The 144,179-nt window shown below is 40.6% G+C and overlaps 8 protein-coding genes across 9 annotated transcripts in view; 7 read left to right on the top strand and 1 right to left on the bottom strand.

Annotated features, from left to right (window-relative positions):
• The first annotated feature begins 23,346 nt into the window (after positions 1 to 23,346).
• ovca2 (OVCA2 serine hydrolase domain containing) lies at positions 23,347 to 25,512 on the top strand. Its single transcript, XM_083927579.1, has 2 exons — positions 23,347 to 23,704; positions 24,931 to 25,512. The coding sequence occupies exons 1-2, from the start codon at positions 23,551 to 23,553 to the stop codon at positions 25,443 to 25,445; spliced, it is 669 nt and encodes a 222-aa protein (XP_083783705.1). The 5' UTR covers positions 23,347 to 23,550; the 3' UTR covers positions 25,446 to 25,512.
• Positions 25,513 to 44,120: 18,608 nt separating this feature from the next.
• On the top strand, positions 44,121 to 58,101 carry smg6 (SMG6 nonsense mediated mRNA decay factor). The gene is made up of 19 exons (XM_083926341.1): positions 44,121 to 44,222; positions 45,655 to 48,061; positions 49,524 to 49,716; positions 50,076 to 50,186; positions 50,352 to 50,458; positions 50,880 to 50,958; positions 51,158 to 51,268; positions 51,381 to 51,596; positions 52,465 to 52,526; positions 52,630 to 52,775; positions 53,336 to 53,449; positions 54,172 to 54,346; positions 54,597 to 54,816; positions 54,996 to 55,175; positions 55,272 to 55,430; positions 55,604 to 55,748; positions 55,938 to 56,200; positions 56,390 to 56,471; positions 57,101 to 58,101. The coding sequence occupies exons 1-19, from the start codon at positions 44,132 to 44,134 to the stop codon at positions 57,229 to 57,231; spliced, it is 4,992 nt and encodes a 1,663-aa protein (XP_083782467.1). The 5' UTR covers positions 44,121 to 44,131; the 3' UTR covers positions 57,232 to 58,101.
• A 4,022-nt stretch (positions 58,102 to 62,123) lies between these two features.
• taok1b (TAO kinase 1b) lies at positions 62,124 to 86,938 on the top strand. Its single transcript, XM_083926486.1, has 21 exons — positions 62,124 to 62,493; positions 71,831 to 72,088; positions 72,691 to 72,762; positions 74,154 to 74,255; positions 74,718 to 74,763; positions 74,895 to 74,991; positions 75,111 to 75,224; positions 76,251 to 76,342; positions 76,675 to 76,768; positions 76,912 to 76,993; positions 77,869 to 78,036; positions 78,285 to 78,491; positions 79,120 to 79,254; positions 79,551 to 79,787; positions 79,907 to 80,035; positions 80,669 to 80,752; positions 80,849 to 80,968; positions 81,063 to 81,302; positions 81,420 to 81,632; positions 82,396 to 82,578; positions 82,847 to 86,938. Exons 2-21 carry the CDS (start codon positions 71,948 to 71,950, stop codon positions 83,348 to 83,350), a joined length of 3,060 nt encoding a protein of 1,019 aa, XP_083782612.1. The 5' UTR covers positions 62,124 to 62,493; positions 71,831 to 71,947; the 3' UTR covers positions 83,351 to 86,938.
• A 5,916-nt stretch (positions 86,939 to 92,854) lies between these two features.
• LOC310956504 (von Willebrand factor A domain-containing protein 7-like) lies at positions 92,855 to 101,345 on the top strand. Its single transcript, XM_083926752.1, has 16 exons — positions 92,855 to 92,888; positions 93,611 to 93,810; positions 93,935 to 94,201; positions 94,468 to 94,561; positions 94,702 to 94,836; positions 95,813 to 95,999; positions 96,100 to 96,269; positions 96,508 to 96,620; positions 96,729 to 96,845; positions 97,449 to 97,664; positions 97,751 to 97,883; positions 98,210 to 98,359; positions 98,505 to 98,597; positions 98,681 to 98,958; positions 99,056 to 99,349; positions 99,720 to 101,345. Exons 2-16 carry the CDS (start codon positions 93,622 to 93,624, stop codon positions 100,149 to 100,151), a joined length of 2,868 nt encoding a protein of 955 aa, XP_083782878.1. The 5' UTR covers positions 92,855 to 92,888; positions 93,611 to 93,621; the 3' UTR covers positions 100,152 to 101,345.
• Positions 101,346 to 102,823: 1,478 nt separating this feature from the next.
• LOC310956878 (protein ABHD15) lies at positions 102,824 to 104,996 on the bottom strand (the record flags this gene model as incomplete). Its single annotated transcript, XM_083927253.1, has 3 exons — positions 102,824 to 103,553; positions 103,668 to 103,897; positions 104,247 to 104,996. The coding sequence occupies 3 exons, from the start codon at positions 104,994 to 104,996 to the stop codon at positions 102,824 to 102,826; spliced, it is 1,710 nt and encodes a 569-aa protein (XP_083783379.1).
• A 4,676-nt stretch (positions 104,997 to 109,672) lies between these two features.
• On the top strand, positions 109,673 to 118,111 carry LOC310956505 (von Willebrand factor A domain-containing protein 7-like). Its single transcript, XM_083926753.1, has 16 exons — positions 109,673 to 109,697; positions 110,706 to 110,908; positions 111,019 to 111,279; positions 111,557 to 111,650; positions 111,748 to 111,876; positions 113,220 to 113,406; positions 113,510 to 113,679; positions 113,892 to 114,004; positions 114,115 to 114,231; positions 114,787 to 115,020; positions 115,100 to 115,232; positions 115,510 to 115,638; positions 115,807 to 115,899; positions 115,977 to 116,257; positions 116,355 to 116,648; positions 116,776 to 118,111. Exons 2-16 carry the CDS (start codon positions 110,717 to 110,719, stop codon positions 117,199 to 117,201), a joined length of 2,853 nt encoding a protein of 950 aa, XP_083782879.1. The 5' UTR covers positions 109,673 to 109,697; positions 110,706 to 110,716; the 3' UTR covers positions 117,202 to 118,111.
• A 10,101-nt stretch (positions 118,112 to 128,212) lies between these two features.
• On the top strand, positions 128,213 to 140,699 carry LOC310956503 (von Willebrand factor A domain-containing protein 7-like). 2 transcript variants are annotated; one of them, XM_083926750.1, is made up of 16 exons: positions 128,213 to 128,237; positions 131,899 to 132,101; positions 132,188 to 132,448; positions 132,713 to 132,806; positions 132,943 to 133,068; positions 134,110 to 134,296; positions 134,411 to 134,580; positions 134,865 to 134,977; positions 135,087 to 135,203; positions 136,738 to 136,971; positions 137,051 to 137,183; positions 137,916 to 138,050; positions 138,157 to 138,249; positions 138,333 to 138,613; positions 138,711 to 139,004; positions 139,132 to 140,699. In XM_083926750.1, the coding sequence occupies exons 2-16, from the start codon at positions 131,910 to 131,912 to the stop codon at positions 139,639 to 139,641; spliced, it is 2,940 nt and encodes a 979-aa protein (XP_083782876.1). In that variant the 5' UTR covers positions 128,213 to 128,237; positions 131,899 to 131,909; the 3' UTR covers positions 139,642 to 140,699. The 2 variants fall into 2 exon arrangements, with proteins under 2 accessions (XP_083782876.1, XP_083782877.1); XM_083926751.1 differs by lacking the exon at positions 128,213 to 128,237 and adding an exon at positions 130,296 to 130,382.
• A 2,959-nt stretch (positions 140,700 to 143,658) lies between these two features.
• Positions 143,659 to 144,179, top strand: part of LOC310956766 (von Willebrand factor A domain-containing protein 7-like) — a 9,979-nt gene continuing 9,458 nt past the window's right edge. Inside the window, exon 1 of the mRNA XM_083927132.1 lies at positions 143,659 to 143,698. The gene's annotated coding sequence lies outside the window, so the exon portion shown is untranslated. The remainder of the gene's footprint in view (positions 143,699 to 144,179) is intronic.

Here is a 144,179-nt window from a genome sequence, read left to right as displayed (position 1 = left end):
CCAAGAATCAGGCAACAATCAAATCTGTGTGGGTGGACTATTAGGTGTGTAAGTGCTTTAATGACACTAATGCATTAAACAACACGTTCCTTCTCCCAAGATGAAGATGTGAAGCCTCACACTGTCTTTTCTTCCTCTCCCTATCTCCTCGATACCTGCCTTTCTGGCTTTTGTTAAAGTTTATTTCTGTTTGTCTGTGTCTCGTCTTTTCAGACCTTAAGTTGATTTGGAAATCACTTTTTCTACGTGTGAAAAGAGTTGAGCATCAGTGTTAACAACAGTTGGATACAGCTGTTCCATATTTAATCAAAAAAATAGATTTGGCCATAATGAACACAAAGTGTTCCCCATATTGCAGTGTGATATGGGAATAATACGGTCCAGAGACACTATAGCTGAAAAATAAATAATACAAGCAATATTGCTGTTTCGGGGCATAATAGTGTTTTGTTTATTTTTATTTGAGCTCGCTACAGAATAAATTGATTGCGTTTAACAGAACAACCATAAAATTAATGTTGAGTCCAAGTCAAGAGACCCCTCAGCTTTTTCATATTTTGATTTGAAGTATCACACAAGCAAGTATTTGTAAGTACCCAAGAAGAGGAATACATATAATTTGTGTCTAGCGTTGCAGTCAATTCTCCAGTGCTCCAGTCAATTCTCCAACCTCATTAAGCCTAAAGCTCTGTTTATTTTATAGCTCCCTATGATTTGTTCTTTCTTTGAACATTTTAAATGTAAAATGATTTTAAATGGCAGGTCACAGCATCTGATAAATGTGTGAAAATTATTATGAGCACTCTTGTACAAAACATGGACCTGCCGTATATACTGTAAAGCCAAAGTCTCAATGCATTTATTTGGATTATGCTACAGTGAGACAAATAGGTGTTACGATTATATAAGTGACCTAATAAAATATGTTCTATGTTCCCCTATAATTATAATACTTCTCTGGAATAATTTTCAACATTATAGTGCCATAAAACCGTTTACAACCCCAATGTCTTGTGTGTGTTATAATGTTATACAAGTTCAGCAGCTCATCATGCAAATGGGGAAGAGAGGTGATTTGTACGGGTGGTTTAATATATCAGTTTTATACTTGAAAGCAATGGGCTTTTGGGCCCTATTAGAATGAATCTACATGTTTCATGAATTTAAGATGATGACAGATTTAAAGATTTACTTGAGTAATGTAATATCTAATATCTGATATTTAATCTTCAGTTGTCACACTTTATTTGGGTGTTCCAGTATTGATACTCAGTACTGTAATATGTCACTACAACGTGCGCACATTGTCCAGCAATGTTCTTAATTGTGTGAAGTTTTCCATAGATGTTTGAGATCGGGTGTAGGATACATCTGAGAATTGGAATATCTGAAATGTACTCTGGGTAGGAGTTACATACCAAATTTAGTATGATTAAATATGCATACTGTGGAGAGAACTATGTTTTATATAATTAATCTATGAAGCTTAGTATTTTAAACTGAAAGGGTACTACTATTACTACTAGTAATGTGAGAAAAGTTGTACAAAGCCCTTTGTGGCTCCAGAGGGAGCTGTGTGGAGTCTGATAAATTGCCTCAAGTGATGTCACTTGAAGCAGCGTTGGCTGGAAATGAAAGAAATCTGGAGGTGTGGAGTTATACAGAAGTGAGCTTTCCAGACCTCTGTAGTGTCTTTTGGATGTTTGAGCCTCACTCGCAGAATGGCGCAGAGTTTTCCACAAGACTGTTTTTAGGTTCATCTGCTGAAGGGGGAAAGATTCACCGTGCTCTTCATAAATCTCGGTTTAAAGGTCTCATGTTATGCTCATTTTCAGGTTCATTATTGTGTTTTTGGTTTCTACTAGAACATGTTTACATGCTTTAATGTTAAAAAAAACATGTCATTTTTGTCATACTGTCTGTCTCAATAAACCTGTATTCACCATCAGGCTGAAACGCTCGATTTTTTAAGCCCCCCTCTGAAAAATACCCATTCTACTCTGATTGGTCAACGTTTCCGGGTTTGTAACATGCGGCTCCTTTAAAAGGCACAGTCTCTGGATACGGGCTTTGTGCATTTCTATACTTCTTGTGAACGCAATATCTTAGTAAACCCTGGAGGTAATGTCTTCAAATTTGGTACAAATGTCAACTTGGACTCAAGAATGAACTGATCTTGGATGTCAAAGGTAAAAGTCACTGTGTCCATTACCCAATAATTCCTACACTAATATGACAACATTTCACATAAATGTCTAATAGGATAAAAATGATGAAGTGATGACAGACGGGGAGACATTTGGTCGGATGCTTAATTGGCGACACTAATCTTGAAATTGTGGTGGTAATTTTAGATCTTCTGTGCTGCCGGGTTGAAGACAAATCTCCTGAATATCTTTATTAAATTCCTTCAAAATCTTCACTGCATATATAATGTAAGTCTGAACAAACATGGATATAAACTCAGAGGTGCAGAGCTGATGTCTGGAAGGGACACACACACACACACAAAAGTTTTGGGTTTTTTTGCCCATATGCAACTCATACTATGCCACTATAATTTACAACTTCGTAGAGGCTCGCCATATCATTTAAGAAGTACTGCACATAGAATAATTTACTGTGCTAACCTTTCTTGTTTATTTGTCCTAAACAGCCAAAAGCAAGTATACTTAATTGTTATATTCATAAATCAATTTTAATTTAAATAATTTTAAGGGTCTCAGGCATGTAACGTCTACTCACCCCCAGTTCTTCTCACCATCTTTCTTTTCTCCCAGGGTATGGGACTATGTTATGAATAATTGATATGGATGAATTTCAAAACATGAAGCCCTTTTTTTAAGCCTGCTGATCATCAGCGTCTATGTACGAAACTACCCCTACATTTGCACCGTAGTGGAGGAGACCAGAGAAAGAATGTGAAGTCAGAAATATATTTTTCAAACATAATTTCAGTCATTTCTTTTTAGATGTGAATCTAAAACGTGAAGAATGTGAAGTCTGAAAATACATTTGTTCAATGTTAAATAAGAGTCCCATTGAGATACAAGATCTCTTCTTTCAGGAGTCTTGGTCAACACTGAAGCATAAGCAGTTTCTAGGAACATGTTTTTTTGTGAAGTAGGAGACATCTTGAGTTTAGCAGTTAAACTTTTGAAATGATATTTGCATATTTATTAGTTTCTGCTTTTTTTTTTAATGATGGAGAAGGAGTAGAAATGCTTTTGAGAATATCAGACACTTTTTTCTAGTGTTTTGAACCATATCTGGAGGGGATCTTCCACTTATTGGTACCTGACAGTTGAGCAGTCAAAAAAAGTGCTTCTCATAGAAAAACAAACATAATCTCATCCATTTATTCATCCACACCTCCTGTCGACTGCTGTGTTCAATTGAAATAAGATCTGCAGTTATGCAACATTATAAAGTGAATAAATCATCATTCTTTCGGCTAAATATGGTCCTCTTCCGGGTTTTGATGTCGGCACCGGTCAGCCACCATCTGTCCATCTAGTCCCTCATCTGCCAAATGTTGTTTGGAATTATCTACTTACCGGTAACTCTGGCAGGTAACCAGCCATTGTTTGGGGATTGTATTCCATGATTAAAGCTGGTCGTTGGGTAAAACAATCAAAGTCATCCGTAAATGGCAAGAAATATCAGATTCTGTGACATATCTTGATCATACAAGGCTTTTTATTTATTCTGAGTTAATGTATCCAGTTACTTGATTAAATGCCCTATTATAGAGATGAAAGAAGTCATTAAGGATCCTGTTCCAGATTTCAATCAATATCAACAATTCTCTCAATTCATCTATCTCAAGATCAAGTAACGTATTCCTTGATATTCCATCCGATTCGATGCTCCCTTCATCTTTCCTAAGAAATATACCACACATATTTTGGTTATAATGTGATGATGTGCCCTGTTCAGTTCTTTCCCAGCATGTTATCTGACTCCAGGATTTGTTTAATTGCAAACATATTTCTATCTTTGCCCTCCCATCCTTCTTTTTCAGCAGCCCTGCATCCCTGCTATAAATTACTTGCTTCCCTTATTGTTATATGCTCTTGTGAGGCTAATTTCTTTCTTGACCAGATGAACTGTGCCTACTTAATGTAAATGTTGTGTTGGTCTCTGAATCTAGGGACATTAATAAGTCCTCTCTGCATCGCTCTCTTGCTTACCTTGCAGGGATAGGTCATTCGTAGAAATGATGGACAGGTGATCTGTGCCGGGCCGCTGTGACCTCTTTAACCTTTCAGTGACCTTTCATGACCTTCTGACCAGCCGATTAGTGTCCACCCCGTCCCTCTCTGATTAGCCTGTAAATTGGAGCTATTTGGATGACCTTTTCAGCGGAAAGGTCCACTCCCTCTGCTTCCTCTCCTCATGCACTCGTACTTCTTTTCCACCACCTTTATTTTCAGCAGCGCTCAATCACACAAACACACGCACACACACACACACACACACACACACACACACAAACAAAATCCAACACTCCACCTCAAGCAGCCCATCTCACATCTCCCCTTTTTGCTTCTGAAGGGTAACATGATGACGCTTATCGACTACCATGATGTTAACCACAGCACATTTGTAGTTTCGTTCTCCTACATTTCACTGTGTCCTCACTCAAGTCTCCAGCCCGTGTATGTTCTTCAATTACTCTTCAGGTTCCTGTAGCTGCTATCACTTCATACCTACTCTAGTACATCTTTCCTTGCGTCTTCCACATTGCTGAATATGAAAACCACAGTTCCAGCTACATTATAAAATTGGTAATTACACAAACCCAAAGGAGGCTGTGTCACTTTAAAAGGACCATTAAAGGACCACCAACAGAGCTTACAATGCAACTTTCTCCTCTGTGGTCAATCGACAGCTCAGTTGGACTTAATTTCAGGGGGGAACAATGCCACAGCTGCAGACGGAAATGTTCAATAGATTATATAAAGCGGCTACTATAGGCCAGACTGTAAACCGCCAGCAGTGCCTGCCCACACACTTCATATGTTCCACTGAGACTCACCCCAAATGAAGGAGTTATTTTATCTCCCCCAATCCATATCTTTCACTCGTCCTATCGTTTATCTTTCTCTCCCTGTTGTATTTTATCACTGTCTATCTTGTTTTACAGGGTTTGGGGAAATGAGATACAGGGAGAGAGAGCGAGAGGCAGAGAGGAAGACAAAGTGGTATGTTTACTGTGGAGCTTCATGGCGTCTGTTGGTCCCTCTGGGAGAGCCCGTTGGCCTTAACCTTGAGATGTGCACATACAGACAAATACACTGAAACACACAAGTGATTTAAGTGGATGTAGAAAGTGATCACTAAGAGGCAAGTCAACAAAACAGCTTCCAGGTGATATCGTCAGGTAACGTCAGACTAAATGACGGACGGTGGAACAACCAAAGTATGTGGAAGCTTTAATGTTACCTAGCTAAAGAAAAACAACCAGGAGAGTGATAAGAACCGTTCTTTTAAGCCAGACCAGTAAGTACCAAGACCTGGTAACTTATTGATCAGTTTTTACCCTGCCTTTATCAAACCGTGTGTTTTACTCTGCCTCTATCAGAGTTCTGAGTTCAGGGTATCTGTTTGAAATTGGGATAATTATTGCTTTGAAAAGCAGCCATGGTGGTAGCTAATGATATGAACAAGTAACTTTATTGATCCAGTGACTGGAGAACTAGCCTGACTAGCTCGATCTACTTGTTCATATGAAAATCACAATACACTACTCAGGAGGAAATCTTCAGAGTTCTTGAGCAGAAGAGGATGTCGACAGTTGTTATTCAATAATTAATAAATGCGCAAGTAAAACCCACAATCAATATCTAGGGCATGTCTAAGTGTGTGTGTGTGTCTGTCTGTCTGTCTGTCTCTCTGTCTGTCTGTCTGTCTGGGGCGTACCTGAATCTGAGATGGCTTAAATCTTATTTTTAGGTTCAGAAAATGTACCCGGCTCTGAGGTCTAATACTGTTGTGCTGAAGGCTATACCAATAATGCATGTTGGAGTGTCTTTGTACCTTCCTTTATTGGTTCAGTTACTTCTCTTGCTTTAACGTTATCTGACAAGTCGCCGGTGCCATACCTGTTTAATCGTGTGAACCATTCTTATCATTTTAAGTACTTTATAATAAATTAAAAAAAAAATTAAATGATGTTGTATCCATGTTTGAAAATTGCATTTGTAATATCAACACCCTTCCTCTTTAGTGTGTGCATGTTGTCTACATTTGTTGCTTTCTGTAGCACTTGGTAATAGCAGTGCTTTGCGGGGCAACAGTGTCACCATTAAAAAGGAAGCTAAAAAAAGACAGCTGGACGACGCAATTATCCAACTGATATGAAAACTGCAAGAAAACATTTGCAAGGCGAGCACAACACCCACCACAGTGCAGAGCTTTCTTTGCCAAGCGACCGCTTAGCCCCTCTCTGCTCAACACATTTATTCTACTTATAAACAGCAAAATATCACAGACCAGAGCAAACACCTATAATTCACACAACTCCCCCCAGTAATTAGCCTCCCCCGCCATTTCCTCTGCAAGTACTTAATATTTGCAGAACGGCATCGCTGTCCAACAAATTGTTTTAAATAGCCTAGTGCAACTCATCCGTAATATTTAACGTTTTTCCAAAGTGAAACTTCCCACATAATAAGATAATAGTTTAAACTAAACATTTTTGCAATAATAGGTTTAATGAATAATTCATAAGCATTCAAATAATTACACAGCATATATATATAATATCAATCAATCAATCACTCTTTGTTTATATGGCACTTTTCATACTTTGACAGTAGCGCAAAGTACCTTACAGAAAATAAAAATGAAACAAAACATGAACAACAAAGAAACACCGTGAAAACCCAAACCTCCCAACCCAAAAAGTATACACACAGAGATACACAAAGACATACACACTCACGCACACACATAGCCATACACATACCCACGCACATCCACACACATACACTAGTGGTTACTGAGGAGACATGGCTAGGCACCGAGATCTGAGGTGAGGAAGAATCTACCTTTGGGGGCCTGGACAACTCCAGGTGTGGTCAACCCCTGGAGGGAACACTGAAAAACCGAGGGGCTAAAAGAATAAAATAAGGCATAGAAGCTAAAAACTGAGGGAATAAAAAGTAAAATAAGATACAAAAAGAATAAATACTATGAGGGAATAAAAAGAGTCAAAACAGTAAAATAAGATAAAAGGAATACAAGCTAAAAATAGTATAAAAATACATATATAAGAAGCATAAAATGAATTAGAAATAATTAAACAGGTCAGTTAAAGCCTGATTAAAAACATCAACATTCTCTGTGGCCCTGAGGTTAGATTGAATACCTCTCCCTGATAAACTCCCTGTTTCAATTGCATATTTTACATTTAAATATTAAAATTAAATTTGTGTGCTAGATGAAGAACAGGTTGTACTTATGAATTGCTGTTTTTGAAAAAAGTAATGTAGCCTACTGACTAATGAACAAATGCATTCCCGAAACTGCAGTTTACTATTCGGTTGTGCACCAAATACAAACAAGTCATTTCATATTGCCTTGTGAATTTTAAATATTTCAATATTCCCTCCTCTTTTTCTAGCGTTGAGCCTTATTTTTTGTTTTGTTTCATTCGAGAGGATAGTGATACACAAGCTAACATGGAGTTATTATTAAATGAGGGAGATTGAACATGAATATAATGTTCCATTAAAATAAATTTTTGGATATATCTTTCTTGCAGAGAGATGGATGAGGAGTTTGATGAGAGTGGTATAAAACTTCTCATCTTACTCTCGGCCAAACCACATAAGCATATTTCTTAATATGTCTCAGTCATTTAATTTAATGATTATTATGTCCTTGGCTGTGGAAAGCCCATTATTTTTGTAAGTCACTGTGATCAATGTCATGACATCAGTATCATGTCTGAAATAAACACCCTATGTTTGTTTATTAGCAACACTGCTGACAAATGCTGACCCTGTAAAGAGGAGGAAAATAAATCAATTTGTGGTAGTATTTTAGGGAAAGACACAAAATGAATGGATAAGTGAAAGGATGATATTAAATAGGGTTGAAGAAGAGTACATTGGTGAGAGAAGAGAGACTCTGAGGTAGAGAGAGGAGTGCTGAGTGAGCTATAAACACATTGGCCCTCATTTATCAAACGAACGTACGGCAGAAAAACGTGCGTGCGACCATTTCCTGGCAAACTTCGGCATTTATCAATTTGGACGTGAGCGGGAGCTACGATCAAATCTCACGTCTGTTCTGAGATCGTGTACGCACATTTCAGCCTGTGTATTTGCGGTGCAGCACAGCAAAATCTGGCTGAACATAATGAACAAACCTCAGCTGTCATTAAGCATAAGCAGTCACATATTAAGAACAGATCAAAACGGATTCTTAAAACGAATAAAATGAATGAATGATTACGCATTCATCAATCGCCAAAACTACCACTCGTGAAATGTACAGGTGATTTGTGATGCCTAGCTATCGCTTTTAAACGTGGTGGCCAGGTGGCCGGGGGGGGGGGGGGGGGGGCTCACACGATTCTTTTATATTTCATAACAGCTCGGCTCCAGCCCCCCGCGACCCCGACAGGGACAGGCGGTTGAAGATGAATATATCAATGAATGTGTAGGCGCGCGGCTGCAGCAAGGGGCACTGAAGAGCCAAAGTCATCTCCTCGGTTAGTGGCTACCCTCGATGAATTGCATTAAATCAAATCTACGACCAATTCTGCGCTCAAATCTGCGCCCGCTTTAGTTGCTCTGACCCAGTAGCAATGGCACCAGATCCGTATCATATTTAATGTAATCAACATTGTGTTTTCTGTCCAGATTGTAATCTTAGTACAGATAGATTTCAAAAGCCCTTGATTTCTGTTTTAGAGTGAACTGCATTGTCTGTCGTGAAAGAACACCATCAGGCAATTCTAGTTCACTCAGCCTGTGGGGAGTATTGTTTGTCTTTTTGCTCATGACTATTTGCCTAGAAATAGCAAAGGAATCTCTTTTAAACTTAGTTCAAATAAAGCTTGTTTGAAGTCCTTACTTTACTTTAATACCAAATCATCAAGTCACGAATGACGAAGGAGAAAAAACATTTTATCTTTTTCAGTGTAAATTGTACTGTAGTGCAATGTTCTGCTCAATGTCATCAAACAAGATGTGTGATATAAAACCAGCATAGCATATTAATTGAATCCATGAGAAATTATATTCTTCTATCCAAAGGTACTTTTGAACACATGCATCACACTGCCTGCTGCACGCCAATTCTCCTGATACACTGTTATTGTACTAATGAATGATAATCATTTACAACATTGGCCAGTTCCCACATCTTTCATGAAGTCAGGCAGCCCATCAATACCAACACCCGCTCTGTAGCCAAATTAAGACAGCTAGGTCAGCCAATGTAACTGGAAGCCAGGAGTCGCAATATGTGAAGTCAGGGAAGTTACAATGTGGAACAAGACATCTTTTAGCCCAGACCAACATATACAAGAGAAGCTTAAGTGTTGTAGCTGAAAGCTCATATTTCCTCTGTAGCTCTAATTTAGTCATGTGTCTTCTTTCTTTTCTTCTTCTCTGTCTTTCTCGCCCTGTCTCAATATGTGTTCTGCACTGCTGGATAAAGTGGAAATTATTTATGAAAACTAAGTCAGTTGCATCTCTATTGTATGCAGTCATATAATGCATGGCCACTCCTCAATTCCCTGCAACAGCCGCTCTGAACTCTCACAGAACCAGAATACAATGGCAAAAATACAATGCAGTGAACAGTGGTCCAAAGCCAGAAAACATTCTTCTCACCACAGGAACCAGAGATGACATGGGCAATCTATCACCTCAAATGAATAAAATATATCAAGGCTTCTTACTTCTTTCCAAAACAAAATCAGCACAAATGCGATGGAAGCTATAAGCTTAATTGTTTTCAGTCAGTCAGCAGGGACATTTAATCTTTATTTTTTTATATTATGAGAAATTAAAATGACTTTTAAAACCATAATAATATGTTAGTATAATGAACATAAGTATAATGAACAGACTCAGAAGTAATAGCAGTAGCTTTTGAAATGTTTTGGGTGACATGGTGCAGCCGTTAGAGAGCCTGTAACCTGGGTTACTGAGGTTATAGTGGAATAACCACAGAAATCGATTTTTAACATATCAGTTTTAAAAAAACGTTATGGTAAGTGTGGCATCTGAGAAACAGCCATAAAGTTTGATACTTCTTCCAACAGTTTAGTTAGTAGTTTAACGGACACACTTGTCATTGAGTACTGTGTCCCTGTATCGCTGGTGTTGATGCTCTATGCGTCTGTGTGTCTCTCTCTCTCTTGTTTTATAACCATCTAACCCAATCTGATAGCAACTAATGAGTGTGATTACTTTAGAAGCTGCTAATAGCTGTAGCTAATCCCCCCCTTTGCCCCCTTTCATTTCATCTCACTCCGTTCCTCCTGCATCACTCCAAGCATCTCTCAGCTTTCTGACTTTGCATGCCATTATTATCACCTATTATCCATCATTAATGACAGGAGGCAATGTTGTAAATGTTCTACTTGAAGTGGAATTAGTCTGTGTGTGTGTGTGTGTGTGTGTGTGTGTATGTGTGTGTGTGTGTGTGTGTGTCTGTGTGTGTGTGTGTGCGTGTGTGTGTGTGTGTGTGTGTGTGTGTCTGTGTGTGTGTGCGTGTGTGTGTGTGTGTGTGTGTGTGTGTGTGTGTGTGTGTCTGTGTGTGTCTGTGTGTGTGCGCGTGTGTGTGTGTGTCAGGAAGTGTGTTAATGCCATGCTGTTCTCTAAATGGGAGTGCTGCACATAAACCACATCTGAGTGGGAGTTAGGCTAACCCGTTAATGACAGTTGGTCCCGCCACCAGGCAGACCCAAAGGTGACGCTTCTGTAGGAACATGTTCATATTTCGTCAAACTTAAAGGAGAAGTCCGTGTTTCTTTTCATGACCGGCATTTACTCCCTGTGTCTTAAGTACAAAAACAGTCAAATCTGTTCTATAGGACATACAGGTAAAATCACATTACCGAAATTTCCTGGTACAAGTTTTAGATGGGGTTTTGTTAAATGAAGGTTAAAGGTGGTGCTGACTGGAGGTCCCCTGAGCAGTCAGTTAAAATGAATTTCTATGGAGTTACGTAAATTAGAAATGTAAATGTTCTACCAAAGAAAAATATTGATTAATCTCATTAATTGAGATCAGTAGTAGAGTCCCAACTGTGCATTCTTCTACCAACATTTCTTTTTGAAATATAATCTATATTATTATGAGTTAATTAAGATCCAAGGGATGCCACCAGCTCTTGTACTTGAAGCTCGTAAGTACTGTGTATGAGAGTAATGTATCAAACAACCCCGTAGAAAACCAGCAGGGATGCAGTCCATTGACATGTTGGTATGTGTGTGGGGGTTTTTTGGTTTTGTTTTGTTTTTGTTTTTTGTTTTTTTGGGGGGGGGGGGTGAGACATGTTGATGCATGAATGAATGTGATAAGGGCGGGGGATAGGGGGAGGCAGAGCAATACTTCAAAGAGGAAATGCACGGAGAGTCAAATCGAGAAACCTTTCCTCTCAAGGTTATCAGTCTTTTCCTGCTGTCCTCCCTTTTTCACTGTGCATGTTCCGCAATGATAAGGTTAATTAAAAACACATAACGAGCAATGGATACATGCACACGTAACTGTACCGGAACTGGAACTCTGAATGTTTATACCTGGCCATGGTCGGTGCCGTAATAAGGAATGTTAGGTGCACCTTCTTTTTTTATTTGTTTATTTTATCTTTTGTTCGTCTTGTCAGTGATAAGTCTGTCAGGTTGATTTTGGGTTTCGTCTGTCTTTGTCTTTTTCTTGCTGTGATTGTTTGTATATGGTTATTTGTAAAATAGAGAATATGAATGTTTTATAAGGTACTTGGTATATTACAAATAAAGTGTTTAAAAAAAAAAAAAAAGTTGTCCGTAGATGCAGATTGTAGATCAGGAGCAGAATGTGTTTTATTAAGTGTCCACTTATTATTTTGATATGGTTTCCTTTCTGCCTTCTCTGACTTGTGTTAGACACAAATGCACTTATTCCCCTCTTGCTCCCGTTTCTCTGATTTGCAGCAGTAATATTTTAATATTTCTGTTCCTCATAAATCACTGTGACAGAGAAGGGCCACTTTACACCTGAGTACAGGAACTCCCCACTTTTTTTTCCACACCACCTCTTATTTGCTCTCTCTGCGTCTTTGCCTCCCTCAGGGATCGGCACATGGCTCCTCATCAGTGCGGGAGAGCATCAACAGCAGCCTTGTCCCCTGGGCTCGTTTTTTAACTCTCCCTAATTGGCATGTGTATCACGACACAAGGGTAGGCCCGCATGTGCTTTCACTGAAACAAAATACCTTTAATAAACAGCACCAGCCTCTACGTGACACCTCTCTAAAACTAGCTTCTTATCTTTACGGATAAAAATAGAAAAAGAAAATTGCAGGGATAATTGGGGGGAGACAGGAACTCAAAACACTTGTGGGAGCTGCCTTGCCTTGGAGCAGGTCCAGAGACCACACCTATTACACAGTTGGTGTTGTCCCTGCCTAACTACCAGGTCCCAGCTGGGCTCTTTAGTAACATGTAGATGCTCTGGTTACCTCTAGGATACAGCTGTCTGGTCAGTGGTGTCTCTTTACTATTCATCATTACTATTTGAAGCCTGTTGACAAGGGGCAGATCAGATGAAAGGTTACATGGATATAACCTGACTCTCGCCAGGTGAATTTCATTCTGCCTTGCTTCACTCATTCATATGGGATCGCTCCATAGCAAAGTGATTTCAGGAGGCTGGGCCTTATAAAAAATGCATATGATTGGATAAACCACATGTCCGTCATCTTTACTGACGTGCTACTTCAACCACTCACATCGAAAACACCCCTTGTCGCTGATGAGAGTAACGGGCGAAAACATCGTTTCCATCAACAAAAGCCTTCAGAGCCGTTCTCTGGTGTTCTTTTAAAGAAGAAATATTCGCTAGATTGGACAACCCGGATGAAATAGCAGCATCGATATTGATGCCTGCTTCCTCGATGCAAGCTGCCATTGTTGTCTGAATCACAAACAGTTGCTTCTTCGTCACATCACATCTATAAAACCTCGCCGGGCGGTCCTGATTTGCCTGGCCATTTTTTGTGGACCCTGAAATCACTCTGCAATGGAGCGATCCCAGATGGCTGAGTAGAGCTAGGTGGAGTCAAGACGGAAGCAAGGCGGAACGAAAGTCATCTGGCGATAGTCAGGTCAATATGGATATACAACTGGGATTATTTTCTCTACAGCGCCTTTAAAGGACCACAATACCAGTGTGCAGTGTGTTCTGCAAGTCTCAGCCAGTATGACAGTACTCCAAATCATACAGCTGCTATTCTATGCATTTCACTACAGCGCAAATCAGCTTGCAAAGACTTAAAACTTGCCTGTCAAAGTTAAAGATCCATTCATTCATTTTTTATTTTATTTTTTTGCCACTAGGGGGGCAGAAAAACTCCAGAAGCTGACAGACTCACAGCTTTAACATATTATCCAATTATATGGTGGTTATGGCTGATGCGTTAGAAAATCATTGCACAGCAGACATAAAGCAATACTATCGTCACATTTGAGTTTTGTTTCTGGTAGTCTCACATTGCCGGACCTACTGTATTTCCACAGCACTGTTTAAGCACTGGAGAATGGTCACCCTGTACTCATTCACAGGACGTCTAATACCGTTGTTTTGTCACGGCTCTCTGACACACAAGGGAGGAAGTTGGGGTGGTGGATGGGTCAAGTGGTTTTGTTGCCTAAACATAACCATGTAGTTTATCTGAATTCACAACATTAACCATGTGTTCCCCGTGGAGCACCACCATTTTAAGCGCAGGGCTACCCAAGGAGTCTACTGACAAAACGACTGCATGTGAAGAGTTGGGACGAGGACGCGTTAGATGGTCTTGCTTCATGAGTTAACATTCTGTGATAGGGGGATAGTAGCCTTGCAAAAGAGCAGAGATAGAGGAAAGGGAGAACAAAGCCAGACATATTGTGCGTGAGAGACATGCATCACACGTATGGGTCTTCATTGTTATATTTTATGAAGATTCTGAGAATCTATTAGGAGCAGTTGAAGGTAAAACTAAGGTGCTGAACTCTCACAAGGTTCCAATAAAATGTTGAGAAAAGTTGAGAAAAGTACAGTATGCCTCCTTTGTGAGCCTCGATTAAGTTCCAATTTGCACACCATACCTTACCAAGAAACATATCAAGCAAATACCATAGACTGTATAAAAAATGGACGTAGCCTCTACGTCGGGGTCCGTTCTCTCAACTTGATCCAATCGTCCGCCTCATTTACTCTTACCAAAAAAGGGCATGTATGTGACGTTGAGGGGAGGGAGATACGTCCATCTGGCTGATGTTTACCTCCGAGGAGAAGTGAGGGCCAGTGACTAGCTGTCAGTCAAGAGGCCATACCCTTAATTAATCTTAAAATTTAAGCTCCAATAAAATAAAAACTAGCCTGGTACAAAATAGTTCACCCCCCCTCAGTGTTGTCATGGAGATATGACCTAAACATACAAACTAGAACGTTTTGTTGTACCAGGCCTTAAATTAAAAAAGGCAATGAGAAATTGCTCTATTAGGAAACCTGCCCTTTGAGGACACTCGGCGAACTGCAATTTTTGGTACTTCGGATTTGGATCAACCTAGAATACGCTGTGGTTGGGGCTTGGCAAATACCAGATGACCTTTCACCAGAGGTTAGACTGAGATGTCTTTCTGAGAGCACCGATACACTATCTCTCTGTTCATGTCTTCAATCTTCATCTTCAGTGCCAACCATGGCTACCCTTCTCTGTCCCTCTGGACACTTATCATGCTGTAACTTCCTCTGCTGCCAGCTGGTGAACAATCTCTACATAACCCTAAATTCCCTTATACACAATTCTGCAAAAGTAAAGGGTCATTTGTCTCTCTGAATGTTCGGCCTTTGTCCAAAGACAAAAGATACACCCTTTCTTCCTTTTTTACAAAGTCATTGCTTTGTGCTAAAAAGAGGAGTAGACTGCGTTCATTTTCAATATTCTATGCAGATCTTGAAATATATGTAACATAGAATCAAATAATTGAGCAGCATATGAAGCGGATGAAGATGTGAGTTTTAAAGAGTGGGATTTCCCATGTTCAGTGTTTGATTCCCATGCGTCTGATGATAAAATTTAATTTATGGTAGCGACGCGGTTTATCCCCCCGTCTAGACTTTTATCAATGTGATCTCTTTGATCTATTTTTTGATAGAAGCCTGCAGCCAAAAGCATCAGGACCACTTACAATCCACTGAAGTTCTGCTAGCTCTGCAGCAGGCAGACTGCGAATTTGAACAGAGATGCATCAGTGTATCATTTTGAAATATACACCAGAGAATATTCCACACGTGAGGAAGAATAAGTCGTGGCTAGATCATGTTTTCACATGCACATTTTTTAAAAGTCTGTCTTAATACAATACTCATATTCCCATATATACATTACAACTGTAGTTTGTTCTCCTCTGCATAAGGGCTGTGACAAAATAATAAATCCTCTACCAAAGCGATTTCGATCTAATGTAAAATCCACAGTTGTCATTCTATGTAAATTCTAAAGTTCAGCGCTGATGGTAGAAGTATGTACAGGGGCGGCCATATGTTCGGGCATGATCCTGAAGCTATATGCACTATTTTTCAAGCCATTTGATTGAATGCCTAAAAACATGTACATCATTTGGGAAAAACATTGTTAAAACTGTCCTGTAGAATCTATATCCTATTTTGTATCTAATTGTTCTATACTCATCATTCTGAATCCATAACACCTCACTCCTGCCACCTAAAGAGGAATATAAATGTCTGACCTTAATACTTTTAAGTTGCATAACATGAGCAGGGTGGCAGAAACAGCATTATTAACCTTGAAACCTATTTAGCAATGTGCATGTAAGTGGACCTGCAACGCTGTAGTGTTAAAGCGGATGGTGCTGGAATTAAAAGGATGGTTTCCGCACAGGTGTTCTTGGGTTGTGTTCACTTAGAAATTGAGTCCACTCAAATGGATGGTGGCTTCATATACATTATGTCTTGACTCTGTGGACGCCTAAGTGAAACAAGCTAGTAATTTTACGCATGTTCCATGATAGTGCACCTGCTGTTGAGCCTTTCGGCAATTGAAGACCAGACTTCACTGCACATGTGTAATACTCTGATAATATGATGCAATATGGCACAGCGATTTCTCCTCGTTTTACCCTCCCTGGCCTGGATCCTGTAACACAAAAAAAGAGGAACCAGCAAAACAGGCACACCCATTGAAGTAAAGGGGTCGTCATATGCTGGAGTACAGTTCTCAGAATTAATGATTAGCTGACAAATCTGCTACATTTGAATCCATGCCATGATAATCTGTATTGTTCTAAATGCAAATCAAGGATCCCTCAACATCCCCAAGCAAATGTGGACTTCACTGCTGATTTGCTGGGGAAATAACACAAAGTTGAGGGTATTTTAAAAAACAAAACTTAAAACTTCATTTAAAAAAACACATTCAGGGATGGGCTTTATTTTGAAGAGTAACAAGATACAGGCTATCAAAGTACAATGTTCTCTAAAATGCAGTTGAGTATAGAAGTGCGAAGAAGCGTGGTATTTAAAAAATTGTACTGGACAGTCCTCGCTTCAAAGTACTTAAATATATTCCACCATTAAAGTTTAGCCAAAACTAACAGAGACTTCAGCAGTCTGACTTTAGCAAAACAAGTCTTACCCTCTTTATTCATCCATAGCAGCTCAGCAAGGAAACACTGTCCATGTCTGTATACAAAAGCATAAACATGCATAAAACAAGCATGAACAAGATACTCATCAATATATAATTTAAACCAAAATATTAGGTTGAAGGTTTAGCAAATAATTGTACATGTATGCCCGATGTGTCCATAGCTGCTGTGATAAAAAATGTCCATACGGGCTGGAATTGTCCATATATTGACACAGTCTAAGGATAAGTATAATCTAAAGTAGTTTAGATGTGGAGTGCAATATTGTTAAAAAATGCAAACCCATCCTTTAACTTGACCGCAGAGATGGTTGCCTCATATCCTACTAGTTGAGTCATATTGTACGGTTTGCTCTCAAACATTCAACACGACTGAGATCACAAGGAGTCCCTCCTGTATGAGTCAATCAGAACTGTACTGAATGCTTAAAATAAATACTAGTAGCAGGCTGCTGAAATAGAAATAGTGAATGAAGTAAACTCATGCATCAGCTTGTATCCGCAAGGTGTGAGCCTTCTCAGTCCAAACACTGAAAGCATCATCTAAAGGAAAGGATAAGAGGCTTTGTAACAGACTCAATGGAGCTGAGAGCAACATCAAATGGTTAAAGGAATATTCCAGAGACGACAGATCAGCTTCAGTCTGTCCTTCTGTTGCACAGATTACCTCGCATACACTGATTCTGATCAGCCTAATTGGGGAACTACAATAACTGTGTACTTGCATTTTGCCCAAACAATAGTCTGACACTGATCAGCCCGATGGGGAAAGAAAAAAAAAAAATAACTCTGTCACACACTGACATTTCAGCTCCAATAAATGACATGTCACCAACTTCTGCTGTCTCACCTGTCTCACTTGTCCCAGCAGGTGATAAGATATGTCAGCTGTTAACAATACAACAACGAAACAGCCTATTATCACACTGTTCTTGCACTACGTTTGTCTTGGTATGGATCGTAGGAGCGCGGCACTTGAAAATAAACAATTCGAACAAGCATAAAGATGCTTTATTCTTTCATCTATTCTATTGGCTTTTTTTCAGAGGGCATTCACACTGTGTATGGCCTACATTGCCAGCTCCAGTGAGGGTGCAGAGCAGACAGGACATTCGTCATACTCTTCTCAGTCCCCCTTCATGTGCACACAGACTTCACAGATCGTATGGCAGGATGACAGGGTCTCAAATAATGTCGCTGCAGAGGACAGCAGCAGATCTTCTACTGGAGGACACAACCTGCAGGCCATTCCGACCCCCCCCCCCCCATCTGCAGTGGATCCTTTTGTACATCAGCAGCTGGCTTAACAGTGAGAATAAATATTGAATTATCTTGTTACAGTTGCTGTAATTCTCCATCTGCAGTTATATTTGAATGGTTTCATTTAGAATCAGTGTTTTCTGAATTTCCTAATGACAGCATTATGCACGACTCCACTCTTGATCATTATTCTGTGCAATTACTTGCAGTGGATTTGTTTTTCTCATGTTCTCGTACGCTCAGGTAGGTTTAGCTTGCTGGGAGTGTTTTTGCTGCTAAGGAGGCGTGAGGTCTGCTTCAACGGTACAACCTGAACTTACGATGCACCACTGCCCCCCTGTGGACTGCAGTAAAACTTAAAGGGAAACCTCATTTCACCTCACATCCATAATTGGTAACTTCTTTAAGTCTTCTTCTAAGACAGATTTGCCACGCTGTCTCCCTTTGCCTGTAGCCATTCTACAAATACTGATGCAAGTCATAAAAAAAAACGTGTCAGTTATCTCAATCTTTTACTCATTCCCACGTGTATGGGTTTGTTTTTTTACATTTTGGTGGTGAAGTACTTTAAATCTTTTTCATATGTTAATTTATTTATATTTTATTGGTTATACTATAATCCATTAAATACAAGTGTCAAAACTGAACAGCTATGAGTCACGGATTCAACTTCACCCTTGAATTGTTCAGGATTTAGAATAATCAAAGCAACAGCATTGATTTACATGTTTTGTGCAACACAATTTGTCTATTGGTTACCAGCGCCGACAGCATCACTAGTAGTGTTTTTACCTTGGTCCTATGTGGTCCTGGAGACACTTACTGTTGCAAGAAATATCACAGAGGCAGTTTTGAGTACTTCTCCAGGTATTTATATATATATATGTCACTCTGTTTGTGGGCAGAGGTTGTCACAGGTAGCCTCATAACCGTGCATGTCGCAGTCACGAAACTTTACAGGTGTGTAAATGACATCAAAATGAAGGCTGAGTTCGAACACAGGTGTGGTCCAAGCAAAGGGTGTTAGGAGGAGAGGGCTATAGGAAAGGGGCCGTTCCCCTGACAGAACTTAACTCAGAACTTAAAAATATTCCTTTCAAAACTGGCATCAAAATACAATAAATAATCTATATAAAACTCAACTTAGACTTATTTAAACAACTACAAGAAATGTGTCATTAATCACCTTGTCACAAGTTGACTTCTGTTTTCAGTTGTCACAGTTAAAGTTATGTAGTATCTTGATACTCATTATGGCCTCATGTTATATTTATAGACTAATTATGCACACTAGATTATGTTGCCATTATAACTATGGCTTATGTATTATATCCCGTCGCAATTCAGGCAATTAATGTTATTATAATGGTTTATGATGAAATTATCATTTAATATGTTGTAAGTTATTTGTTATATTAGAATGTGATGCTGCAAGTTATTATATTGTTATATTAAATATCCACATGAATGCTTTGGGATGCTGAGTTTTGAATAACAGGAAATTCGGAGCTGGGACAGCCAGGGAGGGAGTAATATGTTGCAGTGGCCAATTCTGGAAGGAATTAAAAATGAAAAAAATGTAACAGGGTATCAGTTTGTCTCCACCAGCAAAGGTCTCTCTCTCTCTCTCTCTCTCTCTCTCTCTCTCTCTCTTCTCTCTCTCTCTCTCTCTCATCTCTCTCTCTCTCTCTCTCTCTCTCTCTCTCTCTCTCTCTCTCTCTCTCTCTCTCTCTCTCTCTCTCTCTCTCTCTCTCTCTCTCTCTCTCTCTCTCTCCTCTCTCTCTCTCTCTCTCTCTCCTCTCTCTCTCTCTCTCTCTCTCTCTCTCTCTCTCTCTCTCTCTCTCTCTCTCTCTCTCCATCATCATCAACAGCAGCCTTGTCCCTCTTGAATGTGTGTTTTTTCCCCCCATCACTCTGCCTAATTAACATGTGCGTCATGGCAAGGCAACATGTGCGCTCTCTCAGCAACAACAGACCTTTACTAAACCTAATTGACAGAGACTGTATGTGAGAAACACTCCAAAAGATATCATCAAAGAAAACTATTGCACATTGACAGAGACCCTGAGATGAAACAGAGGCAGTGCCTTGATGCCACACCTATGAAACAGTGGGCGTCATCCCTGCTTTATCATCACATCTCAGCTTCAGCTTGACCCTGAGCTCTTTCCTGACACACACAGTCTGTGCCCTTGAGCTACATGATTTTTTTATTTCATCAGTGGAAATGACACTGATACTACATTTTTTTTAAACTGTGTGTATATTGAATGCCAAGGGATTATAGAAAATATGGGGAATGCATAATGTACCCATGATGCAGGGCAAACCTAATTCAACTTTTTATTTTCACTTTTGTCCCAACCTCCTCTTTTTTAAGGCCGTCACCACTATTGGGCCATCCCCAAATCCTTAGGAGAAGCGGCTAAATGCCAACTTCTGCATATTACTCTAAAGTGAGAAGGGAATCTGGATAAAAGATAATGTCTGTATTTTTGACAGTGTCCTTTGGGAGAACTGCACTGCCACTGAGGCCTAGAATTAGCATTTCACTTTTATCTGTGTTGACAATAAAGTTCCTTGCTGGGGGTTTTTGTTGTCACAGAGAGAAGGAAAAATTTAAGTAGCAGAAAGGTTCATGATTATTTTTCAATGACTGCTTTGTATCACCTGAGATTTTCTTATCTGTGTCTTTAGGGGTCAGCCTCCCGCCACCTAGCAATGAGTCGATCCTCCTGGCCCAGAAATGCAAGCAAACATTGTGTCCATGAGTAGAGCATCTGTCCAAAAGTGAAATACATCTCCTAGAATGTAAGGAGGTTTAATGAAGAATTTCCTTGATCATTTCCCATTGTTCAAAATGGTTAAGATCATAAGTGTGAAACTGTGAACCCCAACTTGGCTCTGGCGTCAAGTCGTGGCTTCTAAATACAGGTGAGAAAAAAACAACTCCTCTCTGGCCTCAAGGTAGCTCAAGGCTTGGAAATGCTTATTCCTTAACCTTACAATGTCTCCATCTAGTCCACTGATGCACTTCTCTACAGAAAGTAATTTATTTATAGTCAAAATTCTAATGGATTAACCTCCTTTCAGTTAACTTTTTGTCATTATAATTTTAGAAGAAGTAGAGAAGAATATTCAGTGCTGAATTATTTAGACCGCTTCAGAAAAATACAAAAAAAATACGTCTCTCGTCAACATCAGAGGTTTGATTTAACTTTCAACTCTTAGAAGTTCATTTTTGCAGCATTTATATACAAATCAAAGTCTCTATGTTATAAAATGGGATGTGAATGGCATATAATGGACACAGAAGACTATATTCTGTGGGAACACATAATGAGGCCTTAACTCTTTGCCTCTTGAGTTAACACAAGGTTGCAGGATGACATGTAGCTGGTGTGAATGGTGGCACTGCAGCATCATCAGTATGAACCATATGTTTAGCAGGCTGTTAATCAGAGCGGCTGCTGAAGGAAAGTAGAGCAGGCAAGCAGTGATTAACAAGAAAAAAAGTTTGATGTGATGGCTCATGGCTGTTCAGACACTTTGAGTCGCTACAGTTGCTGCAGTGGCATCTGATGAAAAACAACTGAAGATGTACTGTGATAAATTATCCCTGTCATATATGTAGCCCATCATTTTCCTACTAGAGGTTTAAGATGTGTTCAAGTCTAATATATCAATATATAATTATCATCATGAGATACACTAAAGGAGAAATACTTCTGTGCTCTAGAAAATACCTCTGTACACGTCCAACACAGATAGACTGTTAAAGCTTCTTTCCTCAGGTCGTCAGGATGGTGACCTCTGACCTTGTTTATATACTTTGTCCATTCTAACACATTGTCCCCTTAAATCATGTCCCTTCCTGCATATTTATTCACATATTTGCACTCAAGTGTGTATAAAATACTAATGAATTAGTATGTCCTGCAACTGTAACATATGTACTTTTTACATTTTTATAAACCCAAAAATTGCACAGCCCACCAACACAGGCATACACACAGTATGATAGCCTCCAAAATTTATATTTTTTTATCTTTGCATTCTTAATCATTTACCGTCAAATTATTTGCACATTGTTATCCATTGCACACTTTTAGCACAGCATCAAGAAAACCACAGTTATTCGACAAATAAAACATTTGACCTTGAATCACACTGAACAGCTAAGTGAGAATAACAATATCTGATCTTTCGTATAGAAATCAAACGGAACATTGAAAATATAAGCTCACACTTTTTTTCATTTTACACATTGAATAAATTGTAAAAGGTGGAATATGTAGAATCTTCATTAAAAGCTTAAAAAAAAATACGCCCACAGGCATTTTGAGGGGTACAGAATGAAAGTATTGCTTTCCCTTAAAAAAATATATTAAGTGTGAATTATTTTTTTAATTTTTTTATTCACGGGTTTGACAATGACTTTCTGTCACGTTCTGTTTACATTATAGCAGCCGGCATTGCGGGTTGCCAGGGTTGTCTATTGTTGGGTGCAGCTACTGTAGGCTGGCACTGGGTGAAATGGAGTTTGCCAGTCCTGCGGCTGCTTATTTGTCCCAGCAGCTGAGAGACCGGAGACTAGTGTCAATATAGGCCAAGCATTCACTCGATGGACTGAGATAAAGGATTTCAACAGCATTAAAACGCACGCCCAAATGGCTATGTTTCTCCTTGATCGATAAGATAACTTTCATGTTTACTTAGCTGTAACGGCTAACGCTAACTGTCAGTCAAGCTCCTCTGCAATACTTGTTTTTATTGTGCGATTGGCCGGAGGAGATGGGTTCAAACAGGCTCAAACCCACTCCGGTCTCCTGTACGATACTGGACCAGGTCTGAAACTGGCAACCTGAGTGCTGGAATTATTATCTGTTGTTGCGACGACGATCTTGAGACACTAGATGGCGGTGTTCGGCTCATTCTCCATATTCAACCTTTAATTAAATCTTCTTCTTTTTTTTTGCACACCTTAGTTTCTGTTAGATGTCAATTTGGTCAGCGTGTACCAACTACAATTTTAAAAAATAATTTAAAATGTCCTTACGGTTATGTTTATTTACATAAACTATATACTGTCTATTCTGTTGAATTTGTTTATTTTTAATAGTAGTACTATGTTTAGCAATAAAGGTTTTACTTTGAAAAAAATAAACGGAAGTACCTTTGTTTTCTTCCGGCATGAATTACCGCTTTCTCTCAAAGTCTCTGAACTTTCGGTTTTATAATCGCCAAGTAACTCTTTCTCGTCGTCTGTGTATTTGATTTGACGAGTTGAATTGGCGTGCTTTTTGACAACGACGTGTTATTCTTACATTAACGTTCATATCACCCGGACCAGGTACTAACTTATCGGGCTAGTTTAAGCTAAGTGGGCTAGGCTAACCACCTCCATGGCACCTCTCCGGGTCCTTTGCATCCATGGTTACCGTCAGAACGGCAGCTCGTTCCGTGAAAAGACGGGGGCTCTGCGGAAGCTGCTGAAGAAACACGTGGAGCTCATGTACCTGAACGCACCGCACAGCGTGCAGCAAGCCAGTAGTGAAGGTGGGTCGTCGTCGTCATCATCATCATCACCACCCACACCTGCCTCTAACCAAAACACACTCAGTGTAGCAACAAGTGGCTCGTTGACATTGCGGTATGGTATAGGCGGACATAGCATTGCTTTCACTTTCACATATTAGCGGAACTGTGTCACCAGTCAGACAGTTTTTGTCTTACTTCTAGCACACTTTCTGTTTAACCTACGAATATAAATGATGGTGTAATGTTTTGAGTTAATTCAGTGGTGACAACCCAAAGTCTAACTTCTTATCTTTGTAACCAGATATTGTATGAACGGCTTAATTTAGCTTTATGTGTTCAAGAGTGGTCAAAGGGACGCTAACACCGGTGAAGTAGCCGTGGGGTCCTCTCGGCCCTAGTCGGACACCCCGATCTCCTCGCCATAAACACTGGGAGCTGCTGGTCGACCACATTAACATCAATGCTGTCAAAATATCCAGGACCATACTTCAGTCCTTCACAATCAAATGTCACGCTTTAACAGCTCCAAAATATACCGTGGAGTCTTCTTCATTTCCATTTTTAATGTAAACCACCACATGAGCCGCTCAGGCTGAGCGTCGCCCAAACGTTCTTACTGCTTTCTCTCATCAAGGTCACTTTCATATACTCATTCGACATGTAAATGCCCAAGTACAAATATGAAACTTTTTTGGATTCAACACTTTTTTCAGTTATTACATTTCTTTTTAGATCCTAGATAATAATTTAACCAACCTTCCAAAAAACTTAGCTAGGGACCAACGAATATTAAATGCATCACCTTGATCATCCCTCACACACTATGTGAATGGTCATCTGTTTGTTTTCGACCTTCAAGAATTAATTAGTTAGTTGTAATAGCTATAGTAATGTAGCCTTAACAAATCAAGAATCAGTCACAGAATCATTTTAGTTGTATACAAACCATTCTTAATAATACATGTGCAAATTCCAAACGTGCGGATTTCAATTTCTTTAAAAAAAAAATAAGAATGCAAAATAAAAAAAACTGTTCATGAAGCAAATGTTGACCTAATTTCCATGCACTAATAATAAAATGAATGTTGTAATACAATAAATGTTTTTTTTTAAAGTCCTAATGTAAAGAGTCACTTTCAGATAATCAAAAAAGCTTCTGTCCACTCATTTGTGATGCCTCCCTTTGAATTGTAACTAAATTAACACAGCAGAATAACCAACACATTATTCTGTCCTTTCAAAAGCTCCAGATAAGGAGAATGGTTCCGGTTCTGGACCTGATGACGACTCCAAGGGTTGGTGGTTTTCTGATGTCCAGGCTCGGAGTTTCAGCGCTCAGCAGCAGTGTGAGGAAAGCCTCGGGCTCGACGAGAGCGTGGCGGCTGTGAGAGAAGCTGTGAAGGTCCAAGGTCCATTTGACGGTATCCTTGGCTTTAGTCAGGGAGCAGCGTTTGTGGCCATGTTGTGCTCTCTTCAGGAGCAAAAACTGGAGCCAGAGTTCAGCTTCCGCTTTGCCATCCTTGTCGCTGGTTTCCCCAGTGCATGTAAGGGGCATCAAAAATTCTACAACCCTCCCCTGCAGATTCCCTCCCTACATGTGTTTGGACTGGAAGACCGAGTCATCCCCGATAATATGAGCAGGGAGCTCCTCCCTTTCTTCCAAGACCCTCAGGTCTTGACACATCCTGGTGGCCATTTTGTTCCTGCTGCATCTGCTCACAGACAAACCTACCAGGACTTTCTCAAGAAGTTCCAGTGAGGAACAAATGTCACAGAAACTCAGTCAGGTGATGAATGAGTGAAGGGCCACAAATACAACTCAGGTATTAAATATGGCCAAAGAATGTTGATTATTTAATGGTCAGAAAAATCTTTTGATACCATAATTGATTCCAAAGGCACTTTGGGTAAAATGCTAAGTTCATCATGACCTCTGTTCTCTGGGAGCTTTTTTCCCTTCTCTGATCAAAACAATGTGTCCTGTAACAGACAATAAATTCAGTGACAACAGTTTATTTTATTCACTCTGGTTTCTTTTGTGAGCTGTGTGTTATCTTTAAAGGGATCTTTATTGAGACTATTGCTGGAGTCATACTAATGCAAGAAAACATTTTCTTTGTACTATATATGTTTTAATTTATCATAGCAGGAAAAGCACAAGTATGATAACATGAAAGCACTGATAACATGCATGATGGCTTTGTTTGTTTTTAATTACAATTACAACAGTGCATTCCCTGCTGTCAAAACGTCTGCTGTGAGAATGACACATTTTAAACAGTCCAGCCTGGCCCTCTGATCCTGTACAGTGTTTCAGACTCAGTAAAGCCATCCAACAAGCACTGTTTGGATTTTACTGATGTCTTTAGACAGGTCAACAGATGGGAACAATCAGGGAATTTTAGTAATTTGTTTGGCTTAATGGCTCATTTTACAGGAACAATCGTACATTTATTTTCACATTTTTCCCCCCTGATGCAATTTCAGTGGTAAAATCTAAAATAAAAAGCAACGCCACACCAGGAGAGGACTGACATGTTACGGTTCTGTGAACACTCCAAAATGATTGTGGGAAATTATTACAAGAATTTTATATCTGAGCCATAACGGAAACCTTGATTTAATAGGTTTCAGTAATACTTTGCATAACATAGCTTTGCAAACTGCTATACTTGTGCCGTATTGTGACGGCTGTCTTACAAATAGAATCTTAGGCTTCAACAAATAGCTACTAAAAAAACATGTGTCAAAGAGTTTATGAAAATGAAAATGAACAATTTTTGGGAGTCATCTTTACACATCATTATGTGATTACTTTATCATTTTCGCCTATATTGAACTTATGTATCAGTATCAGCTGTAAGAGAGTAATGAAATCTGCCAGACAGGTGAAGCAGAGGTGGTTTGGGTGCTTTGCTTATAGGATACTTGAAGGTGTTTCCTCATATGCGAGTTATATTGACCGGTTTATGCACACGATCAGATGCACAAAGTTTAAGGACATGTTGTTCTTTTATAGCCGAAGCATGTGCACGACAGACTGCACTCATTCAATTATTTCCAGATGTGTGCTTTCTCCTTTCTACCTCTTTCTCTCCCTCCTTCCCTTTTGCTTTCATCTCCCACTGGCCTCTACCTCGCTTCCAACTCTCCTCAACATCCTCCTCCACAATTTCACCTCCTCCTGTGTGTCGTCCGCTCTAGGGTGCAACATACCCTATTACATGTCTGCTACATTTATGATGTGGACAAAAATAGTTGTTTGGATACCTCCAAATCGACTCTAGATCTACTATAGACAACTGTGAGCTGTTGGGGACGGTTATGTGCCTTGATGAGAGGAAATTCCATAGTAGAACATCAACTCCTCTCTTAAAACGAACGCGCTCTCTTAATCTGTCTTAATGTTTATATCACTTCACCTGTTTCAACATCTAATAAGCCCCCACTGCCAATCACGCACAAATACATCATGGCTACATGCTTTTGTTTCACCGTCATAGCCCTGGTATTCACTGTCTCCTGTGCTCCCCTGTGGCCCTTGTGGCCCTCCAAGACCTCACAGCAGAAACACACACTCATACACATGGTTTTGATAACAAGTAGAGAGGAACGGAGAGAGTGAGTGAGCGAGGGAAACAGTAAAAGAAAAACACAGAGGGTCACTCTTGCCAGTAAGTTTTACAACAGAACTGTGACTCCCTTCTCAGGAATCCATTCCCCCTGTTGCACAACAACCGGGAAATAATGGAATGAGAGACAGAGACAGATGAGGGTGGAGTTATCCTCCACCCCACCCCTCCCACTCTGCCTCTCTCTGACTGCTGCGGTGAAAAAAAGGGGAGAGTAAGGGCACATTCAAGTTTTTGCAGCGATTGAAGGATCACTTTTTCCCTTTTCCCCCACTGGAGTATAAGCAATGAAGCAGGGGGCAGAGGGGTGTGTCAGAGCACAGATGGGCTCTATTTTGATTATGAAGCGTTTGTTGTTATGGGAGACGGAAGGAGGGGAGGGGCCACGTGGTGAGTGTCTATATAAGACTTGCACTTAAACTCCAAAGAGCCTGGTCATCCCATGGTCCAGACACTGACAAAGTTTACTTAACTCTGACTTGGCACTATCGCTATCACTACTGACAGCTCCCACTGGAATAATCTTTGATATTCAGCGTTGAGCATATTCAGGACTTGAGATTGTATCACCTGGCCTAAAACTTTTGGATTTACATGCATTTTCTGCAACTATTCGCCATGCTTTTTGATTTTCGTCATCATTGTAATCTACAATGTTCTGTTCCCAGCAAAGAGATGATGCTGAAGACAGATGAACTTTTGTGTCATTTGTATTTTTTCATTTAAGTCGACGCATGTCTGCATGTGTTTGTGTGTGTGTGCCTGCGTTGTTCATTGGTATGCTGGTGCAGATGGATGTAATCATGTTGGAGGTTTTCCAGAGGTATGTCTGTGTCCAGCAGTATCACATGGGATTTAGCCATGCTCTCTGCTTCCTGTGTGTGTGTGTGTGTGTGTGTGTGGCAAGCTGTTAATGTGCGCCTGCATAGTTCACACTGAAAAAGAAAGTAACCTCATGATGTGAGGGCTGGTTAGATATGCACACGTTTGACGTGTGTTGACATGTGAAAGAGGGAACAGTGCGAGATATATTTAGAGCTGTCAGTTGAATTGCTATTTAAAGAACAGAAAAAGGCAGCTAATGACATGAAACTACAAAGTGAAGAAATCTGTGCTGCAGTGTTAATGTGATATCTAGGCCCAAACAACAGGCAGAGGGTGTGTGTGTGTGTGTGTGTATTTGTGCGTGGGAGTATATCTGCGTTTTTTTTCCTGCATATGGGTGTGATTTGGTCATTTGTAATTCCATGCTAGCATACTCACACACTTCTGGTTTTCCTCTGCATTGTGGTTTTCTTGTTTGTGTGGACAAAATGTACTTTCATTGGGGCCAAAACTAGCCTGGTTGTTGTCTTCGTCCCATCATCAAGCGTAGCTTTCCCTCTATCTGTCTCTCTCTCCCTCTCTCTCTCTCTCTCTCTCTCTCTCTCTCTCTCTCTCTCTGATTTCATACATATTGGATTGTCCTGTCACCTGGAGGAACCTCCTGTAAACAAAGATTCCTGCAACATCCTGTCTGTGACTGACAAGAGGGAGTGCATCTGGTTAAAACGGTCAGCTTAATACCAGATGTAATAATGTTCAGAGGTAGTGTCCATTGTTGATAGAGGAAGGTGAACTGAGGACATAGCCGAGGCCGGCTGAAGTTAGGGCAGAGGCCGTTTGATGTATGATGTCATCTGCAGTCTTTTGTCTGCTCGTATGCTTTACTGGACTGTTTTAGAGGCCGTGGCTGGGCGCTGGCGAGGACAGCTGTGGTTTGGCTGTCCTTATAGGTGCCTTGACACTACTGGGGTAAATATTAGTCATCGTGGCTATGGAGGAGGGCTGTGGTAGAGTCTGGATAAGATGGAGGGAAAGAGAGAGAGACAAGTCTTGGCTCACATATCCCCCCAAAAATGTGAACACAGTTGCGCAATCTTGTTCGGTTTCAGAAAATTATTAAAAGCTTTGAAGAGTGAAAAAGGGACCTGACAACAATGCCATCAAGAGCCTTTGCTGTTCTTGGGGAGCGCGGTGATAATTGTAAAGGAATACTATGCTGACTTGAGAAGCTAAACAAATAATAATGAAACAGCTTCTGAAGTTATGACCATAACAAAAGCCATAAAACCTTGATGGATATCCAATTACACCAGACTTTCTCAGTCTTGCACTGGGACCTTTTGTTGAACTGCTTGAAGTGTAGACGAGGTCTAAGATTTATATAAATACATTTATTTGATTTTAATTATACATGATTACAATAACTCTTCTCAAATTAACACGATTGAGAATGCACCTTTAAACGTGGTTTGAATTCTTTAGTGACAGGTGTGTGTGTGTGTGTGTGTGTGTGTGTGTGTGTGTGTGTGTGTGTGTGTGTGCCAGATAACTTCTCAGCCCTGAACAGTAAGAGTTTATGTGCTGTTGTTTATCTGTCAGCACATGAGCTTTTACCGTGCAGGGAGGCAGAGGACAAGCAACTTTCTTTGTCTTGTCCTTTCTTTTCTTTTCTTTTTTTCTTTTCTTTTCTTCAGTCAGCACACAGCAAATATGTTACCATTGTCAAAGATCACACACAAAGAGAATAATGCGTAGCAGAGGATGCACTGGAATGAAATAGTCTTTTTTTAAAGTCCTCTGTATATCTTCAGTTAGTATGCTTTGTGATAAATAGTGACAAGGCTATGTGCCTCATATGATTGTGTCGTGATTGTAAAACTATTTACCGCGGTGCAGCCATGCTCCATGTGCTTACTTTTTGCACCAAGAACATTCCCATACAAACTGCATTTTTCCGCTTTTTTTAGACTTACTTTAAAAAACTCCACCTGTCTATACTATCTGAGAGATTGAACAACTGCCACACCTCATTTGAAAGAGAAATCTACCTTTCTGTACTGCTGGTATCTGGAGTCACTTCAATAGCATTTGCCTTCTTTCAACCAACTTTTCTACTCAGACCCTAAACAACAACACCATCTGTCGCATCAGTTACAAACTGTGAAAACTGAACACATGTTCAGGGGGACATTTAAAGGCAGCTACGTAAGCAAGTATCCACAAAACACAGACAAAGGTTTTTTAATTTTTATTTGATTTGATTAAATAAAGCACGTTATGCTCCACAATGTTTCAGGTTAGAAAACGTAGAATAGCTTTCACAAGCAGATGACAGAGACAAATCCTGACCTGTAGAGGGCGGAATAACTCTGGCTATCATAGAGTCATCCTTGAGGAAGAGTGGGCCAAGGACTAGTAAATTCTTTGTGTGTGTGTGTGTGTGTGTGTGTGTTTGTGTGTGTGTGTGCGCGCTTGTTGTGAGCATACTATAGGTGTGTATCTGCATGAATGCATGCATACATGTGGACATGTTGCCCCACCTGTGTAGGGCCCAGTGTGTGATTTGTGTCCGCCTGCAGGTTACAGCACTGCCTACGAGGAATTCCTGGCTGTGCTGCTTTGAAGTGAGGCTGCTCTTGTCTGATAAACAGAGAGGGGGGAAACAGGTGTCGGAGCTGGCTGACTCATCCGTTCAGCGTGTGCTCTTCACATTCATTACTGTGCTCAATGATCAAACCATAAAGAAACGCATTATACCTAATAAAGTAAAAGTGAAAAGCAATATGTGTCCATATGCGTCATGTTGTTAAACTTTGTTTGGTGTATTAGATATATTTCATTATGTGTAAGTCGGTCTACAGACATTTTTTGGTATGTAATCAAGGAATATGTGTTGCCATGACGACATCAATCCAACTCCAGACAGCAGTCTATATGGATGAGTGAGTGATCCCTGACCTGCGTTCCTTATTAAAAGATAATTAAATCAATCAAATGTAACTACAACTTAACTTTTTCTTTCCTATTACTTTCCTGGTGTCACCTGCCCCTAACGACCATGGCTGTAGACTGTTACCATGGTGCTGTAGCTAGAGTAACAATCTAAAGCCACGGTCGCCATGGAGACAGCAGGGTGGAGGAGGAGCTGTAGTTAGCATGGTAACTAGAAACCGCAAGATTTCATTGGTCTGAGCGAGGATGTTACGCACTTACATGGTGTAGGACTCCCCCAATGCAAGCCCACACAGGTTTCCTTTCTGAGCAGGAGAAAACGAGACAGGCCAGAGGAGCCACAGAGAGAAATCTCAAACATAGCTATAGTGTACTGAACATTATCTCCTTGGTGTTGTTCTCCTTTAGGTCGACATCGCTACGGCGTGGCCTCTACACGTCCATGTTGTCTTCAGCATGATGTTTGGTGCATTGCCAGGCTTCAGTAGCCATGACTGTAGACTGTTACTGTACTGTGACACTGTATAAGCAGTAAGCAGTCTAAAGCCAAGGTGCTGATGCTCTGGCTAAGTTAGGAGGATGGGGAAGAGATGGCGAGAAGGACAAACACACCTCTTGTGAAAACCTGCATCAGCAAAAAGAGGAAATGATACAGGTATAAGATACACAAGTCCCAAGAGGCGGGAGATCAATACAGTTCTCGCTGACCAGGGGCATCCCAGTGACCTAAATAGTAATCATGGGAAGACTACACTGAGAAGACAAGATGCTGAAAACTATTTCTACTGCTTTAACCATAATGGGAATATTTTCTTTCAGTAACATGTAGTTGTAGCACCATCTCTGCATCATTATTTGTGACCCTGTGTAGTTACTTTATAAGAACATATTACTGACTAAAACATTTCTATAGTGATGACAAAAACAACAGTGCTTTAGGCTGTCTAAGACCAAGTTGTTGTTTTTTTGTTTTTTTTTACAGATGATGCCATTTTCTACAATAATGTTTCAACAGAGTACGCCCTTATCTAATCATTCTACTGATCATTCAGTCAATCAGCAGAGTTAAAATATGTAATGAGTCAAAACTTATAATAAAATGAATAAAAGTAAACAAATATTCTGTCATCCAGCTCATGTTTATATCTGAGATGGGCATTATAGACCTCATTCACCCACTATTTGTCCTGTATATGACCTAGTGTTTATATGTATGCAAGTTTGTGTGAGAGATAGAGTGAAAGAGCATACTGTGAGTGAGGCGGAGAGACAACTAAAGAAAAGGAGAAATGGTGAATTGTTTGCCTAGTTTAATATAATGAAACACTGTCACATGTATCAAAGGAGGATAAGAACCTTTGAGGACTGTTCTCCAGTGAAGTACACCAGTGTCCTTCCACCAGGTTGGGAATATTTGGATGATTCTTGCATTGGCTACCATACCAAGTCATTGTTAAATAAGAATTTTAGAATCTGACTAATTTACTAAAACTTGAAATCACTTGAAACCTTTAAAAACAACTTTCTCCTTATTACCACCAATACCCTTGAGTTTTTTAATCCTTTAACCTCAAGATGTACTTCATTAGATCCACTGATGAAACTCAGGGATTCAGTGCAGTACAAGGGACATTTAAAAGCTATGTCATAATGATACAGTATAGAACAGCTAACTCTGTAAGAACTAGGAAAATTAGATGCATGATCAAATCTGTGTAGCAAGAAAAATCATAGTAAGTCATCAGTTTTCCCTAACAAATACACACTTCACTAACAAAGCTTCATGTCTTGTTTAAGCGGATTTATTTCTTTGAATACGCAGAACGTCTCTTGTTAATGTGTGTGTCTCTGCAACAGGTTCCCTTTCATCTGAGCTTCAGCACCGCGGCGCTGGGACAGCGACACGGCGGCGCTGTGGCTCGGCGCTGTCCGCGGTGCTGAAGTGGACGACGCCGACAGCAGAGAGACGACCTAAAAGTCTCAGTTTTACAGCAGAATGTAAGTTTAAAACCGTGTGCATTTTGACCTCATAACGATATATATGAGAATCTATAAACTGTGACTCTAAAAGTCTATCTCCTATTGGATATGGTAGCGCCCTAGTTTCTCCATCCGTGTCTGAGGAGGACCACGGGCTCTGCAGTCTCTGCTCTCATTACAGAATCGATGTTGGTCAGGTGATGAGCACCGTCACGCGTCTCACTGCTCGAGGTTACGGGCATATAACGTCACGTCGCTGGCAAACCAATCGGATCCTTCCCATTCTGCCGCCTGGCTTATCACAGCGCGTGGGCAGTGGCTTGGTCTGGCTCGGTTTCCATGGCACCGGGGAGAAACTGCTTGACTTCACGAGCATCTAGTGAAATACTAACGGAATCATAAAAAAGTGAGTCGTGAACTTGAGCCTGGTCTTTGGTGGATCTGCACTCTTGCCCGTGTATGTTGGACTATTTAAAAAAAAAAAACCCTCAAAATAAGAGTATTGTTTCTGAACAGGGTTGTATAAGTGGTTGTTCTGGTATCCTACACAATATTCTATTGTTATTATCTCTTTCCTACATGTTCCATTGTAATATAACAATATCCCAGGTTGATTTGCTTTAATAACACACGTCTGATCAGTCAGAGCAACAGTAGCCACAACAACGAGTTGTGAATGAACAAGGGGTTTCATTGACTCGCTCCACCCACTCCTTCCTCGTCTTGTCCGCGCACGAGCCTCTCACATTGCGCATTCACACCCCCGCACGCCAGAGGATCACACTGCAGTGTGCGCGTGTGTGTGAGAGTGCGCGCTATGCCTTTAAAAGGGTTATAGTAGGTGACTGCGTATCATCTGCAAAGTGCGCATGAATGACGCAGGGCTGACTTCACTGGCTGACTACGTCACAGAACTGAGACTAAAAAAAAAGTTAGACCGTCCGGAAGTGCATGAAGGGGAGGGAGGAGGAGAGGGGAGGGGGAAGCGGAGGCGAGGAAAGTGATGGCTATAATGGCATCACTATCACCGGAAACCTCCCGGTGCCACGCGCTCCCGAGCATGTAGAGGAGTTGCTGAGGAACACCCCCACCTCCACACTCTCCCCCGTACACGCACGCGCTCACACATAAACCTGCACACACACACATACACACATTGGGTCACAGGAGACGTGTGGCATATGTCTGTGCACGTGTCAATCGGACGCATTTGTACATCTTAAGTGCCAAGTGGCAACCAAAAACAACCTATGCATGTTTAACTTTGAACCGTTTGCAACCTGTAGGCTATGACAGGTGAACATAAATCACCATCATATATGGTGATATATGTATATGTTTTTAACAAAGTGCGTAATTGGGACAAAATGAAAGAAAAAAATACATTGCGGGGGCGATTTTTATGTCCCAGTTTGTCTTTTCTGAGATTCTCTTTTTTTCAAGTTGTTTTTTTTCACACATGGGAGAGAAAATGAGTCACACTGCAGCAACTTCCAACCGGAGAGTGAAGATGAGACTAGTCTGTCAAAGCAGACTGTTAGGCTTCCTGTGCCCGTTCAATTCACCCTCTCCCCAGGTCGCACTTAACCAATATCAGATGTTTTTTTGTTTTTTACCCCCCCCCCCCCCCCCCCCCTCCCAGGATTCGGATGAAGTAACACAAAAATCTGTAGAAATGGGAATCCAACTTACCTCAGTGAAAGTTCCCCGTGTGGCTGTGGCTGCGGCTCCTTGCTGTAGAAATATGTCTATATCTCTAAACTCGCTTCATCATCAGCGTGGAAACTGTCAGCGCAAATCTGTGCCATGCTGTCTTCGCGCGCCGACGCTGTCGTCCCTCTTCTCCAAAGTCTCTTCCCATACAGACCGGGCTCTCCCATCAACCGTAGGCTTTTTATAGAGATCCCGTAGTAACTCGTAGAGGGACCGAGGGAGGGAGGCGGGGGAGGGAAGAAGGGAGAGCTCATTCAAAGATTCACCTACACATGTACGTGCGTATCCCACGTCATTGAACGGAGTGCGGCTATTTATAAAAGGAGAGGGAAAGTGTAGCCTCAATCACTGTGCAGGTCTTTAACTCAGGATGAAAATAGCACGTCTGCTGTGTATGCCACTCTTTACAATGAGATGTTAGTTTTTAAAAGACAATGAAAACAGAAAGACATGGAGGTACTCATTACTGAGTGTTTTCACCTCCCCAAATACCTATGACGGCCTCTTTATTACATAATTGTGTCGTTACATTTCACAAGGGATGCATTTCAGATTGACAAGAAGACTGTGACTGTTTAAGTGATGATATCATGTTCAGTTCAAGTGAACACACTCGATACAATCTATTTATTGGAGAACATTAAAACAGACGAATTGCTTTTTAAAAAATGTCTCTAAATCTGACATATATGCCGAATGTGACCGATTGGTTTACCAAGTGATGATAGTGATGAGCAAATCGTGATCGTTTTGATTAAAGGCGATGAATCACTGCCTGCTTAGACTGACTGAATATGAAAATGATGCTGCAGTGCACTGTTTTTTTCTGGGCTTTTTTCAGGAATTAAACGCGTTTCAGATATCCAACCCAGACTCCAACAGAAACCTCTGGAGAGATTTCGTGCGTAAATTTAACCCCGACTCTGAGCTCACAACACACTCAGGGTAAGATTTGGGGGAGATCCTCGTGCGTAAAGAAGTGTGTCAGACAGACGTAGGCGTGATCAGCGAGCCTCCTGTAAATCAGACGCACTTGGGACGCAGGACTAAAACGGCCATTTTTTTTTAATGCCATTTTGAGTCAAGGAAGCGCCGGGTCACGTATATGTGACCCTGCACTCCTCCAAACGCTAACTGGGTATTGATTATGATGTGTCTCCTGCGCACCACCTCCACACACGCCTCCTTTATCCAGCTCAGTTAATTAGGCATGAATTACCTTTTACCAACTGTGGAATTCTCAAAAGAAAAGTCAATTTTACTTCAACTCTCAATTTAAAGTTAAGTCCAAATCAAAGCAATATCATTTCAAAGGCAGCAACTGCAATAATCAACGATTTAAAGATGTGGGAGCAGCAAATGTAGAATAAAAGATAGCATAAACTCATGATCATGTTCAATCTCTTTCAATGGGAATCACACCCATTTTCAAAAGTCAGTTAGTTACGTCATTAACAGACCTAAGACAGTCCATACATATTAAACAAATCTGCCAAATTCAAAACCAAGAGTGCTAAAACTGACATTTGTGATGCCATATAGTATAACATCTGGAAGTGTTGGGAAGATAATGCACTGGGAAAGATGTAAGATGACACTGAGATACACAACCAACATCAGTCTCCCTTGTTTTCCTTGTCCTCGGAGCAGCTCCAGACTTACTTGATATTTGATGACATCACAAGTTTAAGTGTTACTTTGTTGGTGTCTGGCTCTGAGAGAGAGAAACAGAGTCGCTCCTGTTCACACTTTTAATCAAACCTCTCTAGGCCATGGAAATAACAAATTGTCCTTTATCTCCAATGTGTAATTTCAAGGTTCATAATCCGTACATTCATAATGTAATCGATTGAGATGTAAACATTTCTCAGTTGTACACATATTTCTTACACAACAAACACAAACCCACTGCAACACGCTTAAATGGAATATTCTCCTTAGAATCAGATTGTACTTCATGTTTCAGTTTGTAAATGAATGAACTCCTAATGAAGGCTAAATATATGGGAACTTCAAGACAGAAAACATCAAAACACATGGTCATCCCTAGATAATTCCTACCATTTTCAGCTGGTAATTTCTTTGCTATTTTAGATTATGAGCATTTTATATATTCCAAAAATGTTAGAGTTGCTTGAATTGTCAAAGAACTGACATAGTTTTTATGTCAGTTCAATAGCATGTCAAGCATAGCTTTAAATATGAAAATTGGTTCATTTTGTCCAGGATAATCATATATTCATACACCGAGTTTGTTATAAAGAATAATGCACTGTGTCTCTAAACAAGACGATCTATGACTATTTTTCTTTTATTGATGTTTGAAAGATGACGCAATATTAATAGATGTGTTGACATTGCTCACTTCACCCATGACTGTAAAATCTACATTCATATATCCACTGGAGGCAGCCCACTAGGATTAATGCCTAAAAGGGAAAAACATCTTTGCAGCAAAATAAGAAATCAACAATACACCCACAGAGGCAACTGCAACATTACATTTTATTCACTCAGTTATTACTTTTTGGGGGGTGACTTGTGCTGTATTTTTTCCGTCCTCTGAGTGGGAATCTTTCAGCCCTGGGCCTCAAAACTGTAGAATCTCCACTGACTGCAACCAAACAGCTATATAAATGTGCTGACATGAGGAAGAGGGTAAGCATTGTGTAAGTATGTGTATAAACGCATACACAATCCAATTTCCCCACACTGCACCCCACATGAATATGCAAGTAAGGGGGATGAATGACTGAAATAGTGTGAATGAAGTAGTTCCCCACTTGCTCCCTCATTACTGGCAGGTTGGTGCCATAAACCAAACACTACATCATATCATTTTACTGCTCTGTTACTTCAGTTTCATCATTTGTAACAGTTAAACTTTTGCTTCTTGTTTTGACACCAAGCTTTTAGCCATCAGGCAGTCCACCTTCAACTCATGTTCAACATTCATCTCATATCTCAAAGCTTGATTGTGAATCGGGATGCCGATTATTTCCTGTTCAAATCATATCCGTCTGCCGTGCCTAGTTGTAGACTCTTCTATTCTATCTCCTCATCTGTATTCCAGAGATTGCAGTCAGATAAGAGAGAAAGAAATAAAAATTCACCCCTCCTATACACTCTTCACTCTCCTCGCAACCGCCTACCTTGCCTTCCCACCTCCCTTTCTCCCATTCTGACTCATACTGAAATCCCATTGAGCCTCCTCTACCCCCCCCCCCCCCCACACACACACACACACACACCCCATCCCACCCCGCCCCTCTGCTCTCATTTGTGTTTTCTCCCCCTTTGATTGCCAAGCTGCCTCAAAAGCAATGAGCAGGGCAAAGAGAGAACTCCCTCTGAGGGAGAGAGGGAGCGTAGGGATGGAGACAGGGAGGGAGAGGAGGAGGAGGATTCTGTGCTGCCAAACGTGCCCGTAATGAGGATTCTGTCAGAGGGAGGAGGAGTGTGTGTGTATGTGTGTGTGTGTGTTGGTGGGGTTGTGTGACGGAGTGAGATGGAGTTTTGGAAAGAGTGGGTGTTTATTAGTGAAACCCCTCTCGCCCCCGCGTTGTTACTGCCACTGTCTCTGTGCTCTTCTCGCCTGCAAGATTTGTAAGATCGCAAATCCAAAATCACATACAGCAGAAACTCCGTATCCACCAACACACAAACACACACACACACACACACACACACACACACACACACACGCCTACCTAAGCAGAGACAGATATGAACCTATCTCTACTCAGAAACTTATAGACTATGTGTGCTTTAATGTTGTGTGACGAAGGCAAAGGAATAAACACGCGCGTAATGGCACGTTCTCCCTCAGTGACATGTGTTCCTCAGCCTCTGGAGCCAATTAAATGGCTCCAGCAAAATTGACTTACCCGAGATGCACATGACAAGATTATTCTCATGATTTCATTATATTTACAGAGCATCTGTGGCAAAGGATGCCTCTGTGGCCTGTCCTGTCCTTTTGCAAAGTCATAAGCCGTCTCGTCTCATCTGCTGTAACTCCAACAGTGACTCACACAGAACTTCACAACATTATGCCCAAGTCATATGCTGAATGTAATTAATGTGCAATGCCAGCGTGTTTTTGTGTGTGTAAAAGCGTGGGCATGTGTTGGGGGGGGGGGGGTGTCAGTGTTAGAGTGAGTGAGTGCATCTGTGAGTTCAGCATGAGGATGAATTTTCAGTGCAGATTTTAAAGAAAGAAAAAGCACTTTATTTTTCGGTCAATCGGGAAATTCAACCTCTGCTACCCGTCCACAATTTCAACAGTCCCTGGTTCCCAAGCCCCCACGGACTGTCTCCTAACAAATGCCCATGCCATGTCCATCATTTTTTGTATAGCTGAGTGAAAATAAAGCAGGAGTTTCCATTGAAGTGTATATCTCTAAATCATCTGTAAAAGCCATCATCTCGCTCCGACTGGGTCTAAATGGTATGCCTAGTAAGGAGCAGATGTAAAGTCAAAATCTCGGCTTGACTCATACTGTATATCAGCATGCTGACAACATTACACAACATAGCAAACAACTTTGAACAACAACCCACACTAGCTTTCTCTCCTCATTATCCTCAAGTAGCTAACTCACGAACATGAATACACCTTTTGCCCTTCACCTCAGCTTGTGGAACGAGCGGTGAAAAGTGCACTGCTAGTGTCAGTTATCAAGCTTGATAGCTAGCAGCAGCAGCCTATACACTTTTCTGGTGTGCTCCTTACTCTTTAATAACGTTACCACCTCTAACAACACACATTCACAAATTGTAAGCTGCAGCAAAGTTTGTAGAGTTGGAACAAGCTAATCCAGAATATATGATGAATGAGATACCGTCAGACAGTGTGGAACAAGACGATTTTATTAACCCTGAAGCTACTTCAAAACTGTTTATCAAAGATTAAAGAGGTGTTGTTGTTATTGAACAACATAATCAGAAGTATTCTAATACTATTTTAGTCCTTTAATACAACTTCCTTTGAGTGAGGTCGTTAATTACAGTCAGTAGCCACTGCTCGAATCGGTTCCATTCATTCTCTTTTTTCTGTCTGGTTTCTCTGCACTGACACATCGCTCCATGTTCAATATCTCATAATGTCTTTTCACTCACTCTTCCCCTGTCACTCCCGCTATCTCTTCTGTAATTATACATTTAAAAAAGCTGTCAAAATGGATACACTGCAAACATCTATTGCCAGCAAATATGCGTCACACACGCCTCTGGCCTCAGTTTCTCTTGCTCTGTCTTTCTATCTGTCTCTCCCACACACACACACACACACACACACACACACACACACACACACACACACACACACACACGCACACACACACACACACACACACACACACACACACACACACACACACACAAGCCTTCTTTCATTTCTGTCTCTCTCCCCACTTGCTATGTGGATCCCATTTCAGTCATCTCACTTTCATCTCCCTGCCATGTTCACTGTCTTTTATTTGTTACCCATTTTTCACTCCCAGCGTTTTCCCTCCGCTTCATCCTCAACCAATGTCCCACATTTGTCACCACCTTTCTCTGCTGACTGTATTCCCTCATCTGTCCTTCTCCTCCTCCACTCCAAAAAGTCATCTCCGCCCACCTCCCAGTGTCCCAGTGGGGAGAGACAAAGATGGACAGACAGAGAAGGGAAGAAAGAGGAGATGAGATGGGGGCAGGATACATTGAGATATGATTGGGCTGGAGAAACCCCCTGGTGTCAGAAATTCACCTGCAAAAACTCCCTCATCCCCCGCGTTTTCTCATCTGTATTCACTGTCTCTCCTCCTTCTGTTCTCTCGCCCTGCATCATGCCTCCTCACCTCTCTCCCTCGCTTCCTCTTTCTCTCTGTCGCCCTCCCTCGCCACCTCCCTGCCTCCGTCACTCTGTCCTTCTGTGTCTCTTATCATCCTGCATTGCTCCACCTGCACTGTGGTGCAGCACTGACAATCAGAACTCTGCACACATACACAGAGAGGAGCACACACGCTTTCACAGACTTACACACAGGGAGACACACGCCCACCACTTCCGGCAGCCCCCTCCCTCCCTCTCTCACACCTCTCCACTGCAGACACGAAACATTCTACAACCCCTGGTGTGCCAGTGCTTCATCAAGAGACACTGTTAGCACTTAGTCAAAACAGCATTCACACAATGTAGATTATCGTCTGTACCACATCCACAAAAATAATCGAAACAACAAAGTTGATGATCGAAAGAGATTAATAACGATAATAATAAAAATGATGATAATAATGATCATGATCAACATTTCATCTTAATTTAAGTTTGTATTGCAAAGGCTTTACATAAAACATAAAATGCATGAATAAAACACAGTCACATACAACAATGATGAAATGAGACATTTTAAAATAAACATCACATGAAATAAAGCTGTCCGCTGAGGATGATCCCAAGGCCGATATGCTTTATGTGTAACCACAAGACTATTAGTATGTATGTACATTTTTCATTGGTACTCCAGTTTAACAGTTTTGGAGTGAAGTGATGGACAAAGTATCTTACATCATGGGGTCCAGATATACCGTGCCTCTCAACATTGAATTGCTTTTTTTATGGCTTAACTGCAGCCAAAACAATACTTATCTTATACTTAAGATGGATCTTTAACAATGGTTAAAGAAAAACATTAGAAGCTATTAGAAGAGCTGGAGACCTGGTGATATCCTTTATGTAAAATATGGTTATAGATATATACAATTTTTTATATGTGGAAGGGGGAGTATGAGGGGGAACATGATTAACTTTGTGTACAATCATGATATATCAGAATATGCCCATTAGTAGATTAACTTCTATGGCGGCAAACAAACTTCTATGGCCGCAAACAAACTTCTACAGAGTGGGCAAGGGGATGGCTACTTTCCTGCCTCTCTTTTTTTTTGTATAGGCCTATAACCTGTATAGCTAGCCTATATGTGTATGCTCCTTGTGAGAAGGGCGTAGAAAATCACAAAAAAGTTTGACACACAAAAAGTAAATCAATAAATGGTTAAATATGTATATATGGTCTATAAAATTAGCCCATTTCTCTCTGTTGCCTGCTTGCCTTGTGATTTGGGGGTATGTAAAAGTCAAGTTAGTCGAAAGTTTATTACTGTAAGAGGTCATCAGCAGAGCATTTACACATGATAAGTATGTGTAGACATATCTGATTAATATGGTAGAGAAGTGAGCCATCCAGCACCTTGGATGAATAATTTAGTGGCATAATGATGGAGTGTGTATGAAAAAAGAGGAGGTTTGGCGCTGGGTGAAGAATCATGCGTGGGAGAAAAATAGTAAGGACACGAGGCTCTGTCCCTTTAATTTGGTGTTGCTAGGGAAATGAAGCTGTTTACTCCAGCATCAGCCACACCGATGATGTCTGCCTGAACTCTCCACGCACCGCCCTCATATGAGCGCACACGCACTAGCTGCCCCAGTGTATATTTCTGTCATTTGTTTCAGTCCCACAATTCCCCTCCTCATGCAGTTTGTCAGTTCACATCAAAGTCAAGAGTGGAAGACATGCAAGAAAAGATGTGATAAGGAGATGTGGCACTTCATTCATATACATTACTTAGATGAAAACAAAAGTAAAAAGTTAGTTGTTGAGTCAATCCAGACGGTTATCGGACAGCTGAGCTAAAATGAGAATAAGTAATCAATCCTGACATCTAGTGGTTGTTGTGTGGATTCAAGAGTGTGTATGTATATCCGTCAGTCTGTTTCTTTATATAATGTGCAGACCTTTAAGCTGCCTTTCCCCAGGCCTCATTAGTAGGTCAAGGCCTACGTAAGAGTTACATAACTTGGCTACACTGTCAAATTGAAACAGAACATGTTAATTAAAATTATAGCGAGAAGAATATGTAAATTGATCTTAGAATTAACAAGTCTAATGGTGTATATTGGTAATAAGGTGTTACAGTTAAAACAATTAGATATGATATTTTAGGCTAATAAAAGGATGTCTAGTAGAACAGTACTTTTTTTTATGAAACGTTAAAATGATATTGAATATAGCTCGCCCTTAGTATATTGGTATGAAAAGGATAACAAGAGCTTGACAAAACACAATACCAGCAATTGGCCTACATCACAAGAACATACGCTACATTCGGACAACCAAAGGGAAAATTAAGATTAATAGCAACAATCAGAATATGAATATATGAATAAAATAAATAAAAAGGCTACGAGAAAAACATATATTAAGATTTTGCATGACTGTAGGACATTCTGTGACAGACTATAATGATATTTTATGTTTCTTCATTAGGCCTAAAAAGTGAACGTAGTAGAAGGCCTATGAGTAGCAACACTGTATTAGTAAAGGTAGTATAGGGTTACAGTTCAAGACTTTTACTTGTATTGGAATACTTAAAATGTCTATTGGATACTTAAAATTGCTACTTTTACCTGGAACTCTTTTTCAATATTTTTTGACAAAAATGGATAAACGGGTACAGCAGGTAAACAACATCTTCTGTTTATGAAAAAAGAAAATATAACCAAAACAAAAGCAACAAAGATTCAAATAAATATTTTGTTACGTTTACAGAGTTCATATGATTTAACAGCTTTTTGTGAATACGTTCATATGTGGGAAATATATATGGAGAATGAGCAGAACACCGCCATCTAATGTCTCAAGTCGCAACAACAAAACATAATTCGAGCATTCAGGTTGCCAGGTTTGTTAGAACCGGCCCAGTATCGTACAGGAGACCGGAGTCAGTTTGAGCCTGTTTGAACCCATCCCCTCCGGCAAATTGCACCATAAAAACAAGTATTGCAGAGGAGTTTGACTGACTGAAAGTTAACGTTGGCCGTTACAGATAAGTAAACATGAAAGTTAGCTTATAAATCAAGGAGAAACGTATTTCGGCTTTTAATGCCGATCGAGTGAATGCTTGGCCTATATTGACTCTCGTTTTTGCCCCTCAAAATGCCCCGTGGGTGTATTTTATTTTTAAATATAGCTTTTAATTAAGATTCTACATATTCAACATTTAATATTGACAGCCAGCTCAGGAAATCTTGGCTTCTTTCTTTTAAAAAAATGACTAATATGAATAATAATTAGTTAGAATAATGACTAAATTTATCACATAATACTCTGAATATACATTTCTATCATTTTCAGTGAATCCAAAACAATACCTTTTCCCAAAGTAATGTAAATTGAGGGTTGTAAGGCGACAGTACTACATTTCCCGACTGCCTTCGCTGCGACGTCACCCGCTGTATATGTTTGATCCAGCTGGGCCACCATACTTGTTGTGTTTGTTTGGCTAGGTGAAAGTAAAGATGGCGAACGAACTGGAAAGAGTGCGAATCTCAGCTGCGGAACTCCGAGCTGAAGCGTCGAATTCAATCAATATCACCGACTGTCAGAAAGGTGAGAGGAATTGAGCTCGATACTTGGAAGGAATACGTTCGTAAACAAGTCGATAAAGCCAAGCGAATAAGTATCCCAAGTTGGCTTAAAGTAGCCTACGGAGTTGCTAAGTTTGAAAGCAGCTAATGTTGTTAGCTAGCGAGCTATCTCCATGTTCGTTCTTTGGTCGCGCGGTCTGTTGTAAACGCCCCCTTGACAACCAGGACGACACCAGATAATAACTGCTGTCACAATTTAACCCTGTTTGTTATATTCTTCGTATCGTTCTTTATACTTACTACATATACTTTAGGTCACATTTAGTAGAAGGAAATGTGGCCGTGTTGTTTCAATGTAACGTTAACGTCGGTTGGTTTAATGACGTATAATCTGGGTTTGTACGGGTGCTGGAAACCCTACATTTTTAGAATTTTAGTGTGGTGTTTTCAAGGTTTGAAAAGGGATTGTATTCTTGAATAAAGTGCTTAAACTGCTCGGCATTTTATGTTATACGGGACGTAATATATGATATCACAGAGAAAAGATTATCACCATATTTGAGAGAATGAAAACAGTTCGTTTTTTTCATTCATTTGTGTTCCTTCTGTAGAAACCTGTCTTAAACATCAGGTTGGTTGTTTATAGGACAATAACATCTAATTTAGTGTGAAGTGAAGCTCAATAATAAGTGTACTTAATACTGAGTATTACGTTGTTACAAGCTATATATTCCCTATGTGTACTTTTCCCACAATTACTCAAAGGGAGTGCTTTCTGGCATGTACCTTAAGGTAATTTATGTTTGTAAAACACTGTTTCATGTGTAATAAATGCAGTGCTTAATGGGTAGCAATAGCATCGTTTGAATATGCACACATCTGCTTCCTTCCCAGGATCTTAATCTAAACATTGAAAATGTTTGGATTAAGATCCAGTGACTTTGTTCCAAACACGCACAACCTCAATTGTTGTTATTAATATTGTTTATTTTTCTTATTGTCAACATACTCCAAAAGGGGCCTGGTGTAGTTTATCCCTCTGTGCAACAGCTCACTATTGTTATCCAAAAAATATATTTACACAACATTAAATAGACACTCCGTTACACTTGGTGACCTGTTCCATTATCATGATCAACACAGGTTTATATATTCCCAAAAAAATACACTATTTACTCCTGTTTTGGTGGTGTTTGCTACAGCCGATTAAATAGATAATATGTATGTGTGACCTACTTTTTAAGATTTATGTTTTCAGTAGAAATCAATAGGCTTGGGGCTGAGTACCACAGACAGGGTAGGGAAGTCGGAAATTACTCTGAGACAGTCTGAGGCAATGTTAAATTAATTTTTCTATGGAATTTGTTGGCAAGAATAGAAAACAGAATATGTAAACCTTATTATTTAATACACAGACTCCAGCTACCTTCTTTCTGTATTTTTTTTTTCTTCAGAGGAGCACCAGGAGCATCATACGCACAAGCAGCATAAGAAACGTGAAGGAAAGCGTCCTGAACTGCAGCGCTACCAGCCGGTAGCTGGACATGGACGGTGTCACCGTGACAGTGAAGAGGGAGAAACTGGTCAGAGTGATCCCTTGGCCACTGAGTCACATGACCATGAGCAACCATCACAGAGTGAGATAAAAGTTCTCACTGAAAAAGTTTTAGAAGGACATGAGTGCACATACAGTGGGGCCGGCACCAACAAAAGGGGAAAAGACAGGATGGGAGGTGATGGAAGTAACACTCAGAACTGTAGAAAGGGCAGCAACTCACAGTCTAAATCACAAGCAAATCAAGAGAAAGTATTTGTTGAAAATGACAGAGAACACCAGGAACCTGTTGGCGCTTCAAAGCCAACACGGAAAACCCGCAAACCAGATCGAGAATTATATCAACCAGGGAGCCGTAGGAGCAACCAGGGAAAGGACTGTGGAGTTGGAAGAGAGCAGGATAAGCCTCCCCCTCAGGAGAATAAGCAGAAAACTGAGCCAGAACCCCAGTTGAGTACAGAGGACAGGGAGGGGAACAAAAAAACATCCACACAGAAGCAAGGAGGGAAAGACAAAGAAGTAAAAGCTATAAATGAAAATATAAAATTGTCTAAATCCAGTGAGACAAACAGAAAGCAAGGAAGCTGTGATGTGGAAAAAAAACCATTACCCTCTGATGCTTCGTTTGAGAAAATTACTAACAAAGTAGAAAAACTCAGCATAAAAGAAAAGGGTAAAGTAGGAGGTGAAGGCCAAGCCACTGAAGAATTAAGTTGCAGGAGATGGGAAACGATTGATAAGGACAAGGAAATGGGAGGGACAAGAGAGAAGGAAGAAAAGGTAGATAAGAAGAGGGAAAAGGGAAACAGCAAGAGAAGGGGAGGAGAGGAGAGAATTCAGGATTTCAGAAAAGAAGATGAAGCAGGTGGTGGAAGAAAGAGTGACCGGGGGAAAGGGGAGAAGGAAAGAGACAGGAGATCAGCAGAAGCAGATAGGGATAACAAACCAGGCAAGACAGGAGAGACTCATCAAAGCAAAGGAAGAGAGAATCGCAGAGAAAGCAGAAGAGGAGACAACAACAACAATCGGTCCAGAGACGCTCAGAGAGATGCTAAGACAGAACGAGATACAGACAGGGCTGTAGAAAAAGGCAATAGAAATAAATCCAATGCAAACATCACAACACCAACATCAAAGCGCTATTCCAAATCAGATATTCGGCGTTCACGGAATCGAACTTACAGCAGTAGCTCAGCCAGCAGTGTGACCAGCCTGGATGGTCCTGGAGTAGGGATGAATGTGGAGACTACCAAGTGGACACGCTTAGATTCTAGGCACAATAACAAAGGGGGGGTGTCTACTAGTGGAGAAGGACGAAGGAGTAATTTACAAAGCTGGACAGCCAATGGGGAATCATCTACAGAATCACTGGAAGGGAGTGAGATTAGTGACAAAGCAGAAGATAGGAGGAGAAGAGGTGGAAGAGAAGATCAAAGTGCAGAGAGGCGGAGGGAAGAAAGGAACAGACCAAAGGGAAACAAAGTTGGAGGGCAGGGAATCCTTAGGGTTTCTCTAGAAAATCAGTTGGGTACCACCACGTCACATATTGCGGTTTCAAAACATCACAAACCAGGCTTGATTCCCCGTGGCAGAGGCGGGGGTATCCTGGTGCTTCCAGCCCGCACAGACATCTCTAATTCACCTGAGGTTGGGCAAAGGCTTCTTTTTGGTGGAATTAGGGGAGGAGGAGCTTGCAGGAGTAGAGGAGGCAGAGGAGGAGGAATAAGACGACTCTGGGATCCAAATAACCCCGACCAGAAACCTGCTCTTACCAGCACCCAATCCTCACAGCATTCATCTCTCCAACAGCCTAAATATCTTCAGACAGGGACTGGATATGGACAGCTTCACTTTCTGGACACAGACGATGAGGTAGCGGGCAGCCCTCCGGTCCCTCAGGGTGAGCACCTTCGATCACAGCAGGCTGCTGCCATGGCCTACTACAAATTCCAGAACTCTGACAACCCTTACTGCTACCCCATGCCCACCAGCCACCCACATATTCCTGGCTCCACCACCGGTCAGCGCTATCCATATCCTTACCATATGGGGCCCTATCAAATGGCTCCCCCTAATGGTATTTACCCGGGTGCTGGTGTGAGTCAGTTCTCTGGGAGTTACAGAGGAGCAGGTTATTCTCAGCCTGGTGCAGGAGGTAGTTTGACACCTGAAGAGGTGGAGCAACAAGCCAGAGGGGAGCTGGTGAGGCTGCTGAGGGCTGCAGATGCACAGGAGCTCCAGATCAGCAACCTGCTGTCAAGGGACAGAGTGAGTGCTGATGGACTGGATCGCATGGCCCAGCTCAGGTGAGGATTTTGTGGAAAAGATGTGTGTTTGGCCCCATTCAGACCAGTTTTAAAAACAGTCCATCCTGTGTGATCTGATCACTTGTGGACAGCTCTAGTACAGGTGTAAATGCACTTAGGACGCATTGAGTGCTCAGTGAGATCGCATCACTCAGACAGAGAAAATTCAGAGTTGGTCTGGGCCATTTGTGGCCACATTCTTTTAGCAGTGTGTACAGGAATGTGTCCTGGGCTATATTGAAGGTCTACTCAACTGTAAATGGAACTACATACTCATTCACTGTGTATTTTGGCCATTTTTTCTTTTTTTTTTTTACCTATCACAGCTCATATACAGCTTAACACAAACATTAACCAGTGATATAAAAGAGATATCTGTAAGCACAAACGGAGATGCAGGAGAGAAACTAAGCTACAAACCACAGAGTAGAAGCTACAGAAGTACTGAGAGCTGAACACAGAGACTGTTCCTCTGCTCTCTAGCACAGGTCAACAAACGTAGACATCCTTATTTTAAGGTTTATAAAATGGACGAAAAAATTCTAAACACATTACACACATACCGCCGTTGGGTAGAGAAAAGTTAGGTCCAATTGCATGCACATGGACAAAATGTAGGCAATTAGCAATCTCATGTTACTGTAGTAATGAAAGTGGCTGTAAGAGAGTAACAACTTAAATTTACACACAACAATAACAAAAACTATTTTTCATTCAAATATATAGGCTATCAATATGCAAGTCCCTTGACGCATGTAGACACATGCTGGTGCCTGGTCTGAAGAGATGTATTGAGAGCTGTCTACTTGTGATTGGATCCCTCACGATTAGGAAATCTAATTTGGACTTTCTTTTTGACCGATGGCCGACCCTCGTTAACTGATTATTAATCCTTAACTGACAAGTAGGCATCTGAGTCCAGGTTCACCTGTTCAGCAGTGGCTCGGCCATACTTCATTCCACAGTCAGCTGCAAACTTGTACCAGCCAAACAACCATGATGTTGTATGCATTGTCGTGGACACATGCAGCGACTTCCCTAGAGTCCTCCTGATTTTCACAGCTGTGCGCAGCCATCGAAGGAGCATATGTCCGAGCCTCCAACCCTCTGTCTTTGAGATTGTCAGCTGCGTGTCTGCCTGGCATACTCCATGTGTAGGACCGACTGCCTGATGGCGCTCACAGTGGGTAGTCATGGAGCAATGCAGAGTATGCCAGAGACAACCAGAGCCTGACCCACATACACACTAAAATGCAATTTGCTAGTGCTTAAGCGTTCCAATAAGCTTTATAAATGGTGTGCTTGGTGTGTCAAGCACACCATTTATAAAGCATTTATGTCATTACTCTACTTGTCGGTTCAGTTCCTCCTTGGACCTATGAATGATGTAGTCAACAGAATTGAGTCAGTAGACGTATTAAAATCATAAAGCACTGTCCTTTTATGCCCCCCTGTGTTTTAGAGCTGATCTTTTGGGGCTATATGAGCAGGTCATCCTGACAGACATCGACTTCTCAGACTCACAGAACGTGGATCAGGCTCTGTGGAAGAATGTCTTTTACCAGGTCATAGAGCACTTCCGGCAGTTACTCAAAGACCCCACCTATGACAACGGCCCTCATATCAGGAACATGCTGCTCACGTTGCTTGACGAGGTAAGGAATGTGTAGGATTTTCAGACAGGGAAAAGTTTGACAAAATACGAATGGGACAGATTGACCATGTTGTCTGGCATTGAACATCTGTGTGCAGACGTCATAATCTTGCTTGAGGATACGTCAAGACAATGCTAACAGTCTCTTTGGGCACTTTCTTGATATACAGTTTTGACCAGTTTTAATGTCATGTAATGGTAACGTACCACAATAAATTCATGATTCTTATCACTCTTTTTTTATATGATTTTGAATATGAGGACAGCCTGTAAAGTGTTTGTGTACATGCATACAGTAACGATAACAAAAAAAAATTCTTCTTCACTCCCGTTATGACCATTATTGTTTGTCTTTTACAGGGGGCACTATTCTTCAATACGTTGCTCCAGAAGTTACAGACAGTGTACCAGTTTAAACTAGAGGATTACATGGATGGCATGGCTATCAGGGCGCGGCCATTACGCAAAACGGTAAAGCCATACTCCCCTAGTCTGTGTTTCTGTGTGTTCGCTTAACATGCATCTTAAAAATGAATGTACATACTGTATATCCAATGTGTATGCATGAATTGGGCAATAAAAATGCAACTTGAAGCTTTGCAAATGTTTATTCTCTTGTGTGTCTGTGTTTTTCAGGTTAAGTATGCGCTTATCAGTGCTCAGCGCTGCATGATTTGCCAGGGAGATATAGCACGTTATCGTGAACAAGCCAGTGACTCGGCCAACTACGGCAAAGCTCGCAGGTAAGCTGGAATTCTATAGGTATTGGGAAATTTCTTTCATATTTAAGAGCATCTGATCAACAATTGATTTTGAGTGAGCCAGGGTTCTATAATGTTGAAATCTTGTAACTCTCAAGTCCAAGAACGAGTGGTTCTGCCTTGCCTTTTTGCTGTGGGGCAATTTTTCACCTGTCTTATTTCTCCCATTTGGCCCTGATTCTTTTTTGAAAATGCCTGTTGAAGTCTGACAGCTCAACTTTCTCAGTTTTGGGCCTGTTTTTCCTGAGATAATAGAGAAGTTCCATACGATCTGTTCATAATGCATTAGATGAAAGCGATATAATTCAAAGTAGTAGCCGACATTTTTTGAAAGACCAAACCTTCCACAAAGTTTCTCTGATGGTATCTCGTGACTATACATTTACATTTTTTTCTTTCGTAGCTGGTACCTAAAAGCCCAGCAGATTGCCCCCAAAAATGGACGACCCTATAACCAGCTAGCCCTACTGGCAGTCTATACAGTAAGTGAAGCCGAGGGTTGCAACTGGAACTTACTATTAAATAACTTTCCTTTTTCTGACTGACTGTATTTCTCCCGGCATGTCCCGGATAATTGGAAAATAGAACTATATTTTGAGTAATTGTCTGCTCGTACCCTTTTACATCATGATGTAGGATACCTTCCTTCTCTTACACTTTTTCCACATTTGTCATTTCCAGAAGCGGAAGTTGGATGCTGTTTATTATTATATGCGCAGCTTAGCAGCTTCCAACCCCATCCTGACCGCAAAGGAAAGCCTGATGAGCTTGTTTGAGGAGGCTAAGCGTAAGGTAAGACACAAACTCTAGTCATTCATTTGTGCTGTATTATTTAATTTATTTTCTTGGACCAAAAACTTAGGCAGTGCAAGTGCTTTTTGTTTAACAGATTTTGTTCTTGTAGGCAGAACAGCTTGAGCGAAGGAGGAGACAGGAGCATGAAGGAGGCTCCAGGGGCCCAGCTGTAAAAGGAAGAGGAAGAGGGGAAGATGGAGCACGGGTGGAGATTTGGATTCGCCCCACTGGACAAACCGCAACCCCATCCACTCACAGAGGAGGTAGTGAATCCAGCAGAGACTCTGAACAGGATGGAGAGCTGGGCAGTCTCAGCGCTAGTGATGTAAGATCCCTTTTGTTCGCTCTCTCTCATACTCGCATGCACATCGAGTCAAATACCTTTACGCTGTACTCAAAGACAGTGGTCTTCTTTGTAGTCTGTTATTTAATTTGCTTTAATTTTTCCCTCTCAGTTTTTCTTTTACATTCATTCTCCTTATTCTCATGTATTCCCTCTGTCTCTTACATTTTTGCTTACATTTTTACCATATTCCCTCCTTCATTTCTGTTTACTGATCTTTTTTTCATAGTTCTTTCTTTGATCAAAGATATTTTTAACTCTCTCTCTCTACCCGATCTTTGAAACAGGCCATTTTCTTTATATGGAGGAATTGGACGCATATGAGCTAAAGATTATCAGACCTGTGACAAGCTTCAGCTGCTTGATAATGAGCACATCATTAGACTTAGGTGTGTTAGAGCAGGGTGAAACCTTAAACTTGCAGGGCAGTAACTCTCCAGGAGTAGGATTTGGCCTAAGGCCTTCTGGAGATGTCTCCCCAGACATATGCATCCAGTGCCCCAGCTATGGGAGGAGCTCAGGTGCCCAACCATATCAGCTGATTTGGTTACAGGCTAAAAGCAAATCTCTTGTTTTCTGAGAGAGCTATGGTTAAGATCCTGTACTCACCATTTTTGTCAGTGTATCCTGTTAGAAGAGACATCTATATGTGTATCCTGTTTGCTCTTTTCATCATCAGGGGTCTTTCAGTCCATTTCCTCCTGTCCCTATTGTTCAAAGTGCATTTAAATGGCGACATCAGCTTGAAACCTCTCCTTGGCCTCTGTCAGTACATGAAGTGTTTTCTTATCGTTGCCCTGTTGCTCAAGGATTAGTAATACTTTTCTTTTTTTTTCTTTTGACCTTCCAGCTACACAAGAGATTCATTCTGAGTTTCCTGCATGCACATGGAAAGCTCTACACTAAAGTGGGGTGAGTGATGTCTAATGTTTTAATGGGTTTGAAGAATAGATTTATTTTTGTGGGGGCCTCTTGTGTCTTTATTTTTATGAATGTGTGCCTCTTGCCTATACAGCATGGAATCCTTCCCCGGAGTTGCGAGCCGTGTGCTGCAGGAGTTCAAGACGCTGCTCCAGCATGGCCCTTCCCTTCTGGGCAGCACACACATGCTGCAGATCATCACCATCAACATGTTCACCATACACAATGCCCACAGCAGAGGTGATGCTGCGCACAAACACTGATATCTCCAAAGTTTTAACTCATTGTGTTATCTGCAAAATGAAAACAAATGCATAGTTCATGAACAGCTAATTCTATTTTATGCAGAAAAGGAACTTTTAGATATCCTATGTTAATGGTGACATCCCTGGCCGTTGGGGAACTGTAGTAAGCAACCTTTTTTTTGGCGTGCTCACACTCCATAGTCATGAGTATCAGCCAAAACAGTGAGACTGTACGTGATTGATGGCCATCATGTTGACATGAAAAAATGTCAAATGAAATACAATCATATTAGAGAGTAAAAATAGCTTGTAACCGCCAGCCTAAGATCCATCTCTGGGCCGCCACTGCAAAGTGTAAAGCGGAAGAACAATATGTTTGGACTCCATCCACGACAACAAAAGTTAACTTCTTGGCATGTTTGTTGTATCTTCTCACATGCTTTTCATATGTAATTAAGCATGTTGCTATTTTTCCAGCAAAAAATGAACACTGGCTGTACATAAACTAAGAGTGTTGAGGAAGTGCTGTTTCAAAGTCTTGTCTCTTTTTATCAGGTCAAGATGGAGAGGCACGGTCCGTTTTGCAAGAGCAAAGCACTGCCCTGGGTCTAGGCATGTTCGCACTACTGGTGCAGCGCTGCACGGAGCTGCTCAGGGATACTCCTGCAGGTACTTACCAAGTGGCAACCTCTTCGTCTGAGAAATGAAGCTAATGTGCAAGTGCCAAAAACTGCAGTTCATTGAAGGGCCATTTCAGGCTGGCTCCAAAACAGAGCAAATCCCCATAGAGGCCCAAGGTTATATGCCCAACTTTACAGCAGAAATAAACATGTTTGCAGCCTGATACTATAGTTATTTTCACTATTCAAGACAACTGTACGGGGGTAAAAAACATTTTTTATATCTCAGCCATTTAAATTATATCAAAGTTTAAAGTTCTGCATAATTACTTTCTTACATAATGGCTGTGAGTGGCAGGTTACTGCTGTCACAGCACAGGATGTTAACATTACTACACACCTGTTAAGTTTTATGATCTTGCATGGTTGCTATGCTATCCCAGTAACAAAACCTGTCCACAGACAGACATAAATTACTGGCAATACTCAAAACAATCTCTGTGGTTATTTCCACTGCAGTAGGTGTCTCAGGGACCACATTTTGCCATGATGACACACACACACACACAGACCCACATGTTGAAAACAATACCAGTGTCTCTATTGTGGCTGGGGGAAAAATATTACATGGTTTTAGACTGCATAAAGGAATGAGTTTTCTTACTTCAGTTGGACTTGACATCTTGGAATAAGCATCTTTATTTGTTCACCTGCTAACATTAATTTTATTTTGTATCGTTTGTATTTTAAAAACTTCTCTTTCTCTATTAGAACCAGTCCCCATGGCAGATGGAGAGGAGGATAAAGGGGAGGGACTAGAGGGTATGGTTAGGGTCTCTGCCTTCCCAGCGGACCTTAGAGAACTGCTGCCTAGTATCAAGGTCTGGTCTGACTGGATGTTGGGACAACCAGACCAGTGGAACCCACCACCATGCAGTAAAGTAGAGTGAGTACTGTTAACCTCCAGTAACTGTTTTTATGGCCACTTGGAAGCGGTGGAAACAAGTCGTAAACATAACATTGACATATTATCATTATGTATGCCATTAAAGTTATTGATTATAGTCACCTTAAACCTCCACTGCTGGTTCTGCTCATGCCCTGCTTTAGTACAAACCACACACACCAACTCTCTTCAGACACTAGTTCTTTAAAATATTCATGCTTACCATCAATTCTGGCATTTTCCTCTCAAGTTGCAGCCCTGATGTTTGGCAGTGCCTGGCGGACCTGTGTAACGTTCTGGCACATGTGGACCATGAGGAGATGCCGCTGTACAAAGCCGACACTGAAGAAGTCGAGGGAGACGAGGAGTTGACTGTGCTGCAATTGAAGGAAGACCAGCTGCTCGCCGGCTTTGTACCCCTGCTTGCTGCACCACAGGAGCCTTGTTACACAGATCAACACACTGACATGGTGAGTGCAAAGTAAAGGTGTATTTCATTATACTGTAACACTGTAGCCCTGGTTCACTTATACTCCCGTGGAATAACTGAATAGCCTGCTGATTACCCTTCTGGCACCACCAGTGCCACATCTATTCCTAGCTGTCCTTGTCCTGTTCTCATGCACATATCCCCATCATCTTCCCTTAGGCAATAGCAGCAGATTGTAAGAGAGTGACAGTGCTCAAGTACTTTCTGGAGGCTTTGTGTGGACAGGAAGAGCCTCTGTTGGCCTTCAAGGGAGGCAAATATATCTCTGTGGCAACTTGTCCTCTACATAACAACTCAATAGTTACAAGAAGCAGACAGGATTCTCTACCAGAAAAAGAGGTGACTGTCTTTCTTCTACTTGCCCTCTATTAATATTACCTAGTGTAAGCCAAACTGCTGAAAAGGAGTCTAATTTGTTTTGTGTCTATTTGGCAGGCAGATGATGTCATAATTGAGGCAGAGTCGTCTCTCTCCGCATCAGAAGGGGAGGAGGAGGCCGGAGACAGTGAGAATGACATCAGACAGCTGAAGGCGCGACACCACGCCCTCACCAACAAACTGGCACAGCAACAGAAGCGCAGGGATAAAATACAGGTAAAACAGGCGTATATGTTCAATAGATATTTAAATCTGGAAATGTATTGTGATTGGTATTCTTGGCTTTGTCTGTTGACATTTTATTAGTTAAGTGAATAATCAAAAAGGATGAAAAAATCATTGACAGTTGGCAGAGTTGAATGTCATGTCAAATTTCTTGTGTGTTCCAGGCAGTGCTGCAGACAGGCGGGCAGTTGGAGCTGGAAGTGAGGCCTCTCTTTTTGGTTCCAGATACCAATGGATTCATTGATCACTTGGGAGGGTTGAAGAGACTCCTTGAGTGTGGAACATACATAATAGTTGTGCCACTCATAGGTAAGAATGAAAGACGAGAACAAAGAAAAGAGGAATTAAATGAAATACACACTCTAATAAGAGGGGTGAAGAAGGATTAAATTGTGGTGTTTTGTCATGTTTAAAATTATTATGTTCCATGTTTTTGGCGTGTGGTGTAGAAACTTTGGTGATGTATACTTATGGTGGGGTGTGTCCTCTCTACTTTAGTGATTACAGAGTTAGATGGCTTGGCTAAAGGTCAGGACAACTTTGGTGGAGGAGTGGGGTCAGGAGGACGCAACACTGGCGGTCGTGGCAACTATAATGTGAGTGTGGCCCATGTGCGTGCCGTGCAGGAAAAGGCCCGGTTGGCAGTGGCTTTCTTAGAGAAAGGATTTGAAGCCAGAGAACCGTGCCTCAGAGCCCTGACAAGCAGAGGAAATCAACTCGAATCTATTGCCTTCCGCAGTGAAGACACCTCTGGACAGCAGGTGAGAGCTCAAATTGGTCTAGGTCAAAACGTCTTTTTATTCAGTTTTGTTTTATTCATTTGGTTTCAGATTGTGCAATGAAATAATGTTTACTTTCCTAGTAAGTAGTGGTTGACTGCTGATGGAACATTACTACTTAACATCACGTTTGTACGGTTTTTCAGTGACTGTCTTCTTTTTTTACCTCAGGGTACCAACGACGATGTGATTCTGTCCTGCTGCCTCCACTATTGTAAAGACAAGGCGAAAGATTTCATGCCTGATCAGAGAAGTATGTAACATTGTCTGTAATTCATTCAGGGCGCACTCACACTGTCCATCCGTACCCCTTGCTTTAAGGGGATTGTCCCCCCTCCCTCTCCCTTGCGGCCCAGGCCCGTTTGTACTCACATTGCTAATTGACTTGGGCTGCGGCGTGAATGCGCATTGCTTATACATCATCACCCCTCTGGGATTTAGTTTTGTCTGACTGTTTTTGAACGTTTCATCTGACCAAATCTACAGCAAACACTCCACCTCTGCATCAGACGACCGCAAACCGTTCGGTGCATCTTCTTTTTAAACGCATATAAACATACATAGGAGCCGCCGTCAATGCTTGCGCTCGTGCTCTTACACATGCGCACACTTTGCACTACATGTGCGTATGTAAGTCCACCTCGCTCAACCGGGCCGCGGCCGGCAAGTGTGCCGTGCCGTGCCTGTGCGCGATACAGTTGCACTCACACTGGTCAAACGAACTAGACTTTAGCCGTGAAACGACGTGCTTGGTACAGATGGACAGTGTGAGTGTGCCCTCAGTCTTCAGATGTCCTAATAACCATGCAACCATGTTATTTTATGAGAATAAAGTCTTCTGAATGTATCTCTTACTCCTCTTTGGCTTGCACCCACACACAGATGGGACAGTGAGGCTCCAGAGGGAGGTGGTACTCCTTACAGATGACCGAAACCTGCGTGTCAAAGCACTAACCCGCAATGTCCCAGTCCGAGACATCCCTGCTTTCCTCAGCTGGGCCAAAGTGGGCTGAACCAGGCTAAGTTGGAATCAAAGGAACCCAACTGCTGAAGCCTGCTTGCCACTCAGCCACGAGAGAAGACACACTTAAGCAGAGAAAGAAGAAGAGATAACAGGGGAGAGGAAATTATTAAGAAAGTGTAGAACCAGTTCTTATGAAATACAAGCAAATGTACTGAGAGCAGGGTGGTTTCAATCAGCTTTTCCCCCCTTGTGGTGAAGTGTGTGTGTGTATGTATGTGTTGAGATCAGCGAGCTTCCCCGGAAAGAGACAGGGAGACTTGAAAAGTCTCTGGAAGTCTGGACCGGTAGGAAGGAAAGAGGTAAAAAAAAAATGGAGTGATCAGATTTGTAAGTTGTCTGGTCCAGCCTTGAGCCTCTGCACATAGTTGGTAAAGGCGTTTGCTGCAAGAAGTGTTGAAATTTGAGGCTGGTGATGAAAGGAGGCAGAGAGAGTGTTTATGGTCATTTAATTGTTTAAAGAATGGCTGTAATGAAGGCCTTAACTGGCACTTCAACACTTCTCTTGGGCCCAGTCTGCTTTGGCCTGCACAGCAGAGCCGAGAGAAAGGTTGTCAGAAAGAAGCCCAGCTGGATGGTCTTTGTCAGTACAGTAAACAGTAGCTGATCGTAGTGAGGGTTAATCACACCCTCATGCACATCCAAGGAAATCCAATGCGGGTATGGCCTTTCCTGTTGCCAACCCAGGAAGTATCTGATGCCTGTTTGGTAACTTGAGATGTTCCTCCAACTCAATGCTAATATTAAGTTTGGATATGATAAGAAAATTTGTTGAAAAAGTCAACAACATAAAACATTGATTATTTGTTTTGTGTTATTTTTGATCTTGTGAAAAATGTTTTGTTTCCTTCTTGGAGGTCATTTGTCCATTTTGACACTGATAATAAGCATCTGCAAAGCCCCCCCCCCCCCCCCCCCCCCCCCCCCCCCCCCAAATAAACAGAACCATAATGAATGGGTTATTTGACAGAGCTGGGTTTCTAAATACTTATAAGTTTCTGTTATGAGAAGTGTAACAGATGTTTGAGATTCAGTATCAAGAGTCCATTGGTTTTGAGATTTAACTACCGGGAAAGTTTGCGAAATTGTCTTTATGGGATTTAGCCCATCTAAAACACCATGAAACACACCTTTTGGAAATACAGTTTGACCCAGGTCTGTCTAAGATTGCCATGATGCTGGGAAAAGCTTGGTCCTTGACATTCATTTGCAGATGTTTTATTATGGGGTACCATCTTCGACTATTTCACTTGATTTTCTATTCATCTTTACATTCTTTTTGTGCTTTTCAGTTCATACCACTACAGCAGTTTCCCTTCTCATGAAATACTTTTAATCAATACCAGTTTTTCTCCTCAGGGTATGATTTTCATTTACTTTTTTTCAGAGTCTCACACACTTTTCTTTCGTTGAAATAAGACACATGAGGTAAACCACGACAAATTAGAGCCCTGTAAAATTCCCATCAAGTTATAGCAACACCACACTGCTACATGGTCAAAAAAACATTTAATGTAAAGGTAGTATTTGTGTTTTTTCTTGCTCTGCATTGCTTAGAGGGAGTTTCTGCAGATTGTGAGTTTTGGTCTGTTTGTGTGTACATTGTAAATTTCTAAATGCACGAAATAGATGTAATCTGCACCTATGTTCTCTTGTTTTGTTGCATCATACATCATTCATTCGTCACAGTTTGCTCATATGGATTTAGAATAATGCTGTATGCAGTGGCTACCTTGCTTTGTATTTGTCCTGTACCTTTTCAGCTAGGCTTGTACAATTTCCATCAGTAATTGTTTCAGTATACGTGAGAACTTATATACAGGTTTATGATTTTTTTTCCAACCCCTGTTTTTTGGTGCTAGTGTAGTCAGTGAAATCTGCTGTGTTAAGTAGCTCCATTGCAGTGTTTCTTATCGGAGAAAATGTAGTAACGCGTTACATTTTCATTGCACATTCTAACATTAAAATGTTTTGGAAGCATGTTTTGTTGTTAACCTCATTTATGTGCAAATGAAGATTGTGATATTATTGTGAAAATACACAGCAGATATTTTGACTTGTCATAACAGGGAAGGGTCAGGTGTTACTGATAATACTAACAATGCCTTGTTACAGTAAATCCAAGTGTCTCACTAAGCCATCCTAGTGTGACAGGGATCCTTAAACCGAAGCAGCTAAATGGAATTCAGCCATTATTCCAACCTGTAGTTTTCCTGCTGTGACATGTCAAAATGTCAGCTGTGAAAATTGCCTATAGTTGTGTTGCACACATAGACATATTCGTAATATTCACATTTACTTTATTTTAAAGTCGAAAACTACAGCCAGATCATCAAAACTTGCCATTTTCACTACTTGTTAGTTATGGGGTATGTGAAGGTTTTTGTATACATTTCGATCATTAAATGAAAAATTAGATGTAATGGAAGCAAAAATAATCAAAATTATTATAATAACAAAATACTAAATGTTACCACACATAACCAAATTATCTGCAGGAAGTTGTAGCTAAATCACTGCCATACCAAAACCTTTACATGTGTGCCCTCATGTGGTAGTTGAAGAAAATGACACAGGTGGGAGTGATGGAGCCAAGAAGCCAGTGTTGCGTTTTGGGTCCAGCACTTAAATACGGGGAATATTTTTGACTAAATGTTTCGGTCACAGGGACATTGTGCAAAAACAAGCTTTATGACCATTATTCTTTATCTAGACTATTCTAAACATGCCTAAAAAATCCTGTCCTGATATCTATTCTCAAGGCCCTCACGGCTCTCCAACTGCATAAGATCAATGCATGGAGGCTACCTGCTATTAACTTTCTATCTTTTATGACTAGCAGATATTTGTGAATGCCCCATAAAAGGGACAGCTGCTCTTCAGCATGAAACACCCATAAACAAGCACAGTCCTCCTAAATAGGTCCAGTTCTAGTTTGAATAAACATCAATGATTTGCCTATCTTGGGATTTATGTATTTACATTATACATGTACGTGTGTGTATGTGTGTGTGCGTGCGTGCGTGCGTGTGTGTCAGGGACAGAAAGTTCTGCAGCCTATCCATCCATTTCATTTGCTTCAGTGTACTTCTGTGCCTGGATACAGACCACACACAGGCAGGACCCGATTCTCATCATCATGACAACAGGGCTACCAAGCAACCAATCAAAGCCCTCTGAGCCCCGTTCTGCAAGCTGATTGGTTTCTCAGCATGCAGCCTGTTGTGGAATGCCCATCTTTAACCTCTCTGCTGCCATGCACACTGCATATATCCTATATTTTCTTGTTGCAGATTACACCATCATGTGTAATCCTCAGCGATGTGGTGTCACGTTTGTACTGACGTGAGGAGCGTGTCATGCTATAACTAACATCTTAATGCATTTTTGTGATAATGGAATAAACCGGCATAGTTACACAAATGTATGCTTCCTTAATGTTAATATATTTTGATGAAAAAGTGACAGTGTCAGAAATGGAAACATCTGCATGGCAATAATGGACTTGTGATAGTTGCCAAACTGTTTGGTGACAGGTGTTGAGCCATGAAATTAGCTTACTTTACTATTAAATTGTACTTCATAATATATAACCGTGTAATGTATATGTCATGTCACATCAAGTCATGTTCTATAAGGTGTTTTACACACAACATACTTTATATGTTTCAAATAATGTTAACTGACAGGTCTATCGGAGAATCTAATCAATGTATTGTAACTATATTTCATCACACAACTAGGCTATTGTTCAGACTGCATTATTTACCGATCACTAGAATAAATTGTGGTGTACTGACGTCAAACCCATTCTTCTCATACTAGGGTTAAGGACCGATGGACTGCACAGCGTGGTCCCTGGACAGCCATTCCTGACATCTCGAGAGGACCTGGATACATAAAACAGTTTTTAAATTGTCTGTGTGAGTTAACGACAGGCTATTTATAGTAGACACCAGATTAAGACTGAAACTGTTAATCAGGTTAGGAGCTCAGTGACTGAAAGTGCATCAGGACAAACACATACAGAGAGAGAGAGAGAGAGAGAGAGAGAGAGAGAGAGAGAGAGAGAGAGAGAGAGAGAGAGAGAGAGAGAGAGAGAGAGAGAGAGAGAAGACTACTACTTGGTTATTGTCCCCTCCAGTAAAATGCAACAGGACATGTGTTGACAGTCACAGATGTATATGCTCTCTCTCTATCCCATGCTTGGATGGCACATCAGCGGAGGAACATGTCTATGTTCCCTTAGCCCGATGTTCCCTCAGATTAATAATAAAATTAAGAATTCCACTTGCTTTTCAATGTGTTTTCACAGATGAAAAAAAAGCAGCTTAGAAAATTATCCTACAAAAAAAGGAAAAATAAATCACCTGCCTTTTTTTGTGGAAAAAAAACCCTGTTTTCTCCAGATTAAAAAAAAAAGAAAAATACTCAGGATTTTGTTTTTAATGTGGGCTTGGGGAACATATGGGCTCATTTTGATGTGGGGGCAATTTAAACGAGATGAGGGAACATGGGGCTGAGGGAACACAGGGCCTTAATGTGATGGGAAAGCCTTGAGGGAACATAGGATGAGGGAACATAGGGCCTAATTTTGATTGGGGGGGTAAATTTTATTGAATTGAGGTAACATAGGGATGACCCCATCAGGGGCAAATTGAGAATAGGGAGGGTGCAACATGTATTACCCTGAAGGGCACAGCTGTACAGCATCAACAAGACTCCAAAAAACGTCCACACGTGTACTCTCTCCTCTCGACACTGTGCTTTTTTATTATTAATTTGCTCCTTTATTCCGTCAGGGTGGAAGGGAGGTGATTCTCCCCGCCGCCATTTTTAGGGGGAACTGCCTATTGAAGAGAGAAAGTTAGTTGGACAGCTCGTCTGCCTGTACCAGCTCGTTGTGACAGTTAACGCTTGACAGTCGTTAGCTTTAGGGCAGCTTGGTTCTCCTTGTTGATAAAAATGATTCCTGCTGCAGACCAGCACACATGACAGAGACAACGGTTATTGCTAAAGTGAACAATTAAGGCACACTTGAAGTCAATCTGGCCGTTTATTAAGGTGACGTTTGGGGCAATTGTGCGGTTAGATTGGCGACATTAGCATTGCTAACTTATTAGCTCGTGAGTTCACACTGATTTCTCTGGACTGCCTCGCCTGTGATTTAGCCTCTGTTGTGTTCAGGGGGGACTGGAATAATAAACTGTTTATATACTCAACTGCTCAACATATGTGGACTCATTTTAACCAGGTGAGTTGCTCGCTAACGGTATCTTTTCTGCCAACTAAACGATGTTTCTTTCCAACATGCTGCAGTGGGATTCAACACAGTTTAGCCACCTAAGCTACATTGGTTGCTAATTCGACTGCTAACCAAAAGTTGCTGCTGTCACAACTTGTACTTGTGTTGTCCCCTTGTTAGCAGGGGGCATGCCAATGTAACACAGATGATATAGATGTACGGTGGAGCGGCAGGGCTAAGGCGAGCTAAATAGTGTGAGGGGTTTGTTGTGAATGATGGTAGATGTGCCCTAAGAGGCGTTAGCTAGCTACGTTAGCTTGCTAATCCGCTTTATGCAACTAACTTATCGTTGCGAGGCAAAGCAGTGCCACTCCCTCGTTTTTGTTGTTGTCCACTGTGGCTGTAACGTTAAGTGGAGCTCTGTTTCTCTGGAGGTGTCTTGTTTTTGGAAGTTTGCCTATCTGAGGGACATCATGAGTCACATACTGTCTGAATAGCTAGTATGGTGACGGTAGGTGACATTGCTCAAGTCTCTTTCTGTTATGTTGTGGCATTGTGTTGTTTACACGCAGCATTAAGCCAGGAGAGTCCTGACAAGTTATTGTGATTATTAGCATCGTGTACGCGACAAGAAGAGCTCGCATCCATCTGCCGTCGGTGGCTGTTTTTGTGCACTGACGTCCGTGAGTCGCATTCCTCAGTCTTTCTGTGTTGATATATTGCGTAACACTGGCTATCACTCTTCTGCTTATCGGTGTTTTTCACCGCTTAACTTATGCATGACACAGTGGATCAGTGCAATACAAGGATTTAACATAGCACTTGGTTAAATCACGGATGTCAGTGTTGTGACACCAAGTTTACCATTAAGCTCACCAAGACACTGCGTTGGAGGGGTCTGTCAAATGTGATGTCCAAGGCTGAATGTGTGATATACCCCAAAAAACCTACACATGCTTTATTTTTTAATGTTGCATGTATTCTGGCTCTGTTTGTTAAATTGACACTGCAGCATGAGCAGTCCACGTATCTTTGTTGGTGTCTTTAGACCGCGATGAACAGACTGTCCGTGTTATTAATGCAGTCTAGGGCAGGTACGACTCGTCCCCTTACACTGTTATCACAGATATATGCTAGGCTGCATATCCTTTTCCCCCGATGTACTCTGTAACCTGTGCTGATCTGCACTCATTTCAATTGTTCACGTATGCCTCTGCATGCTTGTCAAAACAACAGTGCATTAGCAGGCTGGAACAGCTCCCCTTTACTTTCAAGGACTTGCTACTAGCTGATGATGAGAGGTACGCAGCTTTTTATTGACCGTGGACATCTCGGTGCATGAGAATGCCTATGCAAAGTTGTGTTTTCTTGTTCTTCTGTGACAGTGTTCTCTCAGGGGCTGCTGAATATCGGCACAATGCATAATGGATTTAAGTGTCTCCCAGGAAAAATGGATTAGACACTGGAGCAAAGCCTGCCCTGCTCGCTAAAGTCTAGATCCAAGTCAGTCAGTGATAGTCTGCCACTGCAGAACAATCGCTGTTTCCACAATATGATCCACTGCAGTACTGTCACCATAACTTTATTTGTTAATGGTTTGGACATAGTACCTTTTTCAACTTACTGATTGTAATACTACAGGAATTTGATTGTATTTAATCAGGGTTTTTTAGCTGGCAAAACTTGTGGCTAAGGAAATTAGAGCTGTACTATTTATTTCATTTTTTAACAGCTGTATGCTGCTATCCCCATGTGGATGTGATATGTCTGCTATTATTGTTGTATGGTCTTGCTCAGGTTAAACCCCTTATAAAACATGAACACATATATAGAGAGAATGCATGCCATATAACTTTCTGTTATTATATACTTTGGACGTCAGTCATAACTTTAAAAAAAACACACTTTAAAATATATATTTTTTTCCTAGGCTAAAATCCTTGGTATGGAATTGGTGGACTGCATAGACTTGTATTCACTGATACCATCATGTTAGGCAAAGGTATCGTAACAACTCTAAATCAGGGGAGGCAGTAGCTCAGTCCATAGGTGACTTGGCTGCGAACCGTAGGGTCGCTTGTTCAAGTCCCTGTGTGGACCATGTATGGAGCGTGGACTGGTGGCTGGAGAGGTGCCAGTTCATCTCCTGGGCACTGCCGAGGTGCTGTTGAGCAAGGCACCGAACCCCCAACTGTTCGGGCGCCGGTCACTGGCAGCCCCCTCGCTCTCACATCTCTCCTTAATTGCATGTATAGGTCCTGTCTGTGCATGTGTGTGTATTTCAGGCCTGTGTGTGTGTAACATGACTAATAATAAGAGTGAAAAAATTCAATTTCCCCATTGCGGGATAAATAAATGATAGTGATCCTCAGTTTTTAGCTGTGTTGACTTACCCAAATGACAGTGACATCTTCAGTGACATGGCAATTCAAAAAAGTGTAATAATAAAATGATGGTCCTCTTCCTTAAAAGGAATTCCTAAGCATCTGCTAAGGTCTTTGATTGAGGCTGGCAGCTGAACAGTTGGAAACCAATCGCATATTTGATGATTCAGACTGAGAGCAAGAAGAACAAGGGAGGATAGGCACATCAAGAGAAGTTGCTTTGCAAACTTGAATATTTGGATGCTTGAATGTCTGGTTGTTGAAGGTGGCACAGATTGTCTCCTTTTTACCCATGTGTCTGATGTTCAGACAAAACATGGTGTGGCTTTTGATGTTTGGGACTTTTATCCTAACAGGAATAGTGTAAATGGAGCTCTCTAAGTGAAATGGGATGGGTCAAATCCTCTTAGTGTTTGGTCACTCCATTCCTTTCCCCTGTCACCATCTTCTTTACAGCACCACAAATCGGGATGTGTTGTTGTTGACATTGGGTAGCTAGAGAGCTTTCACTTCCTCTGCTCAGTGAAAGCCACAATCTGTTATAAGTCTGGGGAGCAGGAGCACGGACACCCCACCCTCCATCTTGGGGAATAGAAACGTTGTGTGTAAGCCGTTTGGAACACATGTAGGTCATGAAATTAACTTTGTCTCTGAACAAACAGCTGTAATGTTTAAGGGCTATTTTTAATGGACATTTGTCTGATGAACTTTAAAGTATGGAAGACTTGTGAACATTTTAGTAATATTGTTGTTATAAAGTTGCCTTATTGCAGTTTTACAACACGAGACTAAGAAATGGACCAGTTACATCTGGCTGCTACGATCTTTTAAGATGCATCAGCTCACTGCATTCCTACTTTGAATTATTTAGCGATATAGCGTTTAGCATCTTGGCGAAGGACATTTTGAAAATATGTGCATGAAAGCATCATGTTTTCTCTTGAGGTGTGGATGCTTGTGAAATGAAGCAAATCAATATGACTACTATATGAAAAGGCCTTGCACACCCACACAGCTAATATCAGTTATTCTGGTTGAGGAGATTTCTTTTCAGGTTGACATTTTAGGTTGAAGCTTTACTCCATGCACCTGAAGAATCATAACGGTGCAAATTGTCCCACCTTAGCAGGTGCAGCAAAACCAGGAGTCAGGGAGATGTCAGTCAAGTATGCACAGACTAAAAACTGTAATTGTAGCCAGTCAAAATTAGACCTTAACCACTTGGCTATTAAACAAAAAGTGTTACATTTTCTGTTACCATTAAATAGTGTTTTAATAACCTTTCCATGTGTATTCTTCTTTTGTACATCTTTCCTATCTCATCTTCTCTATGCATTTTGATAAATTGGCAGATAGCAGGATTGCTCCTCTGTAACTGACACTGTGCAGCTAAGAGAATTTTACAATAGGAATCAATAAAGTATTTGATTATTTATCATCCCTCTCCATTTCTCTCTCCCTTCCTCTCTGACACCCCTTGCTACTCAGCTTGGTGTATTGACCGTCTCTTCATTAGGCTTCTTGGTGATTTTACAGTGCAGAGGAAATCAATTCACATAATACACAAAGAGAATCCATTTTCTCAAGCAGTAATGCAAAGTGTGTGTGTGTGTGTGTGTGTGTGTGTGTGTGTGTGTGTGTGTGTGTGTGTGTGTGTGTGTGTGTGTGTGTGTGTGTGTGTGTGTGTGTGTGTGTGTGTGTGTGTGTGTGTGTGTGTGTGTGTGTGTGTGTGTGTGTGTGTGTGTGTGTGTGTGTGTGTGTGTGTGTGTGTGTGTGTGTGTGTGTGTGTGTGTGTGTGTGTGTGTGTGTGTCCTACATACTGTATTACACAGTCCACCTTAAAGTGTAATTCCGGTGGAAAATCTTTTTCGGCCTTTAGCATGATAAGTATCCCGACACATAAAACAAAGCACCAACAATGTAGTTAGAGAACCTGGAGTTTATTAAAAGAGTGTTTTGAAACACTTGCCACTAAAGTTGAATCAATCTTTTTCAAAAACAGGTGTAAACAGTATTAATTGCTGCATTGCATTGCATTGCAGTAGTTGCTGGAACAGAGCAATCCGTTAATATTATTAGATCCACCTGTGCTTTTTCTGCCATGCGTCAAAATGTCTGTTGTGAAAATGTCGATGAAGAATATAATTTATTTGAGATCGATAAAGAAACAAGAGTGCTTTGATGCTGACAAGGCTATCAAGATTTGGCTTAGCAAGAATATAAAACCATGTCTAAAGTACAAGATCAAAAACTTGATAGATGTCAGTGTCAGTCAAATCCAAAATCCAAAGAAGCATTTTTTGCTCTGAAGTCTGGAGTTTTTTTTTTGTTTGTTTGTTTTTTCACTGACATTATTTCAGTGAAATTCAATTCCATTCAGCTTCTTTTGTATCTACTGTAGTTTCCCCTTCTATTATATATAAAATGTCAACTCACACATCTGGGAGGGTGGGATGTTTAATATCTACTGGTGTAATGTGATATTAACCAGAAGGCGCCTAAGAAATGTTTAAAAAAAGAAGAGCGTATGTGATTTTTGGACATGGGATGCACCTAATAAATATTCTCATTTTCAACTTATCTGTTGATAATTTCTTTGATTACTTAGACAAAATGTCAGAAAATGGTAAACAATATCAATCAGTTTCCTTTAGCCCAAGATGACGTCTTCAAATGTCTTATCTTGTCCACAACTCAAAGGTATTGAGTTTACTATCATAGAGGAGTAAAGAAACCAGAAAATATATATATTTAAAAAGCTGGAATCACAGAATTTTGTCATTTAAAAAAAACATACTCAAACCAATTAATATATTATCAAAAAATGTTTCAAAAACGATTCATTTAATAGATGACAACTAATGGATTCATCTTTGCAGCCCTACTATAAAGCCCATTTATAAGGAACATAAAATTATATTTCACTACACCAGAAAAAGGCGCACACCTCACAGTTGTCTTAGAAGCACAAACATACACTTATTTTGCGTTTTAGCATCAGAAAAGCATCAACACGCGTCTGGTAAATTCTAAATGAGATCATTTTCCTCAGAGCAATTAGCAAAATCCATTAATTATAATGAATTAGGTCTAATCATACAGTTGTTAAGGAGACATCTATTTGTTGTAATTGTACCATCACATTTTATTTTGATTAAAGGATGATTCTGTGCATGGCTGTCCAGTAAACGATCACTAAATATTAGTAAATAATAGCATGGTTTTACCTAGCCTGTGATTTAATGGTCACATATTGTGACCATGAGTGAAATATGTGTTTGCTGATTCAGGCAAAGTATTCATGAGGAAGTACAATCACATGTTAGTTGGAAAAGTCTTTATAAAGCTACAGAAAGCTTTGACAGCAAAGTATTAATAACATTGTTTTGTTGCTATTGATGCTCATGATTTTTCCAACTAGACCTTTTATTCTTTCACAAAAAAATGACCAAACCTCAGCCCATTGTACATGCACATGTTTAATCAAGTCTCTCTGTCTCTGGATAATGTCATTTAAAAATCTAGTATCATTCTCATGGTTTAGATGTTTCTACACAGCACATTTCCTTAGTCTCACTCTCTTTTACCAAATGTTCTCAAAGATGTTCAGTGTGTTTGTAGCTCAGTAATTGTAGAGGAAAAGCCGTGTAAGTCAGCCAGCCCTCTTTGCTTTCCCAGTTAGGGATATGACGATAGAAAAACGTCTGTTATTTCATATTTTCATTTATTTTCGTTTATCTTGCGGTTTCTTGAGTCATGCACTTAACAGGCTGAGGGGTTTGTGAAGTTGTGAAGATGCACGACACATTTGTTCTGTGTGCAGAGTTTCAATGGAATTAGTAAATGATCCAATCCAACTGGGCCGTCAGTCCGACAGTCTGACACAGCACCGTTAAAGTGAAACTACAGCTCTAAATATACCGTCAGCTATTGTCAAAGAAAGATACAAACAAACACATTTACTGCATATTATAACAACAAATACTTTTAATAAGATTCTCGTATCAGGAATCATCATCAGGCTGCGTGACCACGGGCAGCACTGAACTCGTGCACCCGCTGTTTTGTATCAGGCGCTCGCCGCCCTGAATGAGAGGGTTTATTACAGTCACAGTGCAATTGAAAATAATAAACAGTCGAAGAATGTACTGGGAAAACACATTTTGCAGTTTGCCTTCTTTATAGCCTACATTAAGCATATATACTGTGTATAAATATATATATGTGTGTGTGTATATATATATACATACATATACGTACTGTATATCGTTATTGGGATATGAAACAACCCATATCTTGATATGAGATTTTGGTCATATCGCCCAGCCCTATTCACAGTGCATATTTAAGACCATTGTCCTGCTTGAAAATGATTCCTTTTCCAACAATAAGTCAGAGTGGATGGCACGTCTTACACTTTTAGACAGTATTTGCATTAAGTCGCTGTGCACATCACCAACTCAAGATAAGAGAAACGTCCCTATGTCTGAATATTCAGTTTAAAGTTTAGTTAATATGGTTCCTTCGACCTTAGACGTTGGTCAAAGTTTGGTCTTTCGGGACACATTTAGCATCCGAACTACATGTATAAGAATGCTTATCTTAAGGCTGCATTGTGACAGTAATAGACAAAATGTGAACGACTCGCTAGAATTTAACAGACTGGATCTGTGCTTACTACTAGCTAGTTTTTAGCTTCTCTCCACTAAGATGTTATCCTTTAGGGTTGGGTGTCTTGGTACAACTTTCACTCTTCGGTTGTGTTGTGTTTTTATCTCAGTCAGCTGGGTAATTTTTTTTTCAGCAGGACAAGCCTTGTGACATTTCAGCCAGCTGTATGGTTTTAGTAAAGTATGCTCCCAGGCTGTACTCATTGCTGGCTAGGTCAGCGGTGATGCAGACTCAAAGATAAACCGAAAGTAAACTGTGTTTCTCCACTGACCGTTTCTGTCATGATAAACGTGTGGTGTTTACTGTAGGTGTGAGGGGTTGTTGCTAAATTCTGATTGGCTAAAGACACTACATTTTCTTTCCACTTTTTAGGTGAACCCCCCCCCGTATAGAGCTGGCCGATTATGGAGAAAATCAAATATCACCATGTTTATGACCAAATACCTCTATCAAGTTTCTCTTTTGAAGGTTTTGATAAATAATCGTCAGCAATGTGGATAAAGCATAATGACTTGGTGGTTAAATACAAATAATAGAACAGCTCGAACAGTCTGAGTTGAGAAAATGTCATCACTTTACTGTTATGCAGACTATGAAACCAGAAGAGACAAATTGCAAAAATTAAATTATTATGGAAATCTAAGACGCCATCTACTCTCGTATCACGATATCAATATATATTGCCCACATGTACATCCGAGCAGTGTCACCTCTGCAATACAGTATGTAAGGCGCTGACTTGCTAATTTGTATGAAACCTAATATAACCCCCATTAGTACAACTTTATCTTTGTTTTGAGTGTCTTACAGTATATCCCAAGGAAATAGCCTTGCATAATTTGCAGTATAATAAACAAAATACACTATGGATACACATGAACTCATTATTATGAGTATGTGGGACACAACTTTGCATGTGCATGCATATATAATCTCATATGCATGTTACATGAATTAACTAGAGCAACACTGATGCCTCTACTTTAGAGTGCACAGTGAAATCTGACCCCAGGTCTTCTAATTGATCATCTGATGCAGCTCAAACCTCATTACAATAGGCCACCTCATAGCAGTGGACATGAAATCGATCCTTGAGCTGGAATATTTGCATTGCCCAGTCATTCCAGTTTAGTTCATTTTTATTATTTAAAAAAAAGCTGAAGCAGTCTGAACCAATACACTTGGGATCACTATGCAATTAGAAGATTATATTAGGGTCAGCACATGAAAGTGTGACCAGTGGTAAAAATCTCTGTGTTTACAGTGTTTCAGGAGCATCTTACCTATCTGAAGATATTTTGTATGTGCACTCTTCTGCCAGTGTGAGGTTGAATGCCACCAAGTGAGACATCAGTTACAGGACCTGTGTCACCCTGTAGTGCTTTTTTTCTTATTATCATATTAGCTGAAACTGTCACTATCCTGACAGTTGAGACAGATCATCTGTGAAAAATTCATGCTCTTATGCCTTCACCTGGTGCTCCTAATGACAAGATTCCACTATGTTCAGAAACACATTTTATTGTCTGTTTAGCTGTAATATTAGAGTGGGCGGTGCTTTGTTTTCTCAACTTGGTCACAACCTTTCTCATTTTACAGCTTAATAAAACATTAATATATGTTTCTGGAAACACTTAATATCAGAAATAAGCAATACAGTAAAATAATCTTGATTCATATTCAATCTGTCCTTGGTGGTTTCACAGTTGTACCAAGTGGTAGTAGGGGAACTTTTCCCAGATCATGCATCTCGTAGTGCTGTCAGGATACAGTGACAGTATAGTGGCTTTGAGTTTACATTTATTATTTTTTCTCATTCCAAAATAAAAATTCTCACTTACTTGATTTATGCACACAACTGTGTATGTAAAATATTTCATGTTCCAGTCCAACCAATGTAGAGAGTTGTTCTGAGGCCCTGCAGCCTCGTACTCCATTCCTGCAACATATTTTTCCGGGCTTGGTATCACAGAATTTTATTTTTGCTTCCTTTTGTATTGTATCTTTGTTGCGTGTTGTGGTTGGAATTGATGAATAGCAGACTTGAAAATGTGACTTTGAGTCCAACATATTTTAGTTTTGGATATGTGTCGCAAGATAAAGGTTGTGCTTTGTTCCTTTTGTTGTTTATTTCCTCTTTTGAAAGTCTTGCCATTGACTTCTCTCACTGGTATCATCAAATTCACATGATCTGAGCGAATAGCCTCTTCTTCATATTGTGCTGGATCAGGGTGTTTAATCTTGTCCTTGCTAACAACTCTATCTCTTTGTCTCTGCTTCTTTCCATTTAGGTGCCCATGTGCTGGTTCCTTAGGCCCATCCATTACTGCAGATGAATCTTCAGCTTCTTTGGTGTAGCTCAGCCCCCAGATAGTCCCGCCCCCTTTGCGTGGGTGATAAGGGACTACATGACCAGGATGCCCTCCTCTGTGAGGGCAGGGAGCCTGAAGGATCCGGATGTGGCTGAGCTTTTCTTCAAAGAAGACCCAGAGAAATTTTTCTCTGACCTTCGAGAGATTGGCCATGGCAGCTTTGGCGCTGTCTACTTTGTACGGCAACTACATCGTCACGCTGACTCATAAACAAAGAGAAATGCACTTTTAATCAGGGATGCGATCAGTTAAATACAGGAAAATATATATAACAGTCCAATGGTGGAGTGGAAATGTTCTAAATTTGTCTCTAGTTTTAATGAGCTGCTGAAATCCCTTCTCTGAATAATAAAGTAACTCAAGGCTATCTAATTTGCCCATTAAAGATTGTAACTGAATCAAACACAGCTTATATTTTACTTTATGTTTCAATGCATCAGTGGCCTTACAATCTGCTAGAGTTTGTCTCTCAATTATAAAAAGTGAAGCTATTTGATAAAGAACAGAAACCATTTGAACAAAGTTATTTTTATCAGCCCATGATGGAGTTTAATAGCACCAAAGGACATGTAGAGCGTACGGTGATGTGACTCACCCTAGCCTTCGGATCAGACTTTAGTTCTTGAACACTGCACACAGTGTGGTTTAAAAAACAGTACAAGAGGTCATGGAAAAACCACATCCTTTATGAGAGAAAATGTGCTGCGAATTATGGTAGGTGTAGGCTACTATATGTTATGGTTCACATGTGTACTGACAATGTACTTTGTGTTTCCCAGGCACGGGATATACGCACGAATGAGGTGGTGGCAATTAAAAAGATGTCATATAATGGCAAACAGTCTAATGAGGTGAGACGAGATTGATTATATTTATGTAATTGTTCAGACCTGAACCATACATGTATATTTACACACAGTACAGTACACAGTCTCATTCTACTTTCGATCATTTACTAGTAATCCTATTCTGAACGTATTGATTCTTCAATTAAAGTGGCGACAGCCGTGGCCAGAGGTATTATGTTTTTGGGCTGTCCCCTTGTTGTGATATTAGTGTTACACCGATCCATTTTTTTCCAATCCCATCCGATACCGATACCTGGGCTGAGCGTATCGGCCGATACCCGATACAGAATGAACCGTATACCTTGCCATGTGAGTGAAGGCATCAGGCTTGACATAAACATTTAGCCTTGTTAAAAAAGGTAACAAATTAACACAGATATAAATGTACTTAATATTATAATAGTCTACATTAGCAGCAAAATTAAATAAATAACACTTCCATGTAAGTGCACTGCAAACAGATATTTTAAATGATAATATAAAATATAGCAGCTGCCTGAAACCTAACAAACAATGGCTTAATTAACTTGCCATGTATGATTGAAAGAAATGACTGAATCTGCCTCATTCACCCGATATCCTCACCTACTTACTCATCTTCAACCACTTATCCGGGGTCTGGTCGCGGGGGCAGCAGCTTTAGCAGGGGACCCCAAACTTCCCTTTCCCGGGCCACATTAACCAGCTCTAACTGGGGAATCCTGAGGTTTTCCCAGGCCAGTGTGGAGATATAATCTCTCCACCTAGTCCTGGGTCTTCCCCGAGGCCTCCTCCCAGCTGGACGTGCCTTAAACACCTCCCTAGGTAGGAACCCAGGGGGCATCCTTACTAGATGCCTGAACCACCTCAACTGGCTCCTTTCAACGCAAAGGAGCAGCGGCTCTACTCCGAGTTCCTCACGGATGGCTTAACTTCTCACCCTATCTGTAAGAAAGACTCCAGCCACCCTCCTGATAGATGATGTTCTGTGCTGTTGGGTTGAAGATGAGTGTAAAGTATCCATGTTTTGCCCAAAAATACCTTTTTTATGAAATTCCTTCAAAGTCGTCTCTACATATATAATGTAAGTCTGGACAGACATGGACGTATGCGGCCACCTGACTGGTCGGTGGAGACATGCAACCTAATTCTAAAAAGGTTTAAAATGAAAATCCGGCCATGATGTTTGTGCACTTAAATACACCTTCCACGTTCTATCAGTACAATATCTTGAAATAAATCTTAATATAATGCATGTTTGCAAGAAATCATGATTACTGGTATGAGTATTGATGTCAAATAGTGAAAGGTCACCCTATTGTGTGCACTTTCACACACACATGCAGCCCACCTCTAGTGCATAAAGCCAAGCAATGCATTGCCTGTTTTATTAAGTCTCTTCTTTCCTTCAACAGAAATGGCAGGACATTATAAAGGAGGTGAAGTTTCTCCAGAGGATCAGGCACCCTAACAGTATAGAATACAAAGGATGTTATCTCCGAGAGCACACAGCATGGGTAAGCCACCTGTTCACAACTATTGACAACTGAAGGTAAGGTTGTGAAAAGCATCAATGCTTAATACCTTTTCGATACCACATGTTTAAAACAATACGATCTTTGCTGATTATACATTATAGAATCGAAAGTGCCGAAGTTATTAAAAAAAAAAAAAAAAAAAAACCCGGATAGATTTGATTTTTTAAAATTTTATTAGGGATCCCCATTAGTCATCACCTTAGTGAGGACTATTGTTCCTGGGGTCCAAGATACTGTAATTGACACAGCGTAGCTTCCTAGGGGTGTTAATGTGACGTTTGAATATTTGTTTTTTTTAAACAACATCAGGCAAGCGTTGTTGTTGTTTTTCTCTAGTTCTTAAAAAAGGTTTAAATGTCTGGTATCGTGACAACCTCAACTGGAAGGCTTTCTCATTCTGCTATGTAGGGTGACTAAACATAGTCTTTCTCTTGTGTCCAGCTGGTGATGGAGTACTGTCTCGGCTCAGCCTCCGATCTGCTTGAAGGTGAGCAGGTGTTGCAAGATTGTTTTGTGTGTGTTTGTGCATGTCAAACTGTTTTGACCCTTCCCACGTGAGATGAAACACATGGACATTGTTGTTTTACATTTCTACTCAAACTATTTTTGCTCCTTAAGTTCATAAAAAACCTTTACAAGAAGTAGAGATTGCTGCCATTACACATGGTGCTCTGCAGGGGCTGGCCTACCTTCATTCCCACAATATGATCCACAGGTGAATGATTCTTTTATATATTGTTATATATATATATATTATTTTTTTATAAACTTGTAAACAATATCTTCCATGTATCCCCCTGCCTTCACACACATATATGTTTTTCTCTCGTTTAGGGATGTGAAGGCAGGTAACATTCTGCTGACTGAGCCTGGGCTGGTCAAACTGGCAGACTTCGGCTCTGCCTCCATTGCCTCTCCTGCCAACTCCTTTGTGGGAACACCATACTGGTAAGTGAAAACCGAAACATCTTGAAGTATTTAATTTCTATGTTTTAATGTTGCGCTGACCAAAATGGTGACTTAACCCTTTAAAAACTGACCACCCGCGGTCGGTCGTTATTTACGGGATCTGGTATAAAAAGATCCAAAATGAAAACATTGTCATCAGCATTCTTTTTTTTTATTGCAACAGAAAGCTAAGGCATCTGTCCCTCCTGTTATCACGTGATACGTCATGATGACATCATCAGATCACGTGGCGTCCAGTGAAAAAACCTTGGTTTAATTTGCAGAAGAAATGATCAAAATACATTTTTACTCCGCTCATAAAAATGAGCATATCTCAAAAACAGCTTATGTAGGGTTGAGAAATATTTTATGTATTTGCATTTAAAAATCGTTTCAATATATTTTGTATGTTTATTTGTGAAAATCTGATGAAAACACATGTCATATTTTACTATATAAGACAAAATTTCAATACTTTTTGTTTATTTATTATGGTTTATTAACCTACATAACCTTTTATCTTAGGTTGTATAGATTTTAGGGATATGAATATTTTGAAAATACTCCAAGAAATGACAACATATACAGTAAGCAAACATACCAACAAAGGTACTGGCTGGCCGTTTATATTAAAGAGTTCAAAGGGTTACTGAACAGTCTCTAATTGAGTATCTGCTCAAAGAAGCATTGATTCATAAAATAGATTTTACTGTGAAGAGTATTAACTTTTATTTGCATATCCATGCTCAGAAAAAAGCTAAATGCTCTGCTGCTGTGACTGTAGGAACATCTACTGGTGAGGTACATCTTTAAGATCATACACTCTACAGACCATCCTGCTCTTTATGTGTTATTTATGCTGATGAGATCTTACATAGATCACTCATAAAAAACTTAATTTGATTCCAAAGGATAAAGTGACAGTGCCTTATATTACAACACATCTAGAGACAGATGCGTGGCAGAGTTTCCATGAGAGTCTTCTTTCTTTTTTAAACTGACTCATTTCTCCTCTACTTCATCCAGGATGGCCCCAGAGGTGATTCTAGCTATGGACGAGGGCCAATATGATGGGAAGGTGGATATCTGGTCCTTAGGGATCACCTGTATAGAGTTAGGTAGGTGACAGTGTGTCTGTCTTTTATCTTGTAAAATAGAAGTGCAGTAGAACAGATATTTTTCTATTAAAAAAGATGTACGAAGTATGCTTAAATACACAATCTGTGATCCAAATGTTACTAAACCATGGTTTACCTGCTGTTCTAAACAGAGGATTTGCTATTGATTAAAAGGTCTTTGAAAACAAGAATCAGTAATGTTTATGAACTCAGCAGTAAAACAGGCCAACATACTGTATACAAATAAACCTGTGATTTAATAAGAAGGAATAAATTCTGACTGAATCAGAAATACTTTAATAATCCCAGGCGGGAAATTGTTTTATTTGCAGCGGAGAGGAAACCTCCCTTGTTTAACATGAACGCAATGAGTGCCTTATACCACATAGCGCAGAATGAGAGCCCCACACTGCAATCCAGTGAATGGTGAGATGCCACACCACACACACATTTATTATGTTATATATGTTAATATTTATATGTTTTGCACTTAAAATGTTGATGATCGCTTTTGTTAAAAGCTGTCTGCATCTGGTGTCTGACCCTCAATCTTGTCATCTTTGTTTTAGGACGGATTACTTTAGAAACTTTATCGATTCTTGCCTTCAGAAAATCCCCCAGGACAGACCACATTCTGACGACATGCTGGGTGTAAGCGCATGCACATACTGTACACTACGACACAGAAACAGAGAGCAGGGTCAGTGTGTTAAGATTGGGAGGTTGACAAAGCCCCCTGGTGATAACACTCTCTCTCTGATGTTTGCACTCTGTTCTGCCCCCCATAAGCTTCTATTTTGATTCACTAATCCTCTACTTCCTGATTTTCACGAACACTCACACACTCTCATAACATGAACAAACACACAGAGATTGGTTGTGTTGAAAGAACACAGATATAATTACTGTAGAGATGCGACTTCTACATCCATCGTTAAGTAACTGAGCAGCTGTCACTTAGCCCACTAATGGACTCATGGTTGCTAATGGAAGTTATCCTTGGGGGTATGGCAGCACTTTGCACTGTGTCTTTCTTTTTTAAACGTCAAGCTCTAAAACAATACTTTTCTTAAACTAAATTAAAAGTGTCACAATGTTGTTTTTAAGGGCTTCTCAGTCTGATCTTCTGTGTGACGCTCATTAGTTTTGACAGTTGACCATCATCTCCATGATTTACTGTACTTCATAGTTTGCATTGATCATAAAGCCTGACAAATGTTAGCAATGTTAAATAAACAGCCATAAACACGAAGTAACGGTGTGAGCTGTATTTCCGTAATACAGGCCTTTCTTTTTGCAGTTTCAGTGCAAAACCACCCAGCGCCTCATTAAATCCAGGGCTCGGACCAGATTGCTGAAGCTAATGGCTAATTCAGCACTCTGCGCTAACTGAGAGGGTTCCTTATTTGGATATTGAACATTTTCCATCCATTACGTTTATGCAATTATTAGCACAAAAACAAATTCACACATTGATCTCCTCATAAGCTCCCAGTCATTCGAGTTTGTTTTCTTCCCCTCTCTAGCATGCGTTTCTGCAGCGTGAACGTCCAGACTCTGTGCTGATGGATCTTATTCAAAGGACCAAGGATGCAGTACGAGAGCTGGACAACCTGCAGTACCGCAAGATGAAGAAGATCCTCCTTCAGGAGGCCCATAATGGACCCACAGCTGAAACCCAGGATGGAGATGAGGTGAGTGGATGATTGTTTATGAAAATCAAACTATAGCAGTGGTGCTGGAATAAGACTTTTGTTTTCTTTTAAGCTCAGAAATACATTTGCCACCTTCAGGCATTTGGCCGTGCCGAGAAAATAACCAATTAAGCATTGGTTTGTATGCATGTCTCTGTGTGTCCCTTGGTCTTTCTCTGGTGCTTCTTCTGGCTCTCTCTCTCTCCCTTGCTGTCTCTTTCCCGGCTCTTTCTGCTCTGTCTCTATAGGAGCTGGAGCCGGGAGGTGGTCGGACAGGAACCGTGAACAGCGTCGGCAGTAATCAGTCCATTCCCAGCATGTCAATCAGCGCCAGCTCCCAGAGCAGCTCTGTCAACAGTCTGAACGAAGCGGCCCAGGACAGCCGCAGCGAGCTGGACCTGATGGAAGGAGACCACACAGTCATGTCCAACAGCTCTGTCATACACCTCAAACCGGTGGGTAAAGTGACCCAGACTTACACCTATTTAGAGGGTGTATGTAGCATTATGTTCAATCTTTATTAGAGGGGAACTTTTTAAAAACAAACAGGGAAATCTGTCTAGTCTGAAAAGATTACACAAGTGGCATCAATTTATAACAGAAGCGACATTGTGGGAAATCCGGGATCCAGTATTTTTGGAGTTTGACCCATATTTGGGATTAAAGGTTGGGATATTTGGGACTCTGGTGCTTCAAATTTGACTATTTCTGTTTTAATCCGTCTCTGTAAATCCCCAAACATTACCAGAAACATGTTGATGGATTACAAGGTTGAGTTAAAAAAAAGGACACACAATTTTGAATGACCTGTTCCTTTATAAACAATGATGTTCGTTGATGAACAGTTTGTTGTTTTGGTAGGATGTGGCATGAAGTTTGTGAGGTGCTTTCTCACAACAGCCTGAAACACAGATTCAGAGTTTGACCAGATACTTTGTTGCTGTAATTTTTCCTTGGCTCTTTGGTGTTAAAAAATAGTCTGATTCTCTTCTGCTCTGTCTGGTTCTCTTTCCATCTCTATCCCAAACCTTCCCAAGCCCACAATGCATCCTTCATGTTAATTTTGCAACATTTCATCTCCAGGAAGAAGAGGAGAGTTTCTCTGGGGAGCAGGCAGCCAGCAGTGAAGCCTCTGAGCCCCAGCCAACACCAGCTCAGGCCCCGAGGAAGCACCACCGCAACAGAGAGCACTTTGCCACCATACGCACAGCATCACTCGTGAGAACACACTTGCTTTCTCTCCCACGTATCTCACTTACTTATCACACTTACACTAATTAGTGTCTGTATAACAAAAAAGGGCCGGATGTTTTGTGCTTAATGTTTGACAAAAGGTCTGTGAAATAATTAATTACATTTAACAAACTCTTTCAACATTGCTTAAATTCTGACAATCTTGAGTAAAATGTCTTTTTCCCACTGTACAAACACCCAGTCTGATTTCTCACACATTTCAAATAATCTGGATCTAAAAATGGACTGTGCTGATTCTCTCCTGCGTCACCATCTTGCAGGTGACCCGTGAGATGCAGGAACACGAGCAGGACTCGGAGCTGCGGGAGCAGATGTCAGGATACAAACGCATGAGACGGCAACACCAGAAGCACTTGATGGCCCTGGAGAACAAGCTGAAAGGGGAGATGGATGAGCACAGGCTGAGGTTGGACAAAGAGCTGGAGAGTCAGAGGAACAACTTCACCCAGGAGATGGAGAAGCTGCTCAAAAAACATCAGGCGGCCTTGGACAAAGACGTATGTAGACAAAGAAAAAAACAGTGTTTGACTGATTCTGTGATATTCAACTATTACTGTTTTCAAAGGATATTCCTTCGACTGAAGCAAGTGCTTGTGTCCTACTATGTTTGGTACAGCTGAAGACATTTACCAACGATGAGAAGAAGTTCCAGCAGCACATCCAGGTGCAGCAAAAGAAGGAGCTCAGCAGCTTCCTGGAGTCACAGAAGCGGGAGTATAAACTACGCAAGGAGCAGCTCAAAGAGGTAACAATCTTGAACCGGCCACATCTCCAGCACAACCTCATGATTTTGTCAATGATTTACCCAAATCAACTAAACATGCTTAATTAAGTATACTTGGACTTCTTTAGGTGCGTGGTCGAGGTAAACTGTGCTTTCTTTTTTCATTTTTTGGTTCCGTTTATTTTACTATTAGGGCTGCTGTTTATTTTTTGGATTAATTGATCATTTTTTTGGATTCCACTGGCCCGGAGGAAGTGGAGGTGGTGGTCACCATAGTCATCACCACCAGGGGGGCTCCAGCTCACAGCAGCCCTGGGGTCACCCAATCTATAACATGCATGAAATGTGAATACACCAATCACAAGCCCAGGTTCATAGTCTTCAGATGTCTTGTTTTGTCTAATAATGAGTCCAAAACCCAAAAAGAATCAGTTTATTATCACATAATACAAAGAGAAGCAGCAAATCATAACTGAGTGGCATTTTTACTTGAAAAATTATTTAAACAATCAATTATCAAATTGGTGTGGGTGATTGATGTAAGAAGGGAAACTGTGAATGCTCACCCCACGCTGAGAAACTGTAATATTCATAAACCACAGAATTGTACATCCTGACATACTGAAAGAAAACTAAACAACACCTGTGTGGCAGGAACTGAGTGAAAACCAGTCGACTCCCAAGAAAGAGAAGCAGGAGTGGCTGTCCAAGCAGAAAGAGAACATCCAGCATTTCCAGGTCAGGATCTTTTGGACAGGCCCAAGACCAAATGATAATTTTACACATGCCTGAGATTGATTTCAGTCTGTGACATTAACAAACCTTATTTCCCAGGCGGAGGAGGAGGCCAACCTGCTGAGGAGACAGAGGCAGTACCTGGAGCTCGAGTGTCGGCGTTTTAAGCGCAGGATTCTCATCGCCAGACACAATGTGGAGCAGGATCTGGCCAGAGAGGTACTGCTTAGTCACACAGAGAGAACCAGCCACCACCATGATTGGTTTTCACTTATTTGACTGCTGTCAACCAGCATTTTCTCCTGTTTTTCAGGAGCTGAACAAACGGCAGACACAGAAGGACCTGGAGCACGCCATGCTACTCAGACATCATGAGTCAATGCAGGAGCTGGAGTTCAGGCATCTGGGGACAATCCAGAGGGCACGGGCAGATTTGATCCGGACCCAGCACCAGACAGAGCTCACCAACCAGCTGGAATATAATAAGAGGAGGGAGAGGGAGCTGAGGCGCAAGCATGTCATGGAGGTCCGACAGCAGCCCAAGAGCCTTAAGGTACATACAGTAGGCTGGATGCAGTTCTGTAACTGACCCCACTAGGCACACTCACTGACACAACACAAACAGGAGTCAAGCTCCCTCACGCGTATTCATTTCTTCTCTCTTCTTCAGTCTAAGGAGCTTCAGATTAAGAAGCAGTTCCAGGAGACTTGTAAAACCCAGACCAGGCAGTACAAGGCACTCAGGAACCATCTGCTGGAGTCCACGCCCAAGTCTGATCACAAGGCCGTGCTCAAGAGGCTGAAGGAGGAGCAGACCAGGAAGCTGGCAATCCTGGCCGAGCAGTACGACCACTCCATCAATGAAATGCTCTCTACGCAGGCTGTGAGTACCTGAAGAGAAGGCCTAAAGAGTTTAGGAAACAAAAATACAAAATGGCCCTCATGTAGTTTTAAAACCTGCCATTGATTAGGGCCATATATAATTTTAAAGTTCTTTGTATCAGTGACCTAATGATACAACATACCACAACTTACATTATCAATCATTGTCATCATAACAACATCAGGTAATCTTCTCAAATGCATCAGTGTTTAATTTTGTCTTAACTCCAAGCAGCTGTATAAGAACATTTAAAAAAACCCTCAAATTGGCCAAATTATTATTTAAATCTGGAAATCTCCCATTTAAGAACGTGTAAACAAGACTTAAGTTTTCAACCAAGTATGTGAAATTCGCAGTGCTAGACCATATTCAATACCCTGCCCAAGAGACACATTGTGTTCCATATGTTCAATACAGTAAGCATTTGTCCTGTCTTGCCCCAATGTAAGGTCATTTAATTAAACAAAATAACTCCTCAAGTCAGGGAAAGCGTGTGTGAAACATTAGGCCCCACATAATTAATGTCAAATATTAATGTATGATCTCTCTAAATCATCTGCAGGATTATTGATGACAGATGAAAATTGGTTTGTGTATTCTGTTTTTATGGCTTCATTAAAGATGTCTTGAACATAAAATATAGTGTGTGTCACTGGCACTGGGCCAAAATCAAACAACATGGTGCATACAAGTAAAGTGTGTGTGTGTCTGTCTTTCTCTCTCTTTCTCTCTCTCTCTCTCTCTTTTACTTGCCTGCCCTCAGCTGCGGTTAGATGAGGCCCAGGAAGGAGATTGTCAGGTTCTAAGGATGCAGCTCCAGCAGGAGCTGGAGCTGCTCAACGCTTACCAGAGTAAGATCAAGATGCAAACAGATGCTCAGCATGACAAGGAGAGGAGGGAGCTGGAGCAGAGAGTCTCTCTGCGGAGGGCGCTGTTGGAGCAGAAAGTAAGAAAGGCTTTTGTCTAGTTTCAAGATGTTGCTGATCACTGTCAATAATTTGGGAGTGACAGTAGACACCAAAGTTGTGTTTTGAATTTTGGTTATTGGCCTATGCTTTTGTTGACATTCATACAGTATTTCATTGTGTGAGCTGTATGTGTTTTTGTTCTTTGTTTCATTTGAGAGGTTGATTTCTCTCCGTTCAACCAAGAACTAGAGCCCTTGTCCCTTAGCATGTATTCAACCCATGTGTTCACTGTGCTTATCTCTACAGATTGAGGAGGAAATGCTTGCGCTGCAGAACGAGCGCCTGGAGCGAATCCGCTCACTGCTGGAGCGCCAGGCCCGAGAGATCGAGGCTTTTGACTCAGAGTCCATGCGGCTGGGCTTCAGTAACATGGTGCTCACTAACCTGGCTCCTGATTCCCAGGGAGGCTGGGGGGGAGGAGGTGGCGGCAGTGGCCAGGGGGCTCAGGGGGGAGGCCACTGGCCCGGAGGAGGTGGAGGTGGTGGCCACCATAGTCATCACCACCAGGGGGGCTCCAGCTCACAGCAGCCCTGGGGTCACCCAATGCTGGCTGGGGGCCCTCCACCCTGGAGCCTCCACCACCCTGGAGGAGGAAATCAGAGGGGGAGTGCGGGAGGCTCAGGAGGGGTGAGGAACAGCCCACAGGCTATGAGGAGGACATCATCAGGGGGGAGAAATGAACAGGGCATGAGCAGGAGCACCAGCATCACTTCGCAGATCTCCAACGGATCACACTTGTCGTACACCTAGAACACACACACGCACACACACACGCGCGCAGAACACGATTATTGTCTTAAAGTTAAACTCTTGTGCACCGATGTGAAGCTACCCAGACACACCATGCATGCACCAAACACTCTTCACATTTATTTCCCGCAGTATGTCTGACACACACACACACACACGCGCACACACACACACACACACACACACACACACACACACACACACACACACACACACACACACACACACACACACACACGCACACGCACACGCACACGCACACGCACACGCACACACACACACGCGCGTACGTACTGCACACTACTGAGACTGGGTTTTCCTCAGCCCAGTTCCTCTCCCATCACCTCTGCTCTCTTACATCAGTGTACTGCTAGCAGCAGTTGGTGGAAACCCAAAAGTCTTGAGACTAATCCAAGATGGCTGAGAGCCATATACAGTATGCCACTGTGCAATAGTGTCATTTTCTGTGGCCTACAGTGCTATTTTATGTGTTTTACCATATTAGTCTCTGTTGCCATAGTCCCAAAATAGTATATCCACATTAGCTGCCGTGGTGTTTATCAGGCATTTGCAGTGTGCTGTTTTATACAGTACATAATGTGGTGTAAGTCTGATGCTTTCAGAAAACTTGCATTCAGTGTGCAATTTTTAGAATAACACTTAAAATATGCGTTCCCTGAAATCAGTCACAGCTCGAGATTTAAGCACAGGCATCTTACTGATAGAAAGTTTAATAAGATTGTTTTTTTATGTGCAGTCACAGATTACTGAGAAGCAGGAGGTGATGTATCAGTCTGATTTAAGATTGAAGAAAAGACAGTTTGAGGGTTAGACAGGTCTAGAAAGAGCATGAAAAGTGAACAAAGGTTGTTGTGAGTACCAGTAGGTATCTCTTTACAGCAGTAGCACAGGGAATGCCAAGAACAGTTCGAAGTATGCTGACTATTAAAATGACTGTGTGCAGTATGTTACTGGAATGAACACTTGGAGTTATTGATAAAGATATACGGATTAAATTGGAAAAAAGCACGGCTGCAGAGTTGCCAAAGGTGATGTTATTATAATTATTGATGCCAATACTGTTATGTATTTAAGGATACTGTGCCAGAGATGTCAGTGGTAGTTCAGGTAATACTATGTGGCCAAGTTAGATGCAGCCTCATTGGCTCTGCTCAGCTCTTGGGTTTCCACAGACCTCTGCCCACTCTTCACTCATGCCTGCCCAGTGAATGGCCGGTCCGAGGGATATTGTAGCCTTATTAGTCCACAGCCCTCATGCCAGGGATAGGTATTTCAGCAGCACCTAACCACTACTTGAATAGTATCAAAACTAGTGTCCACTCCTCATTTGTTTGCAGTAATGTTCTGGTCTAATCAGACCCGGTGTTGGTTGGTGGCCCCAAAATCACTCAAGCAGAGCTTCACCACAGGGTGGTTGGACAAAAACTTGCACTTACACCCTCAAAAAATAGTAGATTTACACACACACGCACACGCTAGTTATTAAATTCTATTCCCCAGTCAAACATTATGTCCCATTGCACCCTTGAATGATGAATGCATGAGTGCAGAGGTAAGTTTTGTATAAATGCGATTGGGACACAAAAGTGTTTTAAAAAAGAAAAACCTGAATTTTGAAAAGTAGCACACTTAGCAGTTGTTAGCTAAGTTGGCTATAAATGAGCAACATACTCAGCAGCATTTGTGTCGGAGCAACAATATCCATCCCAGCTGCCTAAAAATGTCCCTGTGTGTTGATAATTTAGAAAACAAAAGATAATTTTAAGCTGCTGGAGTTATGGTGAATGAAGAGGGAGCTTGAAAGAGGAGCTTATCTGCTGGTTGGTGACTGCTGAATGTCCCGTTGGTTGGATCTGCGGTGGTGCTGTGATTTCCGCTGCCATGTCCCTGCAACCTTCCCCGGTGTGAAATCCCGCTCTGTCTCACCCCGGGTGACCCCGATGTCATGTTCTGACCACCGACCTCGCTGATTCCCTCCACCTTCGTTTCCTCCCCACCTAAGCCTGGTGTATTCTTCACCCCCTCCCTGATCTATTTGGGAAGAGCTCTTTAAGTGAACGAAAAGAAGAGAAAAAGATATGTATTGTTATATAAATCTATAAAAAAGAATTGTGGAGATAAAGTTGGAAGTCTTATTGTGAAATGCAAAGATTATGCATTATATGATTTTCAGAGGTCGAATGTACAGGAAACCTGTTAATATTGTATATTTTGAATTTGAAAATATGGAAATCTAATTGACAAATCAAAGACAAATTAACTAGTTGTGATGCAGTCGCAGTGGTTTTAGAACAGCGGTATTCAAATGAAAGTTAGTTTTACAGTTGCTGGGTTCTGAAACTTGTTCCAGATATTCTGTCATGAATGATAACACTACTCTAGGTCAGATTGCCTTGAGTAAATCGCAACATGTTTTTATGCTGAATAAGGATGATTTTGCACATAATTTGAAATCTAGTTAGGTGTAGCCTTTATGGCTATGTGTTACTGATGACATGATACCCAATATAGAAGACTCAACCTACCTATTTAGGTTTTTCATGGTTTTTAGAAGACTTGGGCCTAAAGTCAAGATTATAATACCAGGAAAAGAAAATTATGTATTTCAAAGATCTTTATGATTCTGAAAAACTGCTGAATTCTTCAATATTTTGCTGCATAGACAATATTTAGTGCACTCCATAACCAAAAGTCTTGCACAAGAGTGAAAATACATCTGTTTGATATGTATAAAGGCTCCTCTTAGGTGTTGTGGGGTCCACAGATATAATTTAGACTTGATTTATGAAACATGCGCCCTCTTCTGTCGTGGTTGTATACAAATCATTTTCACACTGCACTTAAGTATTTGCCTTATTGTTTTTAAATCTCACCACCCTGCACTCATAAGTTACTTCCATGTTGTTTTTCTTGGCTCAGTTCTGATAACAGAAAGAAAAAATGGATAGAAGTGATGGTCCCACTTTTCCCTTCAGCCAGTATGCCACATCTTTTATCAGCCCTTTTTCCAGTTCTCTAGTGTTTTATTTCCTCTAATGCCAGAAAGGGTCATTTCATTTTCCAGACAGTGTCTAAGAGGGCCAAACAAGTGGCAGACTTTTAGACTTTCTCTTGTGTTTACTATACCTCCTAGGTGTTTTTCAGTCGGGGCAGAGTCTAGCTTTAGATCTTGGTCACTCTGAACTGGATCAGTTGCACTGATTGCACAAATGATTGATCAGATTAAAGAGTCTACTGCGATTTCCCCCTTGTGTTACTGAGGATGGCTGCCATTGGCTGAAAGTAGGCGGGAGGCAGGGTGACGTCTCTGTACAGTCTGTTTATCAGTATTCCCTTTATCTCTGCTGTCATTTGGTGGATCTTGCTGTTTTATTCTCCGTAGTCCAGAGACCTGTATCAAACTGTATTAAATTGTATAGATTGTGCAAAAAGCTGAATGTTGCATAGCAGAAGAGAAAAGCTATTCCTTACAGATGACAAAGTGATTTAAAATGTATAGAAGAGATTGAGGAAAAAAAGTTTAGGGTAAATGTAATATTTCGTTTGTAATTACTATTTTTTGTTGGAAGAGGGCTACTGGATAAAGAATCATCTGTAATAAAGTAATTTTAATATTTTTTTCGTCCCATGGTGTTTTTGTGGGGAGCATGACAATGTTACTTTAAGCTTAAAAAAAACTTTTAAATTTATTAATAATTATTTTATACTGTTTGTCATAATTGCCTGAGTATTTATATTCATTTTTATTGATAGTGTTTCAAACTGTTTGTTTTCATTTACATATCCTGTTCATTTAATACTGTATATTTGAGTGAAACCATGTTTTTGTTTGTCTTAACCAACCTTCATTTTAATTTCCAAGTGTTTCTTGGACTGTACTTTATTCTTCTTCATGAAAGACCTTTTCCAGGTGAAGTTCCCTTCATCTGCAGCCACACTGCTCTCTTCAGGTGCCTGCAGTCTTTGTCTCCTCATCATGTTGGCTCTCCTTCTGCTAGGCGGAGCCATGTTGCTGGGCCTGCTCCTCTGCCTAGCCTGGCTGTGTTCTCCTAGTGGACCATCCAAGCTCTTATCCCCTCTTAGGAAATCAACAAATGATCTAAAGTACTCTAGAATTGCAGTATGAATCCAGTTACCTTTCTCCACCTCCCTTTTCACTCAGCCTTCCAGAGCGAAGCAACAGTGCCCTCCTCTGTCTGAAAAGGAGCCTGACTCGTCCAAAAGATAGAACTGTTTGAATCGCCAGGGCGTTTGTCACGACGCTACCGCACATATGTACATATATATGTATGACAAGGCCGACAACATTGCCAGCAGTGTGCACAGACCACAGTGGGAGGGTCTCTTCAAGCTTGCCCATAGGTCTGGGAGATACACTCACAAAACCACTATCCAGTGTGTAACCTGGCCACACCATCCCAGAAATGCACAAACAACGGTTCAGTACATCTGATGAGGGATGTGCGTTCAACATAACTGGGCAAAGCACGCCCCTGCCTGGGGTGGAAGACAAATTGCATCCAGTTGTTTAACCATTGACCCAAAACAACTCCCACAATTCAACCCCCAAAGAAGGGGTTTAGTCTGAGAGTAGCCCCCGCTGCAGTCACCACAAAGTGGCAAGTAACAGGTGAACCAACAGGGCGGTTAGTTCGCACAATCTTTCCTGAGGTCAGTGCAAGCAGCAAAGTAGTCTTGAACGACAACGCCTTCAGAGAAGAGTGCTCCTGAAGCTCGATGGGATATATTTCTCCAAAGCCTCTAGTACCAACGGTAGTTTCCTTTGAGGGAAGGAGGCATGCATTACCGGGCGTTGCCTCCTGACCCCCTGCAGGAACCGCTTCACAAGGGTGGCCAAAGTCTGCTCTGTAGCCAAACCCTGGCAGAAAGAGATTGCTGCTGCATACACCTCAATAGTGCGATGAGACTTGTATCCATCAACAACAATAATTTTAAGAAAAACAGAATAGAACCAACTGCAGATGACAGGGGATCTAGCCTACTTTCCTGGCACCAGCGTTGCAACCCCAACCACTTTTCCTTGTAACAAGCAGTAGTGGATCCCGCTCTTGCAGCCTGGATGGTCTGTACAACCTGTACGGATATTCAAGCCCCCCTCAGCCTGTCCCTCTCAGGAGCCAGGACTGGAGCGGTCGTGCCCAGTGTCCTCTAGTCATTGAAAGCACTGAGTGACTGATGAGATTGATCCAAAAAGCTCCTCCCTTGTGATGGGGGCTCTCAGAAGATAATCTTGATCCTTTTTGGGGAGCCGCACATGACAGGAGCCTACCATGGCCCACTACCATTGCAACACCCTTATTCAGATTATCATTCTGGCGAAACAGCAGTCCACAATGCCAGTCTAAGATTGTTTGGGGGACAGTGGAACTCCCAACACCCCCAGATTGTTACCAGACAGAGACAGCTGTGATCCCAGCTGAAATATGTTATCAAAAATATTCCAGGGTCTCTCTACCACGCAGTACCCTTGGTAGAGGCTTCCTGCTCTCTGACCTGCCAGCCGACAGTGGAAGCAGATGGGCCGCAAGGTCTTTATCATGGTGGGATAAGATTTCAATGTGAGACCGAGCACCCTGAGATAATCCACCAAGACAGCAGCCGGAGCTCTCGTCTTCAGCGGATGCTGCCAGGGAAGCAGATGAGCCAAACATCGATGACATTATGCCGCCCTCTTCATCATTTTGGAAAAGCAGCCGCTGTCTCAGCAGCATGACCGGAAGCAGCCTCAGAGCTGAATTTGTGAAGGTCCGGCCCAGTGATGAAGCCGGGACATGACAGGCACTGACATGGTTCCTGAAGCAGCGACTCTTCCTTGTAGAAAGTAATCAGTGGGCAAATCGCAGTTGTCTGAAGAGAAAAAGGATGGCAGACTGTGGTGTGTAGGACACTGTCTTTATATATTGTGTATACACTGTATCCTATACAACAGTACTATTAATACATTTTCATTCAGTATTATTAGCCCTTACCTTTTGACCTGCAGTTTCAGGTAAAACAGCACCCCCCCAAGGAATCAATAGGATGCATGGCTGTTAAAAACTGCATTTGTCCATTGACAACCGTGAAGGCTGCAGCTTCTGTCAGGTATGAGCTTGACCCACACATTCCAAAGTAGAAAAGAAGAATCCCCGAGCCTGAACCCTCACTTTCCGCAACCAGGAAACTTTTAATCATTAACGTCTTAAAGTTATAATCTGTAAGATTTTCATCTGGTTAATTGTCTTTTGAGTTATTATCTATCAAAGAGTGAGTTAAAACTATTGAAAACTTGCAGTTCAAATCATGGATGTCACTGCAAACTAAACATGAACAGAACATGGGACAGGAGCTCAAAGCTAATTTTCTGTGCACTCACAATAACAGGTTTGTCACACAACCCGTATGAGAAATGAAAATGAAAGAATTTAAACAGACACAGAAACACCCTACCCACTAGCTCAGGGGTGTCAAACGGATCCATTAAATGGCTGCTGTGGCTGCGGGTTTTCATTCCAACCAAGCAAGAACACACCTGTTTTCAATCACCTGAATTGTGTTCTCACGGTTGATTTGTTGGATCAGGTGTGTTCTTGCTAGGAATGAAAACCTGCAGCCACAGCGGCCCTTTACTGGATCAGTTTGACACCCCTGTTCTACCTGTTCTTTAGCTTGATGGAAATGTTTTGCTTTATTGAACTGTTTGGAGCATCAGATTATATTAAAAATAATAATAATAGCATTCATTTGTACAGCATACTTCAAGTGACACAAGGACGCTTTACATGTGTTGGCAAAACAAACATCTTGTGATCGAATCATACCAGAGACTTGAACTACTTTTCTTCACATTTGAATAAGACTGTTTATCTGTGGTCAGGTACTGTGAAGCTGAAGTTTTTGCAAAACATTTTTGTTTCATATTTGATGAAAGTGTCACTATACCCTCACAGCATAATGAGACAGATGATCTTTGAAAAAGTATTGTCACTCTACCTCCACCTTCTGCTCCTAATGGCACCTGCTAGATTCCACTGCGCGTGACCTCAACAACCAATCAGAGCTGACACAGTGTCAATAACTGCTCATGAACTCAGGTCAGACTGACTAGGCAGCGCTGATCAAATCTGATTTACATAACATATTTTAGTGTACCGTTTAGCTGTGAAACGAGAGTTTGTCCAGCTGGTCGACCTGGCTCGACTTGATCACAAACTTGACTCACTAAAATATGTTTCTGAAAACACTTTTACAGTTTGATCGAACTTCAGAGCAGTCATTGAAACTTGGCTCTGATTAGTTGTTGTAGATCGGGCGGGGTGGATCCATTAGGAGCACACACAGAGGGCTCTGGGAGCAGACAGGGACATAAGGTGGAGGGAGAAATGCATTATTACTTTTGGAATTACAGACATAAAAATGAAATGCTCCATGTGGTTTAGTACGAAGCGACACTACAGGAAATGTTCTAATTACCTGCATACATTTAGGTCTCCAACTCCAGGAGGGGTTTGTGGACTGATCTGGGATTTTTTATGTGTTCCACATGCACAGTGATTAAGCTATGGGTGTATCAGAGTCAAGGTTTGTCAATAACATTACATATTGAGGGTTGATCAGTTGTCCTAATAAAACATCTCAAGTATGGAATTACATTGCCCGTTGTAATTCATCAGTCAGAAACCTGATGTTTTGGGCTAGACTGCCCAGCCACCTCCTAGAGCTGTCAGTTTATTCAGCTCCATGTTGGTGAGTTATGAACCATGTAAATACAAATTCTTTAACTCTTTCAAGTGAATGCATCTTCCCCTGAAAGTCAACACAGCCTCACATTTCAGTAGGCTGTTGAGGGTTTTTACTACTTCTGTCAGGTTGGACAGGTTTCTCTAGTTATTGGACCATACCCGGAAACTTCTGCCAGCCTGGCACATCACCTGGCTGTGTCAGGCCAGATGCTGGCTTCGCTGATCTGGTACTCCAGGTAGTTCAGCTGCTTTTGGTGCAGGTAACACTCTCCCTCATTGATTTGCAGGACGCTTTGGAGTTTCTCATTGTGCTCCTTCTGATCATTGCTGTGGACGAGGATATCGTTGTTGAAAACATATCTCCACATGGATGTGATAAATGTGATTAATTTGGCTGTTTCGCTCTTTAGCAGAATCAGCCAGAGTCAGTCGCTATAGTTCAACACTAGTTTGGCTCACTGGATGTACAGTGCTGGGATAAAGCCTGACATAAAGCCTTAAAACCATGGGTGTCAAACTGGTCCAGTAAAGGGCCGTGTGGCTGCAGGATTTCATTCCAACCAATCAAAAACACACCTGACTCGACTTACTCAATCACCTGAACTGTCTTCACACAGTTGATTTGTTGGACCAGGTGTGTTTTTGATTGGTTGGAATGAAAACCTGCAGCCACACGGCCCTTTACTGGATCAGTTTGACACCCATGCTATCTCAGTTATCTGTTTTGCTAGGCCACCGTCCACTTAGCTATGCCAGTTTCACTGGTATGATAAGCAGGTGTAGCCAGACGATACTCCAGCGCCCGATGACATAGCAATGTGGAGCAAAGTCTTGCTATACAGGACTAGGTCAACAAAGATCCTCACTTCGGCTGTTTCCTTAGGGACTGGGAGCACTGGAATGGACCACTACATCACTACCCTCGACCGTGTCCCATTGGTCAAGATCAGACACTTGTTGGCAACTATCACTTCCAGGTCTGGCTCCAAGCAAAGTGCAGCAAAAGCTATTGTACCTGTTCGCCAATGCCGTGTGCATGATCAGCATATGGTGTCATTATTTACACAACTTCTGTTATAACAAGCAGGACCAATGCTCTTGTGATTTATGCAGAAAAAAGTTTTTTCCTTTAATGAACTGGTTGTGAGTTGCATCAGATTGCTTTGAAGTTGCAGATTAAACATACACTGTACATGGGGCATGTTTCAAGCTACTTCACCTATATATTTACATTTTTACATGTGAATAATAATCCTAAATGAAATTTTCTAAAAGTGTTTTGATATGTGTACTTGCATAAGCTGCCAATGGGAGTAATGATCTTTATCAGTACTAGTATGCACATACAATCATCCACTATTATGCTGTCAAGAACCTGACATGAAACAGGTCTCTGTCACGCAACCTGTCACCGTGAAAGTGAAAATGAAAGAATTCAGGCGGACACCGAAAAATAAATAAATACCAACAACTGCTAGCGCTTCCATGAATGTTTCATGTAATCATGGGAAATGAAAGGAGCTACTTGGTTTTATAATAACAGGCGACTTTAGGTGTAATTACATCTTCTGGTGGAAGAAACATAGAGGAAAAAATCATCAGTATTTATTGTTTCATGTTTCCACAATCTGTAGAATACTCAAAACATCTTATCATGCCAGGGCAACAGGTCATACCAGTCCAGCGCACCGATGACTCCACCCTGGCCATGGAGCGTTATAAATTAAGTTGGCAACATAGATCAAATAGTCTACAAGACGACATCAAGACACAAGGTAAAGTATAGTCTGATCATTATTAGTTATATGATGATTATTATTATTATTAATAATAATAATAATAATAATAATAATAATTGTATTTTAATCAGCATCTAAATTGATTTCTTAACACTATGTTGTGACTACTTTGCATATTATAAATTAATTTAGAACATTTTTATTATTTAGTACCAAAATAATTCATAAAACTACAATTGACATTTTTTTATTATTTTTGAGGATGTAAGAATGTATATCATTTTGATGAATGCTTATTGAATTTAACATCAATTGACCAGAAAACCAAATGCCAATAATTACTGCATCCATTCGTGTAAATGTGAATTAATGGGTTAGTAATGAGTGCTAGAGGGGAATCCTGTTTTGTTGTGGTTTGCTGAATTGCATCCAGTTCTATGCAAAGATCTGTCACACACAACTATATGTTTGATTAATTTGACTAAAACTTGATCCATGCAAAGTTTGTTTGCAATGGGTTAAGTTTATCTTAAATTTTACCAATTAAAAATATGTTCTTGATCAAAGGTCAGGGGGTCACTAAACTTTAAAATTATCCACTTCGGATGAAAGAAGATCCCAACCAAATTTCATGACAGTCAGACCTGAAGTTGACTTTCTGTGCTGACTAATACCTAATACTTTGTTAGCGTGATAGACCTTCTATGAAAAATAAAAAGTAAAATTAGCTGGGTTTTTTTTTTATCTCTCTGTGACAGGTTGTGGAACAATGTCTTGGTTTGCTGCGTTGTGTCTCCTGCTTCTGCAGACTGGAGCTTTTGGGTTTCGTATAAACCTATTTGGCTTCAGACCAGCTTCTGTAATTCATGAGGATATCACTGAGACAGCGATCTTAAATGTCACTGCACAGGTGTGCCGCTCTCTGGCCCTGGCTGAGGGCAAAGACTTCACTTTTCCTGTAAGAATTGAATTCAAGCACACTATACTGTATTTACTTTTCTTTATTTCAAATGACCAGTGCCTTTGTTTTTAGTAAATATTATTAATTCTAACTATTATTAATTGTGTGCCTGTCTCCACAGAGATTGACTGCTGAGTCTGTCGTTGTTGCTTGTGAAGCGTCAAAATCAGCCAAGAGCTTCCGCCAAACCATCATGTTGATTCAAAAAAAGAATCGTAGAGTAGACATGTTCCTTTTCTTCCGGTCACGCTATCACTTTGACGATGAGCAATTTTCAGAGGGAAGGAGAGTCATCACTGAAGGATTATCAGCTGTGAAGGCCAGCAACAAGCGGGAGAACTTTGAGGGAGCCAGGGAAAAACTGGGGAAAATTTTGCACCCTTTACAGGTACTTTCTATTGTTCATTTTGTTTCTGTTACTGTCTCTTAAACAAATGTTACACTTCAAAACTAACAGTCAAGTTCAACAAGCAGTGTTCAATACCACAGGCCAGTTTTCTGCATGTACTTGTATACACTGCAGTTGATTTCATTTTACAATAATTAACAAAATGACTTAATGAAGAATCGTGAAAAAGTGTTTTGGATAAGATATACTGTAGCTGTTAAATTATAGATGCTGTTGTAAATATTGAACTTGTCTTCCTTTAACAGGACTTCTACAGTCATAGTAACTGGGTGGAAATGGGAAACTCACTCCCATACTCCAATCTGATCAGAGCAGACACCAACATTGGAAACATAGCAGGTAAAGGAGATCCTATAATGTCACTGTGTGTTTGGGTGTATTATTGAAATAAAAGAAACGGAGATGATTCAAAAAGTTAATGTTGTGATTACAGAGATTATTTTACAAAACAAAAACTGAAAAAATGTTCTTTTCTTCAGCTAAAGGAAGAGAAACCTGTCGCAACTGTGACGGAAACAACTGCAGGAACAATATTTTGGAGGATATCCTACGGGAAAAGATACTTACCTCGGGGTATTTTAGTTTGGTGCCCTTTTTAGCCTCCAAACCAAAAGGTAAATTTCTGCTTACCTAAAGAACTGCATTTAATTTACTGTACATCACTATTGCACGGTTAATGTCAGAGCTGTAGCTAAAAATCTGTGTCATCATCCCCACATATGAAGAAACAGTTGCGGGCAATGGTGACTGGCTATTTTAATGCTGAAATACCCCAAAGTAGAAAATTTGAATGAACCATAAATAGTATAAAATAGTCTCCGTTGTGTCCTTCACAATGGAGAGAGGCTGTCTGTGAGGAAATGTTCCCTTCCTCAAATGCTGTGGTTATCAAGGACTTGCTGGTGTCGATTTATGTCACTGATTTTTCTCCGACACTGAAATTCTCTCACATGGCCACCTTTTTTTCACTGTTTATAAACCACACGTCTACACATGGCACCCTTTGACCTGCTACGTCCTACGTCTACCAGTTACTAGACTGTTGTCCAAGCCTAACCACCATATACCAACACATAAACATTAGCCACTGCCATCAGTAAATGCCATCTTATTTACAAATAGGCCGATGGCAGTCAACGAGGCAAGTATCATCCGATGCCGATGATTTGCTGGAAAATTGGTGCATCCCTGTAATGGCGTCCTGAACAGAGAATGAAGTCACTCTCCCTTTTTTCAGTTGTAATCCGAGTTTCTCTGTTTGTTTTGATAGCTGGTCTGGTACGTGCATGCATGTAAGGGCAGGTGGCCATAACATATTTGGAAACGGTCTGTGAGAGCTGTGTAGAGGCAATCCCCAGCCAATATTTTTTTTCAGTATCTAGAGTACAGCCCTTTTAACATATTTCAATTCGGTCCGAAGTAGTGGATCGACCTACAGACCAACTTTGTTATCGTTAGAGACATGCTGTTAAGCTGCAGCTAAAACACACATTAACATAGATGCTCTCTTCTGTTGTTTTTTCCAAAGAAAAGGGACATTTAAAGCTGTATGAAACATTTTGCTTTCATTCTGCTTCTAATGCTGACCAGGAAAATGCAGCCATGGAGGTGGATTGGATCAAACAAGTGGGATTGAGCCTAAAGGGGGGATCAACAAGGACACTTACGACGCCAGCCACGGACACCTTCACATGAAGGCATCAAACATGGCGATAGCTGCAACCAGCCAGCTACTGGAGGACATTCGAGGGGCTGCTGGTGACAAACCATTCCTCCAGTATGAGACCCAGTCTGCATGTTTCAGTTAAGGAGATGGATTGCAATGGGTATTTTTTTAAATCTCTAATCTCCTTGGTCCTTCTCTCTTCATTCTGCAGGATGATGGGAATCTCCAGAGGTAAAGCTCTTTGTTTCGTGATCGACACAACAGGAAGCATGATAGATGACATTGCAGCAGTGAGGAGCACCACTTCCTCTATAATCAACAGTAAAGTGGGAACAGAAGATGAACCCTCAGTTTACATCCTTGTACCTTTCAATGATCCAGGTAGGATCCTAACGTCCTAGATGAGTGAAGTGAAGTAAACTGCTCACCAGCTAAACTGTTCCTGACTCAATAAAATAAACCAGGGGATTGTATATGTGCTGTATATTTGTTTGGATAGTATAATTGTTAATATTTAAAAAAAGATTTATAACAGTATATGTTAATTACAAAGAGCTCAAGAAACATAAGCATAGAAGAATAATGTATTGTATTTCTCGTATATCTACCTGAACCCCAGATTTTGGGCCACTGATGAGGACTACAGACCCAGAAGTCTTCAAGAATGCTATTAATGCACTCTCAGCAACTGGTGGAGGAGATTTCCCAGAAATGAGTCTCTCAGGGCTTCAGGTGCTGTGATGTTTTTGAGGCTCGTTCAAAATGTCTATGCAAAATATGACAATAAGTGAGTTAAAAGCCAAACTACTGGATCACTGCTGTCCTCTCTTCCTAGCACAGCTGGCTTTAACTGGTGCTCCTCCTAATTCTGAGATCTTCCTCTTCACGGATGCAACTGCTAAAGATGCACACCTGAAAAGCACAGTGGTCGCACTCATAGAGCGGACCAAGTCTGTGGTGAGTATCTACAGAAAGTAAAAAAACTAATGGTAAAGTACATATGGAATTAAAGATTTTGGGGGGTTAGCCCAAACGGGTAGTGTGGGTGCACTGGTAACATCTGGAGGAGACCCCTGTCCGAGAGATCTTCAAGGCCCACCTCCGACTGTGTGTTTCTGGCTTCCCTGTGGAGGTTGGGGGCGTTGAACCCGAGTTGGCAATGTTCAAAGCTTCCATTGCTGAAGCTGTGGCCGCAAATTCTAAGGTGCCTCAAGGGGCAGTTACCCTCGAACACTGTGGTGGACACTGGTGGATAGGAAAGTTTGGGGTCCCCTGCTGGAGCTGCTGCCCCCGTGACCTGACCCCAGATAAGCGATTGAAGATGAACAAATGAGCACATCCAGGTATCTTTTACCGGAAATGATAACAACCAAACAAAATCATGAAGGCTTGACAAATTATCAGGCAAAAAACACATTGTGGCTCCTACACTATGTAGGGCACCTACAAACCTGCTATCAAAGACCTTTCTGATTTGTTGAAATTGAAACTTAAAGCCTCAAAGAGGGAGAGATCTTTACAACTCAAATTCTCATTTACCATCTCCATTTATTTTTTCAGGTGAACTTCATGATTACTGGCTCACTGGGATTTCGTCGCCGAAGACGAGGTAGTGGTGGCCAAGAAGAAAATGAACAAAACAGTCGGATGTTGAAATCAGATGCCCAGCTGTACAGAGACCTGGCTCAGGCTTCAGGAGGTCTGGCTATTGAAGTCACAAAGAGTGAGCTCCCTGTGGCCAACAGCATCATAACAGAATCCTCCAGCTCCTCTGTGGTATAAACACTCTCACTGGCCGTTACCAAAGACTTTTCTAGCTTTAAAAACTTCAGCTGTGTCACCAGTTTCATTTGATCTCCTAGGTGACTCTTCTGCAAGCAGCCAGAAGTCCAGGAAAACCTGAAAATTTCACTTTCACATTTGACGAGTCAGTAAGAAACCTCACAGTTTACATCACTGGAAGGTCTGTCGACTTTACTCTCATCAGTCCCTCAGGTGATACTTCTTTGCAGATTAAATATTTTTAAGGTGTTATAAGGTGCTTACGTTTACAAGCAACAATTTTCAAATTACATTACAACAGTTGATTTAAGGGAAACTAATATGTAATTTTGTTGTATATGCATTGAATAAATACTTTAAAACCACTTGGTGAAAGAAATGAAATACTTTACTGCCACCCCATCTTGTGGCCGTATTACATTTCAAAGTGGTATTTTATAACAGCTGATACAAGAAATTGAAATGTTTCATTGTTAAATATGTTCTCTTGGCCTTTTAACCAGTGTGCCTATTTCTTGCCATGGCCATTTTATTTTAAGGTATGTCTCAGGAAAGCACGAACACCACAGGATCATTGATCACATCCTCCCAGACAGTGGGAAACTTCCAGACTCTGAAGCTAAAAGAAGAAGCTGGACTTTGGGAAATCAAAGTGGTTTCAACAAATCCCTATACTCTGAAGGTCATAGGTGAGAACTTTATGATTATGTGGCTGAATCACACAATGCACACTTAACTTGATTGTAATTGAATGTACAGTATATCTATCCCTAAATGCTATGTTCTCCCTCCTCTATGGTTGATTTTTCTTTTCTTGTATTGTTTCATTTGCAGGTCAAAGTCCCATTGACTTCCTGTTTGACTTCCTGGAGGTTTCCTCGGGTCCATATGGAGGTTTTGATGTTTTAGACAGTCGCCCCAGAGCTGGTAAAGGATACAGAGTTTCTTGATATGTGAAAGTAACATGATTAACTTCAGCATATTTCAGTGTATTTTCTCTTTTTCTGAAGGTGTTAATGGTAGCCTGATCGTGACTGTAACCGGGACTGAGTCTGCCACGGTGACAGAAGTCATTCTGATTGAATCGTCGGGGTCAGCAGAGGTTCGTGGCAGCGTGGAGGCTCAGGGTAGAGGAAACTTCTTAGCTCAGTTTGACCGGATACCAGCAGAGGAGTTTGTGGTGGTTGTGAAGGGACGGACCAACGATGGGTCCTCCAAAGCGTCCTCAGTAAACTTCCTCAGGCAGTCACTGACCAGCATCAAAGCATCTGCTGTTACTGTTACCTTTGTAAGTAAAATGCATCTGAAAACCCATGATATGACTTTTAATAACCACATTCCTTAAAATATACAACTGACATTGACTGTTTTTCTTTTGCTTTCAGCTTGATTCAGATACCGTCTTAGTACCAGGAATACCCCTATCAGTTCCCTTCTCTGTGACGACGAGCGGTGCAGGAGGAAACATCAGCATCCAAGCTACCAATGACCAAGGCTATACTTTAACTTTCCCGTCCAGTTTGAACCTGGATACTGGAGGCAGTGCTAATGGTACAGTGAACCTCACAGCACCTTCTAACACCCCGTCTGGTACTGATGTTACCCTGACTGTTGAGGCTGAGGCTCCGGGAGGCGGAGACACCAACTATGTTGTGCTGCGTTTCACTGTCCTTGAAACGGTAACTCTCTATATTTCAATACATTTTAATCATCTGTGTGTGTGTGTGTGTGTGTGTGTGTGTGTGTGTGTGTGTGTGTGTGTGTGTGTGTGTGTGTGTGTGTGTGTGTGTGTGTGTGTGTGTGTGTGTGTGTGTGTGTGTGTGTGTGTGTGTGTGTGTGTGTGTGTGTGTGTGTGTGTGTGTGTGTGTGTGTGTGTGTGTGTGTGTGTGTCCATTGTCCCTCCCGTTTACGACTCTGGTTTGATTTGGCGCCACAGCTGGTGCGATCCCACTTTACGATGGTCTCTAGTACAATCCTTCCATTGTTGTGTCTATTTCTTGAATCACTGATGTAAAACAAGCTGACTCAATTTACATTTTCTCCTCATAGGTGACTGATTTCACTCTGCCGGTGTGTCAGCTGCTCACCCTGGAGTCCAACTGCTCTGATGGTGACTGCATCTCATCGATGTGGGAGCTTTCTGTTCAAGTGACTGATGGAGCTGACGGGACGGGTGTTGACCGTGTTAGCCTCAAACAAGGCGACGGGACCCTGAACACCAGCCTGACTGCTGACAGCGAGAATATAACGCTGGTTTCCTACAGTGCGTCCTGCTGTTCACCTGATGTGGAGCTGATAGCTGTGGATCAAGTGGGTAATGTAGCGTCCTGTTCATACACTGTGCGGAAAACGACCGTCACTCCAACCACCAGTAGCCCACAGCGTCCAACACCAACTGTTGGGTCTTTGTCTTCCAGAGTTGTTCAGTCTGTTCTCCTTTGCTTTAGCATCACACTCTTAGGGCTCAATTCAGCTTTTTAAATGGGGATAAATGGAGTGTTAACGTTAGTGTGATTTGAAACGGTTCTTTTTGGCTTTGAATCAAATCAACTACATACTATATACACACAGATGCCAGTTTATTAGATAATCGTAGCTGAAATCAATGCAGACACAACATATTATTTGATCAACATTTAAAAACCTTAAAATATGTAGAATTGTTACATTTTGTCTTAAAGCACTGGCCAGAACATTGACTCATTATTTACACTACCATGACCAGTACCATTGTAAAACTAAATATACCATCCATTACTATCATTGTACCATGGTAGATTTGGTATGTTATACATTTATATAAATAAATAAATAAAGATAAGGACAGCACTCCAGGTTTATTTTATTCAGTTGCCATATTGACGTTTTGGGCCAGACGCCTTTCCTTAGCGTACAATGGCAGTTACTGATAACATACACAGGTGTGCTTGGTTAAAGATTCCCACATCATTACATTAATCCCAGCAGAGGGAGATCCAATCCAATTACAACTACCATTGCATTAACAGTGTATGTTAAAGAAACACATAACAAACAGACCACAAAACTCATAACCAGTAAAACCCTCGAGAGAAAAAAAGGGCAAAAAATAAACATAAAAAATGAAATATTTCATTAAAAAAAACATCCCTCATAAAAAAATGAAAGAAAATGAAATCTTCTCATTCAACCCATAGAGAATAAGTGTGTCCAAAAATGTATCCAATGCGCCTCCCTCTGAAGAAGAATTCTGTCTCTGTTGCTCCGTACGTTATACGTTGTAATGTTCAGTTTTCATAGGAACTATTTTAGAGGGGTATAATTCAACTTTATAGTAATTTTGGAGGTTGTAGTTTGTTGTTTTGTTGAGTTGTTTTGTGTTACACTGACAACTGTTTCTCATATTTATCTGCCTTCAGTGATATAAATGATTTTATGTAGGTGAACCTACCGTGATGTACATCTGGCCTGTATATTGTAAAACTAATTATAACATTTTTAAGCTATGCAATATTAACATTAACTTTATGTGTTGTATGTATTACATGGTACTTGGTGTCACTGTAAAACCTTCTTCAAAAGCCTAATGAGGTTGTGATTATGTTTTCATTTATAATATAATTATGATACTTAAATGAATGATTAATTAAGATGTGAAATTGTTTTGTTGTTGAATGATTCAATTTAAGATTATCTATGCATGTAAGGGTTGCTTCTTTATATGATTATAAACATAAATGATGACCCAATAAAACTAAAAAAGTTATGTTGACCACTGTGGTCCTTTGGGGAGAGAGGTGTAGTAGCAGTTGCAGTGTAGGTTAACATTACCACATCAGGGTAACATCTATATTAGATATCCACATAACTCGTAACAAATCAATAAACCGGTGTGTAGTATCACTTCTATTGAATATCTGTAGGTTCGACATCAAGCTTAAGAATGCATTTTATACACTTAACATTATCATGGTTAGTGTATAATTAGTGTTTACCTACAGTAGATGGCGCTCAGCACGTCTCCAGTTTGCAGAAGCTAAACATACTGCTTCTTACTTACTGCTACATTCTTCTTCACACTGCTCTTAAGTATTAGCCTTGTTGTTGTTAAATCTCGGCGTCCTGCAGTTTATATCCATGTTGTTTGTCTTGGCTCATCTTTTATCAGCCCTTTTTCCAGTTCTCTAGTGATTTATTTCCTCTAATGCCAGAAAGGGTCGTTTCATTTTCCAGACAGTGTCTAAGAGGGCCAAACAAGTGGCAGACCTTTAGACTTTCTCTTGTGTTTACTATAACTCCCAGGTGTTTTTCAGTCGGGGCAGTCTCTAGCTTTAGACCTTGGTCACTCTGAACTGGATCAGTTGCACTGATTGCACAAATGATTGATCAGATTAAAGAGTCTACTGCGATTTCCCCCTCGGTGTTACTGCCATTGGCTGAAAGTAGGCGGGAGGCAGGGTGACGTCTCTGTACAGTCTGTTTATCAGTATTCCCTTTATCTCTGCTGTCATTTGGTGGATCTTGCTGTTTTATTCTCCGTAGTCCAGAGACCTGTATCAAACTGTATTACATTTTAAAGATTGTTCAAAAAGTTGAATGTTGCATAGTAGAAGAGAAAAGCTATTCCTTACAGATGACAAAGTGATTTAAAATTGAAACTGAGGAAAACAGTTTAGGGGATGAACGTAATATTTTGTTTGTAATTACTATTTTTTTTGTTGGGAGAGGGCTACTGGATAAAGAAAAATCTGTAATAAATCCATTTAATATTTTTTTGTGTCCCATGGTGTTTTTGTGTAGAGGAACATGACAACCATAACCATACCACCTGCTTTAAAAAACGTTAATTTCACCTAAATATCTAAATTCTTTGCTACTTTTTTGTCATAGATTCCTAGGGTATTACATAGATTTCCATTGATACAGTACTTCAAACTGTTTTATGTTGTTTCATGTGCATAACCCCGGTTTTGCAGGAGCTACATTGCCTGAAACATGTTGATATAATACTGTATGTCTGAGTTAAGCCATGTTCCGAAACCATCTTTGCTTGTCTCAGCCGAAGGTAATGTGTCCTCTAAATCAAGTTTGTGTTTCCTTTATCTGTCCTTATTGTGTTGAATATTGTCCAAAGTCTCTCTCTGCAGGTCTCATGCTTCACCATCTCCTTGTCGTCAGCGTGTGTAAGACCTTTTCCAGGTGAAGTTCCCTTCATCTGCAGCCACACTGCTCTCTTCAGGTGCCTGCAGTCTTTGTCTCCTCATCATGTTGGCTCTCCTTCTGCAAGGGGGAGCCATGTTGCTGGTCCTGCTCCTCTGCCTAGCCTGGCTGTATTCTCCTAGTGAACCATCCAAGCTCTCCTCCCTTTTCAGAAAATCAGTGACTACTCTGAAGTACTCCAGAACTACAATATGACTCCACTTACCTTTCTCCACCTCCTCATTTCCTGTTCTCCCTCCTTCCATTTCTTTTCCCCCCTCCAGAGTGAACCCACAGTGCCCTCCTCTGTCTGTCAGCACCAGAAGGAAATAAGGATTGCTCTTGAAAAGGGGAAGGGGCAAAGTGGAGGCAGGCGGTAGGATGGGATCGTCACAGCTGCGGATACAGAGCACAGGGACCGCCACTTCATCGGCATCTCTCAGTGGCTCATTTCTTTCCCAGTAGCTCTCCCAATCCTTGGCTGGGTAAGCCCTCTCGCCCAGTGCCCAGGCCAATGAGGGTGCCGGGTCCCTTGGTGAATGTGATCCTAAGCTTAGTCCAGAGTTTAGTGAGCTAAGTGGAGGTCTGGGGACCCTCTGGTGAACCTGGGCTGAAGAGCAGGAGAGAGTTTCCTCGAAGTCTCTGAGGGTGGAACAGCTGAGGGCCCTGTCAACATCCAGGACTCCTCTGAGGGAACTTGCGTATCTTTTGACAGCGCAGTGTAAAGCAAAAAATAAACGTTTTTTAAGATCCTGCCCCTGTTTCAATCATGTTATAACTGCTATTAAATCGTGTTTATTTTGTTGTTATTTCTCTTACCTACTTAGCTGCAGTTTCCGGTGAAACAACACCCCCCAGCGATAAATAGGAGGCATGGCTGTTTGAAACCACAGTTGTCCCTGGAGTACCGGTGAGATGGCTGCAGTTGCTGTCAGGTATGAACTTGATCCAGACTCCCCCAAGTAGGACAGTAGAATCCCTGAGCCTGAACCCTCACTCACTGCAACCATTACAGAGGACGGGTGGCGGCTGTGGACATAAGCCACCGCCTGAGCATAAAAAACATCAAAGATGTCGTCACTGTCAGGTAAAACAAAGTAATTGAATGGACAAAATGTCTGTTTTAGCCATGCTAACAGCATCCTTCTATGGCAATGTGTCTGTTGGTCAACCACTTTGGTCCAGACTGAAATAGTTAGACCATCAAATACTGGGCATTTTATTTGATAAATGACTGAACATGATACAATTTTTTAGCTATTCATTTTCTGTTCTGCAATTAATTGGACTAATTATTTCAGCATGGATATACAATGGTCTCATAAAATCCTTAGCTCAAAACAAAACAAGAAAGCATAAGACCATGCAAAAGGAGTTTACACTGCCATCTTTCTGTACCTGCTCAAGATCAGCTGGGTCTCCAAACTCAGTCAGTCGCGGTGTGGTCAGCGGGCACCCTGCTGTTCCTCGAGCGTGAAACACCACCACATAATAGCCCTGGCCCACGGCCTGGAGGCACAGGGTTTTAAGGTGGGGGGTAATCCCTCCCCAGGACTCAGGGATGAGCAGGAGGACAGGAGGTGTTGCAGTGAAGCAGCCTAGAGCCTTTCCCCCTGACTGATGCTCCTTCCTCTCTGCACACCTCTTCCTCCCAACCACCTCACCCAGTCTTGTTCCTACAGCCCAGTCTAGAGCCACAATACCCCCATCTCTCAGTAACAGATTATCTCGAGTGAACTTTAACGAGTCTCCCTGTTGTCCACACAGCAGGCTGGACAGAGTCTGGAGGTGGGGGTCTCCCCTGGGCCAGGAGGCCATTCTTGGCCTGACCAGGGAGCCACAGTGCCGGAGCAGATATCTGGCCAGTGCAGTGGGTTTGCTTATAAGACTGGGACCATCTGGAACCTGACACGATCCAGACAAAATATCTGTTCCTCTTGATCCAGTCTCCTTGCTCCATTTTTTAATATTGCTGTCCACTGGCAGCTCCAGGATCAAGCAAATAATGACCCAGAGTCCCCGGCATGCAGCCTTGACAGCCAGCCCCGTCCGACAATTTAGCCTGGGCCATCGCAGAGCCAGAGCCAGGAGCACAAGTAATAGTGATGGGAGCAAACAAAACAAATAATCACATACAAATGATGCCATTGGTTAATAGAGGAGATTGTAGTTTCACATAAAATCCACGGTTTCCTTTGGGACTTGTTGTTGTGAATTTCTTCAGTAGCATCCGATCCTCAGATTTTACAGACTCCTGCCTTGTTGCTTCTTGTACCAGTGTTAAAGTCATGACCGTAATGACTGATGTTCTGAATAATCTTTCTCCTGTTTGTTAGGAGGAGTAAAGTTTAGCCTTAAACGATTGGAAAAATTAGACCTGCTCCAACTCCCCCCACCATTTTACCTCCATGAATCATTTACAGCAAGAACAAGTTCAGATAGAAACTGAGCAAACAGGTCACATATCCACTTTTCTTCTTAGTTATAGTCTACCTCTAAGCCTGTTAATGTTCTCATTTATCCAGATCATCGTTATCCACAAAGAAATTTAAGTCAAAAGCCACCGGACTTGGTTGTTTGTCTTGGAAGACATTTCACCTCTCATCCAAGAGGCTTCATCAGTTCATGTACGCATCTGACCAGGCTGGGACTGGTCCAAATGTCTGGTGTCTCCACACCAGTACTTTAACCTCTAGTGAGGGCTTTCACAAGGCCGATGATGTCACTGGAACCCCTTGCCCTCAAATCTGGCATCAAATTTTTGCGTAAATGAACTGAACTCTTGGATGAGCGGTGACACGTCTTCAGAGACAAACAACCAAGTCCAGTTGCTGTTGACTTAAATTTCTTTTGGGGATTCGACCTCTAACTATATAAAGAGGTATTACATTCATGTAACATTCTCATCCCCTTTTGAAGTCAGTCGAAAGAAACTATTGTTCATCTTCTTATGATTTACAAAACTATGCAATGACGAGTTTTCCTTTATTAACCTGTGCATCAGATTGCTTCGAAAACTTGCATTTGACGTCACTCAGTGTCACTGATTAGTCATTTTATTGTACTGAAGCACATAATTCGCAGCTCATCAGCTGCTGCCGTCACATACTTTAACCACAAAAACAGGTTTCTCACACAACCTGTCATGAGAAATAAAAAATGAAAAAAATGCAACCAAAAACAAACACACCCTGTAAAGTCAGATGTTTAATATAGAAAGTGTCAATAATAGTTGTTAGTAGGTAGATCTGTCTGCAGGGCATTAACAACTCAACTGACAATATTTGGTTTGTAGCCACAATTCGTAACCGGTCTTCATTTAGATCTCAACTACACACCTGTGAATTTCTGTGACTTCATCTTCATCTGCAAGATGACAGACACACAGACAAACAGACAGATGCACATGTAAACCTGGCAGAGTATTCAAAACCACTAATATGGTAGTTCCTGGTATAACAGGTGTCTCCAGAACCACACCATGCCATAAATAAACATACACACACACACACACACACACACACACACACACACACACACACACACACCCTCTCCTCTGTCGGTCCTTTAGTTGTACTGAAGCACATGCCCTTATCTATATCCAGGTACTGCAGCAACCTGTCATTATGAGCAATGAAAGTACAACAGACACACCCTACCCTAACCCCTAGGCTAACCAAACCCTTCTTCAGCTCGACAGTCTCCTTTGCTGTTGGTGTTAGCCATCTGTTCCAACTCACCATCAGGTTATGATCAGTTGATAGCTCCTTCCTTCCTGCAAAGGTCCAAGTCTGATGCATACGGTCTGGGACCGCAGGGACACGTGCTGGGGTTGCTCCAGCCTCCATTTCAGCTTACTCTCTCTTCCTGTTCTCTCTGGATTTCTGTCTCTCGTGGATTGAATCGGATTTGTTAAATCATTACAACTCAAGTGAAGTGAAGTTCCGGTGTAAAATCATGCCAGGGTCTTTTGAGGCAAATTGGGCAATCAAATAAACCATTGAGACAAATTTTTTCGTTCATGAACAATTAAAGTAGATTTTCCAGAGAGTCGCTAACAGCCTGCCATTGCTTACACAGATAAGCTTGGGGCGGCGAGTTGAACGCATTAAAACATCTTTTTTTAACCACTAATACTGCTCCAAATAACACCAAACCTCTACAGTAGCATGATAAGAGCCCTGACACATTAACCGAAGGACAAACAATGTAGTATGAGAACACAGAATTTATTAAAAGACAAAACATTGTCTTGATGGCTTATTTAATGACCGAATTTGCCTAAAAAGACCTGATAATTTTACATCGGAATTCCACTTTAAGGTCAATATCATGGACATAATCATGAATTTTCTGTTGTAAACTTGTACTCTTACAATGATCCATGCAGATAAACTTTCCCTCTTTAGCAGATGAATGTAAAAAGGGCCCTCTAGTGTCGAACTCTGTACAAACTTTATTTTGCACAGAAAAGCTCAAACATCCAAGTGAAGTAATAATAGGCAAACTGCATATCAAGTTCAAGTTCAAGAGTTCACATACACACATACGGGAAAAACACGAGGCACAAAACACACGTCATCCAACTTAATACAGTGGACGCTAAAAGGAAATGTCAAATTCAAAAGTACTTACAGGTCCAGAAGTATAAAAACTAATAGTGAAAATATAATAAAAATAAAACCAAATAAATGAGTAAAAATCGCTTAGGTTGTTACAATGTAATTGGTAAAAAAATGAAAAATAAAAATAAAAATAAAAATACAGTGAAAATGTAAAAGACAGCACTGAGTATATTAATAAAATCAGCAATAAATAATCACCTGTGCAAATATAGCTATGCCTTATTCCTCAGTGTAATGTCTGCATGGATAAAACTGTTTTTGTGTCTTTTTGTTCTGCACATAGTGACTGTCAACCTGCACCCAGAGGGGAGAAGCTGAAACTCTGTGTGCATGGGAACTGTCATTGAGAATTGAACCGGTTATGCCTTGTAGCTGTTTTGTGTATAAGGTCTATATATTGTGTGGAGGGAGGCTTTAAATATCTTGAAGTGAGATTTTCAGTGTTCAAGTGATTTTTGACTTACAACTTGTGTAGTTTTTGAAAAGTTGCATTTAAAAGGATGAATGTCACCATTGCACTGTCCAATTAAAATTCTGCATTTCTAAAAATGTATATAGTTGTAAAGATATATGAGGGGGTGTGGGAATTATTGTCCTCTTTAAGTCGTTAAAATGTAGCACATGCCATTATCTGCTGTCAGGTACTTTAGCTGCAAAAACAGGTTTCTTACATGTCATCATGAGGCAAGGCAAGTTTATTTTTAGCATATTTTGGCAAGAAGGCAATAAATTACGTAAAACATAAAACATTAAAGGGGCATTTAAAAATAATCAACAGCGGTCAATGGAGAGAATAGAGAGAAAGCAAATATTTGTGGGTACTCTTAAAAAACATTTGCATTCAGATATCTTCAGGTGAGAGGTCCAGGGACCCCTTTAAAAATGGCCATGCAAATGTTCTCCCTTAGTCTTATTTAGAGCATTATTTAGACCCCCTACCCAACAAGCTTGCACGTAATGGTTCAGCTTCTTGAGGACAATCTAATTGTAGTTCACATACTGCCACTTTGCTGGAAGAACAAATCCGCGGCTGATGCCCAAAGTCCCTTGGGGAAGGTTGCTTTTGGTGGTGCCATGACTAGGTGCTTAATGTGGTTGTTAAGAGCGTAGCCACTGCCATCAGTAAGAGCAAACAACATGATACCCCAAATTACGTCAATCATCTTTGACGAAGCTTGACCACAACCAAAAAACAAAGATGGGTCTCCTCCATGGCCACCTACCGGCAAACAGTGGAAATTTCAAAAACAACATCACTCCGGTCAGACATGATCATCACCTCAGAAGGTGATCATCCTGGAGCCCAGCATATTGAAGGAGTGGATGAGAGGAAACATGAAAAGTACCAGGAACTGGTGGAAATGGTGCCAGGGCAAAGGCTACATACATACATACTATGAGCCCATAGAGGTGGGCTCTGGAGGCTTTTCAGAACGCTCACTCTGCAAAGTCTTCAACCAACTGGGCAATACAGGGTGTGGCAAAGAAGGGGGCCATATAATCCATTAGCAAAGCCTGCGTGAGGGTGTCTGATGTTGTGAGACCCGAACCACCCAATGAGCCCAGGACACATGACTGCGGAGGAGTGTCCCAGTCTACAAGACGGAGTCAGCAGAGAAGTCTCGCAGCCATCAAGGGGAATTTATTGAATCAAGGTCAACACACTCTCATCACAGAATAAGTGTCTCTTAACAGAACTTCCCCTCTTATACTGAGGGTCGTGTGCTGACAATGTTTACATGCCCCATCGGGTCTTTCCAATTCACAATTATACATTTACCATCAGTAGGGTCTACTTTGTGTCCAGACGTCATCATGCCCAAATATAGTTCTCATATTCTCAAAACAGAATGTGTGCTTATCAGGCCTATGTCCCAAGTACACTGTGACCTTATCCTGTTATTCACTTTCTCAGACATGTTTTCTTCCACATATTGAAACAGCAACTCTCAATAAATCAAGACAAAGGTGATTAGTGTGTGCATTTGTGCTTTTTTTCTTTCTGAGAAATGGATCTTTAGTGGAATTGATTCCCTGCACCACAAAGGAGACAAAGGAAATTATGTTTGTGTTGCTTTCTAGTTATCTAAAAAAAAAAAGGCAAAGGCCAAGGCAACAGGTAAAACCCGTCCAGCAAACTTTTGACTCCACCCTATACATGGAGTATTATAAAATAAGTTGTGACAAAAGGTAAATAGTCTTCAAGACAACATCAACACCTAAGGTAGAGTATATTAATATCTGATACTAATTGGTATTGTAAAAAATTTGTCAGATTTTTAGATTTGTATACATTTACATATATTTAAATCTAAATGAATGTTGTGACACTGTGTCGTAAATACATTACATATTGTAAACACATTCTTGTATTTTTGAGGATGTAAGAATGTAGCTTACATCTTCATGGAAAATATATATAATAACTTATAACTAACTAATTTACTAATAATAACTTTTTTTAAAAACTACCCTTTAGTAGTCCTTTAACTTTAAATTCAATGTCAATTGACCAGAAAACCAAAGGCCAAATCTGTACTTAAGCACATTCAAAATGATGGTATTAAGTTAGGATATCTACAGTATTTTTAACTACAAAGTTTTGTAAGAACGTGAAGTAAGGAGAGGCTGTAATGATGTGTGAGCTGCTCTGATTATTTGCATGCTGGAGAATTTCTGTTTTGTTGTGGTAAACGTGGTTCACAGCCTTACATCCAGTTTTATGCAAAGGTTTGTCTACTTGAGAATAAATTATGTTTGGTTGATTTTCTAACAAAAAAAGAAACCCTATTTCTATATACATTGTTTGTGCTCTTCATGGGGAACAACATGGATTTTTGTATGCAATCAGTTCAATTTATCTTCAACTTTTAAAAATGTATTCAAAATCAAAAATATTAATCAATGAGATAATTTTAACCTGACTATAGCTCTAGATCAGGGGTGTCAAACTGATCCACTAAAGGGCCGTGTGGCTGCAGGTTTTCATTCCAACCAAGCAAGATCACACCTGACTCGACTAACTCAATCAATCTTGCTCTAGATCAAAGGCCAAGGGATCACCAAACTCTTCCTCATCCTCTTAGGATGAATGTAGATCCCAACCAAATTTCATGGCAGTCAGATCTGAAGTTGACTCTCTGGAGTGACGAATAACTAACACTGTGTTAGCGTCACAAGCTATCTCTGATAAAACAGTAAAAGCAGCCTTTTTTTCATCTCTCTCTGACAGACCGTGGAACAATGTCTTGGTTGGCTGCATTGTGTCTCCTGCTTCTGCAGACTGGGGTTTTTGGGTTTCGTATGAACCTTTTTGTCCCATCCAGAGGAGAGTCTGTGATTCATGAGGATATCACTGAGACAGCGATCTTAAATGTCACTGCGCAGGTGTGCCAGGCTCGGGCCCTGGCTGAAGGCAAAGACTTCACTTTTCCTGTGAGAATTTTATTTAGACACATTACATTTACTTTATATTTCAAATGAACAGTGCCTGTATTATTAATAAATATTCTAAATTATTAATATGAATGTGTGTGTCTCCACAGAGAATGACTCCTGAGTCTGTTGCTGTTGCTTGTGAAGCATCATCCAAGAGCTTCCAAGAAACCATCAAGTTAATCCAAAAAAAGAATCGTCGAATGGATATAGTTCATTTCCTGCACCCACACTATCACTTTGACAATGAACAATTTTCAGAGGGAAGGAAAGTCATCACTGAAGGATTATCAGCTGTGAAGGCCAGCAACAAGAGAAATAACTTTGAAGCAGCAAAAGACAAACTGGGGAAAATTTTGCACCCTTTACAGGTACTTTCTATTTTCCATTTTGTTTCTGTTACTGTCTCTTAAACAAATGTTACACTTCAAAACTAACAGTCAAGTTCAGCAAGCAGCACAGCAGTGTTTAATACCACAGTTTTCTGAACTATGTACTACACTATACACTGCAGTTTTTTTCATTTTACAACAGACATCTTCAAAATGGCTTAATGAAGATTCCTGAAGAAGTTTTATGAATATTTAAAGGTATAGCTGTTAAATTATAGATGCTGTTGTAAATATTTGACTTGTCTTCCTTTAACAGGACTTCTACAGTCATAGTAATTATGTGGAAATTGGAAACACACTACCAAACTCCAATCTGATTAAATCAAACGCTGACATTGGAAAAACAGCAGGTAAAAGAGATTACTGAAACAAAAGAAACACATGATGAGAAAAAAATGACGTGATCATTTAAAAAACAAAACACTGACAAAATGCTCTCTTTTTCAGCTGAAAGCAGAGCAACTTGTCGCGACTGTGATGGAGACGACTGCAGGAACAACATTTTGGAGGATATCCTAGGGGACAAGATACTTACCTCAGGATATTTTCATTTTCAGTCATCTAACAAACCAAAAGGTATTGAAAGTACCTACCTGTCTGCATTACATTTAAATTACAGTAGAGGACGCCATTCATAAAATGAGAAATCAGAAATTCATGTCTTCCATATAGGCTGGTAAATGTAAATGGGAAGTTCATGTTACAGCTCACAAGCTAAAACTATGTGCTTAACGTGAAATCAGCTGACAGGCAGTTAACATGGACCCAGGCTGGTACCCATTGACTGTATTAAAAAAATCAGGGTCCGTTCTCTCAACTTGATCCAATCGTACTTGCCTACGGGAGTCGCCATCTTTTCAGACTTTGACTCCGCCTCATTTCCTCTTACCAAAAAAGGGCATGATACGTCCATCTAGCTGACATATACCTCCGAGGAGAAGTGAGAGCCAGCAGCTAGCTGTCACTCAAGAGGCAGCGCACCTAATTATTCATAAACTTTGGTACTTTGTTGATTAAAAAATCCCCCTGTGTTGTCATGGAGATATTTCCTAAACATACAGACTAGAATGTTTTTTTGTACCAGGCCTTAAATAGGTTTAATTATTCTGTGAAAATGGCCTGTTTAACATGGGAGTCAATGAGAAATTGCTCTATTATGCAAACTACTCCTAGTGGACACTCGGAGAACTGCAGTTTTTTGGCACTTCCGTATTGGACCAACCAGGAAGTCGCTGTGGTTGGGGCTTGCTGGTACCTAGGTCTAAAGCGAGATCCAGCTCAGTGATTAGCTGTCCAGCTCTCATCCTGATCGATTTAGTTCAGTCTCACTGCTTTCAAAACACGTACAGTGGATGCAAAAGTCTACCTGCTAAGCAACAAACGGCAGACAAGAACAGTTTGTGACTAGCTGGTGAAGATAGAACCAGATATTTCCCTCAGCAGTCAGCAGAGACCAAAAACATGATAAGATAGGATAAAATATATATACTTTAATGTCTCCATAGGGAAATATGTTACCCTGTCCTGGCAGTTCCATCGGAGAAGAAACATAGCTAAAAAAGAAAGAATATTAATTTACATTCATCAAGAGAACACAAACCTAACTCCAAATGAATAATGTTGCTCTGTTATTGCTGGATTTGTAAATAAGCTATAAGCAAAGAAGTTAGGCCTAATCCATTTAAACTGATTGAAAATTGAATTTCCCTTGCGGGATAAATGAAAGTAATTCTTCTTCCTCTCTTCTTCTTCTGAACTGATTGTGTTCACAGCACATTCACAGCGCTGCCCCCAAGTGGCCAATATTAAGTTATTGCATGTTTAGAGTACAGAAACAATAGAATCAAAATATAATTTTAGCTGTAAGCTAAAAGTTGTATGAAAGACGTTGTTCTCATTATGCTTCTAATGCTGAACAGGAAAATGCAGCCATGGAGGTAAACATGATCAAACAAGTAAGACCGAACCTAAGGGTGGGATCAGCAAAGACACTTTGGACGCCAGCCACGGACACCTCCACACAGAAGCAGCAAACATGGCGATAGCTGCAACCACCGAGCTACTGGAGGAAATTCGATGGGCTGCTGGTGACAAACCATTCCTCCAGTATGAGACCCAGTCTGCAGGTGTCAGTTAGGGAGATGGATTGCAATGGGTATTTTTAGATATCTTATCTCTTTGTTTCCTTCCTTCTCTCTTCGTCCTGCAGAATGATGGGAGTCTCCAAAGGTAAAGCTCTTTGTTTCGTGTTCGACACAACAGCAAGCATGTATGATGAAATTGTAGCAGTCAGGAGCACCACTTCCTCTATAATCAACAGTAAAGTGGGAACAGAAGATGAACCCTCAATCTACATCCTTGTTCCTTTCAGTGATCCAGGTAGGATCCTAATGTCCCCGATTAGACTTTACAATCCTGTTTAGTTTGTTTTTCCTCTGAAGTGAAGGAAAGAGTTGATTGCATTGTCGAATTTCTGAATTTGACCTTTAACCGATAAAGCCTAAACCTGCTAAACTGTAACTAACTCAATGAAGAAACCAGCAGATTTTTTTTGTGCTGATGTTTTTCCCCTATCTCCACCTTAACCCCAGATTTTGGGCCACTGACGAAGACTACAGACCCAAAAGTCTTTCAGGATGTTGTTAATGCACTATTAGCAGCTGGTGGAGGAGATACTCCGGAAAGGAGCCTCTCAGGACTTCAGGTGCTGTGATGAATATGAGACGTCAAAATCTGTCTGTGCAAAACCTGACGATAGGAGAAAAGTTAAAAGTCAAACTACTGGATCACTGCTGTCTTCTCTTCCTCACACAGCTGGCTTTAACGGCCGCTCCTCCTAATTCTGAGATCTTTCTCTTCACGGATGCAGTTGCTAAAGACGCACACCTGAAAAGCACAGTGATTGCACTCATAGAGCGGACCAAGTCTGTGGTGAGTATCTACACTTAGTGTCAGAAAACTCAGTGTAGGCACTGTCACTGACACATGTCTGCATGTTAACTTGTTCACAGTGAATATGTTAACATACTGACGACATTGTTCACCATTGTGGTTTTCCGTGTTAGAATGCTAGCATTTGCCAATAGCATTAAACACAAAGTGCTGCTTTAATGTGGTGATGGCTCTGGATGGAAAGGATCACCTGTTATTTCAATTCATCCTGAGGAGGACATGAGCGTCTGTGCTAAATATCATGACAGCCCATCCAGTATTTGGACCAAATATGTGGACTGTCCAACACAGACTGTCACAGACACAGACATGATTTTAGAATTAAATTACATAGAATCATGACAGTATGTACAGTTTTCACCATGTATGACATTGAAAAAGATGCAAAAATAAATATACATTTTTTTGCAAATTAAATATTTCTTTTTACAAACATGAACCAATATTAAAGACCTTCACTTAAAATATGAAGCCCCTATGAAGAAGAGATCTTTGCATCTCAAATTCTCATTCCCCATTTCCATTTATTTCCAGGTAAACTTCATGATTACTAACGTACTGGGATCTCGTCGTAGAAGACATAGTAGTGACAGCCAAGTACAACAACAACAACAACCACAACACCAACGAAACAGGCGGATGGTGGAATCAGATATTCAGCTGTACAGAGAACTGGCTCAGGCTTCAGGAGGTTTGGCTATTGAAGTCAGTAAGATTGAGCTCTCTGTGGCCAACAGCATCGTCACAGAGTCCACCAGCTCCTCTCGGGTATAACTGACCGTTACCAATGACTTTTATAGCTTTAAAAACTTCCGTTGTGTCACCAGTTTCATTTAATCTTCTGTAGGTGGCTCTTCTGTATGCAGTCAGGAATCCAGGAAATACTCAACAATTCAACTTCACAGTGGACGATACGATCAAAAACGTCGTAGTTTATATCACTGGAGAGTCTGTCGATGTTACTCTCATCAGCCCCTCAGGTGATACTTTTCCGCAAATTCATCATTTTTAAGATGTTATGTTTAATTTGACAAGCATTAATTTCCAAATAAAGAGAAAAATGTTGTAGTGGCGTAGAAAAAGTATTTTAAATCCACTTTGTGGACGTTCTGATGGACAATGGTGCCAGCTTCTACTGTGCTTTACACCAACTGATTAAAGAATTGAAAATTTTCATTGATAAAAATGAAAAGAAGTTTGTTAAGTCTTGGACTTTTCACCAGTGTGTTCATTGCTTGCCTTTGGCTTTGTTTTTAGGTGAGTCAGAATCATTGCTCACATCGTCCCAGACAGTGGGAAACTTCCAGACTCTGAAGCTAAAAGAAGAAACTGGACTGTGGAAAATCAAAATGGTGTCAACAAATCCCTACACTCTGAAGGTCGTAGGTGAGAACTTCATGATTATGTGGCTGAATCACATTATGAACACTTAACTTTTGTTATTTAGGTATAATACTTTACCTTTACTGGCTGGTTCATCCAAATCACACAATGCAAATGCTATAGTATGTTTTGCATGTGGCTTCTTTGATTTCTTTCTTTTTTTATTTGCAGGTCAAAGTCCCATTGACGTCCTGTTTGACTTCCTGGAGGTTTCCTCGGGTCCATATGGAGGTTTTGATGTTTTAGACAGTCGCCCCAGAGCTGGTAAAGGATACAGAGTTTCTGTGAAAGTAGCATGATTAACTTCAGCATATTTCAGTGTATTTTCTCTTTTTCTGAAGGTGTTAATGGTAGCCTGATGATCGTGACGGTAACCGGGAGTGAGTCTGCCACGGTGACAGAAGTCATTCTGACTGAAACGTCGGGGTCAGGAGAGGTTCATGGCAGCGTGGAGGCTCAGGGTAGAGGAGACTTCTTAACTCGATTTGACAGGATACCAGCAGAGGAGTTTGTGGTGGTTGTGAAGGGACGGACCAACGATTGGTCCTCCAAAGCGTCCTCAGTAAACTTCCAGAGGCAGTCACTGACCAGCATGAAAGCATCTACTGTTACTGTGACTTCTGTAAGTAAAATGCATCTGAAAACCCATGATATGACTTTTAAGAGCCACACTCTTTTAAACATACAACTGACACTGACTGTTTTTCTTCTGCTTTCAGCCTGATTCAAATACCGTCTTAGTACCAGGAATACCACTATCAGTTCCCTTCTCTGTGACGACGAGCGGTGCAGGAGGAACCTTCAGCATCCAAGCTACCAATGACCAAGGCTATACTTTAACTTTCCCGTCCACTTTGATCCTGGATACTGGAGGCAGTGCTAATGGTACAGTGAACCTCACTGCACCTTCTAACACCCCGTCTGGTACTGACGTCACCCTGACCATTATGGCCGAGGCTCCAGGAGACGGAGACACCAACTATGTTGTGCTGCGTTTCACTGTTCTTAAAACGGTAACTCTCTATATTTCAGTAAATGTTAAAGTGGTGATTATCTTGCTTATTTAATCCTTTCATCATCTTTTTTTATTGGTCGAACCCCTGATGTTAAACTGTCAGACTTCACTTTTTCTCCTCATAGGTGACTGATTTCACTCTGCCCGTGTGTCAGCTGCTCACCCTGGAGTCCAACTGCTCTGATAGTGATTGCATCTCACTGATGTGGAAGCTTTCCGTTCAGGTGACTGACGGGGCTGAAGGGCCGGTTGTTGACCGTGTTAGCCTCAAACAGGGCAACGGTACCCTGGACACCAGCCTGGTTGCTGACAGCGAGAGCAAAATGCTGGTTTCCTACAGTGCGTCCTGCTGTTCACCTGATGTGGAGCTGATAGCTGTGGATCAAGTGGGTAATGTAGCGTCCTGTTCCTACAAAGTCCAGCAAAAAGCGACCGTCAGTACAACCACCAGTAGCCCAACACCAACTGTTGGGTCTTTGTCTTTCAGAGTTGTTCAGTCTTTTCTCCTTTGCTTTAGCATCACACTCCTAGGGCTAAATTCACCATTTTAAATGAGGCTCAGCTGTTTTAATGTAATGAGGAAGAGTTTGATTTTAAAATGTTCTTTTTGGCTTTGGAAAATCAACAACATACTACAGTTGATACACACAGTTGCCAGTTTATTAGGTACACATAGCCCATGCTAATGCAGTCTGTTCAACAAAGTACTGGTTTTGTATGACACTCATAAACCTAAATATATGCAATTAAGAAGCTAGAAGTGTTACATTTTGTGTCAAAGCACTGGCAGAATGATGACTCATTACTTGTATCATTGACAGTACCATTGTAAACTGAATATACCATCCATTACCATCATTATGGCAAGGTAGTTTTTTTTTGTTGTTGTGTTAAGTAAGTGTTTTTATTAAAGCCATTTTTGAGAGGTATAATTCAACTTTATAGTCATTTTGGAGGCTGTAGTTTGTTGTGTTGTTGAATTACATTGTAGTGCCTGTTGTGTTACACTCAGAGGTGTTTCTAATCTTGGGTCTGCCTTCGGTGATATAAATGGATTTAGCTATGTGAACTTTCCTACCTACAACTGGCTGATACGCTGTGAAACTCATGACATAACATAACACTCATAACATATTTAAGCTATGCATTAATAACTACTTTAGCCACATGATGTATTACACGGTACTTTGTCTCAGTGTAAAACTTTATTTAAAAAGTTAATTGTTTCATGAATAGGTTTTCATTAAGAAGTAGGCCATGTAAACATGTCAATTTATTAATGATACTTCAACCAAGGATCATTCATTCATATTTAAACAGGGCCCCTGCTTATATTAAGATGTGGAACGGAAATGTTGTTGTTGAATAATTACATTTAAGATTATATATACATGTGAGGATTGCTTCTTTACACGGATGATTATAAGCAAAAATGATGACACAATAAAGCAAAAAACATCATTTTCACCACTGTGGTCCTTTGGGGAGAAAGGTGTATGGGGACAGTTAAAGTGTTGGATTACATTACATCATTAGGGTAACAAATATATTAGATATCCCCATAACTGGTAACAAATCAATAAACCAGTTTGTGGTATCGCTTCGACTGAATTTCAAGTCAAACATCAAGTTTAAGATTGCAAAACTTTATATTCACAATTCACATTATAAACACTTGTAAATGGTTATTATCAGTAAAGTGTGGCATAAAAAAAGAGAATAACATTCAAAGAAAAATGAAGAAAACACTTATCAAACATGACCTCTTCCATTGTTTCACACAGGAGCAGTAGAGAAATGATTTCTTCCTGAACTTAACAGGTAAAAAGACATCTGAGCTCCCCCTAGGGATGAAAGAATGACTCATCCCTGAGCCATTCCCTGACTCGTAGAAAATAGTGAGGTACTGAAGTACATCCTCATGAAAAAACCTCGTAAGTCAAGAACACAAGACCTTTTTGTATTACACTATTTAGGGCGTCTCAACTGGGCATACAGTTTGGTTTGGACGAAAAAGGCACCCAATAGGTGGAATGGCCAGCTTTTGTATACACCATCAAACAAAATAATACAACAAAGAAATTTACTGATTCACTGCAATATAGTATAATGAATGTATGATATAATGTACTGGCCAATTACTTTGTAAAATCCATATTATTGTAAGTGATATTTTATTTGGTTCTCAGGGTCTCAGGATCTAGATTATGTCTGTTATTGCATGTGGGTCCAATAGGATAGTAATGTTTGACCAACCGCTTGTGGCCATTTTGAAAAATGGCTGCCAAGGCCAACAGGATGCAAATTTGTGATGTAATATATAATCAATATATCTATCCATCAGATTTGGAACATGTTTCTGTGAATGTCAGCAGCCATTACAAACTATATCAATCTAAATTTTTTCGTATTTTAATATTGATAAAAACGATGAATACGCTGTTAGTTTCACAAGGTCTTATTGACTGTGGAGGACATCACACTGGCTAAATCAGGGCTTTAGTAGTATGTGAACTGTTGTAGCGATTCTGTTTCTTTTGTTATTCACTGTCAGATGCAGGGCTCACTGTATACTATCCCTCGTGTTGTATAAATCTGTGTTGCAGACCTATTTATTTAGATACAGTGCCTATAGAAAGCCACAATACCCTTTTCAAACAGTCCCTTTTTTTTGTTGTACAGCCTGAAATGATAATACATAATAAAATATATTTTTCCAGCGTGATGTATACATTATTACGGAGCCCCCCTGGTGTCAGTCAAGAAAAACAAGAAGCCATGTACTAAACTGAGGGCAAGGTTTTCTAAACCGTGCACACGGTTTATTAAATTGAGGGCACGGATTATTAAACTTTGGCAACCTGCGTTTACCAATATGACGTCAGCTACTTCAGCATCAATGAAAGGTGCATTTGACGTGACAACCACAATAAATTCAACGTTACAAAAGCAAGCAATGTACAGGGCTAAACACAATATAGCATAACTGTTAGGCTACTCATAAATATTGATACATTAACTTACCTGTGAGGTGCGTTGTGGTTGTTCGTTTTTTTACAACTTAATTTGCAAATTTCACAAAGATCATGATAAAAACATTTGTAGAACATTTCGGCATCGTATTCAAAAGAGGGAAAAAAGTATATAAACATAAGGCAGTCATTTCTCCTTTCAATGAACATTACAATCTTAAATTATAATGACATAACAAAAGTGAACTTAGAAAGAGAGAGAGTACTTAAAACACAATACAATAAAAAGGCAAAAAATAAAACAATAAAAAAAGCATAAATAAATATACATTCAAAGAAGTAAAATTAAAAGGTGGTTTATATAATTACATATCCTTAAAATAATCTTGTAATATATCCGCAGTATTACATTTTTTAATTTATTCATTCATTCATTCATCTTCAACCGCTTGTCCCTGTCGGGGTCGCGGGGTGCTGGAGCCGATCCCAGCTGACATTGAGCGTGAGGCGGGGTACACCCTGGACAGGACGCCAGTTAATAAATTGGAGAGACTAATAATTTATACAAATGTGTATGGCAGGGTGGCAAAAAAGAGTATCGTAAAAAAAAAAAACACATATTGAAGATTCTGATGCCGTGTGGCAAAAGGTTATATGATCAGATGAGACCAAAACTGAACCTTTGGGGCTGAACTCCAAGCTCTATGTTTGGTGGAAACGAAACACAGAACACCACCCAAACCACACCACCCTTAAATGAAGCCTGGTGGTGGCAGCATTATGTTGTGTGCTTGTTTCTCTTCAGCAGGGACTGGGCACTTGGTCAGGACTGAAGGGAAAATGGATGCTGCCAAGTCCACACGAATTCTTGAGGAAAACCTGCGTCCCTCTGTTAGACACTTTAAAATGGGCAGGTGCTTCACCTTCAAGCATGACAACCACCCAAAACACACCACCATAAAAACAACACAGTGGCTAAAGGACAGGAAGGTGAATGTCCTGGAGTGGCCGAGTCAGAGCCCTGACCTGAATCCTACAGAACATCTGTGGATGGACTTGAAGAGTGCAGTCCATCGCTGCTCACCACAGAATTTGACTGAACTCGAACAGTTCTGCAGGAAGAACGGGGAAATATTTCCCAGTCTAGGTGCACAAAGCTGGTAGAGACAGATCCAAACATACTGATGGATGTAATTAAAGCAAAAGGTGTCTCCACAAAGTATGAAATCTGGGGACTGATCACTTTTCCATCCCTGCTTTTTTATTTACTCATATTTTATTAATTTTAAGAAATTTCGAAAAAAGATATTCACTTGAATGTTGTTAGGCAAAATGTGTAAATTATGCTTGAAAAATATATGTTTTAAGTATTGTGGGCGACTGTGGATAAGTGGGAGAGTGGATCGTCCTCCACTCGAGAGATTGGCGGTTCGATCCCCACCTCCCCCGGTTCACATGTCGAAGTGTCCTTGGGCAAGACACTGAACCCTGAATTGCTCCCCCTGCTGCGCATGGGTGTGTAAATGTGGTATGAATGGTTAGATTAGATGGTATGTAGATATCCACTTCCATCAGTGTGAATGTCTGTGTGAATGGGTGAATGTGACAAACACTGTGAAAGCGCCTTGAGTAGTCAGAAGATTAGAAAGGCACTATTTAAGTACAAGTCCATCCATCCATCCTATTATCATTACATGCTGTAAAACAAAAAAAGTGACTATTTTAAAATATAGTTCAATTTATATAGGCACTGTAATAAGCATAATCTTATCCACAATTATAATGAAGAGAGTTATCCAGAGATATAATTGTGTTTGGAAAGAAAACACTGAATACTTTTTTCTGAAATGAATGGGTCAAACAGCCACCGTTGATCTGGTAACTGATGCAGCTGATAGAAGCCAACACAATATTTTGTTGTCTAAAGGAAATCTGCCATGAGATATTAAGGTTTGATTGCTTTGTCATTCTTCTGTTACTTACAGACTAAAAATGATCCAAATTAAAACATATTGCATGAGAAGCTCCTGTCATAAATCTGCTCATGCTATACGTTCACAAGTTGACCTTTTCTCAGATTTCATACAGATGAGCTCAATGTATCTTGCTAGCTTGGAAGTTGTTTCCTGCAGGGTTTTGAGAACAGTGACACGCAGATTGCTCAAGGGTACCAAGTGCAGGAATCCTAGCACTCTTCTTCTATTGGACAAACAACTTCATGAATCAGTGTAAAGGATAGCATAGGTTGACTGATGTTATGAGTAGTCGTCTTCTTTTTCCAGTTTGTTAAAAGGAGTACTGAGAAGAGAACAAGAGAACTGAACCACTGGAAAGAGCGAGTCTTGTAAGTTGTTGTATCTTAATTTCTGCTGCATAAATCCTTTACTGTCTACTGTTACTTGTTTTGCGCTCTTAACCAAGTCGAATTTTGAATATTGTTTGGATTGTTGATACAGCAATCCTTGTAAATGTTTCTTGGGCGGTTTTATTCTATCTCTAACTATATATATAGAATTTAAAGATATAACATTTTCAATCCCAGTGGCACGGTAGTGTGGTGGTTAGCACTGTCACTTCACAGCAAGAGGGTTCCTGGTGCGAATCTGGGCTCGGGGCCATCTTTGTGGAGTTTTTATGTTCTCCCTGTGTCTGTTTGGGTTCTCTCCCGGTTCTCCAGCTTCCTCCCACAGTCCAGAGACATGCAGGTGTTAGGTTAAAAAACCTTTTATATTCTAAAATTTGTAGCTATAAAAACACCATCAGTGGTATGTCTCACTGTATCACAGCTGTTATTACCACTACTCAAAATTGATCATATTTACCACCATAATTGGTATCATTGTCATATTCTGTCACCTTGGCTGTACTTGTTTCTTTCTATCTACTATATTAACTGCCATAACATAAAAGTCATATTCACATTAATATAGCTATTATTATAGTTACTGTTACTTTTATGGTTGCTTGCATCTCTGGAGCTGTCCCTCTTTCCATCTGTTTGTCTTTTCTCCCCAACCGGTCAAGACAGATGGCCGTCCTCCATAGAGCTGGGTCTGTCTGACGTTCCTGTCCCAGTGGGGTCTATACCTACTCTGTAAAGTGTCCTGGGATAACCTTTGTAATGATTTGGCACTGTAAATAAAATTGATTTGAATTGAATTAAAATTGAATTAATTGATGACTCTAAATTGCCTGTAGGTGTGATCGTGAGTGTGAATGCTTGTCTTTCTCTATGTGCACTGGCGTCCTGTCAAGGGTCACCCCCAATGTCAGCTGGGATCGGCACCAGCTTTCCCGTTTTGGCAAGCGGTTGATGATGATGGATGGATGGACATTCACATCCCCTTTTGAAGTTGGCCGAAGGGGAAATTTGCTCATTTTCTTATGATTTACAAAACTTCTTTACCACTTTTTTTCAAAACCGATGGACTGACCGGTTTTACTTAAACTTATAAAACTGTTTGTGAGTTGCATGAGACTGCCTTGAAAACGTACAAGTGATGTGACTCATTGTCATTGATCATTGCCCTCTCTTAGTCATTTTATTGTACTGATGCACAAAATTCACACAGCATCAGCTGCTGCTGTCGCATACTTTAACCACAAAAACTGGTTTCTCACACAACCTGTCATGAGAAGTAGAGATGAAACCTTTCAAACAGACGCAGACACACCCAGAGAGAGTCACACTAATAGCTATGGTAGTAACCTTTAATATATATACCTGTCTGTAAATCAATAGCACCTCACTTGTCAATACAAATAGTTTCAATTCCTAAACACATCACAGAATGTGATGTCACTACTGAGGCCTTAATGGGCGGGAGTATAAGAACTTCCCACACAACAAACTTTATTTTCCTGGAAGCACAAAATAAATATTCTTTAATCACGATACATTATTGTGATCTTATGTTCAGTTTATAAATAATGTTTCTGCGATTTAGACAGAATGCCAACATTGCCAGAATAAAATGTTGGCATTGTTTCTGCAAACCACAGATATGTAGAATCTCAACTTTTCTGAGCCAACGCAACCTTTCTTTGCTCTCCCTACTCGTCACATACAGACACCTTTTAATGCGTCACTGTTTTAAACACGTGTTTAATGTTGTGAATACGCACAAAGATGATTTGGCTTCCTCTAAATCGTCTCTGCTAAAATAAGTTCCACTTTCATGTTTTGGGACATGAATGGGACACAAACCGCACAGTCTACCGGGTGAAAGTCCGGTGTGTGTTATGACCCAACCATCCACCCCAACCTCTGTCCTAAATGCGGTGTGAGGCTTGTTATATACAGTAGTTGTCGATTGAACACCTGGTCAGTTGCATACAGATATGAAAGGACTACCAAAACAGTTCAAATCAATGTTTTAGTGGTTTGCAGAAATGTGATGTCACATAAATAGGTGCGAAGCTCCTTGCTTTAATAATGTCATGTGAATGTTTGGCATGCACTGAAGTGATTTACAAAACTTCCTCTACCACAAGCAGCTTTTAGGACGGATGACTGTGACGAGTGCAACTGTGTGTTGCGTCAGATTGCTTTAAACAGGGGCCTGCCCAGACTTTTTTGACTAGCATGGCCCAAGTGAGGCACTGATTTATGCAGGGGTGGCATGGAGTTAAGAGGCTGCAGAGAGCTCAGTTGTAAATCTAGACTTAAGATGTTTTTTGAATGACCTAGGTCTCTAGTTTGTATTTGTAAAGTTTCAGGAGGCTGTGATTATCCTTTTGAAGGGCCAGTGTGACAAAATCATGTGTGCTGCAAGAGAAAAAAATGTTTTTTCCCCAAACTGTCCGGATTGTCATAAAGTGGGGATGTTTGTAAAGAAGGGAGTAAAGGGGTGACTCGTGGGTACTCACATAATCCATTTCATTAAGATATCTTGAGGTCAGAAGTCAAGGGACCCCTTTGAAAATGGCCTGGCCAGTTTTGCACTTGTCAACATTAAGCCTAACTTTAGAGCGTTATTTGGCCCCTTTTAGACAAAAGTATATGCACTCTAAATTGAAGCTAGACCCTGTTGCAACCTTGTAAAGATGCCCCCATGATCTCTGACTGGGGTGGCATCTGGGGGGGGGCAATCAGATTTCAGGGGTGGCCATGGAGGGAAGTATTGTCCTCCATTGTACTTGCACACACATTTGTCTGCTGTGGCAGATGAAAGAATTCAAACAGACATACCTACCCTCCACCCATGGGCCAACTACATAGACAGATAGAAGGACAGAGATATAAACACTTCACAAATAACTCAAAACCACCATTGTGGTAGTTCCTGCCAAAATATCCAGGACCACATTTTTCCATGATGACACACATAAACACACAAGCACACGCACACGCACACGCACACGCACACGCACACACGCACGCACGCACGCACACGCACGCACAGACACGCAGGCACGCACGCATGCACGCACACACAAAAAACAACACCATCCACATGCTGTCACAGCTTTTACATACAAGCTGATGAGTATCACTGCAACCTATACATGAACAGAACATGGGGTAGACGCTCAAGCTTCTTTGCATTTGCAACTGAATATTTAAAATTTAAAATTTCTAAATGTTTTTCTAATGACAAGTCAGTCGCCATGAATGGGAGCATATTCTTTTAGTTGTACTGAAGCACATGCCGTTATCTGTGGCCAGGTAGAGCAACACAACCTGTTATTATGAGCTATGGAAGTAAAAATATCACAACAGACACACCCTACCCTAACCCCTAGGCTAACCAAACCCTTCTTCAGCTCGACAGCCTCCTTCGCTGTTGTAATTTACCATCTGATCCAACTCATCATCAGGTTATGATCAGTTGGCAGTTCCTCCCTTTCAGCAAATGGTCGCAGATCTGATGATCCACTTTGCGGCCATATCATCAATCTTTGGTCTGAGGTGTTCTGCTACTAATTTCACTTATGAAGGAAATCTTTCTTTCTTTCTTTCTCTTACTCATCATGTTGAGAGATGGACAGCGGAGACACATTTCAGCCCTGTTCTGCTCTGTATTAGTGTTACCCGTTTTCTCTCGATTACTGTCTCTTGTGGATTACATCAGATTTTTTTTTAGTATAACTCATCTCTTACAAGTGCTTTAAGGGACGTAATGGGAAATAATTATGAACATTCTGTCGTAAACATGTCCTGAAATTCAGATTTCAAATTTTACATACATGTCTACAGTTTATGCAACCCACCTATACTGATCCTTACCGCCAACCTGTTTCTATTATATGATTAATGCTGGGGAAATGCAGTTTGCATGTTCTCCCCGTGTCTGTGTGGTTTTTCTTCAGGTTCTCCAGCTTCCTCCCATAGTCCAAAGGAATGCACACGTTAGGTTAATTTATGACTCTAAATTGCCTGTAGGTTTGAGTGTGAATGGTTGTCTCTGTCTGTGTTTTTCGCTATGTGCCCTGTAATAGACTGGCGTCCTGTCCAGGGTGTACCCCACCTCATGCCTGATGTCACCCCCGATATCACCCCTGCAACCCCGGGACAAGCAGTTGTAGAGGGATGGATAGATATATTTTGGATTTGTGCTTTGATGTTATTTTAGATTTATATACTGGAACTCTTCCCATTTTGTGGTGAAACTGCAGCAAAGCAATTTACCTCAGGATATATAAAATAAAATAAAATCTTAAGAAGATATTCCACAGACCACCTCCAGAATTTTGGTTCCAGACCCACTGACATGCATAGAGGTTAGCCATACTACAGTATATCTCGTTGGTGCTGCTCCAGCTCCTGCAAGCTAGCTCTGGTTCTTCTCCCCACCAGAAAGATGATATTCCACTTTCGAAAAACTGGTCTGCAGTGCTGGGAGTCAGGACTCTTAGTTAGGTCCCGACCTTTGCCTGTCCCCCAGCTGGCAATGCGCACAGTCGGTTGCCCTGATGTTGCCTCATGAGGTCTAAATCACAATATCACTGCAAACTAAACAACTGAACATGGAACAGAAGCTCAAGCTGTTTCGTTTTTTAGGAGGAGGGTCTTGTCGTCTATCAGTTCTTTAATTGTTGTAGCACATACAATTATCTGCTGTGAGGTACTTCAACTGAAAAAACAGGTTTCTTAAATGTCATCATGAGGCAAGGCAAGTTTATTTATAGCACATTTCAGCAAAAACGCACTACAAAGCACAACACATAAAACATTTGACGAAGTTTAAAATAATAAACAACAGTTATTAAAAACAAAAGAAAATTAAGACAAGCTAAATTAGAATAAGACAAGTATTAAATACAGGAATAAAAGTTACTGCAGAGTACGAAAGGAATAATGATTTGATTTAAAGTCCCCTACAGACACAACTCTGCCATGCTTAATATGTCGTTTAACATGGTTATCCCAATTAAAAAGATAAAACTCTGGAAGCATATCTACTCACTTTGGTAAAATATTTGGTCTAGATTTGATCTTGTGAAAGAGCAGCGTGCATCAACATGGCTAGATACATTGGAGAGAAACATCCATAGGCCTATATGTTTGTAAGTAGATGGCGAGGCTTTAGCATGTGGGTGGATGACTATCTTGCAGAGCCCTGTGGGTAGATGGCCGGACATGGAGCCCTCTGCAAGCTTGTGATCTGAGACTGTAGTTCTGCTGTTCTTAACCTGGCATCAGTAACACCCAGACTCAGATGAGGAATCTGTTGTGCACTAAAATTATTATTAATAAGTGCAACTAGCATCTTTTATTAGTTCGTGTTGTTTGGTAGCTTGTAACTGTTCACTCTTTGATAGACAGGAAGCCAATATAAAGACCTCAGCTGCAGCTGTCTAATTGATTTTTTAGGGAAACTTGTAAAGACACTGTTAGAGTAGTCAAGTCTAAAGATAAATGCATGGATGCAAGTAAATTCTGCTGAGACATAAGTCCTTTAATCCTTGATTCAAGGTTATTGTAGGCTGTTTTTGTAATTGTAATAATGTGGCTGTTGAAAATAAGGTCTGAGTCCATGACTACACCAAACTTTTGCCGCAATTGCTGAATGAGTGCTGAATTTTTTTAATTTCATTCCTCTTCGACTACAAAAAAAACTATAACTCAGTTTTTGTCTTTTTTTAAAGGAATAAAGCTCTGGCACAACCAGTTGTTGATGAGAAGTGAAAATGAAAAACTTTAGGCCACTTTAGGTTGAATTACATTTTCAAGTGGAGGAAACATGGAGGAAAACTCCCTGAAAGCCCTAAGTATCTTTTGTGGTTGTAAAGTTTCACACGACTGTGATTAGGAGATGTCAAAAGAGGTCATCTCATACAGTTTAGTCAAGTACAAAAGTGTCTCTGCTTTCCAGATATATCTAATTTATGCAATTACAGGACTGTTTAGAAACTCAATCATTTGAGATGGATAATTTGTGACCGAAACGTCGACTCTCAATAAATCAATGCATGTGATGAAAAGATAAAGGAAGCGGTGCATGTGTTGCTCTCTAGTTATCAAAATAAAATACATAATCATTCTGTTATCATGCCAAAGCAACAAGTGAAACTGGTCCAGCACCTTCATGACTCCACCCTATAGGTGAAGTGATTATAAATAAACTTGTGACAACAGATAAATAGTCTTCAAGACAACATCGACATCTAAGGTAGAGTATAGTCTTATCTGATCATTATTAATAATGGAAAAAAAGATAATTTGGCATCAGTAAGAAGTATTGTATTTTTGAGGATGCTAAATGTAGCCTACATTTTAATGGAAATACTAAAATAACAAGGATTACCCCTTTAGTAGTCCTTTACTACCAAATTTGATGTCAAGTCACCGGAAAACCAAAAGCAATCATTTCTTTGCATATTCAAAATGACGATATTAAGAAAGGGTTGATCTGTAGTATCTTTAGCTACAAAGTGTTGTATTTATCTGATGTAATGACGTGTGACCTGCTCAGATTTTTTACTAAATGCAAAGCTCTGGAAAACACCTGTGTGTTAAACTCTCAGGTAGGATTGTCTGGCCACATGTTGTATGTTGGATATTCTGCACCCTCTTCATGGAATATGCTGCAGAATGATTTGAAACTATGGACAAGTATCCAGCTAAATGCTTTTAAATACAGTATGAAAGATTTAGAGGCAGAATCTTTTATTTGTTTTTAAATCTTTTACTTCTCTTTTGAAGCGTCATATCCCTTTGCTTGATTTTGAGTTCCTATTAGTTTAGTCTTGTTTTAGGGTCAGGTCTCTCTTGAAAAGGAGATTCTTAATCTCAATCAGACTCTCATGGTTTAAAGACTAAATTAAATAAATCATTTGATAAAGGTCTTTGATTGAAACGTTGACTCTCAATAAGTCAATGCAGAGTTGATGAGTTGATAAAACATGGCTTGATTGACAGAACAAAATGTTGGCATTGTATGTTTCTGAAAACCTCAAAAACATTGATATTCAACGTTTTTGTCAACCTTTTACGTCTGTTTGCGACGTACCGGCCAATCAAGGGACTCCAGTGTAAGTTTCTAGACGTTTCTATTACCTATTCATAGCAAGTGCACTGGAAGTCAGGTTATGTATTATAGCAATTCTCAAACTCCGCTAAGGGACGAGGTTGAGACTGAATGGTTGGGTCAAACACACACTGGACTTTCACCTGGTTCATCTCCTGTTCCTGCTCCATGTCAAAGAGAACCTAAATACAGAATTAACTTATTTTAACCTAATGTAGAATTTCTTCCAAAACCTAACCATGTCATTTTGATGCCCAATCCAAGTTATTAACGTTAATGGTTTTCAGTTAAATTGACAACCTTAAATGTGTTTTAAACCCATGAATAAAGCCATGGTGCTATCATGCCAAAGGAAACGGGTGAAACCTGTCCAGCACACCGATGACTCCACCCTTGACGTGGAGCATTATAAATATAAAAAGTCATGACAGTAGACAAATAGTCAACAACACGAGAATGGCACCTAATTAGTATTTTATGATATGTGAAGTAATAAGTCGCTGTAATGATGTTGGTTCTTTGCATCCTGGAAGGAATTCCTTATCTTGCACGTTAGCCAAATATTTGGGATCACACACATCATACACATCATACGAAGATCCATCTTGTCAGGCTCCAAGTAATGCATTTGTGCTTCGGCATCCTGTGAGGAGCCTCTAGCAGCTGAGGGGGAGGGGTAGCAGGTGGGGATGACTACAAGAGAGGCGACCACTCATTCAAAACAACAATATTGACAGCACCTATAGCATTTAGCTTCGATGTTGTGGTCTCTGTCTATTGTACAATCTTTTATTTTGTAATATCTATCTAGTTGTTTCAAGTTAGTGCTTGTGTTTTTGAGAACAAGCTTATTTTTATTCCAGCCAGAGAAATTTAGCTTTAGTCAACAGTGCAAAGTTACTCTTTTAAAGTTTATATCAAAATCCAGTATTCACCAAGAGCTCACAAGAAGAGACCAACTCTCATCCACCTATCAAAGCTATCCCTGTAGAAGTGTTGAGAAAGACTTTTTTGGCATAAAGCTGAAGATTTAGGGTTCACAACGAAAGTGACCCTTTGACGCTGGACGTCCGTTACCACTGTGAAGCGTCCTCTATCGAGAGACTGTCGTGTGCTGTTCTGTTGGACAGCCAGTCCGGTCCTTGGCCTATGATGAATGCTCTGATGAACTGGTACTGCCAGCCCTGCAACTCGGGAGAGACCTGGTGTTCTGCATATCTGGAAGACTGCTCTGGAGCTGTGGAATACTCCTCCTTCCTCCTGGATCCCCCTTCCTAAGCTGAGTTGGTGAGATGACGTTGTTGGTACTTTAATGAGCAGATCTGGTGACCACTGGCTATTTGATATTAAACTTTACTTTCCATAAAGGTATGCTTAGAAATTACATTTACATATCATAGCCTTTACCATGCCCATCCATTTTCTGGGTTATTCTAATGTGTGCCATAATCAATCATGTATATTATGAATATGAATATATACATATTATTGTAGTAAAACCCGAAAAGCACAGCTATTGTCTGTGAGTTTTCATTGTATTTTGCAAGGTTTTGAGGTCACTGTTTTATTAGAACAAACTTTTTCAGATTGAGATTGATAGAAACTAATTGAAACAATCAAATGATACATTTAATTGGAAAGAGAAACTGATAGAAAGTATTCTATTAATTATTGCACGTGACTAGGTTTTCATCAGGCTTAGTCCACATTACCTGTCTATATGGTAGTGGTGCCAATTTTGATAAGGAATAATTAATTAGCCTAATTAAAAGCTAATAATGTGATTCATTAATTTATTATAAAAAGTGTAGATATCCTACAATATAAAATATATTTTCTCTCTTCTCCTGATTGACTTCGGTGAGCGTTTGATAGACATCATCCTATCACCTGCCACATATGTTTGAAAGTGCCTGACGTCCGTTTCTACTGACGCCTTCTCAGATAGATTCTGTGTCACAAACCATCTGAGAATTCACCATTCAATGTGGTTCACTGCGTTAGATCCAGTTCTATATATTTGTTGACTTAAAATTGAAGCTTTTAGTTAGCAGGACCACACCTCACACCTCAACCATGTCACTGGTTTGATATGTAGTATTTCAAAACACAACCCCGACGGTTCACAGGGTTTCATTCTGCAGTAGTATGTATGGTATTTGAATGTATCACATTGACATTCAGTACTTGTCTTAAAGCACAGAGTAGAATACACTTTCTCTCTAGACTACTGCTGGACTGGGGCAACAGCATTTAGACAGCAGTATTGAAATTAGGTAGAAAAAACATGCAATTTTATGTAAAAGTCAGGGTAAAGCATTTGCCATGATATCACAACCACATTTCATGCAATTCTATGGCCATGACGTATGACTGCCTGTCCACGCAGTTTTCAGTGGATTAAGTTTGTTCGTCAGAGGTTTCCCTGTATGGTGGAGGCCTCTCTCATTCAGCAGTCTTGTTTTGTTCACATATGGTATAATTACATTGTCCCTTACCACCTGCTGGTTAATTTCTTCCATACAGACAACAACGTCAACTGTGAGCCCCAATTTGTAACCAATGATATTGTTTTTAGTGACCCTGGTAGTGTGTGGACCCACCTCTTGACTTGGTCGTTAAGGTGTCAAGTCATCTCGAGTTAGCCCGTTCTAGACAAAATCTGAATGAATGTAGATCCCAACTAAATGTCATGTCAGTCAGATCTGAACTTGACTCGCTTGACTGACTTAAAACTAACACTGTGTCAGGCCATCTCTGATAAAACAGTAAAACCAGCCTTTTTTTCATCTTTCTCTGACAGGTTGTGGAACAATGTCTGGGTTGGCTGCATTGTGTCTCCTGCTTCTGCAGACTGGGGTTTCTGGGTTTCGTATGAACCTTTTTGTCCCATCCAGAGGAGAGTCTGTGATTCATGAGGATATCACTGAGACAGCGATCTTAAATATCACTGCGCAGGTGTGCCAGGCTCGGGCCCTGGCTGAAGGCAAAGACTTCACTTTTCCTGTGAGAATTTAATTAAAATACTTTTGATTCATTAACCTCATTTCAAATTAACAAAATTATTAATATTAATGTGTGGGTCTCCACAGAGATTGACTGCTGAGTCTGTTGCTGTTGCTTGTGAAGGATCATCCAAGAGCTTCCAAGGAACTATCAAGTTAATCCAAAAAAAGAATCGTCGAATAGATATAGTTCATTTCCTGGACCCACACTATCACTTTGACAATGAACAATTTTCAGAGGGAAGGAAAGTCATCACTGAAGGATTATCAGCTGTGAAGGCCAGCAACAAGAGAAATAACTTTGAAGCAGCAAAAGACAAACTGGGGAAAATTTTGCACCCTTTACAGGTACTTTCTGTTTCCGCTACTTCTGTCTCTTACACAAATGTTACACTTCAAAACTAACAGTCAAGTTCAACAAGCAGCACAGCAGTGTTTAATACCACAGGCCAGTTCTCTGTACTATGTACTTGTACACACTGCATTTTTTTTCATTTTACAACAACCACCTTCAAAATGGTCCAGAAAAAGTGTTTTGGATATTTAAAAATATACTGTAGCTGTTAAATTATAGATGCTGTTGTAAATATTTAACTCTTCTTCCTTTAACAGGACTTCTACAGTCATAGTAACTGGGTGGAAATGGAAAACACACTCCCATACTCCAATCTGATTAAATCAAACACAGACATTGGAAATTTAGCAGGTAAGAGAGATCCTGTAATGTCACTGTGTGTTTGAGTGTATTACTGAAACAGAAACCCCCATAAATGATTTGAAAAATAATGATGTAATCATTTTATTATTTTTTTTAAAAAGTATAAAAATGTTCTTTCCTACAGATGATAGAGCAACCTGTCGCAACTGTGATGGAGACGACTGCAGGAACAACATTTTGGAGGATATCCTACGGGAAAAGTTACTTACCTCAGGATATTTTGATTATCAGTCATCTAACAAACCACAAGGTAAATTAAGTACCTACCTATCTACCAAAAAAAAGCTTTACATGTACAGAACAGAAAGCCATATAGTTAATTTGATTAAATTATACCCTAGTAGGCAGATCCCTTCTGCTTTAAAGACTTTTATAGCGAGTTCCATCTCAATGACTACTACACAACATCATAAAATATATACTTTAATGTCATTCATCTTCAACCGCTTGTCCCTATTGTGGTCGCTGGAGCTGATGACATTGGGCGTGAGGCGGGGTACACCTTGGACAGGACACAAACAAAGACAGACAACCAGTCACATTCACGGGGAATTTAGAGTCATAAGTGGAGAACCCGAAGACACCAATATGCAAATTCCACACAGGAAGGTCCACAGCCGGGATTCGACACTAGGAACCATCTTGCTATGAGGCGACAGTGCTAATCACCAAACCATGCCACCCTACTACTTACAGGAAAATTTCCTGTAGGTAGTAGGGGTTTAGTATTAGTAGCAGTTCCACTGGAGAAGAAACAGCTAAAAAAAAAAAAAGGACATTAAAAACATTGAGGAGAACAAAAACACAACACATTCACAGCACTGCCCCCAAGTGGCTTAAAAACAGTTATTACATGTTTGAGTAAGAGTACAGAAATAATACCATCAAATGGACTTTAAGCACCAACAATAATACAGAAAGGCTCAGTTAAATTCAATTCAATGCAATTCAATTCAGTTCAATTCAATTCAATTCAATTCAATCAGTTAAATTCAATTCAATTTTATTTATAGTGCCAAATCATAACAAAAGTTATCTCAGGACACTTTACAGAGTAGGTAAAGACCACACTCTATGACTTATTTATGATTTACATAGACGCAACAATTACAGAATGTGTATTTATAACTGGATTATAATTATTGATGCATTGAAATGTTTATCACTTCAATGTGGCAGCTGGTAAAGGGCTGACTTTTTAATAACTTTATAAACTGCTGGATATAGCTTGTGAATCCCATATTTAAAGCTGTATGAAAGATGTTTTCGTTCTGCTTCTAATGCTGAACAGGAAAATGCAGCCATGGAGGTAAAGACGATCAAACAAGTAAGACCGAACCTAAAGGTGGGATCAGCAAAGACACTTTGGATGCCAGCCACGGACACCTTCACACAGAAGCAGCAAACATGGCGATAGCTGCAACCATTGAGCTACTGGAGGACATTCGATGGGCTTCTGGTGACGAACCATTCCTCCAGTATGAGTCCCAGTCTGCACGTTTCAGTCCAGTGGTACTGTATAAGGAGATGGATTTCAAAGGGTCTTTTTAAATATATCTCTTTGTCTCCTTCCTTCTCTCTTCATCCTGCAGTATGATGGGAGTCCCCAAAGGTAAAGCTCTTTGTTTCGTGGTTGACACCACAGGAAGCATGATTTCTGACATCAGATCACTGAGGACCCTCACTTCCTCTATAATCAAGAGTAAAGTGGGAACAGAAGATGAGCCCTCAGTTTACGTCCTTGTACCATTCCATGATCCAGGTAGGATCCTAATGACCTGGATTAGACTTTACAATCCTGTTTAGTTTGTTGTGAAGTTAATTAAAGAGATGTTTGCACCATCAAGTTTATTAATATGCTCTTTAACTGCTCACCTAAGCTGTTACTGACTCAAAGAGGGGTTTTTTTATATGCTGATATTATAATTCAAATAATATGTCAGCAATACAATAAGAATCTGCAAATCATAAAGTTCTCCAACAAACGAATATGCTCAAGATGAAGACTGAATTAGTGATTTTCCCCTATCTCCACCTCAACCCCAGAATTTGGGCCACTGACGAAGACTACAGACCCAAAAGTCTTTCAGGATGCTGTTAATGCACTAGCAGCAACTGGTGGAGGAGATACTCCGGAAATGAGTCTTTCCGGACTTCAGGTGTGTGATGTGTTTGTAATATTGAAATCGATCTCTGCAAAACTTGACGATGAGAAAAAAGTTAAAAGTCAAACTATTGTATCATTGCTGTCTTCTCTTCCTCACACAGCTGGCTTTAACTGGCGCTCCTCCTAATTCTGAGATCTTCCTATTCACGGATGCAGTTGCTAAAGACGCACACCTGAAAAGCACAGTGATGGCACTCATAGAGCGGACCAAGCTTGTGGTGAGTGTGTCAGTGTCAGAAAACATATGGTGAAGAAAATGATAATGATAGAGTTCATAACAATATTCATCATGGATGGAAAGTTTAAAGAACAACCTGTTATTTCTATTAATTCTGAGGAGGATGTGAATGTCTGTACCAAATATAATGGCAACCCATCTATTTGACCAAATTGGTGGACTATCATACACCATCCTGACTGTCCAAGACCATTCCTAGAACCAGTGCAAGGTGCAAACATAACTAAAAAATATTAAGAACCTTGTTCATGTATCATCATATATTATTAAAATGACATCCGTAGCTCTCTCATAACAGACAGACACAGGTCGTTCTTGAAACGGGCGTTTATTCTCAGGCTTCCTTGTTACACTTTCCACACAGGACTTCCGCCATACACCGTACGCCTTACGCCTTACGCCTTACGCCATACGCCATACGCCATGCGCCATACACCGTACGCCTTATGCCTTACGCCATACGCCATGCGCCATACGCCTTACGCCATAAGAACTATACAATAAACACACACCCATATACATTAGGAACTGTACAAAAGATGACAGAATAGACATAAATAATACATTTCTGAATCTTACAAATTAAAGTAAATAACTTGTTGGCTGCTTGTTACACTTTCCACACAGGACTTCCGCCATACACCGTACGCCTTACGCCTTACGCCGTACGCCGTGCGCCGTACGCCTTACGCCTTGCGCCTTACGCCTTGCGCCATACGCCATGCGCCATACGCCTTACGCCTTACGCCTTACGCCTTACGCCTTAAGAACTATACAATAAACACACACCCATATACATTAGGAACTGTACAAAAGATAACAGAATAGACATAAATAATACATTTCTGAATGTTACAAATTAAAGTAAATAACTTGTTGGCTGCTTGTCATGAAAGAGAATGAATTCTTGAAATTCTTCAGCCTCATGCAACATCTGCCTGCTTTCATCGTTAATGTAAAAATGCTCCGCAGGTAAACAAGGCAACGAACATTAGTTCCACCAAGGAAAATGTGAAATAAGGACCAATACACTTTTAACTCATTGTTTCTTATCAACTTTACACTTTGTCAACATATTTGTGTATTTTAACATGAATTAATTAATTTATTACATTAAATTATTGCCATTGTTATTAAATATTTATTAATTTAACAAATGTTTTATGCAAAATCACTTACAACATTTCTAGTGGCTATTCATGGAAAATTGTTGTGTGCTGTATGCAATAAAAAGAAAATCAAAACTCTAATTTTCTTGACAAGATATCAAAATTATTAAATTTGTAAGTCAATATTATAACTTTTAGGCCACAATTATGAGATAGGCCTGCTAAAATAACACATTAGTATTCATCTGTATCATATTGCAGCTTAAAGCTCAACATTTTTGCACATTATATGTCGGTATTATATACATTTTCAAATGACATTACATGCAGTCATGTAAATATGCACAGTTTTACACGATATATGGCATTGCACAATTCTCATTCATCATTTCCATTTATTTTCAGGTGAACTTCATGATTACTAACCTACTGGGATTTCGTCGTAGAAGACAGAGTAGTGACAGCCAAGTACAACAACAACAACAACAACAACAACAACGAAACAGGCGGATGGTGGAATCAGATATTCAGCTGTACAGAGAACTGGCTCAGGCTTCAGGAGGTCTGGCTATTGATGTCAGTAAGATTGAGCTCTCTGTGGCCAACAGCATCGTCACAGAGTCCACCAGCTCCTCTCGGGTATAACTGACCATTACCAATGACTTTAATAGCTTTAAAAATTTCAGTTGTGTCACCAGTTTCATTTAATCTTCTGTAGGTGGCTCTTCTGTATGCAGTCAGGAATCCAGGAAATACTCAACAATTCAACTTCACAGTGGACGATACGATCAAAAACGTCATAGTTTATATCACTGGAGAGTCTGTCGATGTTACTCTCACCAGCCCCTCAGGTGATACTTTTCCACAGTTTCATTACTTTTAATTGATTGATTGACAAATTAAGAGAAAAAAAGTTGTATGGCAAGAAAAAGGTATTTTAAAGACATTTTGTGTTTGACTACAAATCCTTGACTTAGCAGTTGAAGTTGGTAACTTTATGGGAAACAATGTTTTTTTCATATTTGCTAAAAACGTCACTTAATCCTGACAACACTCAGTCTACTTTGCAATTAGTGACTTCAGCTCTAAAGGAGAATCCTGGTATTTTTCAACCTGTATCCTCTTTCCCCATGTATTTCCGTTTATGTGATTCATGACACTAACTTTTGGTGGTTCAGTATTGAGTGTGCATGCTGCAGCCTGGCTGCTGCTAACTACGCTGCATACATTGATGGTGCGTCGTTGCCCCATTCCATTACATTGCAACTCGGTTTGCAGTGGCCAGGCTGCAGTGCTCACGCTCAATACTGAAATACTCAGGGAGACAGGTTGGCAGTTTGAAAATACCAATATTCCACATTAAGTGTGACACAGCAGTGGACAACAATGCTAGCTACTAGTGCTCAAAATGTATATAAGGTTTGCACATTAACCACAGTTAAAAGTATTAGTCATTGTATTAGTTGCACTCACAAATATCATCCCTGTCAAGTAAATTAATTAATAAAATGAATGCAAAAAGTTTGTTAAGTCTGGGCCTTTTCACCAGGGTGTTCATTGCTTGCCTTTGGCTTTGTTTTTAGGTGAGTCAGAATTATTGCTCATGCTCACATCGACCCAGACAGTGGGAAACTTCAAGACTCTGAAGCTAAAAGAAGAAACTGGACTGTGGAAAATCAAAGTGGTGTCAACAAATCCCTACACTCTGAAGGTCGTAGGTGAGAACTTCATGATAGCATTTAGGGATGATAACTATCCCTAAATACTATGTTCTCCATCCTCTATGGTGGATTTTTCTTTTATTGTATCTTTTTTTATTTGCAGGTGAAAGTCCCATTGACGTCCTGTTTGACTTCCTGGAGGTTTCCTCGGGTCCAAATGGAGGTTATGATGTTTCAGACAGTCGCCCCAGAGCTGGTAAAGGATACAGAGTTTCTCGATATGTGAAAGTAACATGATTAACTTCAGCATATTTCAGTGTATTTTCTCTTTTTCCGAAGGTGTTAATGGTAGCCTGATGATCGTGACGGTAACCGGGAGTGAGTCTGCCACGGTGACAGAAGTCATTCTGACTGAAACGTCGGGGTCAGGAGAGGTTCATGGCAGCGTGGAGGCTGAGGGTAGAGGAGACTTCTTAACTCGATTTGACAGTTTACCAGCAGAGGAGTTTATGGTGGTTGTGAAGGGACGGACCAACGATGGGTCCTCCAAAGCGTCCTTAATAAACTTCCAGAGGCAGTCACTCACCAGCATGAAAGCATCTACTGTTACTGTGACTTCTGTAAGTCAAATGCTTCTGAAAACCCATGATATGACTTTTAAGAGCCACACTCTTTTAAACATACAACTGACACTGACTGTTTTTCTTCTGCTTTCAGCCTGATTCAAATACCGTCTTAGTACCAGGAATACCACTATCAGTTCCCTTCTCTGTGACGACGAGCGGTGCAGGAGGAACCTTCAGCGTCCAAGCTACCAATGACCAAGGCTATACTTTAACTTTCCCATCCAGTTTGATCCTGGATACTGGAGGCAGTGCTAATGGTACAGTGACCCTCACAGCACCATCTAACACCCCGTCTGGTACTGACGTCACCCTGACCATTACGGCCGAGGCTCCAGGAGGTGGAGACACCAACTATGTTGTGCTGCGTTTCACTGTTCTTAAAACGGTAACTCTCTATATTTCAGTAAATGTTGAAGCGGTGATGATTGTTCTTGCTTATTCAATCATTTAATTTTTTTTATTGGTTCAACCCCTGATGTTAAACTGTCAGACTTCACTTTTTCTCCTCATAGGTGACTGATTTCACTCTGCCCGTGTGTCAGCTGCTCACCCTGGAGTCCAACTGCTCTGATAGTGATTGCATCTCACTGAAGTGGAAGCTTTCCGTTCAGGTGACTGACGGGGCTGAAGTGCCGGCTGTTGACCGTGTTAGCCTCAAACAGGGCGACGGGACCCTGGACACCAGCCTGACTGCTGACAGCGAGAGCAAAATGCTGATTTCCTACAGTGCGTCCTGCTGTTCACCTGATGTGGAGCTGATAGCTGTGGATCAAGTGGGTAATGTAGCGTCCTGTTCCTACAATGTCTGGAAAGCAGCCGCCATGATTACAACCACCAGTAGCAATCAAGTTGTGACCAACCCTGCAACCACCAGTAGCCAACAGCAACCATCAGCAACAACATCATCAACAGACGTAGCATCAGGAGTAGCACCAGCTATTGCATCGTTGTCTTCCAGAGTTGTTCAGTCTTTTCTCCTTTGCCTAAGCATCACAATCCTAGGATTCAATGTGCCATTTTAAATGAGGCTCAACTGTTTACCTGTAACTAGTAAGAGTTACATTTTAAATGTTCTCTTTTGCTTTGGAAAATCAACTACATTCTATATACACACAGTTGCCAGTTGATTGGTTACACATAGCTGAAACTAATGCAGTCTAATAAAACAAAGTACTGTTTTTTTACGACCAACACTCAGAAACATATAAATATGCAATTACAGTAACAAGCTAGAATTGATCCATATTACATTTTGACTCATTACTTGTACGATTGACAGAACCATTGTAAAACTGAATATACCATCCATTACCATCAATATACATGGAAGTATTTTGTGTGTTATAACTTGTAATGTTCTGTTTTCATTCAAACTATTTTAGAGGCATAATTTTACTTAGACCTAAACTAACCTTAAACAAAATAGTTGTATGTATTGTTGAATTGCGTTGTGTTACACTGAGAGGTGTTTTTAATATTTGATCTATAAATGGATTTAGCTAGGGGAACTTAACCTTGCAACTGAGTGTATGTGTAACTGGGTGATCAATACTGCTGTAAAGCTGTTATTTAAATATTTAAGCTATGTTATATTAACTAAATGTGCTGTATGTATTACAAGGTAATTGGTGTCATTGTAAAACTGTCTTTATAAGAAATGCTTCTCTTAAAATGCTGTTATCTTGTGATCACAAGTTAATTATAAACTCATTATTGCGAGGAAGCAAAAGATCGTCGGCTGTGCAGCTACGATTCAGCCATTCATACTGACATTCATGGAAGAAATGTGAGACTCTTATCTTGGAAAATCTATTTATCTGTACAAATGCTTGATTTGCAGTATGGGCTACAAAGGGGTGTCAATTAATTGTCAGGAATTATGAAGCTGACTTTTTATATTACCTTATATATTCAGAAATGTAGCTATTTCAAGGTACACATATGAATCTTTTATTTTAAAAATATCTAGAAGAAATGCTAACAGACCACTTCTACAGCATGAATTACATACCCTTACTGTGGATGCAATTCTGGTCACAGACTCTGAAGGGGCATTTTTCAATCAATAAAATCCTTAATAAATCAACGGTTTTGTCAGATTATTGATTTATTTAGGTGTGCCGTGTAGTAAATGGAATAATGTATAGCACGCAGGTCAGTATTGTAAATAAAACCCCTTCAGGTTGATTCAAGAGCCCACTCCTTTACTACATCATCCAAACTAACTGTTCCAGAGTTTCACATGGGGGCAGCAGAGAACAAGATTGGTGAAAGGTTAGAAAAAAGACATTAGAGCTCTCACTAGTGTGTAAAGAAAAAGCATCCCTTACTCTTATATCAAGTAGACTGCAGTATACCACCCTGTATTTCAAGGGCACCCCAACTGGTCATACAATTTGTTAATTAAATAGCATTAGAAACCAGTCACCCTGCATCGTTACAGCAGACAACATATGAAAGCCATACTGCCACAACTGTGATAAAATTAACACATAAACAAACTTATATTCTACGAGGATATTGGTGTAGTTAATGAAATCAGTTAATTATTTATTGACAAAACTGATCATACTGTGAGTTATGCACTAAAAAATGGGGCCAAAGCTATTAAATGAAACCTAGTTAATGATCCAAAGCAAAAAACAATACATATGACGTGAAACCTCACAAATTATGTCAATACACAATGCACATCTCAGGAAACAACCAACAAACCTTTTTAGCCACATTGGCGACATGGCCTCGGGGACCACAATGTAATTTGTCCGTCTACTGCTTTGGACAACACTGAAATATATCAGCAGTCTTTGGATGGAATACCATTAGCTGACATTCATTGTCCCTGATGGATATAAATCCCACTGACAGGATTATCTATATGTCTTCAACTCTTCTCCTCCTCCTTTCCTTTTTCTAATGAGAAGTCACATCAGAAGTAAGAAGTAATCAGAAGTCAGACCAGTTATAGAACGAGCCTTATTAATCATGCCACTGCCAAACAGCCCTGTTTGAGTTTACGTGGGGGGGGGGGGGGGGGGGGGTGATTGAAGACGCGCCAGAACACAAGGGTTAGGGTTTGGTGTACTGCTGCCTCAGTCGGTTAGATTGGTTGTTAGTACTGTTAGACCCTTTAACACATCAAAGTCACAGAACATAAAGTATAAAGACTGGAAACTAATAAAATCTATACCAGCACCTGAAGCTCAGCTTCTACTCCACTACATTTATTTAGAATTACTTACTTTGAAGATTAAGGTTATTAATGTAAAATACTAATCAACGAATAAACTATGTATTATAATAAGTAATTCAAATTAGCACCTTCATCAGCTGCAACATTAATATATCACTTATAATCCAATAAACAGCATATATCGTTCTGAAATGAGCCATTCTGCATTAGTACTTTTGGTGATTTGCATTGCTAATACTCTTGAATTATAATTTATGCAAGTGTTGCAAGTTATTAAATAAGCATTGTTGGAGGTCCTGAGGCCTGAGATTTTTAGGGGGGCAGCAGTAGCTCAGTCCATAGGTGACTCAGCTGGGAACCAGGAGATGCCAGTTCATCTCCTGGGCACTGCCGAGGTGCTGTTGAGCAAGGCAACGAACCACCAACTGTCCAGGCTCTGACATCTCTCATACATTGCATGTATTATGTATTTTGGGCCTGCGTGTGTGTAACCTGTATAATGATAATAACAGGGTGAAAAAATTGAATTTCCCTTGCCGGATAAATAAAAGGAATTCTTCTTCTTCTTCTTCTTCTTCTTCTTCTTCTTCTTCTTCTTCATCTTCATCTTCATCTTCTTCTTCTTCTTCTTCTTCTTCTTCTTCTTCTTCTTCTTCTTCTTCTTCTTCTTCTTCTTCTTCTTCTTCTTCATTTGCCAAGTGCTACTTTTCATGCACATGACAAATAAAGAACCTTGAGAATACTTATTCCACACTGCTAATTAACATGTCCTACATTAGACCCAACCTGCCTCCAAAATACCCTCTTCTTTCAAACCACACACCTCACTTTTGTAACAATGGTTTTCAAATCTCAAGCTTATGATATCATCTGGGTTATTATTTTTAACTGTGGAAAACTCTGTCCAGAGCAACAGAAAACATTGTTCAGCGGTTTTCACAGGCCGAGTAGTACTCCACCAGACAAGTAAAATGCATTTCATGTGTAAAATCAATGCAGTGCACCTCTAGAATAATATTTGTCACTGATAACTGCCTCTTCATTTCATAAAACAATACAAAATTGGTATTAAACTAAAATTACTTTAGCAGAAGAAGTCCTGTAGGAGGAGGGATGTACTGAGGAGTCTGAGAACAGTTTCACCCAAATCCAGATAAACATGCTTTGTGGTATTTGTATCAACAACATAGCTGTAAAGAGAAAGTATTGTGCTTTGTGCTTACAGCTACAACAGCGCTTATCACTCCATCAGAAATATCACATGCTGTCAGTCTACCTGTGGTTATAAAGGACATGAGTCATTGTGATGCATCTATGTAATGGATAAAAGAGACTCTTGCTGTTTTCAACAGTAACCTTAAAGGAACTATCCAGTTTTTTATCCCTCAGTGCCTGCCTGCAGTGTTTGCCTTTCAACGCTTGCCATCTTTTAAAGATGAATGCAGAATGTGATACAAAAGGTATGTCAACAACCTTGGGGTTTTGTTTTGGCCACTCCCACACAAAAAAATGCTATGCATCTGAAATGACACAGCAGACGCGAACATTACTGGAGACCTTTTCAAATAAATAAATTCATTGTATTAGGTGAGGAACTCTTGACTATCACCGCATCTGGGATTCACTGCCTATTTGTTAGATGCTTAAAATAATAGAAGTTAATTTAAAATTCAGCATCCAACATTCAAAAATCTAAATATTGAAGTTAAAGATCTCTGTTTCATTTTGTGGCATCAGTTTGACAGTGCTCTCGATACCAGGCATCAAATCATACCCGAGCAACAGGTAGAACGAGTCCTGTTTAACTCCGCCCTGGCCGTGGAGCACTGCACAGCAGGTGTTGACACAATAATGATAAAGTGTTCAGGGCAGCATCAAGACCTAAGGTACAGTGCTTTTTTTTACATTACATTATGCAGTACATATCCTTTAATGTGTTCTGGTCTAAAACTATGCATTGTAACTCAATAATCTTTATTGTGAAATAATCAATAATAATCTTTTAGAAAAATGGAATCAAAGAAAGTGTTTTTTTTGATAGACTTTTAGTTCAAAATGTTATAGAGAGAAGATTAAGTGCAAGAGCTACAAGAAGAAACATTAAGTAGGCCGTTGCAGAGGAATGTTTGTGTCTTAGCCTCTAAAGGTGTTCCCTACAAGGCAAAGTGTCATGATCCGGTTTTATTTTTTTAATGTTCTGAGGATGGTTTCCAGGTTTATTTTTTTTCTCCTCTGTGCCCTGTCTTAGATTGTCTGCCCTTCCCTCATGTATTCCCCCTGTGGTGATAGCCTCTCAAGCTGTGTCATGTCTTTGATTAGTCTGGTCTCTTGTTATTTTTTATTGTTAAGAATTTGATAGAGTTGTTG

Source organism: Echiichthys vipera (genome assembly GCF_963691815.1).
Source record: "Echiichthys vipera genome assembly, chromosome: 14".
Lineage (NCBI taxonomy): Eukaryota > Metazoa > Chordata > Actinopteri > Perciformes > Trachinidae > Echiichthys > Echiichthys vipera.
This window is presented reverse-complemented; position numbering and strand designations above follow the sequence as displayed.

Coding starts and splice junctions, on each gene's coding strand:
- taok1b (XM_083926486.1), top strand. CDS start 71,948: ATGACCAGGATGCCCTCCTCTGTGAGGGCAGGGAGCCTGAAGGATCCG. Junction 74,256..74,717: donor TCCGAGAGCACACAGCATGG/GTAAGCCACCTG, acceptor TCTTGTGTCCAG/CTGGTGATGGAGTACTGTCT. Junction 76,994..77,868: donor ATTCTGACGACATGCTGGGT/GTAAGCGCATGC, acceptor TCCCCTCTCTAG/CATGCGTTTCTGCAGCGTGA.
- LOC310956503 (XM_083926750.1), top strand. CDS start 131,910: ATGTCTGGGTTGGCTGCATTGTGTCTCCTGCTTCTGCAGACTGGGGTT. Junction 133,069..134,109: donor GTCATCTAACAAACCACAAG/GTAAATTAAGTA, acceptor AATGCTGAACAG/GAAAATGCAGCCATGGAGGT. Junction 134,581..134,864: donor TGTACCATTCCATGATCCAG/GTAGGATCCTAA, acceptor CCTCAACCCCAG/AATTTGGGCCACTGACGAAG.
- LOC310956505 (XM_083926753.1), top strand. CDS start 110,717: ATGTCTTGGTTGGCTGCATTGTGTCTCCTGCTTCTGCAGACTGGGGTT. Junction 111,280..111,556: donor AAATTTTGCACCCTTTACAG/GTACTTTCTATT, acceptor TTCCTTTAACAG/GACTTCTACAGTCATAGTAA. Junction 116,258..116,354: donor CTACTGTTACTGTGACTTCT/GTAAGTAAAATG, acceptor TTCTGCTTTCAG/CCTGATTCAAATACCGTCTT.
- smg6 (XM_083926341.1), top strand. CDS start 44,132: ATGGCGAACGAACTGGAAAGAGTGCGAATCTCAGCTGCGGAACTCCGA. Junction 50,187..50,351: donor CGCGGCCATTACGCAAAACG/GTAAAGCCATAC, acceptor TGTGTTTTTCAG/GTTAAGTATGCGCTTATCAG. Junction 56,201..56,389: donor AAGACACCTCTGGACAGCAG/GTGAGAGCTCAA, acceptor TTTTTACCTCAG/GGTACCAACGACGATGTGAT.
- ovca2 (XM_083927579.1), top strand. CDS start 23,551: ATGGCACCTCTCCGGGTCCTTTGCATCCATGGTTACCGTCAGAACGGC. Junction 23,705..24,930: donor GCAGCAAGCCAGTAGTGAAG/GTGGGTCGTCGT, acceptor TCCTTTCAAAAG/CTCCAGATAAGGAGAATGGT.
- LOC310956504 (XM_083926752.1), top strand. CDS start 93,622: ATGTCTTGGTTTGCTGCGTTGTGTCTCCTGCTTCTGCAGACTGGAGCT. Junction 93,811..93,934: donor GCAAAGACTTCACTTTTCCT/GTAAGAATTGAA, acceptor CTGTCTCCACAG/AGATTGACTGCTGAGTCTGT. Junction 96,000..96,099: donor GGTGACAAACCATTCCTCCA/GTATGAGACCCA, acceptor TTCATTCTGCAG/GATGATGGGAATCTCCAGAG.